The 141,913-nt window shown below is 40.5% G+C and overlaps 11 protein-coding genes across 16 annotated transcripts in view; 8 read left to right on the forward strand and 3 right to left on the reverse strand.

The window, feature by feature from the left end:
* Positions 1-1,257: 1,257 nt before the first annotated feature.
* Positions 1,258-20,198, forward strand: abcf1 (ATP-binding cassette, sub-family F (GCN20), member 1). 2 transcript variants are annotated; one of them, XM_085263374.1, is made up of 26 exons: positions 1,258-1,482; positions 3,520-3,591; positions 3,942-3,988; positions 4,066-4,131; positions 4,477-4,588; positions 4,671-4,702; positions 4,793-4,882; positions 6,028-6,099; positions 6,345-6,425; positions 6,505-6,600; positions 7,166-7,288; positions 10,549-10,649; positions 13,024-13,109; positions 13,203-13,342; positions 13,758-13,906; positions 13,982-14,065; positions 14,525-14,649; positions 14,773-14,885; positions 15,183-15,357; positions 16,970-17,044; positions 17,402-17,472; positions 17,557-17,589; positions 18,798-18,966; positions 19,058-19,122; positions 19,205-19,277; positions 19,845-20,198. In XM_085263374.1, exons 1-26 carry the CDS (start codon positions 1,422-1,424, stop codon positions 20,009-20,011), a joined length of 2,478 nt encoding a protein of 825 aa, XP_085119500.1. In that variant the 5' UTR covers positions 1,258-1,421; the 3' UTR covers positions 20,012-20,198. The 2 variants fall into 2 exon arrangements, with proteins under 2 accessions (XP_085119500.1, XP_085119501.1); XM_085263375.1 differs by lacking the exon at positions 3,520-3,591 and having other exon boundaries at positions 1,259-1,482.
* mrps18b (mitochondrial ribosomal protein S18B) lies at positions 20,194-23,190 on the reverse strand. Of its 2 annotated transcripts, none has more exons than XM_085263379.1 (7): positions 22,891-23,190; positions 22,244-22,412; positions 22,064-22,161; positions 21,904-21,972; positions 21,311-21,377; positions 21,166-21,225; positions 20,194-20,497 (listed from the first exon to the last, which is right to left on the reverse strand). In XM_085263379.1, exons 1-7 carry the CDS (start codon positions 22,969-22,971, stop codon positions 20,301-20,303), a joined length of 741 nt encoding a protein of 246 aa, XP_085119505.1. In that variant the 5' UTR covers positions 22,972-23,190; the 3' UTR covers positions 20,194-20,300. The 2 variants fall into 2 exon arrangements, with proteins under 2 accessions (XP_085119505.1, XP_085119504.1); XM_085263378.1 differs by lacking the exon at positions 22,891-23,190 and adding an exon at positions 22,717-22,862.
* A 513-nt stretch (positions 23,191-23,703) lies between these two features.
* Positions 23,704-33,411, forward strand: ppp1r10 (protein phosphatase 1, regulatory subunit 10). Of its 2 annotated transcripts, none has more exons than XM_085263376.1 (18): positions 23,704-23,775; positions 27,095-27,204; positions 27,306-27,392; positions 27,842-27,977; positions 28,056-28,107; positions 28,194-28,283; positions 28,363-28,488; positions 28,831-28,939; positions 29,075-29,178; positions 29,274-29,401; positions 29,700-29,856; positions 29,980-30,123; positions 30,232-30,478; positions 30,837-30,912; positions 31,021-31,227; positions 31,364-31,493; positions 31,610-31,972; positions 32,162-33,411. In XM_085263376.1, the coding sequence occupies exons 1-18, from the start codon at positions 23,761-23,763 to the stop codon at positions 32,320-32,322; spliced, it is 2,442 nt and encodes an 813-aa protein (XP_085119502.1). In that variant the 5' UTR covers positions 23,704-23,760; the 3' UTR covers positions 32,323-33,411. The 2 variants fall into 2 exon arrangements, with proteins under 2 accessions (XP_085119502.1, XP_085119503.1); XM_085263377.1 differs by lacking the exon at positions 23,704-23,775 and adding an exon at positions 23,779-23,985.
* Positions 33,412-36,502: 3,091 nt separating this feature from the next.
* LOC146549814 (sterile alpha motif domain-containing protein 3-like) lies at positions 36,503-43,454 on the forward strand. Of its 3 annotated transcripts, XM_085262760.1 has the most exons (10): positions 36,519-36,626; positions 37,084-37,233; positions 38,169-38,364; positions 38,534-38,692; positions 38,851-38,938; positions 39,134-39,289; positions 39,748-39,954; positions 40,218-40,389; positions 40,495-40,574; positions 40,679-43,454. In XM_085262760.1, exons 2-10 carry the CDS (start codon positions 37,116-37,118, stop codon positions 40,973-40,975), a joined length of 1,473 nt encoding a protein of 490 aa, XP_085118886.1. In that variant the 5' UTR covers positions 36,519-36,626; positions 37,084-37,115; the 3' UTR covers positions 40,976-43,454. The 3 variants fall into 3 exon arrangements, with proteins under 3 accessions (XP_085118885.1, XP_085118887.1, XP_085118886.1); XM_085262759.1 differs by having other exon boundaries at positions 36,503-37,233; XM_085262761.1 differs by lacking the exon at positions 39,134-39,289 and having other exon boundaries at positions 36,505-37,233.
* A 1,541-nt stretch (positions 43,455-44,995) lies between these two features.
* agr2 (anterior gradient 2) lies at positions 44,996-47,064 on the forward strand. Its single transcript, XM_085261822.1, has 8 exons — positions 44,996-45,122; positions 45,401-45,525; positions 45,614-45,677; positions 45,765-45,817; positions 45,995-46,071; positions 46,227-46,290; positions 46,627-46,710; positions 46,821-47,064. The coding sequence occupies exons 2-8, from the start codon at positions 45,414-45,416 to the stop codon at positions 46,868-46,870; spliced, it is 504 nt and encodes a 167-aa protein (XP_085117948.1). The 5' UTR covers positions 44,996-45,122; positions 45,401-45,413; the 3' UTR covers positions 46,871-47,064.
* A 2,096-nt stretch (positions 47,065-49,160) lies between these two features.
* tspan13b (tetraspanin 13b) lies at positions 49,161-59,965 on the reverse strand. Its single transcript, XM_085262571.1, has 7 exons — positions 59,898-59,965; positions 58,479-58,678; positions 56,664-56,831; positions 54,326-54,406; positions 53,305-53,418; positions 52,170-52,280; positions 49,161-49,858 (listed from the first exon to the last, which is right to left on the reverse strand). The coding sequence occupies exons 2-7, from the start codon at positions 58,539-58,541 to the stop codon at positions 49,784-49,786; spliced, it is 612 nt and encodes a 203-aa protein (XP_085118697.1). The 5' UTR covers positions 58,542-58,678; positions 59,898-59,965; the 3' UTR covers positions 49,161-49,783.
* A 12,744-nt stretch (positions 59,966-72,709) lies between these two features.
* On the reverse strand, positions 72,710-76,620 carry LOC146549817 (sclerostin domain-containing protein 1-like). Its single transcript, XM_085262444.1, has 2 exons — positions 76,428-76,620; positions 72,710-73,291 (listed from the first exon to the last, which is right to left on the reverse strand). The coding sequence occupies exons 1-2, from the start codon at positions 76,618-76,620 to the stop codon at positions 72,867-72,869; spliced, it is 618 nt and encodes a 205-aa protein (XP_085118570.1). The 3' UTR covers positions 72,710-72,866.
* A 7,263-nt stretch (positions 76,621-83,883) lies between these two features.
* On the forward strand, positions 83,884-85,767 carry LOC146549818 (uncharacterized). The gene is made up of 2 exons (XM_085263501.1): positions 83,884-83,959; positions 85,157-85,767. The coding sequence occupies exons 1-2, from the start codon at positions 83,884-83,886 to the stop codon at positions 85,765-85,767; spliced, it is 687 nt and encodes a 228-aa protein (XP_085119627.1).
* Positions 85,768-86,168: 401 nt separating this feature from the next.
* LOC146549819 (PHD finger protein 12-like) lies at positions 86,169-93,610 on the forward strand. Its single transcript, XM_085261711.1, has 9 exons — positions 86,169-86,180; positions 87,087-87,377; positions 87,445-88,180; positions 89,630-89,760; positions 89,866-90,004; positions 90,119-90,214; positions 91,887-91,969; positions 92,099-92,241; positions 93,592-93,610. The coding sequence occupies exons 1-9, from the start codon at positions 86,169-86,171 to the stop codon at positions 93,599-93,601; spliced, it is 1,641 nt and encodes a 546-aa protein (XP_085117837.1). The 3' UTR covers positions 93,602-93,610.
* Positions 93,611-105,765: 12,155 nt separating this feature from the next.
* ssr2 (signal sequence receptor, beta) lies at positions 105,766-109,422 on the forward strand. Its single transcript, XM_085262774.1, has 6 exons — positions 105,766-105,852; positions 106,966-107,126; positions 107,387-107,485; positions 107,840-107,948; positions 108,042-108,119; positions 108,487-109,422. Exons 2-6 carry the CDS (start codon positions 106,966-106,968, stop codon positions 108,595-108,597), a joined length of 558 nt encoding a protein of 185 aa, XP_085118900.1. The 5' UTR covers positions 105,766-105,852; the 3' UTR covers positions 108,598-109,422.
* Positions 109,423-122,633: 13,211 nt separating this feature from the next.
* Positions 122,634-141,913, forward strand: part of LOC146549821 (death-associated protein kinase 2) — a 21,139-nt gene continuing 1,859 nt past the window's right edge. The window contains exons 1-11 of the mRNA XM_085262334.1: positions 122,634-122,997; positions 130,363-130,536; positions 131,983-132,204; positions 132,421-132,559; positions 132,653-132,782; positions 138,056-138,104; positions 138,316-138,342; positions 138,599-138,751; positions 139,996-140,041; positions 140,127-140,216; positions 141,110-141,196. Of these exons, the coding sequence (XP_085118460.1) occupies positions 130,475-130,536; positions 131,983-132,204; positions 132,421-132,559; positions 132,653-132,782; positions 138,056-138,104; positions 138,316-138,342; positions 138,599-138,751; positions 139,996-140,041; positions 140,127-140,216; positions 141,110-141,196 (1,005 nt within the window). The 5' untranslated portion in view covers positions 122,634-122,997; positions 130,363-130,474. The remainder of the gene's footprint in view (positions 122,998-130,362; positions 130,537-131,982; positions 132,205-132,420; positions 132,560-132,652; positions 132,783-138,055; positions 138,105-138,315; positions 138,343-138,598; positions 138,752-139,995; positions 140,042-140,126; positions 140,217-141,109; positions 141,197-141,913) is intronic.

Genomic DNA, 141,913 nt, shown 5'->3' on the forward strand with positions numbered 1-141,913 from the left:
TGTACATCAGTCATTGTCTGGCTCAGCTCAGTCATGAAGCAGGACAGGGCCAGACTGCAGCAGACTATCAGGTGTGCAGAGAGGCTGATTGATGCTGATCTTTTCTTCATCCGGGACCTGTAAAGGTCCAGGAAGCAGGCAGAAAACATCTCTGCAGACCCCTCACATCCCAGATAAAAACTGTTCAAACTGCAGCCTTCAGGGAGGCTCTACAGAGCGCTTTACTAAAACCAGACGCCACAAACAGCTTTCCCCCCCGGCTGTCACACTGATGAACATTGTGACTCAACCCACTGTTATATCATTCAGGTCATATGCACATATGCCAAAAATGAAAAATATGTCGAGGCTCAGATTCTGAATTTCAGACACCACCAAAATGTTGTTTTGTCATTAAACGACTGAAGTTCAACCTATGAACACAATTCAACATTAATGTAGTCAGAACACTGACTGTCAGCTGCATTTCATGTTACTTTGAGTAGATTTAGTTAAGTGTTTAATCTTAAAGTCATTTCAGCCTCATCTTCACTCAAATATTCAGATCATCTCCAAGATTCAAGGTGACAGATGACTTATCATTCATAAATGTGTAACATACACTAGGCCATAAATGTTTGCAGTGCATGGAAGCTAACAGTCTCAGAGCATCACTGTCCAGATGGAGTCAAGATGGAGACTATTGATTTTATTCTGAGCTGATAAATAAATGTAAACGCTGTCTCAATTACATATTTACGACTGAGTGGCTGTAAAAACATTCAAGTTAATTACACAAAATAGCAAACTAACATAAATCTGAATTTCAGTTTTTGTAAAACTGTAAACTTGTACAAATTAATTGGCTCCTTTATGAGTGAGGAAAGGAATCGGTGTGTCAGTCAGCTGGTTCAGGGGCAGCAGGAGGGCAAAGGTCAGTGAGAAATTCAGAGTTTGTTAAAGAAAACCTGTTAGCGAGCAGATCACAGTGATTGTTACCACGGCAGCTGACTCAGAGTTAAAGTTAATTCTCTTTCTGGAACAGGAAACCCTCCTTTCAATTCATTTCATTACTTAAACCCGGGTATATCATATTTGTATTCTTTATTCTTCAGATGTGCTTATCTGCAAATAAAACAGCCTAATGTAAAATTACAAGTGAAACTGATTCCGTAGTCAGATAAACAAACACGGTTGTATTTAAAGAAATATTCTGAACGCGGTCATCCAACACAATGGTGGCGGTAAAGTGAGGTGGCACCTGACTCATTTGGCGAAGAAGAAGAATTTTAACGTTGTTGGCGATCCGACTTCTTCACGTCATCAGGTCGCTGTGTCACATGTGTGTGGGGCTGTGAAAGCCTACTGGCTTAAAAAAAGAAGAGAAACAAACCAAATTTTTAGCAGCTGTAATTTCAGAAAATTGTAGTTAAAATAATAAAATGCCCAAAAAGGTGAAAGAAGAAGCAGAGTGGGTGGACGATGAAGCAACTCCGGCATCTGGTGAGAGACGCGTGAGAAGCTAGCCAGTAGGCTAAGTAGCATTACAGCTAAGTTAACGATAAGTAGCACAGATAAAGAGAATATAAACAGAAACAATACCGAAAACTCACAGTCTTCATTTAAAACTGCACGCTGCCAACAGTCGCTATCTCATAAATAAGCGCAACTGTCATGAATCCTGAGTATTGTCTGATCTGTTGAAGCCCAACTTTTACCAAATCGCTGTTTAGCTTAAATATGGTCACGCAGAGGCTCAGCACCGGTCGACTCAAGCTCATGTTGGTGATGGTACAGTACAGGTTTAGGGAAACAACCTGATGCCAAACGATGGATCAGCAAACAACATGCTTTAAGCTATTACACCACGCACCCATTTCCTAAGCTAATGCCACACTGTTAGTAATAACCCGTGTAACATAAAGGGAGAATAGTAAAAGAAAAAAGTAGAAACTGATATTTAATGAACGACAGATATGTCGCTGAGCCTTACCAAGTGGTCCGAATAAACTGTACTAGCTAACACACACACACACACACACACACATATATATATATATATATATATATATATATATATATAAAAGGATCCATGTTGCAGCATTTTAGAGGATTTGCAATTACGAAGTACCTAGGATCTAGATTTAACATGTGTAAGGCCTTCAGTATGGTAAACTGCCTGAAAGGCATTGCGTTTGGATTTGTACTTAAATACAACTGATTTGACAGCATATAGTAAATCCTGTGGTCTAAGCCTTCCTGAAGGTCTTTATATAAATAGAGATGGCATGTTCATTGTACCTGCATAGGGTTTCTTCCCACAGTCATTTATGTTAAGGTTGTTCTGAATTGGTTTCTAGGTGTGCATATAAGATAACTGCAAGTTGTCAGTGGTAAGATTAGTATAGCAATGCCAGTGTGTTTCCCAGCAGATTTGGCTGTGTAATTTCCAGCCTACTGTTGAGAAACTATTGTTAAAACAGACGACAAGCCCACCATCATTCATCTATGGATCCTACTGCTCTGAAAGGAGTGAATGGTTCTGTAGAATCGACTATAAAAAAAGTACATTTCTGAGCACAGATGCTGATCATTTAAATAATGATTTTTCGATGGCAGTGTGACTCTAAAGTGCTGTACTGTTTGTACGTTTTCTCCCCAACAAACACAACAATGTCGATTTCGCACCATCAAAGGCGCCTGCGGGTGAGAGAAAAGTGTATAAAGTGTGTAGTGAGGGGTTTTCCAGCCTTAAAACAGCTACAATAATTGTAAAAAATAAAGCTGGCTATTTCACAGATTTCACCTATCGCGGGTTATTTTTAGAACGTAGCTACCGTGATAACGAGGGACGGCTGTAGATTGAGACGGGTGTTTTGCAGAGTTATATCTGGGTAAATCGGACAGCTCAAGTGATTTTGGAGTATTTAGCTAGAGGAGGGCTGAGTTTTAGAAACTCTTCTACTGTATAAACGTGAAATCGCCCTGCTGTGAAACCACTGCAGCGTAAATTAAACTACATGCTGTTTGGTTGCAAGTATTTATCAAAGCAGAGTCACTGCCACCTGTGGGCGACTAACTGTCCCTGCAAAAGAAAATACACTGACTGACACATGGGACAGTGTTAAAAAACGATGTTTAAAACTGACTGAAGTTGTAGTCAGTGTTTAAGATCCAACATTACAAATTAAAAAAGAAGTAATCTGTGTGCTCTGTGGTGTGTGCACTGTTGAATAAAGACAGGAATTTACTTAGGAAAAGGGACAATGCATATTAATGAACATTTTAACAAATGTAAATATGCCAGGTTATAGCCTTGGGCTCATTTCCATCTGCAGACCCTTGTGCAGGTTTTGTGCTCACTGTAGATGTTATGGAGTGATCTCACTCTGGAAATGTGATTTAAAAACATTAAATGCTGAAAACCACTCTGATCATTGAGAAATGTAACTTAAGACATCCAGAGAAGCTAGACTGTGTTTTTGTTTGGGTTTTTGGGGTGTAAATATTCTCCAACTCCTTCCACTGTGTTACTTTAAGTTGGCAGGAATACTGAAGACCAGACGGAAAGCTCAGCTCTTTCCAGCTCAGCACCTCTCAGCGGCACACAAGGTGCAAAACAAGACATGTTTTGTTAGCCCTAAATGTGTCGCCATTTCCTGTAGTCCTTAGTCAGTCGTGGTTGTGTGATTCATTTGTTTTCACGTGTTTCTTTTCAAAGTTTGTGCTTCTGAAATCAGCACAAACAAACATGCATAAAGCCAGCCAACCCCGTAGTGCTTCTACCTTTGTAGTACAGCTTTTGTCGCACTGACGTGCACTTGCTCACACTGTTGGTAAATTCCCTCTTCCATTCTACTAGGTTATGACAGTTACTATTCTAGCTTTATACACAGAATTTCCTACATCAGTGATGCCCAGTTGTGTTTCTGTAAAATTTCAAATCGCTTTTCTTTCAACAGAAAAAACTGTCAAAAAGGGGAAGAAAGATAAAAAGGGGAAAAAGTCTGTGAGTACATGTTTAATATAACATATAACATTATTGTTTTTTAGACAGCATGTCTCATTGGATGTGTTTTTCTCCAGTTTTTTGAGGAACTTGCCACAGAAAAGGTGGACGTGGTGCCTGTGAAAGACATGCATGGAAAACAGGTAATCAACATGACATGTAGGTGTTCAACTAAAACACTGAAAAGAACAGCATTCACTTTCTGTAACTTAACACGGGCAAAAAGACAGGAACATCTTACCAGAATTGGAAATTGTATCGCGTAGGCTGTTTTTTTTGTTTGCCCCCCTCCACCCTTTTTCACATTGAATTCCAGCTCATTCAAAAGCATGTGATGGAGCAATCCATCTTCCTGCCTGTAGGTTAAACAGCCCTGCTGAAAAAGAACCTGTGTCACTAAGCTCAAACTGGTCTTGAATTCTAAATAAAGCACCAGAAACAGTGTCTTTAAGATTCTGACTACTTGTAACATTTGAATTTTTTTCAAGCCTCAGAAAAAAAAGAAAGATCGGCGGAAAGGAAAAGGTGACGATGCAGATGATGAAAATGTCATGTTGACACTGTCAAAACTCTCAGTGGAAGCAAGTGATGAGGATTCAGGTATATTTCTAAAACAATATCATTCTTTTTCCTCATAAAGTGTATGACGCTGTTTCAATGTACTTATCTTTTGCTTCCACAGTCACTGTCTCCAGTAAAGGAAGTAAGAAAAAGGTTTGTCAGCACTCACAAACACTCTGCTTGACCTCCGCCATCAGCAACATTCACACGCCGACTCTGTAAAGCATCTCTGGTCTCTTTCAGGGTGGGAACATCTTTGCTGCTCTTAGCCAAGGACAGAGTGATGAGGATGAGGAAAGTGATTTGGATGAAGATGAAAAACCTGCAGAAAAGGTGGAGTACTCCATTTCATGTGGGTTAAGAGTGTTAACAGTTAATATTCCTGCCAGTATGGCTGTGACCATAATGTGGTAGCTTTATCTAAGTGCAGGCATTTAATTCTATAAATATATATATTACCAATGCAGACAGACAACACTTGCCTCAAGGGGCTTTAGAATATAAGAGAAGAACCTTGGAGCATTAACAATCAGACCTGTGAGCAAGCACAGGAAAAACTCCTTTCTAGCAAGAAACCAAACAAAAGAAGCTGGTGGTGCAGGAAGGAGAGCATGGAAACACAAGGACAAAACTCAAACAATGGAAGAGACAAAAGTTAATGACAATGCAATAGAGACACATAAGCCATCTGTTGGTACATCCAGCAGTCTGCTACAGTCTGCATAAAAAAGCATTAAAATCACAACATAAGCTGTGTTCTTCCTGCTTCAGATAGACTGTGTTTATATCCATGATTTCATGTTATTGTTTATCAAACGGGGAAACATGTTTGTGGTCTTCTTTTGTGGTCGTCTCAGTGAATCTTGGCTGGAGCGTGCCGAAACTTGCAGTTTTGGAATCTGTGAGATCTCGGCTTTTAGAAAATGTGTGGTTTGCTTGGTTACGTGAAGTCGCGTGAAGTCGTGGGTTGGTAGTTTGTGTTTCACTCCCGCATTCACACCCATGGGCAATGTAGATGAATCAGTTAACCTATCCCCACTAAGTGCATGTCTTTGGATGGGGGGGAGGAAGCCGGAGTACCCGGAGAGAACCCACGCAGACACGAGGAGAACATGCAAACTCCACACAGAAAGACCCCGATGGTGGAATTGAACTCAGGACCTTCTTGCTGTGCAGCAACAGTGCTCACCACCGTGCCACCGTGCTGCTGATATTCAGTTTCTGATTTTTTTCTTTTTGATAACATAACAGCGCACATACAGAATGTAAAACCTTTGTACTATTAAGAGAAGGCTGGTCAACATCTCTGACTTCTTTATTCCAGCGACAGACTCAGTGTTCTCTTTTTAAAAAAATGCATGCTTGCATCAGATTTCCTTCGGTCTGCTGCTGGACACTTAATGTGTCTCGTCTGTAATGTTGGTCTGCAGACATTTTCCACTTTACCAAACAGCAGTTTCTGATTCTTTTACTGTCAGTCAGGGTCTGATGAGGAGGATGTTGAAGAGAAACCTACAAAGAAGACCAAGAAGGCTGAAGTTCAGTCCAAGGTGAGTCCTGCTCACATCCATACCTGTCAATGCGAGTTTCTTGGCAGCAACCGTGAACCATTACAAACATTAAGAGGTGCAACACCTAGAACCAAACAAATACCAGTCAATTTCTATTTTAAAGTCTTAGAGTCACTGGAACACGAAGAAGTTGGACAACAGCACAAGAGGAATGCCACCTGTTGGATAATGATGGAGTTGGTGTGCTTTTTCTCTAATGATGGGTTTTTAATCTGTCCACGTAGAAAGAAAAAAGTGCTCAGAGACCACGTAGCATGGATGAAGATGTGGAAGAGGAGGGTAGTGACATAGGTGACACCACAATGGTAAGTCTTTCTCCAAAGGTGTTGTCCTGTCTTCTCTGCTTTGCTCAGTGAATAAACCTTTTCTGACTATTACCCTCAGAGTGCAGAGGATGTCATCGCAGAGCAGGCCAAGAAGCCAGAAGATGACCTGTATGCTAATCTCACCAAAAAGGAGAAGAAGAAGAAGAAAAAACAGGTAATTACTCTCCATGCTGTTGTGTCAGAATGTTAAGAGAACTACCAAACCTATGAAAATAGCTGAGTCTTATTTAAAAACGAAAAGCAGTTAAAACTGGCATGAAAGTAAATGGCTGTATACTCGGTCATCGATCCGTCTGTCGACCTCCCGCTCCCTTCTCCCGTCACTCGTGAACAAGACCCCGAGTTACTTAAACTCCTCCACTTGAAAGGGTGGAGTGCCCAAGTGGGCCGTTCCAAGTCGAGCTGGAGGCCATCAGCTGATGAAGCCAACAGGACCACACCCAGAATGAGATGTCACTAAGTTCATATGCGTGTGAAGGCCTATATAGTGCAACTGCCTTTCAGAGTCAGAAGCCTTCATCGTCACTGTTTATGCTGTCAGTGTGAAATGAAAACATAAGAGCAGCCCTGCAGGATTGTACACATTTTTGTAGGCACCATAGGCTGCTATGGCATCACGGGTATAATCTCTGTGGTCCTGATGTAATTAGCATATTTTGTGCCTTGCTGTTGTTCTCATTTGTGTGGTTGTGCGTCCATGTGTGCGCCGTTCCTTTCAGATGGAGTATGAGCGTCAGGTGGCCAGTGTCCGTGCTCAGAATGCACTGGAAGGAGATTTCTCCATTTCCCAGGCTGAGATGTCTTCCAGACAGGCCATGCTGGAGAACGCCTCTGATATCAAGGTTATTATAGCTTTCTTGACACTTGCAGTGTTCTGCGACTACTGCCTGAAATTCTGTCCTATAAAGTTCTTTGAAAAACTAAGTACACCCCATGATTTAATAGCTTGTCGAAGCACCTTCCCTGAAAGTCCCTCCAAACAAGCCACGTGTGTCTTTTTCCTCATTGTGCTATCATGAACTTTAATATTTCACATGCTAACTCAGGCCTGTGAAGTCTGAGATGTAACTGCTGACCTTGGGCTGAATCTGCTAGAAAGATTGTGTTAACACACACCAGAGCAACAAACACACCAGAGCAACACACACACCAGAGCAACACACACACCAGAGCAACACACACGCCAGAGCAACAAACACACCAGAGCAACACACACACACCAGAGCAACAAGCACACCAGAGCAACACACACACCAGAGCAACAAACACACCAGAGCAACACACACACACCAGAGCAACAAGCACACCAGAGCAACACACACACACCAGAGCAACACACACACACCAGAGCAACAAACACACCAGAGCAACACACACACCAGAGCAACACACACACCAGAGCAACACACACACACCAGAGTAACAAACACACCAGAGTAACACACACACCAGAGCAACACACACACCAGGCCAACAAACACACCAGAGCAACACACACACACCAGAGCAACACGCACACCAGAGCAACACACACACCAGAGCAACACACACACCAGAGCAACAAACACACCAGAGCAACAAACACACCAGAGCAACAAACACACCAGAGCAACACACACACCAGACCAACAAACACACCAGAGCAACACACACACCAGAGCAACAAACACACCAGAGCAACACACACACACCAGAGCAACACGCACACCAGAGCAACAAGCACACCAGAGCAACACACACACCAGACCAACAAACACACCAGACCAACAAACACACCAGAGCAACAAACACACCAGAGCAACACACACACACCAGAGCAACACACACACACCAGAGCAACAAACACACCAGAGCAACACACACACCAGAGCAACAAACACACCAGAGCAACACACACACACCAGAGCAACACACACACACCAGAGCAACACACACACACCAGAGCAACACACACACACCAGAGTAACAAACACACCAGAGTAACACACACACCAGAGCAACACACACACCAGGCCAACAAACACACCAGAGCAACAAACTAGAGATGGCACGATACCACTTTTTTATGTCCGATACCGATACCGATATCATAAATTTGGATATCTGCCGATACCGATATGAATCCGATATAATGTTTTTTAATCAACAAAACTGTTTTTTAAATATCTTGCTGCATTTTGTATAAGTTCATACTCAAGTTTAAAACAACAACTACACTAAAGCTATTCTGTTATACCTGTATGCAAAAAAAAATATTTCATAGTTCAGCAATACTGATCAATCTAATAAACTTAAACCTACACCATCCTCCCTATTCTGGTATTTTAAAGAGTACCTAGCATAAATATTAAGCAACCTAACTAATAGGGTTCCAACTCCCAGCAACAACAAAAATAAATAAATAAAAAATAGGGAACCACCCCTCACGCTCCACCTCATGATGCTTAATCGACGTAATCAACCTTAATTTGATGCAGTGTGAAAAAAAAAATGCACGGAAATCAATTCTTTTTCAAGAAATATTAAATAGATTCAACATCTTTCTTCAACAAAATTGCAGACTGCACAGATGGTACCTTCCCAAAGGAAAAAGTACTATAGCTTACTAGGGTATATTAGACTTAACAGTTACTATATGCAGTAATGGACTTCTATACATTTTACATCAGATTAAAAGTTTGGGTGTAAGATTCAGATAAATATTAAATAATTAAAAGCGAGACATCTTAAATGAGAATAAGAAAGAAAAGTATGTCTTTGTGCCCCGTCTTCCCTGTTCATGCCCTATCGGCCCCCCTGGCTAAACTTTGCTAGATCCGCCCCTGCACAGTTACCAGCCGTCAGCTACGTAGAAAAAGATCCTCGAGTAGAAAGTAATAATAAATAAATTCTAACAACAGCTGATCAAGCTTAAACGTGCTGCTGTTGTTCAGCCGCTGGTTTCCTCTTTCTGGTGCAAAGTGGGCCAAAAACAAACAAGAGACACGGACTCGCGACAGAAAAGCCGATCAGCTGATCATTAAGCAGTTTCATGATTGAAGTAGCAGCCGGAGAGCGAGAGGCAGTCGCTCGTTAAGCTTAACGCAGGAATGCTTTACAAACATTCAGAGATGGACTTACACACTTGCTTTACTTCTCTCGGGGATAACTTTGTCGGAGATGAAATGCCGGGTTGCTAGCGAAGCTCCACATGCTATCCAGACCACCGACAGGTCCCGCATGCCACAGCCGCTCTATCACGTGATGCATACTGCTCCGACGTGCTAACGTTCTGAGGTGAGTTACGGCGTGTTGCAAGTTTTGTGAGGTGCTTTCGTGATACACGGATTACATCGGATTACATTTTTTATTTTTCTCCGATATCCGATCCAGTAATTTAGGTCAGTATCGGACCGATACCGATACGTAATATCGGATCAGTCCATCTCTACAACAAACACACCAGACCAACAAACACACCAGAGCAACACACACACCAGACCAACAAACACACCAGAGCAACACACACACCAGAGCAACACACACACACCAGAGCAACACACACACACCAGAGCAACAAACACACCAGAGCAACAAACACACCAGAGCAACACACAAAACTTCAGAACTGAACCTGTTGGTACAGGTGGTCCTTTTAATCCCGGACAAAGTGATAACGATGTGCTTAGGCTTTCCCAGTTCTGCAATTAGCCTCCTTGAAACCTTTCACTTCATATGCCCAAATACTGAAAAGGGTAAAAATGAACTAGGTATAGGAATTGCTCTTTTTTTTTTTTTCTTCTTTTTTTTTTTTTTAAATATTTTAAAAATGTAGTGTTTTGTTTTTTTTTAAATTTCAAATATTGTATAACAAGACAAAAAATGGAATTCATTAAACTACCAAATAAACAAATTGGTACCCTCTTTCTGGCAGCACTTCTGCTATAATTTTGTTCGTGTTTTTTTTTTTTTTTTTTTTTTTTTCTTTGAGCAATGAGGAATTGCTCATTTCTTTTTGTTTTCCTCATTTTGTTTTTGTTTTTGTTACATTTCTGAATGACAGATTGTTGTCAGACTGTTCTTTCCGATCTCTGTCAGTGACTTTCTGCTCTGTGTGTTTTAGCTGGAGAGGTTCAGCATATCTGCTCATGGCAAGGAGCTCTTCGTCAATGCTGACCTTCTGATTGTGGCAGGAAGAAGATATGGTTTAGTTGGACCAAATGGGTAAATATCTTTTTGTCATCAGTACTTTAGCAGCACAGACACTTTTCAGTACCAGTTTCAAACTTGCTCTGTCATTTCATAACTGACTTTTGGGAATTTGACTATATTAATGTACAATATTTGGATGGAAGACAAGAAAATGGAGGAAAATATATGAAGCCCCTCAAGTTGCACTGTTGCACAGAATATCTTTATTTATTTATTTTTTTCAGATCATTTTGAATCTTTTCATTTTCAGACGTTTTTCACATAGCTCTGCCCTGTGGGTGTGTTTCCAACCATGATGGTAACATTGATTACTTTAGCTGCACAGTGTACCAACAGTATGGATTTTTCTATTGTCGTGGTGGGACATGATCTGTTCATTTTTCAGATGCGGAGACTCTCTCACTCTTACAGTCAACAGGAAACGTGGCGTCTTGGCTCTATGACATTTTCACAATCATAATGAGAATACTGTTGTTACAGTCGCTCCAAGACAATAAGAACAGTAACAGACTAACTCAGTTAAATAATAAAATATATCACAAAGTTAAAAAATATATGAAATAGCTCTGATATAAATATCCAGAATATAACAGATTAAATATATATGATTGACATTTTCCTCTTTTAGTGCAGAAGCAGCTCTAACGAACAAAAACCGTTTGGCACGCTGCTCGTTTGGAATTTAAAAATTGTTGCGTGACTAATATGAGGTTTTGACAGGCTGACGTTTTCTGGATGATTAAAAAGCATCGTTTTAATCACACTTTGTCTTGTCCTGACATGTAAACCCTTTTTTATATATAACATGTAATTGTATGATAATGGACTGCACCACAGTGGCCAATACATTTAGTTACTGTAGATTTCTTTTTAAAAATGCTATATTGAAGTTTGGAGGATGTGGTGTAAAGCAGCTACCGTCACAATGGTCACTTTGTTCTCTGCCGCATCCTCGTCTTACAGTCACTTATATTTATAACCGCCGTTAAGCCGCTGCAGTACGATAGGTGTCGCCACTCAGACAATACCACCACATAAGCGCTGATGTAGAAAGAAAGAAGTGGAAACTTTAACCCAAGACTTTGAGTGGGTTTGTTCCACAAACACTCAAGTTTTTAAACTGTTCCAACGTCGTCCGCTGTATATCTGCATGTCTCTGAGCTTCTATGTGGGAAAACCATTAAAATGGAGGGGCACAAAATCGAGAGGGGCCCAATCGGCCAAAGTGCCACACAGTGTCGACACATGAAGGGGCGTTGGCTGAGCACTTCACAAATGATCAACACCAACTCACTGCCCGTGATCAGGTACCCTGCTGGGATAATGAGCTGGCTAAAGGAGGAGATAAAAGCCACTGACATCAAGACAAGTTTCACCCCAAGTCCAGCACCCTGATTCTGTACGCTGAGCAGAAGGAAGGAGGCCGGGGACTGGTGAGCATCAGCACCATCCAGGATGAGACAACAAACATCCACGAATACATCAGGAAGATGGCCCCAACCAACCGCCTGCTCAGTGAATACCTTAGGCAGCAGAAACCCAAGAAAGAGGAGGAACCATCATGGAAGGTATGTACCACCAGCAGACAGAGGGGGTGGCTGACATCCAGAAATCCTACCAGGGGCTGGACAAAGCTGGACTGAAAGACAGCACAGAGGCACTAATCGTGGTAACACAGGAACAAGCTCTGATCTGAAGATCCATAGAGGCTGGGGTCTATCACACCAGGCAAGACCCCAGCTGCAGGCTGTGTAAAGATGCCCCTGAGACAATCCAGCACATGACAGCAGGGTGCAAGATGCTAGCAGGCAAGGCATACATGGAACACCATAACCAAGTGGCCGGCATAGTGTACAGGAACATCTGTGCCAAATACGGCTTGGAAGTCCCAAAGTCAAAATGGGAGATGCCCCCAAGGGTGGTGGAGAATGACCGAGCTAAGATCCTGTGGGACTTCCAGATACAGACGGACAAAATGGTGGTGGCTAACCAACCGGACATAGTGGTGGTAGACAAGCGGAAGAAGACGGCCGTAGTGATACCGAATGACAGCAACATCAGGAAGAAGGAACACGAGAAGCAGATCCCGGGAACAACATCGGAGATCTCTGTCCAGAAGAGCGCAGTCCTGGGAACAGCTAAGATACTGAACAGGACCCTCAAACTCCCAGGCCTCTGGTAGAGGACCTGAGCTTGGAGGACAGACCGCCTGCAGGGGCGAGAGGGGAATGTTTTTAATATACATGTGTGCTTCAATGTTTGGTTTTTCGTTTATAGCGCTACTTGGTTTCTTCAGCATGGGCTCAAACACCAGGACGTATGTAAATCACACCAGGCACTTTGAATCAGAAATAATCTGATTTCTCGTGTTCATTCTTTCTTTCAGAAAAGGAAAGACCACTCTACTGAAGCATATAGCTAATAGAGCTCTCAGTATTCCTCCTAACATTGATGTGCTGCTGTGTGAACAGGGTAGGTGATAAGTCCCTCTTGTGCTCTGTCGTTTTTCTGCTGTGTGCCCTTTGTTATCACCCATTGACTCTGTGGAATGCTTTTGTTTGTTAGAGGTGGTCGCTGATGACACGCCAGCAGTTCAGGCGGTGCTGAAGGCGGACACTCGCCGCCTGAAGCTTCTGGAAGAGGAGAAACGGCTCCAGGCTCGTCTGGAAAAGGGAGAGGATAGTGTAGCTGAGAGGCTGGATAAGGTTGGTGTCCATGTGCACTACCAGACCTGATACAGTATACAGCTTATGAACATAGTCCTGCTGCCATATTTAACAAATTAATAAAGGCTTCCTAATTTATGGTGGCTATAAGTTAACCTTCAACTTTAAATGCATTAACAGTAAGTTATACAGCAGTGTGAGCAGAGACACCCTCGGGCATGCCACGTAAAGTGTATTTCAGTACTTTCATCGCTGAGCCAGAGGCTGTGTTTCAGCATTAGGTAGAGATGTAACGTTTGAAAAACCATCCAGCAGTAAAATAATTCCTCACAATGTTCTGGCAGACGGTGCTTCCCTTGTCGACAGCCTTCCCATTAATAATGGACCCACATTAAGAGTCCTTTGGTGATCTTTGCTGGCCTGTATGCTGATTATCTGACTTTTCTCTCCACAGGTCTATGAAGAGTTGAGGGCAATAGGAGCTGCAGCAGCTGAGGCCAAGGCGAGAAGGATATTGGCTGGTCTGTCATTCACTCCTGAGATGCAGAACAGACCCACCAAGAGGTTTTCTGGAGGGTGGAGAATGAGAGTTTCCCTGGCCAGGTGCGCTGCAGCAAACATCCTCAGTGGAACTGGTATAGCATCAACCTGTCTCAACCTTAACGTCTGTGCCCACAGAGCCCTGTTCATGGAGCCCACTTTACTGATGTTGGATGAACCCACCAACCACTTGGATCTGAATGCTGTTATCTGGCTTAACAAGTACGAGTCATCTTTCTAACCAATAACAGCTCATTTAAATTTCTAACTGGTTCTCATGAAACATGTTAGCCTACTTCTCACAGTGAAAGAGACTCAAGTCTCTAATTATGGTGCAGTTCCATACACTTTCCAACTGGTATTGTTGGAACCAGTGGTGCTGGAAAGAACTTTTTCTGTCTCTGATTTCAGCGAATTAAATGACATTTAACCATTATTATTATGATAATTTTGGACAAGTAGGTCTTATCTTAATTATTAACTCGTTTAAATTTGGTTCGTGTGAAAAATGAATGACACAACATTGCCATGATTTGTTGTTAATTTATTGAAATTGCTGTACAGAAGAAAACATCACATTTTTCTTTCCTACAGTCTACAGCTTCCATCAGCTATGAAAGTAGCTTCAGTCTTAGTAATGTGACTCATTTGTTGTTCTTGACTGTTCTTTCCCACCTGCAGCTACCTTCAAGGCTGGAAGAAGACTCTCCTCATAGTTTCCCATGACCAGAGTTTCCTTGACGATGTGTGCACAGATATCGTCCACTTGGACAACCAGAAACTTTACTATTACAGAGGGAACTATTGTAAGTGACAACGTGTCATCGCTAGTCACTAATTACTTGCAGAGAGAGAAGTTTGTGCGAAACTATGTGATTTAGTTAAAGACATTAGGACCGCTTTACCTCAGTTCTTCCTCATTTTTTAAGTGACCTTCAAGAAGATGTACGTGCAGAAGCAGAAAGAACTGCAGAAACAGTACGACAAACAGGAGAAGAAACTCAAGGAGCTGAAGGCTGGTGGCAAGTCTACCAAACAGGCTGTGAGTATGGCTTTCTCTTCACTCAAGTACACCTGAGCACCAAATCAACTAGTTACAAAAATACTGTCTTCTCAACCAGGAGAAGAAGGATTTAAAATTTAAACAAAATCCAACCGTTTAGGCTGTCAGGGGAACCCGTCTATGATCAGCTGATCATTCTGTTGCAGTTAATGCTGCTGTAATATGCCTGCAAGGTCTAGACTCGGCAAAATATTTCTTAATTTCCAGGTGACACTTTTATCCGTCTGTTGTGAGGCTAGTGTCCCTGCTGACATCACTTACGTTGTTCCATTTCAGGAGAAACAGACTAAGGACGCCCTGACCAGAAAGCAGCTAAAAGGCAAGAAGAAGGGAGGTCAGGAGGAGGAGAGCAATGAGGCCACAGAGCTGCTGAAAAGACCCAAAGAGTACACCGTAAAGTTCACCTTCCCCAACCCACCTCCTCTCTCACCACCCATACTGGGACTGCATAGTAAGAACATGTGCACCTGCTCCGAGCGTTCAGTCTACTCTCTCTGATTCCCAGCTGTACAGGAAATGTTTCAGGACAAGCGACATGTGAATATCTCAAATATGAAACCGAGCTTGCTGTGCTCTGGGCACCCACAAACCAAATTTCTTTTCTATTTTCTTTTTAAAGCCTTTAAGTAAGAACAAAACGAGAGTTCTTAGTCCAAGCTGTGTCCCAGATGTCACACCGGCACTTTTGTTAACATGCAGCGTAGATGGACATCATTTATTTGAGTCATTTTTTTATCAGCATTTATTAAAAAACAATGTTGTTTTTGTGCATAACAAAAAGCTCACACTTGTGCAGTCAAAATGTAAACTAACAGACGCTGAGCACAATAACAAAGACAGATTTCACAGCTGCTCTGTTCCCAACTTCTACTGCGTGACCGACAGCCTGGAGTTTGAAGTCTGCTTTGTAACCATGTCTCTGAACAGGTGCCATTTATGGCCCTTATACACACACAATACGGTAATATTACGTTGAAGCACAGTATGTATCACTCCGCGAGGCTCCGGACTACGGTAGCCGTAATGCTCCAACAATCCATCAGGCGGTGCGGCTTCGTAGTTTAGTCGAACTAAAAAATTTTTGAGCGCCGTGTAGCACAGAAAATTGGTTTGCAGTCAGTAAGCACAACCAGAACTCATACATAAGGCGCGCTGTGGATTTTTGAGAAAATGAAAGGATTTTAGTGTAAGCATATAGTCCGAAAATACGGTATACGAGTTTTGTAAGGTGGTTTGTTTCGGGGCAGGAGGCTGGGATTCAGCACACAGTTTCACACACTCTTCATTTGCACTTTATGGCGCTGTTGTAAAGGGTGAAAATACTGGTAGTGCTCCAACCTTTAGTCGGGACACTTTCCCAACATTCTCTACAGAATACATTATTCTGCTGCTCGTCTGACACTCCAAATAAGAGTAATAATAATTATGACCAGCTCCTCTTTGATAGCTGCCGTGCCCATCTTGTGCTGCCTGCAGGTGAAGCGATGGGGGAGGAGGGGGAGTTGTGTTCAGTGAAGGCGAGGCAGAGTAACGCTGTGTAGAGACAAAAGTGGACGAAAGAGAGGCAAACCTGCGGCTCCACAAGTATAATTATAACTATGTCGATATAAAGGATATTGTCACAACTTATATCTCGTATAAAAATATATCGATATATTTAAAAACTCGATATATTGCCCAGCCCTGCTGGCACACTTCATTCATATTCACATCTCCCCCCCTCCTCCCCTACTGAGCATGTGCTTCTTTCATTTTTTAATTCAAACCTAAACAATACACTTCATCTACTTACTTCTCCAGTGTAGTGAGTGGATGGAAACACTGTGTTACTCTTTCCTGTGACAGGTCACCTCCTGTGATCCTGGTTCTGTCCGTGGGTCCTAACAGTGTATAAATATCAACATAAAGCAGTTAACAAGTGGAGTCTGTGTGTGTTCAGTAAATACTTTAAATGATGCCATCTTTAGGACAGAAAAGCCATAATGTAGAAGATTTCCTGTGGCTTGTTTAATAATGTAACAGTCATTTCATCTTGTTGATGAAAACATTTGTGCCACCTGCAGGTGTAGACTTTGGCTATGAGGGTCAGAAGCTGCTGTTCAGAAATGTGGACTTTGGTATTGACATGGAATCGAGGAGTAAGTATTCGGCTTCATAAGAACACTTTCAGTAAGTAATCGGGTACTTTTTAGCCTCTCATCTACACGTAAATGTCATTTTAGGTAACGGAAAACAAAGCTTTTGAAAAACTCCTTCCAGGGTAACGACTTTGACATCGAAGACGTTGAGATTTTGTCTTGCGTCTTTCTGTTTTATCCAGATTGTATTCCATGTTATTGCTTGTAGGCTTGCGAGATACATTTCTATACAGGAAGGATTACATCACCACCTGGTACCCAGCATCTTCTAAACTAAATGTGGAGGCGCTGCTCACTGTGTTGTTGTGAATGAGATGCTGTAATGTATCACATTTCATTCCTCTCTTCCTGCTGTAGTTTGTATAGTTGGACCCAACGGTGTTGGAAAGAGTACCCTGCTGTTACTGCTTACTGGCAAATTAAATCCTGTAAGGCTGGAGACGTAAAGCTGTAATATTCAAATTTACAAAAACTTACAATCTGCTGACTTAACAGGATGTTTCACTTTTCAGACTAAAGGTGAGATGAGGAAGAATCATCGGCTGGTGAGTAACTTCCTACTGATTCTTTAAGGGTTTTACTTTTAACAGTTGCAACCATTTTGATGCATAGTTCCCCACTTTCAGCAGCTCAGATGTAACTGGACGATCTCTCCCGTACTCTGGCTGTTAGCCGTCTTACTCTGCTGTCTTCCTGACCTGCACACAGGCACAGCAGATGGCTGCCCCTCCCTGAGCCTGGTCCTGGAGTTTTTCCCTCCCTCTATTGATGCTTACAGAGGGGTTTCTCTCTAATATTGTAGGGTTTTTAGCCTAATATTTAAAAGTCGATGTACAAACAGTTTATTGAGATCTTTCTTCTACAAGTGTCTTTGGATGTTGGCTGTCTTTTGTTCTATTCGCTGTGAAGGTGATCCCACATGGTTTAACTGATAATGTTCCACTGTCTGGCTTTGCTTCACTGCACTGACATATTATATTTGGGATCATTGTCGTGCTAAAAACTGAAGCAGTGGCCAATTAGACCCTTTCTGGTTTTACATATCGATGGTCAACCCACTTATGTGTTCTGTAGGTTTTGACACAGCCTGAAATTATGACCGAGCCGCCACCACGTTTTACAAATGACTCTAGACATTCACTATTTACCTCTCTGCTGACTTCGTCCATCTGTGTCGATGATGATTTGAATCGAAAATTGGATTCATCACTATATAAGATCAGCTCCCACTGATTTTCAGTTCCGTTTTGGTGGGATTTGTCATACCTTGGTCTTCCTCTGTAGTTGAGAACTCATCCTTACGAATGGCTTTGTGACAGCTACATTTTCTAATGAGGGTCTTGTTTTATCCTCCATTTGTCAGATTTCCTCCATTTCTGCACAGAGTGTGAAAAAGCAGCCAACATAAAAAAAAAAAAGCTTTTCAAAAAGACAAAAAAAGGAGGTGTGGCTGAAGACTTTTGCACGATAGTGCTTTTAGTAGCTTTTCACTGGAATTCAGATCAGCTTTGTGGTACAGTGCCATTTATGAGACACCAGACAATCAGACTAATGAGGCTGGAAAACATGAAAGAGGCTGGAAAGTTGAGAAAAACTGTTCGCACAGATGAAACCAAGGTTAACTTTGCTGCTCTCAGTTTGTAGACCACAAAACTTGCCTTCTGTTTTACTAGGAAACACTGAAGCTACAGCCGATGTGGAAATCTGGAATACTGTTTTCACCAGCTAACATGTAGGTTTTTTCTGTGTGCAGAAAGTGGGCTTCTTTAACCAGCAGTATGCAGATCAGCTTAACATGGAGGAAACGGCCACAGAGTACTTGATGAGGAACTTCAATCTTCCCTACCAGGATGGCAGGAAGTGCCTGGGACGTTTTGGCCTCGAGAGCCACGCCCACACCATTCAGATCTCCAAACTCTCTGGTATAAACATAAACTGGTGAACGAGAATGTTTATTGTACTATCTTGTGAAGGAAATATTTTCTAATAGTGTCTGGATTTTGTCTTCATCAGGTGGTCAGAAAGCCAGAGTAGTGTTTGCTGAACTGGCCTGTCGTCAGCCTGACGTACTGATCTTGGTAAGCATTGTTCGGTCTTTTGCTCTTCCTCGTGATGAACACTTTCTACTGTCTTGTTGATTAATCGCTTCTCGTCTCACAGGACGAACCTACCAACAATTTGGACATTGAGTCAATCGATGCTTTATCAGAGGCCATCAATGAATACAAAGGAGGTGAGACTGGCTGCTTGGTCAGTTCAGTAGGGATGACTATTCTAACTGCTTACATAATTCACACATCTATTTCAAATGCTTGAAGTAATGTGCTAGATGGAAAGCACTACTGTGGAACAATTAAGAAATTCTTTATTTATCCCATATTTGGGAAATATTTTTATTTTAAATGACTCCATCCCTCTGTTTACTCCTGGCTTGGGCAGAACCTTTCGAAATGATATGGCTGTGCCTGCCTTTATTAGGACCGCCTCCTAGCAGACGCACCCATATCAATGTGAAGTTATCACACTCACAGTTATGGGCCCACACTGTCACCGTGTGGACGTTCAGAATAATTATATACATGGAAAAGTAATTGCAACTGTTTCTTCACCAGCACCAAAGTCGTAAATGAAAAAGTAGGGACTTCTGCAGCATCGTGGAGTAGGCAGCTAGGGGTACATGTAGACGCGCTGTTAAAATATAATATTTGTACTCAAAAGAATGAGTGAGCTTTGGTTTTATCAATAAATCTTTAGACTCCAGTGTGTATCGGAGCATTAACATCTTGACTTTCTCGTCCAGCTGTGATTATCGTGAGTCACGATGCACGGCTCATCACAGAGACACAGTGCCAGCTCTGGGTGGTGGAGGACTGTACCATCAACCAGATTGATGGAGACTTTGATGACTACAAGCGGGAGGTGCTGGAAGCCTTGGGAGAGACTGTGGTCAGCAAGGCCAATCCCTGATCAGAGCTGATGCCAGGGCACACACCTGCTGAGCCCTCCAGTGTGTGTGAGCACACATAATATGGATCTTCCTCTGGACTGTAACATCTTTATGGGGTTGAAGTTGCACAGATACTGGATTATAAATATGTAGGTGATAAAATGTCTTGAATTATAATCTGCTTAAATAAAACAGGAAGTGATTCAATTTTTCATTGTGGTTTATTGTACAGCTTTGTGCACCTGCAGAACAAACATCACAGGGGCTAAAAACAAACTCATTTTTGCAACAGCATGATCAGCGCCTCGCTCACTTTAAGTAAGCTTTATATGTCTTTTTGACTTTAGCCACTTCATTCTCATCAGGAAGTATTTCCCCATACCATGTATACCAGTTGTCACCTAAAGTTAAGGATGAGGGTGGTGGTGTGGAGCCCACAGCATCATGGGAATTGGAGTAGTCCTCCCCTGAAAATTCCACATATGGAATCTGAAAAGGAAGCAAGCCTAGAAGAGAAGAGTGTTTTTAAAATGATGTCTTTGTTCTCTCATCAGTAGCTGTAACTTAAATGGTAAATGGTCTGTGTTTGTAAAGCGCTTTACACTATACACAATCATCCACACAATCACACACTGGTGATGGCAGCTACATTGTAGCCACAGCCACCCTGGGGCGCACTGACAGAGGCGAGGCTGCCGGACACTGGCGCCACCGGGCCCTCTGACCACCACCAGTAGGCAACGGGTGAAGTGTCTTGCCCAAGGACACAACGACCGAGACTGTCGGAGCCAGGGCTCGAACCGGCAACCTTCCGATTACAAGACGAACTCCCAACTCTTGAGCCACAATCGCCCGCTTGACACGACTTACCACTCGTGTCATTTCATTTTATTTCTAACAGCAAATAAAACTACATTTGAGGTCATAGTTCTTAACTTGTAGCCTGAAACTATACTTTAAGACTGAGCCAGTTACCTAGCATGTAGCTAAGCTGGAAGTTAGACAAATTAAATGGGTTGCACAGAAGATGGTAGTTGTTGCACTAGAAAAGATTAGTGCAAGAAGGTGTGCTTATTTAAAAAGGTGCTATAAATGCACTATAAAGTGCAGTATAAGTGTTATAAAGTGCTCTGGTGGAGATGAGTGGCAGCTAACGCTATCACGATTCACCTACCGTGATCTTGTGCTGTGTCAACTGCCTCATTTAGCTTCTTCTGCTGTTTCATACACACACCTGAAGGCGGCAGAACCATCAGAACATGAGTGGAACATCCTGCTGCATTAATACACTTCCTAACATTGGTGGTATTACAACTTGCCAGTTCGAGTGGAATCCAACACCATTCCAGTGTGGGGACTAATGAATTGCTGCAACAACTTGACATTCTGCAAGAAAAATAAATTGCAGCTTACCAACAAATGATAGACTTTTTACACATGAAGAGCTGGAGAGGACCATAGCAGAGTAACAGCGCAGCCACAGGACCAGTATCTACTCCTTTGTATGAGGAGGACCACTGCCCTACAAAATGACCTCCAGCAGGCTGCTGCTGTGCAGGGTTATGACCAAACTGTCATAAAGACGCTCTGATCATTCATTACTGAGAGAAGTAGCTGACAAGATGTTCTCATTCTGCTTTGTTCTTTTCATTAGTGTCAAAAAAATGAAAGTACTGATCTGCAGACAAATCAGACATGCAATTTATTTTTGCCAACCACGTGATGTATAAGAAAACTACAGCTGATACTGGCCTGTCGCTGATACGCGCCAAGATAAAAACTTCACATCATAAGAACAATATTATTTATTTAAAAAAATTAAATCTGGCCCAAAAGCTCCGGCTCAATACAGAAAACTTCAATATTCTCCAAGTCCTTAGTTGGTGTGTGTGAGACCAACATAGTAACCCACCTGATGGTGAATGATGATGTTTGGATCACGACAAATTGGGCAGGGGTTTCCACATATCTTGTCACCTCTCTAGAGACAGAAGTGCCCTGGTTATTTTGACAATCTTAACATAAGTGATCTGTGGTTAAAAAACAACAACAACAAACAACTGAAATATTACAATGCAAGTCTTGCGAGTCTTCTGAGGGGGGATGCCTCCTTTGTGGTTCCTCCTGTAGTCAGCCCACACTGGACTGCTTCCATACCTTTCAATATACTCTGTCAGGGTAAGGAAAAGCAATGAGATCACAAAATGTGGACAGAAGGCAACACGTCTGTCGAGGTACCTACGGACACTTACCTTCACTCTCCAGGTAATCCCAGGGCCTGTCCTTGTAGCGGGCTAAAGCCTCAGTAGCCTGAGCAACAGCCTCGTCCTGAAGCGATGCTGCTTTGCAGTATGAGTGTCTGGGATGTATAAATGGAGACAAAGAAAGACACGTCCTTGCAGGTAGCCTCTGTAGACGGGACTGAAAGCACAAGAAATGACCTCATCACACCATAAAACATCAAAACGTCCTTTTCATAAATGTAGCCTAAAGCCATTTGAGAACTTTGAAAAACTGTTTAGAGTCTAATTCTAAATAACTTGTATATCAACCCCAGTTCAATCAAATGAAGTGTCACTAAGCTGTAAACCCCTCCACCCCCAGGCAGGAGCAGCGTGATATAGATCTATACTGGAGCACACACCAACTAAAGACCAGCTAAACCACTATCGTGATGAAAAACATATCAATTAGTGTTTTCATTTAATTATTATGCCTCACTTACAAACAGATATCTGATATCCGTAGGACCAATGTCTATGTGGTAGAAAAACCACAGCACTAACAACAGCGGTACAACACAACAAGGCAGCATCCAGCGTTTTCCCCGCACTTAATATTCGACCATACATGTAATGTGTTAGTCAGCACGTCACATCGTTTTAATGAAATATAATACCTGATACTGACGAACTGAATACGAAATTAAAGGCGACACACGACATAAAAACGTCGCGATGTACTTCATGGAGGTAGCCATTTTCAGATCCTACCCGGGTTAGAGGTAAAAGGTGAAAGGTTAAGTTGCTTCTCAAGTATATAATCTAAATCTAAATCATTTCGGTAATAAATCAATCTTAGTTGATGCAAAACTCAATCCTGCCATTTTCATTTCAATTAGTTGAATAAAGACGATTATTTTAAAAATGAGGCGTTCCCGTTAGCACAAACATGTGACATTATAGCACGTGACAAACAAAAAGACTAGTCGCCATTTTGAAGGAATATTGTTTACTAAATTTAAATATCTAAGAATCAGTAAAACTGGGGTTTGTCGATAAAATATGTTGATGTAGTTTTGTCTGATTCGAATTATACAAAAATTTAACGCATTAATGGCGATTACGAGGAGTAATTCAAAATTAGATTTCCAACAATGTGAGATGCGCCATATTGTCCTTGATTGGCAAAGAACGACCGTTATCCTCCATTTTGTTTCAACGAAAACGTAAAAAAAACGTTTCCGGTGACGTTAAAAACGTCACGTAGTATAAAAGGTAAATCCCTCCTACACGCGCTTATTCCTGGATTTGGTCAAAGGTAAGTCAAGTCAGAAAAACAGAGGGGCTTATTTTCGACGCATTGTTCAGCTCTTAATGCGAAATTACTGCTGAGTGTATAAAACAAAACATTCAAGGACGTTGATGTTGATGATGGATGGGAATTTTGTAAACAAATGAAATTAAATGTGCGCTTTCTGTGTGTTTTTCAGGTATGAATTTGCTTTCCCGAAGACTGAGCCGTCGAGGACTTTGAACAACTCAAATTCATGTTTTTTCTTCAAGTAATGGACATTTGATTACTATTTTTGCCTCCAGTTTGTTCCTGAAGGAAAGGCTAGCATTTAGCTATCACAGCCCCACCCACAAGAAGTTTTTCAGTTGAAATTAAAACCATGAAGGTTGAAGACATAAAATTATTTAAATAGGATCTATAAGTGCCTTAAAAGCACACTATAATATTCCCGAGACGCTGAGGATCTATATTATCAATAGTAAGTTGATTTTGAAGTTGAATTGAAATTCCTCAAATGAAATTAGTCGTAGACAATAGGCTACCTAGCGGTAGCTGGCTAGCAGGCACCGTATGTTAGCTTGGTTCTTAGCAAATAATTTGAGCATAGCCTTGTAGTATGAGCTCACACAGGAACGTGGACGGAAGCAAAATGCTCCGTTTCTTCGTGTGTGAGACGGAATTGAGTAATTATACAAATAAAGATATAACTGGAAAATTCGTAAAATAACCATAAGCAATCTGTTCATAAAGATTGCCGTAGGCACAGAAGGGAACTTTCCAGATCATGAAGCCGGACTTTTTGCCTGCCAGATTTTGTTTTGTAGGGGCTGATCCACGGAACGAACACCCACCGCAATCTATACATAAAGATTGCGTTAGTTTGAGGATTGTGGACATTTTGTGAAGCACTGTATGTGTGTGTGTGTGTATGCGTGTGTGTTTAAATGACGATAATTATAGCACAGGGAGTTCACGAAAAGCCTAAACCAGGTACTCGGCAATCTGAGGATAAAGATTGCAAGATGACCGGGGAGCAAACAGGATTGACAAATATGGTGGACTAGTTGCGATTTGCTTTTTGTCCTCGGGACAGCTCCGAGGGCTAGCCGTGTTTTCCTCGGAACTACATTTGGAGTATTTGGCAAACGGCTGTGCAGATCAAGTATAGACTCATACGCCATCGCATTGTCTGACTTTGATACGCATATGGTGCTCGCTGTGTTATTCCATCAGTACTGTCTCCGCTGTGACAGCGATTGTTTGTGAAGGAGCTGGGTTGTCGCCGAAGTGGTTAACAGAGGGAGTGCTCTGATTAGCAGGCAGCCTCCTCCTCCCTCCCCTTCGTCAAGCAGCTGAGAGCAGGAGCAGGCCTGCCCTCTGCTGTGACAGATTTCAGGTTAAGAAGCAGCCTTTTATAGGCTGCTTCAGTTGCCCTTATATAACAGAGGGCGTTTTACACTGTTGCTCGATTTCTTCTGAGGCTTCTTGATTGAATATATTCAATTTGCCGTCTGTTGAGTAACCATGAACGATACAGTGACGATATATTTGTTCCAAGCATAGAAAGCCATACATTTGTTTTACATAAGGTATTGGTGATGTGTAGTAACACCACAGTATGTCTATGCAAAACTGCTTCTCCTCCTGAACCAGCAACCAGGGTCATGTATAACCACTGATTGTGTGTATATGTGTAACAATTGTGACATTTACAGGATTTGAGTTATTTGCAGTGTTGTGGAGGTCTGAGACTATATAAAACTTCTACTACAACAGTTACGCGGGTAAGACCTAACTGATTCCTCACATCATGACATTTCCATAAATTGGCAAAATGTTTCATTACGAAATGCATTGAAAGAAAATAAAGTGCATGCTTATTATAAAGGTCAGTTCGAGCAGTTATATTATGAATCATTTGAGGGTTATTCAGATTAACACAATAATAATCTAAAACACTGGAGCATTCAAATGTGCTTGAGTGTTCACTGTTTGTGTTTGGCTCATATTGCACTTTTCAAAGATGAAAAGTAAGTAAACACCCAACACCTTTAAACTTTACAGTCACTTTAATTTGTGACAGCTTTAACAGGTGTTTCCATTTAAAATGTGTTGTTACTACAGAGAGTGCAGTGCCAATGTGCAAAAACTAACCTATAGGTGGCAGTAAGTGGCTAGACTTGTGCCTTCTGGCTGGGATAACTGTCAGTTATCTCATTAAAACAGAATAATCCAGTACAGAGAAACTGACACTATGATCACATGACCACAGGTGAAGATTAACAAACTAATGTCACAGTTTCCAAGCATTTCATTCTTCATACAGTTCTTTTTAATCATATTTTATTTTTTCATTGCATATAATCTTTGTACCATTCACCTTTTCATTAGATGTCATAATTAATTAATGACAGTAGATTTTGTTTGTATAAAGTATTTGTTTGTTTTCTCTTTTTCTTACAAAGTTATATTTTTTGCACAAATGAATATGACTGTGATAGATGTATGTTATTAAAAACAAACACTGATAAGTCATATTCAGCATTACTTAAAAGTATTCTCTTTGGATATTTTGAACTATTTTATATAGCTGTGATACATAAGTGGAAATGTATGATGAAATAAGCATATGAAATCCAAGGTAAATAGATTTTCAATATTCTTTTTTATTTTAGTAGTGAAATATTGAAATAAATAAAAACGATTAATGGCAGGTGTGAAGCTTTGTACATGAACTTTATAAATGTGCATAGTTGTCTGCGTTGCTCCTGCTTCTTTAATTGTAGCTTGAAATGGAATAAACAGGGTTTCCTCGCACACAAAATGAAAGCATTATGGCAATGTGCTGTCCTGCAAGTGAAAGTCCCAGAGAGCAGACCCCCTGTGGTACTGAAGAGCAAGTAGCAGTGACCCGGCCTGGTCACTACTTTACTGCAGCTGGTACTCCAAACACCTCAAGTACAAGACAGCACAGCACATATAACCTTTATGGCTATATGGCTGCAAGAAAATGCTACTGACTGTCTGTACTTGGTGATTTGTGTTTCAGATTGTGTTTCTACACACACACACACACGCATATACACACACATTTAAATGATTTCTTAGATAGTTGGTCATAGAGGCCTCCTTTGGTGCAGTACAGTGGATATAATAGGGCCTTGTTGGCGTATGGTGGCACGTGTGTTCTTGGTGGAATGTCCTTGAACAGGTTGGTGCTGTCATCCTCTGAGCTGCTGTAGGACCGGTTTCAAAGTGGAATCTGAATGTGTTAGTGGTTGTTGGCTGACTCTGCTGTAACTTTGTTGTTCTGACACATTTTAAGGGATCTGATTAATACAGTTGTCAATGTGTGTCCCTGAGAAGCGCGTGTGTGTGTGGGGTGGGTGCTTGTAGTCTTAGTCAAAAGTCTAAAAGACAGTCTGGTTGGAATTCTGTTGGACGGTGCCCTGTTTTTCTATCTGGCAGACAAATAGCCCACACTTGATGTGATACTTATTACGACAGACAAAACATCTCCATATAACACAAATGTAATACAGCTGTGTGATGTAGATGAGTGTATTTAATATAGTATTGTGTTTTAGGGTATGGCAGGGCGACCAGTAGACCCAAGAGAGATTTTGAAAGGTGTGGAGGCTCTGCTGGGCAAGGATGGAGAGCTCCGCAGTCTGGAAGGAGTCCCAAAAGTGTTTAGGTAAAGAACTGAATTGAAATGTGAATATGCACTCATTGTGAACAACACCTTTAGTTCAGGACTTTAACTCAATGATTTCTAAACACCTTTTCCCAATGCAGCCTGATGAAAGCTTCAACTAAGATGGTCAGTAGATGTATGTACCTGAACATCCTGCTGCAGACGAAATCCCACGATGTTCTTAACAGGTATGCTGGAAATCACATCCTGTGGTCACGTTTCTATTCTGTTACTCTCATTCACTGGACTTGATAAAAGCATGACAGCTGTTAACTTTCAGTTCAAGTCACACTTTTTTTTTTTGACTTCTTATATTTTTCATCCAAACACATCCAAGCACCCTGCCCCGAGGCGCCACCACGCTGTCGATGTTTGCATATGTACTGTGTCAGCATACACATCCCTGTTTGTAGCATGAATAGAGCTGTGTGAAGTTATTTTAGTACTTTCTGGAGTGTAGGTTTAAAATTGGGGTGGGAGGTTTATAGAACAATTGTGTGTTTGTGTAATTTACCCAACTGTTGTTTTTAATTATTTGTCCCAGTAAAATAGTGTTGTGGCAAAACCTGCTGGTTATTCAATTTCTGTCTATCCTTGCATGCCGTCTCTATAATTTGTTGTTCGCTCTTTCACTTAGGTTTATCAGAGTTGGTGGCTACAAGCTGCTTAATGCCTGGCTCACCTACTCCAAAACCACCAACAACTCTCCTCTACTTCAACTTATCCTGCTAACACTGCAGAAGTTGCCCCTTAAAGTCGATCACCTAAAACAGGTATTTTTTTATTGTTGTGTTTATAGTTGTAATCTATAGAGAAACAATAACATCTAACCTGCTTTTAATCTGTCCCAGAACAATACTGCCAAGTTGGTGAAGCAGCTGAGCAAGAGTGCGGAGACTGAGGGTGAGTTAGTTTTACATTAGAAATGAAACCTCTTAAATATAGGCAGCAGTGTATTTTCAATTTATTGTGTTGTCTTTTGTTTGTAGAATTGAGGAAATTGGCTGCTGTGCTTGTGGATGGCTGGATGGCTACAATCCGCTCCCAAAGTGTCTCAGCCAGTACCACCTCTCCTGCAGGTACAGATCTACTTTTCTTTTTGGCATCAAAGTATCCTGTAGGCATCAGATTTAAAGACTTTCTATATGTCTTTTATAGATAAGAAAAAGAAGAAAGAGGAGACTAAGGTGCCTGTGCGTGACTTGAAGGAAAAAGGTGGAGATGAGGAGAAGAAGGACAAACCCAAAGCTCATGCACCCAGCCACACTAAGATTCGCTCCATAGGTAAAGGTGGAGAGCTGTTTGGCTCTTTCTCCAATAGTGTGTCTTGTCTGTCTCTTTGTCTTTCTTTGCCTCCCTCTGCTTTTGTCGTTTCCCTCACCAACTTTGCCCCTCCTTGAGCCTGGCTCGCCTAAGGGAAACTTCCTGTTAAAAGGGAGTTTATTCTTACCACTGTTGCCAAATGATTGCTCATAAATGTCTGTGTTATTGTTGGGGTTCTTTCTAAAACTGGGTTTCCTTACAATATAAAGCACCTTAAGGGGACTGTTGTTCTGAAGTTGTAGTAAATAAATAAAATGGAATTGTTTAAGTTCTTTGTGAGCATCAGTGTTTTATGTTACTTAGGACTGGAAATCGGAGACCCTCCCAACCCAGCCCCTCCTAAGAAGACGCCAGCTGCCCCACAGCTGGGTAGCAAGTACAACATCAAGCCTCCAGTCCTCAAACGACACAGGTATTGCACCTCCACAACAGCCTGTTCTGTGAGCAAAGCATCATAGTCTTGTAGCTTTCTCACTGGTGCCCTCAGGTGGTACTAACACTGCAGTACTGACATTTTTCTTCTTGTGTTCATTTTTTTCATCTACAGCTCTGGCTCAGGAGATGCTCCACCTCAGGAGAAAAAGTATAAACCTCTAAATACACCCTCCAATTCCGCCAAGGAGATCAAAGTCAAAATCATTCCCGCACAACGTGAGTTCACATATACCCACCGAAGAACTTTTGCTCTTAAATACAAGGACATGATGGTGACGTATCAGTAATCTTGTTTTCTTTTCTTCCTGCAGCAATGGAGTGCACTGGCTTCCTAGATGCTCTGAACTCTGCCCCAGTTCCCGGGATCAAGATCAAGAAAAAGAAACCCAGTGCTAACGCTACAGCTAGTACCAAGGTGGTCTCCCCCACAACTAACAAGGTAGTGATGGATCTCAGGACAGTCTGACCTCAGATTTTATTTAAGATTTTGTTTCCTTGTTGTTGTTGTTCTTAATTAATTTAGTAATTTTGTCATTTTTAAAATTATTGTTGTGTTTTATGTAAATATCCCCAGAATTAATCTTTTTGCTTGACAGAAAATTATAGACATTGTTTTGCTGTATTTCTGTTAATTTGTATAGAATTCTTTAGTCTGTTGTTGTGTGAGACACAGAAACTGCACAGAATCGTTGGTTTTTCTCACCAGATACTCACCACTGTTGCCTTGTCTCCTTTAGGCAAGCCCATTCGACAGCAAACCTGTATATTCTGCATCTTCTACAAAACCAGCATCTCCAGAAAGTGCTGCTTCCAGCACTCTTGCAGATGAAAACCAGGAACCTGAGCAGCCTGGGACCCCTGTTCCCTCTGAGGACCCAGAGCCCTCTGACAATGGTTAGTTCTTGAAGATGATGATGAGGATGATGATTTGTAATGAGCACATGTTGCCTCCAGGGTGTTTTCTTGTTTTGTTGGAAACGAGCATAAAATGTTTTCCTTGTTGGGTCTTGTTTACAGGCGAGAAACCAAATGCACTGGCAGAGCCACGTGGAGAAGAAGAAAGCTTGACCAAGAAAGGCAAGAAGAAGAAGACAGTTCACTGGGCTGAAGAGGAGCAGCTCAAACACTATTTTTACTTTGATCTGGACGAGACAGAAAGAGGTAAAGCTGGAGGGTTCAAATACCAAAGTGTTTGAGTTGACTTTTTACAGTTGGTCTGTAAATCATCAAAAAACAACAACTATTAATGCTGTTATACTTAATTCACAGTCAATGTCAACAAAATTAAGGACTTCGGTGAGGCGGCAAAACGAGAGCTAATGATGGACCGGCAGACATTTGAAATGGCTCGTCGGCTTTCCCATGATACCATGGAAGAAAGAGTCCCCTGGACACCCCCAAGACCCCTGACGCTGGCTGGCAGTCTTGTTACTTCAGGTGCAAACAGCACAGAGAAACTCACCCAAAGAGACCGTGAAATGGGCATCCTGCAAGAGATCTTTCTCAGCAAAGAGAGGTAGGGCATATGTATCCGTGGTGGTTAGTAAGTGCATTTTTCCAGGATCAAGCTGTGCATTACAGATGCCAAAATGTAGAAGAAGACAATTCAACAGTATGTGTGCTGCTACGCCCTCAGTTGTGTGCCTGAGATTACAATTTCAAGCATCATTTACATACATTTCTTCATATTAGTAGCTTTGGTCTTGCTTTGTATGGGCATCCGCCATTGTTGTGGTCTGAGAGAAAATGAGGAAAAGCCACTTTAGGCCACTCTAAGAAACGAGTCTTACCATGTTCATACCAAAAAGTTAAATTGTCCTGTTATTAAAACCAGAATTTGGTGTTTACAGTGTTCTTTCCTTTCTCATCATCAGTGTGCCTGACAGTCCACACGAACCAGATCCAGAGCCGTATGAACCCATGCCCCCCCGTCTCATCCCACTCGATGAGGTTGGCTCACTAAACACACACACTCTCTACAATTCTATTTCTTGTCATTTACATATTCTACATGTGTACCACCAGCCTACTAAGCTCTCAGTCTGATTTCCAATCCAGGACTCGTCAATGCAGGATGACGGCTACGTAGAACCTATGGACACGACGTCACAACCAGGCTCTGGCGAGAGCGCCAAGCTGCCGCCTGTCTTGGCCAATCTCATTGGTAACCTGAACAACAGTTCCCGCAGCCCACCAGCCTCCAACATTGTCAGCAGCACTGTGCCTCCCTCTGTCAATATACAGGAGCTGCTGACATCCATAATGGTAAATACAGGACAATCATCACAAAGTAGCATCTTTTCTAATTATGGAAGTTTTTGTAAAATATCTCTGCACTTGGTTTAAGTTTTCTTTTTGTTGTTACTGGCCAGTGTAACTAATGACAACTGTCTATCATCAGGGGCCCTCTGGTAACCAGTCTACTGAAGAGTTGATAAAGCAACCAGACTTCTCAGATAAAATTAAACAGCTGCTGGGCTCCCTCCAGCAGACTCAGAATCAGAACCAGAACCAGAGTGGACCTCCACCAGGTGAATTAACTGAATTCATTTTCATCTTTAACTGTTAAATTAAATTGTTATATTAAATATGTTACCGTAGGGTCGTGTCCGTCTGTTTCTTACTTCTTCTTTTTCTTCCTCTGCAGTCAACCAGGGTCTGCTGGGACATGGTCCAGGCATGAACAGCATGAACACCATGCACATGCAGATGCCCATGAATGGTGGCTACCCGCCCAACAGTTCACCCGGTGGTCCTCGGTTTAACCACCCCCCGCCCCCTCACAACCACGGACCACCTTTCAGTGGCGGTGGAGGCCCACGCATGATGGGACCACCGCCAGGTCAGGGGAGAGGAGACGGCAACTACTGGGGAGATGACTCGATGAGAGGAGGGCCCCACAGAGGGGGGCACTTTCACCGAGGAGGCCGTGGTCGGGGAGGAGGAGACCCAGGATTTAGAGGCAGAGGGCGAGGAGGTCCCAGAGGAGGAGGACACAACAATATGAATGGTACCTTATTTTCAAGTCTTATTTTAAATGTGTTTGCAAAGTTTGCAGACTGTGCAGAAGCATTTAGAGTATGTTTCACTCAAATGTACTGAATACAAGTGTCATATAGTAGTAACCAATTTGCTGCTCTCACCTTCTTTGTTTCACATACTTCACCCTTAAATCTATAATGCTGTTTTCTCCTGGCAGACATGTCCAAGAGGCCTGTTTGTCGTCACTTCATGATGAAAGGAAGCTGCAGGTATGAGGGCAGCTGTGCTTTCTACCACCCTGGTGTTAATGGACCACCACTGCCCCCCAAATACCCCGCTAACAACCAACATAATCAGCACCCACAGCATGGCCACTAGCTGATGTTGCCATCAGCCCGGGAATAACTGAAAGACACTAGAGTAGCCGTTAACGGCGATCCAATTAATGCAGACGTCTGTCTTTAGACAATTATGGAAAGACCAGGATGATCTGTCCTGAACAGTAAGCTTGCTGCTGGTAACTGAAGAGTCTGTGACAGAACAAGAAGAGAGAAGACAAGAGATTGTAAATGAATGACTGGAAGGCTGTGAGATGATCACTGATGTGACTTTGTTTTTATCGTGTTCATTTTTAACAGTGAGATTGGGCTACCATGTGTCCCCACTACGTCTGAATTGCTGCAGCTTGGTGCCTGTCTGCTTTGTCACTTTCCAAATCATTAACAGAGTTGGCCAAATGAAAACGTCCAACTCAGCACACCACTTCGTTTCCTCCTTATAGTGTTGCTCTCTAGTTTTGTTGCACCATCAGTAAGATTTGTACAGAAGAATTGGAAATGTTTTCCCTTCCTGCATGAGACAAAACTTTAGAAAAACCAGCTGAACTTCATCTATGATTTTTGAAAACTGGGCCTGTAAAGAAACATAACACTTAAACCGCCTGAGTTTGCCTACCCCTGAGAAAACTGCTGCTATGAACTCTGCTGATCTGAGTAGATCCTTTGCTTTGCTTTTGCTTTTCTCCGAGAGCAGTGTGTCATATGTAAGCGCGTGGTGGGGCAATCACAACATGCTATGCTATTGTCAGAAGAGCCGCTGCCTGTCACCTCTGTACTCGTCTAAATCCAGGAGGGGTTTGTGTTGTCAGTGTTAAAGATGGGAACGATGAGTCCCTCTGTGGGTCGCCTATATTATGTGTTTTCTGTGAAAACAGTCATTTGTGTCTCTTGTGGGACTGTAAGAGGTTTTTTTTGGTTTGTTTTTGTTTTTTAACTTTTCACCCTCTACATTTTTTTTTATATAAATTTGACAGTGTGCTTCAGGATTTTTTTTGGTTTTGTTGTCATTTTTTTTTTTTTGTGAAGGTATGAACTGTATGAATAAATTCATACACATTCATTTTCAGTTGAATTCTTTTGTACACAGTGTATTAAATAAATGTTTAAATACTGAGCAAGTGTTGCTGTGTTTTCCCTTGAAGTGTGACTGATGTGAGCAACAAGCAGTTTGAGTGAAATGTGCGTCTGTACTGCACAGACTGATGAACAACACCTTGGGAATATTTGTCAGTTCAGGTGTTTCATTTTAAATCAGGAAAACACATCCTGTTCAGGCAGGTCTATCCTCTGTGCGTGTGGAGACAGCTGACGTCAGATCCGTGTTATCAGGGCAGGGCTGAGTGCATCTGGTGAGTGAAGTGTTACGAGGAGTGGCCTTTAACCCTGCCCTTTAGTGCAAATATTGACCGTGGTGTATAGACCACACAAAGATAGAAACTCATAGGAGTGAAAGGCATTAGAGGGAGCTGAAGTAAGGACACCTCATCACTAAGCTGCTTCCACATCCTGTTGCAAGAAACACAGAAACATTTATTTAGTGCTGTGTCGAGGAACAGAAGATTTCAACAGGAAATTGCAGTCAGGGTAAAAGCAAAGAAGAACACTAAATGAATGACGACCTCTCATGCAAGTGGAGTGTCACATGAAACAAAGCTGCAAAGCAGTAAAGGTGAATCAAAAGCTGAGTGACACTAAATCATAAGAGCAATGCTTTTGAGGACAGCTTTAGCTGATAATCCTAGAAAAGATGTTTGAGACAAAACTGAGGGAAACGAGGTCACAGTTCTCAGGAATGTACAACTTATGAGTATGTGGGAGCTATCATAATTAAAGACAGTTGGTGAATTTGGATTTGCATTAGTGTTTATTTTCTAAACACTAATGCAATGTTGCACTTTCTGAAGTATCTACAGATCTGTATGTTGGGTCTATATTTGGAAATGTGGTCTGTGGGCTCTACTTCCCTTCTTTCACTAAACTCACTTCCATGTATACTTTAATCAAGCCCTCTTTTTGTGTTATGTGACCAGGGTGGCTGTGGCTACAATGTAGCTGCCATCACCAGTGTGTGAATGTGTGTGTGAATGTGTGGATGACTGGATGTGTAAAGGCCATTTACCCTGCTTACCTGTGCCTGAGGTCCTTGACCTGTTTTTAACTTGCCACCAACCTCACCCAGCTCCAATTCTACTCTGCCTCCAGCATCCTCACTTTTCTCACCCTTTCAACAACTGGTTCTCTTCACCACCCTGTGCAGAGCCCATGTGGCTTAGTTCAGGCCATCTGCCTTGTCAAAGCACTTTCTACACCATGTGTCATTTACAGATTTCTTTTCTGTGCTTTCTGTCTAACCTTCATACTCTGATGGATGCACCAGAGAACAACTTGGGGTTAGTATCATGCCCGTATTTGGCATGCAGACTGGAGCAGCCAGGGATCGAACCGCCAACCTTCTGATCAGTAGATGATCTGAACTACCACCAGAGGCTGAGAACATAAGCTTGTTTGCTTCTGGATTGGGTGTCACAGGTCACATCAGTGAAGCCAAAGCATAGCTGAAGTTGACATTCCTTTTGTAATTTCATCCCTGTTTTGCAATATTACTTTCCCATCACTACATACAACTCCAACAGTTTACGTTGTACTTACTTTGCAGCCACAGCAAGATTATTATGAACCAACCAATGGATTATTCATTTAACTGCATGCCTTAAAATTGTATGATTTAGCTGATCATTGCTATGATAATATACAAAGCGCAAGATAATCTCTCCCCAAAATGTATTCAGAGGTTGTTTGAAATTCAATAGACATAAGAAAAGAAAAGGATATTTAAAAAAGAGGGAATCTTCTAAATGAGGGAAACATCTGGAATAGTGACGACAATGTGTGTAAAAGTTAAAAAATGATTGTCAATTTTTGAGGCAAATCAATACAAAATGGAGGTATTTTCTCATATATTTCAGTTCTTCTCTCTATTTAATATTTATTCTTAATTAATAATTTTCTTTGGTCTTTGTTTTAGTGCAATCTTGTTAGATTGTTATTGTATGTTCAAAGGATAGTCGTTTGGACCTTTTCAGTCACTGATATGTGTTTTATCCCCTTTTAATTCAGTTCTTTGTTTTTCTTGTTGTCATTTTCAAAAACAAAATAAACAAAAAACAAGAAAATGTTAAAAATGACCAAAAGGGAAAAAAAATAAAATAAACTGTAGAAGACGTGGACAGAGAAATCAAATGGATAAAACCAGAACAAAGGGTTGAGTAGCCACCAAGGCCTTAAAATATCTGGCGTTTAATATGTGGAAGGAATTTATATGTCTTCAGTATTTGTGTTGGGATCTAAGATGTGGAATTCTAACATTGTAGGTTATTTAACCTACAATATAAAAGCCCCTTGAGGTGACTGCTGTCAGTACTATATTAATAAAAATGAATTGAATTTTATGAACTGAATATGTGGAATGTATTCTGTGGAAATAGGCCCTGTTCACTTCTGGCATTACATCTGTCTTTGGTGAGTTGATGCAACTGGAAAGCTCTAAACTAGCATCCATTTCAATACAACAGATATGATGATATGTTCATGGTGGTTTAAATGGCAAACTGAGGATCTGGAGTTTTTAGATACTATGGCAAAAAGGCCATGATGATGATTATGAGGTTCAACTGGTCACTGGTCTTTCTCACGTTGCCGGTTCAGGTCATGGACCTGAGGCACAGGGAAACAAGGAGTTACGGAAAAAGGTCGAATAACACGAAGACCCTCAGAGCGGCCAGAATGAGCCATTGTGTTAGTTCAATGGGTGAACTGGACAATGGAACTGGAGAGCTAAGCTGAGACAGATGCTGCAGGTCACGGTTAGCTGATGGGTCTCAGGTGTACAGGTGAGTTGGCTGAAGGAGCAGAAAAGGAGCACCACACCCAGACAGAAGAACACACACAACAAAGACTGACACAAAGTGCACCAGCAACAAGAGACACCAGGGAAAACAGGGAAAACGTCAATTTCCTTTTCTTAATCACACCAAAAGTTGATGTACGTTACTAATAAAATCTGTTTGGTCAGTTCCTGCGTCATCTGTTGTTTTACCCCATTACAAAACAAATAAATAACTAAGTGTGTACGTGTACATGTTATCGTGCAATGATTACAATTGTCAGTGCAGCGGGTCAGGGGGTCCTGATTGAATAAAGAGCACATCCTGGTACACAGTCAGAAATAGGGGTACGGAAGGAGTACATTACTGTGCCCCAAGGTACAAAAATGACATTAATACAGTCTAAGGACAAATATTGGACCTCGGGGGAACTATCTGTACCTTTTTTAGCGTCTGAAAGGTACATACATGTTCCTTAATTGTGAAAAGTACTTATTTGTACCCATTCTTTCAAAAGATAAAGTACAGGTTGATTAAGCTCTTTTTGATTAGAGGTTTTTTTTTAATTCTTTTTGACAGTAATTTATTTGCAACTGTATTGATTTAAGCATATATTTTAGTGTTTTTATTTTATTTTTTATTATTTTCATTGCTGTTGTTGTTTTTGTATTCCCTGAACCCCCCTTATTTTTAAGCTGCTTTAAGAACAACGAATTTATTTGAAAGAAAAAAAAGTAAAAATGCATTTAAACATTTTTTTAAGAGAGCGTTTTTTTTTTTAAGTATAAGTATTTGGATGAATTGCAAAAAAGCACCCTCGGAGTGCGAGTTGAGCCCATCCTCACAACATCAAACAAAAAGTAGAAGAAGAAACTCAACGAATAGCTGGTGGATTCTAGAACTTTCTTTAAATGCAGCAGGTGCCATTTTGTTTTATCAACGGACGGAGATGGATTACGAACTTGCAAGTCCTGGTGTGCTCTGTTCACTTTCAACCGAGGAACTCTTAACAAAAATACAAGAGTGGGGCTTAGATGTCACCGAAGCTGAAGCTCAGCGTTTCAGAGGTAAGTTTTATTTAAAGAAAAATGTAGCGTAATTACTAATTATTGGTTTAGCCTAGCTTAACGTATATTAGCAATTTAGCTAGTTTCGGCACTCTCTTAGCTCAAATTATGTCTTTTTACAAACGTTTTTACAAACGTTTCATGTGTAAAGTTGAGGTCACAGTTCTGAAAAATGAAAAATGTGTACACATAGTATTTGTATAAGTTTGAACTTATATATGTGGTTCGGCCACAGTCTATGGGTTCGGTAACCCCTGCGCAGCGGAACGGCGCGAAATTTGATTCCCTGGTAGCTGAATGCAGTTTACCGTTAGTGTATTAATGGTTTAATAAAATCACGTTTTTACATCCACTCCAAGGCCATTAACACACATGGGCGGCGTTTAAAGGAAATATCTTGACGCCGCACTTGTTTAAAATATAACAAGGGAGTCGCAGCTGGGGTTTGATAGTCCCGTTTTCAGCAATGTGGGAACTTTTTCAGCATGTAATCTGAGCTTGTAATACGGTCCTCCGGGTGTTATCGCTATAAGTAATCGGTCTGAAAGAACAGACGGCAGAAACTGTCGGAAATCTGGAGAAAGGAGTCACCTTAGTAGTGAATATTAACAAATTACAGCATTCTAGTCTTTTTTTTTTTCTTCCAAACTTGAAAGGGCACAAAAGCATGCTCAGACTCTGCTCTCCTGTGTCCAGTAGTCCCAAACAAACATCTAAATTTAAAAATGAAAACTTTGCATATCAAGAGGATTCACTCTAAAAATTTGGTTTATTTTATTTAATTTACTGATTTTTTTAATGAATATTTCTTTGAACTGAAAGAAGTTGTACAAAAGGTTTTAATGTGTGTGATATACGGTTTTTACCCATGTAAAAATGTGGTGTTAAATATTCTTACATGGAATTTAGAGTTTGTACTACCATTTATCTTGCAGACAATGAGGTTGATGGTGACACAGTTGACTGCGGTCTTACTGAGACTATGGTTGCATACCTTTTCCAAGGATCCTTCAAAAAGCAGGTTAAATTCAACCAATTTGTGTCAAGGATGAAGGAATCTTCAGTGACGCTGACTCTACAGACTGTCTCTCCAGAAGACTGGCAACCATCTACTTCGTCAACTTCAATAAGGTATTTTCTTATTTATAATGAAGTTAGTATGTCTGAAACATACATGTTGGCCATTATGCACTTTTAGGATTTAGTTAATATGATCATTTTTCCTACCATATGTATTGTTACTGTAGTGTTTTATACTTCAATTCATGCAATAAAAACAAACATTTAACTGTTTTCACAGCAATGAAAATACTTTGAGACTGCCAGCCTCTTTTGAAATTCCAAGATTTCCCAAAAATCTGCAACTAAAACTGGACAACAAAGAACCGTGCCATAAAAATCCAAGGGACAGACACACAATAATCAGAGTTCTATATGAAGCTGTGGCACAGTATACTATGTAAGTTAATCAGGGTAATGTTAGCTTGTTGCTTTAGAAAAAGCTGAATCTGTCATATTGAAAATAAACGCTACATTACTAAGAAACAATAACTGACACTTGATAAAGTTTGTTTGTCAGCAGTTGCTCTAACACTTATGTTTCTTCTGATATTACAGGTATCCTACAAATTCTGAATATGTGCAAGCTGTGAAGACGCTGGTAATGAAGTATCCTTTCCTCAAGGATCGTGAGGGAAATGGTTATGTAAGTTAAATTTAAAATTTGCATAAGGTTCCTTCAAGATTACAAAGTAAAAGTGAAGCTTTTTTCAATCTTGTTTTGTTAGTAAGACAATCTGTAGCCTCTCAGTAGGTTTGTATGAAGTATGTTTACTGATTCTTTGTTGGGTGTATTTTGTGTAGATTGTTTTTACAGTAACTTATGTTTCTGTTCAACAAGCACACATGGCATATGTCTTTGAGACGTAAATTCAAATCAGAGCGGGCACCACTAGTCGACAGTGAGGCAGTGAGGCGTTGTAAGGAGAAGTTTGGTTCTACGAGGAGAGGGCAGCCTAATAAATGTCAACGAACAAGTCAGAGAAATGTTTGTCAGGTTGGTGTGAGGGACATCTTGAGCTATAAAATGTTCTTGCCTCTGTTATTACATCTAAAACTAAGGATTAGGGATGCAACTGTACCCCTTTTTTCAAACCAAAACTATACCAATACTTGGATTAGAGCACTTGCTAATACAAAGTACCAGTGCTAATACTTCTACCTCACAAAATATTATTAATTAGAAGGCGCTAAAAGAGGGTGAACTAGATTTAAAAAAAACCAACATTTTAAATATGACTCCAAAACTAAAATTTCAAGTTAACAATTAAGATTTTATGTGAAATTATTTCAGAGTTTCCATATTTTAAATATTGGTTCATGGTATCGGTTAACTTTAAACGATACGAGTTCTTTGTGATGCACAGATCGTGTCAGCTCTAATTGTATATTTAGTCTTATGTTGGGTTTCTAATCTGTTTTGACTTTCTCTTCTCACTCTTGCTTTCTTTCAAGGGACCATGCGTCCAAGGAGAGGATTTATTATCCATCGACGCCCACTTAAAGGTCTTACAGTGCCAATATCAGAAGATGCAACCAGATACCATGGTGGTTCATAACCGTATGCAGCAAACGTTTGCTTGGCGGCAAAAAGAAATTGCAGATGGTATGCCTGTGGAGGATGTGTTGAAGAAGTACCCCTTCTTAGGGATGCCTACTGGTGTAAGTCAGAAAGCTGAACTGAACTTGGAAATAGCTGTCACATTTAACATGTTTATAGTAGTAAATTTTATTTGCCCTTGACCTTGCTTTCTTCATCTGTCCCTCTTTCCTTTTTTTGTATGTTCATGTAACTTCTTACAGTATTGTTGTTAAATTCTATAAAAAAATAATCATGCAGCACCATACATAATTAATATCAACTTTAGATTATTTCATTTTCATACACTGTTATTTTGTACTGAAAATTAATTTTTTACTTGTAGCTGTGCAACGAACTCGGGTGGATCCAACCAACAACGGGTAATGTAAGCCAGCGATTTCGTGAAGGGCTCTCATGTGTTGCAGCAAAGGTGATTGACGTTACACGAGGGAAAACCCCACTCTACCAGCTCTACCTTGATGCAAGAGAGGAGGCTCTCACTGATGACCTACCAGGTATTTGCTTTCAAGGCTTCCATTTTATATAATTTTTATAGGTAACTGGAAATGCCAGATAAAATGCATGGGTGATCTTGTGTTGTTTTTGGTTTTTTTTGGCAGATCTTGACACAAGGGCTGCACTTTTATTCCTGCCATACGTCTTCAAGGAGAAACTGGATCTCTTTGTCATACTTGGAGAGGTGTGTGTATTAAAATATTTAGTCTATATAAAAGGAAAACAAATGTATCTTTTGTTAAGAGACTAAGATATTGCTTTCCTCTACCTTCTCTTTTGACTTCAAAGGTTCATCCGAAAACCCCCTATCCAACTGTGCAGCTACTTCATGAAGACTGGAAACCAGTGTTCTCCAGAAGCGCTCCAAACATTGTGAAGTTGGATGGCAGTGAAGTGTGCAGAAGCTCGTGTATTTTTGAAGGAATCATCTCTTCTTTCTGCTTGTATTTTGTCTTCAACCTTGCTTATCCAAAACATCTGAAGAACACCCTGATTTTTCTCCAAAAGTACATTGTGAAAATAGATGAGGGTGAGGACCGGCCTCTGCCAATCACAGTCACCAGACAAATAAATCTTCTGTATTGACCACCATGCCTCAGCCATATCAGTGCTCCAAATGTGGCAGAAGAACCTTTAGTTTGACAAAGCTTATTCAGCACATAGGACTTATTCATTCCCATGATGCCAATTTTGATATAACCTGTGGACTCAGTGACTGCTGTTCTTCCTTCAAAAAATATGAATCTTTCAGACGACATGTGTATAGGAAACACAGAGAACAGGTGTTGTGTCCCCATAAAGACTTAGATGAAAATGAGCAGGAGGTAGTCAGTCCACACCCAAATGAATTTGCAAATGACATGACTGAAAATATTGAAACCCCTCCATCCTGGGATGAATTTTTGATAAATTTCAGAGACAATCTTTTCAAGTTCATTCTTAAGTGCAGAGAGAAAAATTCTTTACCAGTCTCTGTTCAGGAAGAAATTGTGGAAGATGTAAATTTTCTGATGTGTTTTTTCAAGGAGAACTACGATGCTTTTATAGCATATCATTTAGAGAAAATGGGTCTTGATGTGTCTTTGTGTCCAGAGCTTAAAAATGTCCTGCATTCAAATGAATTTTTTGAGAAGGCTTCAACAGCTATTCGATCTCCTTATTTGGTCAAAGAACATTGCAAATCAAAGCTCAACATGACAGAGCCTGTTCATTGCAAATTAAGAGACTCTGTGGGTCATACAGTTGGCTCGTATTCATATGTGCCTGTTGATAAGGTGCTAAAAAATTATCTTTCTCATGAAGACATACAAGATCACATTTTTTCAAGTGGCAATTTGGAAACTGATGAATTTCTAACAGATTACTCTGATGGAGAAATCTTCAGACATCATCAATTCTTCAAGGATAACCCAAATGCACTGCGACTCCATTTTTATGAGGATGAATTTGAAGTACTTAATCCTCTAGGATCTAAACGATCCAAACACAAACTTAGTGCATTTTATTACACTGTAGGCAATTTGGACAAAAGGTACACTTCTCAGCAGAGGCACATTCATCTAGCGTTATTGGTACGCTATTCTTTCGTTAAGCGGTGTGGTTGGCATGTTATCCTTAAACCTTTGCTTGATGATTTGGAAAAACTTTCCACTGATGGCTTTACTTTTACCATTGATAAAACTGAACACACTATTCATGCTGCTCTTGCAACTTTATCTTGTGATAATTTATCAGCTCACATGATTGGTGGTTTTTCTATGTCATTTAACACTGGTAGAATTTGTCGGTATTGCATGGCTTCTTATGAAGATATGAAACAATCCTTTGAGGAAGAAAGCTTTGTTTTAAGAACATCAGAGGTTCACCAGTATCATCTTGCACGAATCCAAGAATTTCCGGATGATAAAACAATATATGGTGTAAATAGTTCATGTCCTTTTGACAGACTGAGTTATTTCAGTGTTACGCAAGCTTTACCACCTGATGTAATGCATGATCTGTTGGAAGGTGTAGTTCCTCTAGTTATGAAACTAGTGATTTGTAAAGCCCACACTGAGAAGCATATTACAATTAGAGAGATCAATGAAGAATTGCAAAAAATGCCCATCGGTCAGAATGACAAAACAAACAAACCAGTACAGTTATCAGAGAGACTTCAGAGTGTTGGTATTGTTGGATCAGCATCTCAAAAGTGGTGCCTGTTCAGATTGCTGCCATTTCTGATGGCAGACCGTGTGCCACCTAATTGTAAATATTGGCATGTTTTTCTTCTATGTCGTGAAATAACAGAGATTGTAATGGCTAAAAAAGTGCGAAAAGAGAATATTTTATTGTTGAAGTTGCTTGTCCATGAGTTTCTCACAAAACTGAAAAGTGTATTTGGGGATGTAATTACACCAAAGTGTCATTATTTAATCCACTATGCAAGACTGATTGAAATGTTCGGCCCTCTACGTTTGTTATGGTGTATGAGATTTGAAAGTAAGCACCAGTATTTCAAAACGTTGTCCCGCAATTGTAGAAATTTTATGAACATTGCTACAACTTTGAGCAACAGACATCAGTTCAGACAGTGCTGGGAGTTTTCTAACAAAAGTTTACTTGGTGAATTTGAAAATGTTTTTGGAAAAAGTGTGACTACACCATTTTTGTCATTACCACTGGAACTGCAACAAGCACTGACAGTCTATTGTGGCTTTTCTGAAGTTGATAGTGCTAAGAAAGCTTTCCAGCGTGTGTCAGAAGTAATTGTGAACAGTGTCAAATACTGTGTAAGAGATGTGTTTGTCATTGATGTACTGCTTTCAGAGAAGATTCCTCTGTTCTGGCAAATTAAGTACATATTTAATATTGACACAATGTGGGTCTTTTGTGGAAAAATTCTCATTCCTCTGTTATATGACAACCATTTTCATTCATACAGTGTTAGAGTTGATAGTGAATGGACGTTGCTAAAACCTGGACAGGAAATTGATGTTGCAGCTTATGACACATACTCTGTTGATAACAGTTTGTATGTAACAGTTAAGCAATGTATTTAAGAAGGTAATAAATGTGACAAGTATTTTTGACTTTGTATCTTCAATTTTTCAAATCCTGAGAGGAAAAATATAGGAAATCTGTGTGTAGATACTGAACCTTTAGAAAGACATTTTTGTACTCCTTTTAAGGGTTCTTTTTTGTACTTTATACTAAGGGTACAACTTTGCCCTTTAAAGTACAGGTTTGACGTGTAAAAGGTACAAATTACAAGGGTACAAATCAGTACCCACAGTTTAGGGTACAGAACGGTACCTTAGAGGGTACCACCCCAGTGACAAGCCATTGTACCCCTATAGGTACATTTCTGTACTTTAATTTCTGAGTGTGTAGAAGAGGATCTTCACAAACCTGGAAACCCGTGAACTGTGTCTATTAATGACTTATGAATGTCATTAGCTTAGATAGAAACCATTTGTTTTAAGCTACACAAAAGCTGCTTGGATAAAAAGTTCCTGTGAGTGGAAAAGTTTTAGTATTCAGTATTTTGACAAAAAACCAAATATGTCTGTTACTGGAATATACAAATGCAAATTCAAATGTTCTCATATTATCTCATATCATATTATGATATGTTAGTGCCCATAAAGAAAAATGTTGCTCAACTCAAATGAATGTATTACTCTACTTCCTGGAACTGAGCAGAGGAGAGCAAGTGTGTGTGGACTGTTAGAAACTGCAGGCAGATCTGTGGTGAAAGGGCTGATTCAATCAGAGAGGTAGAATGGCTGGAGCCTGAACAAAGCTGCTATTGACAGCAGCTAGGTGACCATGAGACCCCCGCTGCAGTGCACAGGCGACGGCTGAGATGAAAACCAGGCAGGATACAAACCTCTGTGCATCGTGAATTAGTTCTCGTCTGCTAACAAGTCCTAGTTTTGAAAAACTAAAGGCTCAGGTCATCATTTTGTTCATGCAAAGCATCATTCATGCTCTGCATGACTATAACAGCAGTGTACTTTGCAGCAAAGAGGATATCAAGTTGCTGCTTTGTGCTCTGAACCAATCACATGCAGACCAATCATCATTCAGTCTCTGATCGCTTTCCTACGTTTAATGCTGACTTGGCCATGGATCGAAGCCAAACAGCCCAACTCATCCTGATCACACCTGTGCAAAATGTGCATCACACTAATTATTGCTGTAGGAAACACTCAATTCAGTTTTTATTTAAATGCACCAAATTACGCCTTTATATTGTAAGGTAAAGACCCCACAACGATAACACAAACCGTGATTTGACAATAACTGAATACTTATATCGTCTAGAAAATTCAGATATTGCTTACTGACAAATATGGCTACATGAATATCTTTTTTAATCTTAATTTGTAAATGGTTTCTCTTATTCCTTTCCAAATTATGATTTAATATTATTTCAAAAGGTGCTGCTCCATCAAGTTCTCTTCTGGTTGACAAGGGTGTGTTGAGTCCCAACATAAAATGTTTAAATCATGATCTTGCAACAGGATGTCTTTGTTCATACACACGGAAAATGCAAATTATCCACTTTCACTATGCAGTTGGTTGGCAAACAAACTTTTGCGTCACTCTGGCATTCCTGCACAGAGAAGTGGGGGAGGGAAGAAGGTGGGCTCTCAGCCAACAGGTACTTAAATACAGGACAGGTGAAGCTAGAGACAGTGCAAGTCCACGATCTGCCCACATTTTCTACCTGACTATTCGGGAACAGGTAAGCTAAAGAACTTGTCGCCATAGCTTTGTACCTTTTTGTGTGTGAATACTCTACTATGTCAAATAACTGCATGTCATACAAAAGTATCTGGATTTCTGTTAAAATAGTCTTCTCTTTAAAAGTGTCTCTTCAGTTTTGCTTCCCTTTCTGTTACTGCAAGTTTTAACAGCTCATGTGCTGATCGAAGTGTGAATGCAGTTACTTTAGCAAACAGGCTGATGCTTCAAGTCTAAAACTGGTATGCATTTCTAGCTGGTTTGTGTTTGCTGTTTCAGGAAAACTCTAAAGATGGTTAAATCAGCGCTGTCTGTGCTCTTGGTCCTGGTAGCCATTTCCTCTACCTTTGCTGCAAAATATATCCCCAAGAGTGGGAAGAGGGTCCCACAGACTCTGTCCAGAGGTATTTGAGTCATTTCATTCACGCATCAAGCCCAGTATTACTGAGGTAAAGGACGCACTTATCTCTAATGGTGTCTTTGTCTGTGCAGGATGGGGCGATCAGCTGATATGGGCTCAGACTTATGAGGAGGGTCTTTACTGGTCCAGGTCAAAGTAAGACATAGTTTCAAAATAAAAGTCCAAACTTTGACTTAACTCTAAAATTTGCTGAAGCTTATGATGGGCTGGTTGGTATTTTAGGAACAAGCCCCTGTTGGTCATCTTTCACCTTGAAGACTGCCCACACAGCCAGGGTGAGTAGCTGCTCGTGTTTCACTTATTAAGTTACTCACTGTGTTTGTTCGAGCGAGAAGTCTGTTCTGTTTGAAGACTGAGTGTGTGTTTGTTCATATGTGATGTCACCTTGGTCATCCTGGTGCTCTTCTCTACACACCCGAGTTATAAAACTTAAAGTCAATTTTCTCCCACAGCGCTGAAGAAAGTCTTCTCCGAGGATAACGAGGTCCAAAAAGTCCTTGATGAGGACTTCATCGTCCTTAATCTGGTGGTAGGTTATAACACCTGACAAAATGAAGTATTTTAAAGTCTTTCAGTCTCTATTACATTTTAAGGCACACTTAACATTATTACATTTTGTGGTTCAGCACTGGCGCGTAGGTTTACGGTGCCTGTAAAAAAACTGTTCTTTTGCTTCTCCTACAGTATGAAACCACAGACAAACATCTGTCCCCTGATGGCCAGTATGTTCCCAGGCTCCTTTTTGTTGGTAAGAGCTTGAGATTAGGACATATCTTTTATATAGACTGGTAACTACTATTACATCTATCAGTGTGTTTTATTGCACTGAATCCTTTTAATGTTTCTCAAGGAAATGACATTAACTATAATTAGCTGTATTGTATATCAGTTACAACCATGTCTCCAAAATATTGGTGCTGTGGAAAATCCTCGCCCATCCTAACCTGTTGTGTAAATGAATATACTTCAGAGACAACAAATCAAATGTTAAAAATCTGATATTTTATAGTGAAATGTTATGAAATTATAGTTTGATGCACACAACTGGCGTTTTTTCACTTACCCAGCACCAATTTCTCCACAGACCCCTCAATGACAGTGAGGGCTGACATCACTGGTCGCTACGCCAACCGCATGTATGCCTATGAACCAAGTGACATCAAACTCTGTAAGTGCTGCAGCCCATACTTGCTGTGACGCGTACTCCTCACGATGCAGTTTTTGTCTGCTTGCATCCATTTACACTGTGTAATTAAACATTTCCTGTCTCTTCCTCAGTGGTTGGCAACATGCAGAAAGCTAAGAAGCTTCTGAAGTCTGAGCTGTGAGCACCAGGAAGACACACTGATGCTGATCCACAGCTGCTTTCTCCACAGTTTACATATGAGAAACAACGCACTGGAAAAATTCTTCTTTTCACCTTCACTTGGAATGTTTTCTCCCTGATTTCCTTCCTAATGCTTGTTATTATTACTGTACGACAGGAATATTGAGTAAATAAATGAAGCTGTTCTCACTGACAGATACTCTGCCTTCTTATTTGCCAGACTGTGTGGAATCAAATCTTTATGTTTAATCAATGATAATAATCATACTAACAACAAAATAATGAAATGACTGTTAACTTCAGTGCCTGCATCAGGTCTCCACTCATCCAGCTGTTAAATGTTTAACTTTTAAAGGCTGTGTGGGAGGGCTAGAAAAAAGCATTCGGCCTGTATTGACCATAATGACCACTTTGTTATATGTATCTATCTCAAAAGGCCAAAAGGTGTTTATTTGTGCGGTCATTTTTCTCTTACACCACTATAGGAGGTTTTTTACAATGTGATGGAAGTGCAGACTTTCACCTTTAATTATAGTAGATCAATAAAAGCGTGGCATTAAAAGTTTAATAGTTACAGACATTTTTGCCCACAATTTTCCCAGCATTTAGTTTGCACACTAACCAGAGTTTAGCGTGTTCAAGTTTATGACAGTGCAATCAGAAAAACACAAAATACAAATATGTACTTCTAGAGACGTGTCAGGAGACAGACTCTTGTCTCTGAAAAGAACACGCAAAGTTCACTTATGAACAACTGATAAGATTGTTGAATCAGACCAAAGTGGTAATATCTGACCATAACACCCAGCACAGAGGCAGCCGTGGCCAAGGAGGCAGAGCACGTCTGCTAACCACAAGCTTGGTAGTATAAACCCCGCCTCCTCCAACCTGCATATCAAACTTTCCTCTGGCAGGATACTGAAGCTAAATGCATCAGTTGGAGTCTGTGAGTGTTAGGTTAAGCACTTGTGAACTGGAAAGTGCTGGTACTTTCAATCAGTGGATTTGGGGTCAGTTAATGTTTCTGTCACAACTCTGATTCAGTGATGTGCTGGTGACAATCAGCATGCAGAGACTGGCATGATTTGCCTACTCTGTTTGATAACAAGAAATAATCATATAATGACGCCTGATCTGCAATCTGTCAGCACGATGTCTGTCAGTCAGACAGTTTCAGGTAAGGAATCGACTCAAGAAGACTGTGTATGCAGTAAAGTTGAATTCTGGGTGGGCGGGTCCACACTGCCAGCACTGAAAGCTTTTTTGTGTTGCTGGGTAACCCAGTCTCAAGTCTTTTCAATTACAAAGAACCGGCTATGTTAGGAACCTGCAGATGTTTTGCATATTTGAAAGTAAGTGTGTGTATGTGTGTGCGCTGCGTACGGCTCAACAGAGTCAATCAGGCTTATCATGTTTTTTGTTAAGTCTGATTTTGTTCCTTCCTGACCTCTTATAGGAGGAAGCTGACTCAGAGGGTTACCCCCCCATAACAAAAAACAAACAAAAAACACTCCCAGGCCCTGAGGAGGTGCCACTTTTTTCAGGGATTTAATGACTCGTGGGCTTGGTTAAGTTGAAGGAGCAAACCATGCCACTCCTAATTTAACTAGACCCAGACAGGCAAAGGAGGAATTAGAGTCATTTAATATTCTGATCAGGTTGTGGTTGGTGCTCGGACAAAGAATTAATATGTCAGTCAATGAATGAATGAAAGAAGCAAAACAATTGCTATGAAGCTATGTTTGTACGTTTGTTTGACCAGGTGAGTTTGTTGTAGAGTTACAGACTATAAAGGAGATAAATATGTCTCCTAGCAGGCAGATGTGAGGTATGTATTCAAATATGAAAAGAATCTATTAGTTTGAATGTAAGTGCTGAAACAGACTATATTTATGACAATTTAAAAATCATGTTTATAATGCCTACAACATGAATAAATGTAAAATAATTGTCCCTGTAAAATGAAAGTTAAAGTTAGCCATGATTCCCTGTGATTGTCCTAGTTTGGACTGCACATACTGTCAAATGCAGCTTCATCAGTTCATCATCTGATGTGGGCGGAAAAGGTGGGCGGAGAGAGATTGAAGCCCCCCCCCCCCCGGGTTTCTCTTGTCATCACAACAAGAAAGGGTAAGAGAAGAGCTTAGAGAAGGTCTTCAGTGCTATAACAGAGCTTTTCCATTTTTTGCTAATAGTAAATCAAAAGACAAGTTTAATCAATATGTTAAATGAAAATATCTTTTCTAATGTCTACATTTCATACATTTTATGTATCAGACACAGAAAGCATGTGATGAAGACACTGATTCTTTTTATTAGATTAGTATCATAGTGTGGTTTCCAGTACAAAGGCTCAGAGGAACTGCTTACAGATAGTTGCAGTTTTTTATACAGTAGCCCACATTTTAATGGACAGAGTCATGCAAAAGGGCAAATCCACAGCAAACAGAGAAAAACTCATAAATATGCAAAACATCTGCAGGTTACAAACAAAGCCGCTCGTCACACGTTCACATTTCTACACACGGTAAAACATCAGAATCTGTAATGTCAGTGTGCAGAGAAGTGGGTGATATTATTGCTTCCAGTGGAATCGACTGCTTTTATAAAAGAAACAAAATGACAAAAAAGTGTTCAGAGTTAACTCTCAGCCAGGGTGTGTAAATACTTCTGGATTATATAGCAGATCAGCATTCCTTCTTTTTATTTCACAGTGTACTAACTGTATCTGTATTTTGCAGGAATGTCATGCTGAAGGCAGCATGTTCGCCGCTCCTCACACATAACTTAGCTCTTGAAAACGAAACACATCAGGTTTACTGCAGTGATCAGTCAAAATGCACAAGTCAGAACGTCCATAGAGGTCGTTTGGGGATGAGGTGATTGGATGTTGGTCAGTGGAGCTTTGGCTGTCTCACAGGAAAGCACTAGGGTTGGCTCGTGGGTCCTTCTGGTTCCTGTAGCAATATGTGAGCCACACTCCCAAGATCTGACACAAACACACAGCACTAAGTTAAAAGTTATGTCAGTCAATACTATGTAATGAATTGTTTCAAACACACTACGTCATGAGAATTATTTTAAATCCACAATTATTTATGTAGAAATGTTGCCATGTTTTCTGGACAAACTCACTGAAGGAGGTCTGAGTCAAAGTTGGTCTGACAATCGAAATGCTGTCAGGCTTCCATCCATGTGACCTTATTCATTAATTATTAGCGTGAATGCTGATTACACAGTATTGTTAGCCTAATCTTTATTATTATATTTTATTATTATTTTATATTCTGTACATTTTTTGTACTCTACTTCAACACCGTTCTTCATCTTAGAAAAAACATTAACCAAGTCATTATTTTGTCATTTCAATTATTTTCTTATTTGTTCAAATGTTTTAAATACTTTCCCGTCACTAATGTACAAACAGCTGTTTTCCCTTCCATGCTGAAAATGAATCCTCTGTCTTTGTTGGTCCAAACAAGGGAAACAGTGAAGCCCATATTAAACGTTTGCTATGTAATGATATCACCTGCGAAAAAGCCTCCTCCATGTTCCTCTTTTACAAACAAATCCTTCTGAATTCCTTTTTCTGTCTAATGACTCATTAGTAGTTAACAGAGCTGACTGTTTGTCAGCCTGGCTACAGTGAACAGAAACCTGGGGTTGTTCTTATTTCCTTTAATCACTGATTGAAGAAAATAAGCTTTATAGAGAGCTCTTTTAAAATAGAGCAACAAACTATTTCTCGAGGCTAAATGATGATCTTCTAAAGTAGCGACACGCCATTTCCTCTCCAGCTTACGAGTCATCTGCTTTAAGGTCTGGGTTTGAGAGTTTTACACTAACGAGTTGTACGCAGTGAGGTTGGGCGATACGTAAAAATCTTCCAACCGATAATCATCAGTCCAATAACCGACGATATCTTTGCGCAGGTGCAGAATTTCTGATGGGTGGAGCAATGCAATCATGCACGGACTGATTTGCACATTTAGAATTTATACGTTTTGTTTGAGGGAATATTTTACCTTCTTTTCTTGTTTGTTTCAGTAGCTACTTTTGGATTTTTTTCAAATGTATTTATTTGAGATGCGCTAAATTACAAAGAACACTTAACTTTACGATGGAGATTTTTTTAATGTTCACTGGAAGAGACATTTTGATTTTTAACGTAGTTTTTGTTTGAGCTTGCATTTATTGTTTGGGTGAGTGTGTGCGACGGATAAACACTGGAACAGCTTGTAAACACGGTTATAGTGGAAAAAGAAGCCACTTTCTCTTTGTTTCCCATTTAAATCAAATGTTTTTATTTTTTCTGAACATGGGCTTCTGCCTTTCTTTCTGTTATGAGTTTGAATAAATGAATCGCTACATTTGGGCGCACTCTGAGGTCGGTGCATTTGCTCACAGCTGGAAGACGGTGCCGTCAAAACAGCCCAATTATTTTTCCATTGGCTGCTTCTCTTAGCTTCAGTCAACATTATTAGCAAACTTATTCGTGGGCAAATAAATGAATAAATCGCTCTTGTAAAAACGATTGGTGAAAGGCTCAGCCTACGTCGATAGTCGATATATTCGTCCAGTCGCCCAACCTTAAAGATAGGAATCACCATACAGAAAAATATGACTATTGTGGAAAAGATTCAATCACAGAAAATGAAATATGAAGCTGAAAGAAGATGACAGACTGAAACACTTAGTAAAATGTAACTAAAACAGGATCTTATTGATATACTAGAGAAAGTCCAGAAGTGGAAGCCCAAATGACATTTTCTACAACAGACTAACTTTTAATATAATTTGAGTTTCTGGTTTGTATTCCATACAAGTTGGTGGTGGTACCATGGGGCACATGTAGGCAGCCTGCTGTAGGCACGGTTACCGGTCTGAAATATCAGCACGCTCTCATACCAACATACCAACATACCGACGCCATGTGACAAATTGGCGGTATGTTACGCGTTGGGAGGTATGAGAGCCGTTTGGAATGAATCTATACATATAAATGTGTTTTATGTTCTGATCATGAATCACTTTGGAAAACACCATCTGATAGGGCCAACGTTATGGTTAAGGTTAGGGTTAAGGTAATGGTTAAGGTTAGGGTTAAGGTTAGGGTTGGAATGGACGGCTGGAGCTTCTGCTCTGAGCGTGTGTTATTGCCACGACCGGCATTCTATTGGATTCAATTGAGATTCCGAAGCGTCTCATAAGGACGCGGAATGGTACCTTTCATCTTGGGACGTGACAAATCGTCGGTATGTTACTGAAACACAGGGCATGTCTGGGCTGTAATGGCTCACCTCAGTGAAGCTGAAAAAGAGGCCAATTCCTCCTACAAATCGGAGAATATCTCCAGCATGTTCCTTAATCTGGTCTGCACAAGGCGAACAGAAGCTGTTGGGGAAACAAGCCTGCAAGAGACACAGCACATGTTTAAAAATCGCACCAATGCTTCTGACAGTAGAGTCATTATTTCAAATTAACTTTACTGCTGTTACTTTTCAAACAAGACCAAGGGAGCTCACTCTCAAACAGTGATGGGAATAACGGCGTTACAAGTAACGGCGTTGCTAACGGCGTTACTTTTTTCAGTAATGAGTAATCTAACTAATTACTATTCCTATCATTACAACGCCGTTACCGTTACTAACAAGAAAATGTGGTGCGCTCGCGTTACCATTTTTCAACAAACAGATGATTGAAGCTGTGTTCAGGTTACCGCTTGCACGGAAGTAGCTGTAAGTAATCTGGGCGCTACAGCTTTAAGCAGCTACGCGCTCCCGTGGACGGTACAACACCTGGAGCTAATGGGGCAAAACAATCGCATTATCCACAACTGTTCCTTGGCTCTTGGACAACTTTGATAATTCTTTTCACTCCTCTGTCTGAAACCTTGCAAGGAGCAAGGTTGTGGTCGTTGTCAGTTTATCATAAAACGATGTTCTTTCCACTTCTGGATTATGGTCCCAATGGTGCTCACTGGGATCTTCAGTAATATTCCTCTGAGCCAGTGCCAGCAACATTTTTGCAACAATAAAGTTCCAAGGGTCTTGTGAGAGCTCACTGGTTTTACCCATCATGTTTTTTGAGACCCCTTTAAATCGACCATCAGCTGGGCCTGAACCCTATTTGCACCTCCCTTTCTTCATTTTTTCAACAAAGTTTTTTATTATCACACATAATGTAATCACACAATTTATGTGTCTATGGTTTGATTTCATTGCATGTGTGAAGTGGGTGGGTTGTTATCAACACATGGTGAGAATTTCTTTCAACCTAAACTTTAGAAATATATTTACTTGAAAATTTGTGATGTGTTCAATTTTATTGTACATTAAAAAAACAGAACCATCATCAGCCTCTTCGCACATACTGAGATATGTGACATGTAACGGGGAACAGGAAACACTTGGAAAAGACTGGATCCAAACTCACAGCATCACACATGCTGTTAGGGTCGACATGTTTGAAGCCACAGCAGTTGAGGCTCTTCTCCACATCTCTCTGGGTGCTCTCAGAGTTGTTCCAGCCCACCTCCAGCAGGTGATCCTTGAGCACAGTGTTAGAAGGAACATGAAGCATTACATCTGTCATCATCTGTCAGTATTTTCACATTAAGAGGTTCTGCTTAAATGACTTAATGAGCACATAGTCTGTGCAGCCTGACAAGCTTAGAGTTCACTTTTATATTTAAGCTTTTATTTTTTTTATTTATCAGTAATAATCCTTATAGTATCTCCACTTATATTAAAATGTAGTGGCCAAAAAATGTCATGCTGAAACAAAACTTCCAGAGAAAAAAGATATGACCTTCATTTAAGCTGTGCGTTAGCTACTTTTGGAGAGGCAGGTTTTAGGTAAAATCTACTTTCACTTTTTATGTGTTATTTACTGATAATATCTATAAAATATGATTCCCATTGAAGTAATATTATTAGTGTTTACTAACCACAATTTACACTTATTTAAATTTCTTTTATATAATATAATTTGATTTCTTCCTCCTATTACACACACTTTCTTTCTTTTTTGGACGCGTTCCCATTCAAACGAATAGGCGAAAATTCTGTAGGTTTTTTAGGAATTTTGCAAAAACTGTGCAACAAATTGCTACCAAACGTCACAGCACTCTATTCCCAAACAAGCTGCACAAAACGATATATCATATGTGGGGTTTTCACAAAGCTGCAAGGAGAGTTTTGTCTCAAACTATCAGGTGGAAGAACGAGACGGTACTGTCTGACACTGCTGCCTGCTTGTTCAAGGCCTCCACCTTCCCTGCATCCACCTGTATGGATGTTTGCTCAACAGCTCTGATGAAACTTTTTAAAATGTGAGTTGTCTAACTGTACTGGATATAAAGTCAAGTAATAACAAATTAATGTGCAACAGAGAGCAAGCTGCATAGTTATCATTTGTGCTGCTCGGCACTCTGTGGAGAAACCAAAGCTCGTACCTGTTGCTCTCTGTTGACAGCCAGACAAGCGCTGGAAACAGAAAACTGTACAATAAATACCATGAACAGGATGATCATGTACTGAGCTTCACTGTCAAAGAACAACAACAGTGGACACATTGCAGACATTGGACATGCATAATACTGCTGATAGTCAGTGTTACTGAAGCACTACATAAGCAGTTGGAAGAGCTCATTTATAGAAACATATCTGCTAATAGTAAGAAAATAGAGTCTGTGTGCAAGGTTGTCTGTGAAATACAGTCCAGCTCGGTATCTTCTTCCACATAAATACATTAATATGTAATGAATTTTCCAAAACAGTAATGTTAAGACAGCATATTGTAGGAGATAAACAACAGTGTGCTGGTCAGAAACAGGACAAAGATGCTCGGCACCAACAAAGACAGCTCTAAACATTTTAACTGTAAATGTTATTTTCTTTTATTCTGGGAAGTTCTGGTCACTTAGCAACTAATTAAACATCTGAATCTAAATATTACAGAATTATTTTTAGATTTTTTAAATTAGCACAAATTCAATGATACCACAAAACAACGACCACAGAAGACAAACCAACAATATTATTATACACAGTTTCTATTTTGTCGTTGTTTCTTTATGCACCCCACCAACATGCCCCCGACCAGGTTCTGCTGGAGGTCTCCTGTCACCAAGAGCTTGGTTAAACGGGATTGTTTGATTGTTGGGGTCCTCCCTTTATTGTAGGTCTTTAAAAGGGCTGGGCCATATTATACCGTTCACGGTAATACCGGTATAATGTTAGGCAACGATAGGAAAATGAAATATCGCGATAGAATGGGAGTAAAACGCGCATGCGCAGTGCCTTTGTTTTCATACGCACATGGCCGATTGTTGAGTGAAACAGATGAACCAGAATTGGTTTGTAAAAATGGTGCAACTTCAGTGATGTGGAACTGGTTTGGTGTTTGTCCGTCAGATACACAACAAAGCACATTTTTTGCAGAACATGCAAGCGGCCGTTGTTATTGTCGTATTTGTCGGACTAAGATGCTCTTAAATCTGGGAGTAATCTGGGTCCTAAACTCCGTATGCTTCAGGTCAAACAACACTGCAGCATCACTGAGAGTTAAAAACTGTCTAAATTCTTTCATCTTTAATAAAACGATCAGCATTGCTGCTTTACCAGGTGTAACTATGAAGTTTAACTTCCAGGCATCCATGAAAACTAAAGTTATTACATTTAACGGAGTTAGACGTTAGCAGGAAGCTAGCGGAAGTTAGCTCGCTAGTTTCGCTAGTTACCTAAGCATGATATTGCATGTTCTGACTGAGAGATTTCTGAAAAAAATCAAACGTACAGCTCTGCTATCACTTCCAACATAAATGAAGACAGGAAACTAAACAGCAGTGACGTTTGTAGGGTTACTGAAGTTGGGCTAGCTGCTATATAATGATGTGCTACGTGATCGCTAGCGACACAGCTATGTTAGCATAACATAAACAGTGAAGCTGGAGGACGAACACTAACACTTTTCCACTTATAAAAGTTAACGTTCCTGATAGTTAGAGACAAATGCAATCGCATGGCAGGATGCTGTAAACGGACCAAACTTCAGTCAGGAGAACAACTGAGATAATCCATCCACAATACGAGGTTAGTCATTAATATACTGCAACAACATGCAGCTGCCAGAGAATTCAACATTAATGAATCAATGGTACAGAAGTGGAGGAAGCAAGAAGAATGAGTTTAATAAAGTTTGATTTATCTGACTGTTTTGTTTCACTTAATGTGCCTTATAATCCCGTGCACCTTATGGTCCGAAAAATGCGTACTGCACACTGCAGTTTAATGTTGCAAAGCACCTCTTTTTAACTTCAGTGGATATTATACATGGTTATGCTCAGGATATGTCAGCCCATTTCTACTGGAAATGCCTTTTGGTTAAACTTTCAGCAAGGAATTTGCATTTGCACTGTTACATTTTTATAAAGCTTTAATGTACATAAAAACCAGCTTCTTGTTTAAGTGAAAATAAATGGAAGGTTGTCTTTTTGCACTAGTAATGTTGTGGAGTTGTATTTTGTCTCGCATCAAATATATCGTTGGTTATATCGTTATCGCAAATTTTCAAATATATATCGTGATAAATATTTTTGCCCATATCGCCCTGCTCTAGTCTTTACCTTACATTATCTTCAAGCATCTTGAGATGACTGTTGCCGTGAACTGGCACTACTGGAACTATATATGTAGAAAAAGGATTGAATTTGTATTACTGAATGACATTTTATATAAGTTGTGAATGAAAGTACAGAAAGAACAGTCATAGGATGAGTTTGTGAAGGATACAAAGAAGAGCAGGACTTGGTGATGCTTCATTGCCCCAATGAGGCCAGCCAGAGCCACAAAGAAGAGAAAGACACCCACACCAATGATGCCTCCCACCACCTGGAAACTGGAGACCAGACCAAACCACTTTCCCCATGCTGCGATGCCAATCATCAGGAGACTGACCATCTGCAGGACAGACATACTGGCTGAGTGTGGAAATGACACTTTGTGCAAAAAGTTAAACATCATTTTTTATTCTATCAGCTGGCCAGGGCTGTTCTGTAAGGAGTTTGCATGTTCTCCCCATGTCTACATGGTTTCTTTACATGCTTCCTCCCACAGTCCAAAAACATGCAGTTACACAGGTTTGGTTAATTGCTGATTCTAAATTGCCCATAGATGTGAATGTGAGGTTGAATGGTGTTAGCTCTGCTACAGACTGGCAATCTGCAGACTGGGTGCACCCTGCACTATGGCAGCTGTGATAGGTCTTATTTGGATAAGTGGATTGAATATAGCTACTTCCACATCTGCTAAATTGAACATGTGAAATCAACTGCAGCAGGCAGCTTAAAAAACAAAAATCAGCCATATAAGTATCCACACTATCACACGTGGGTTAATTATTGAAATTCTGCTTTAGGTTATAAGAGAACTTTATTGTATTGTCCAGCATGTGCTGTCTGCATTGACTTTGACCACAAACAATCTGAGTGGCTCATGAACCAGCAGCCAAGGAATCTTTGTCTGAAGTGGTGACACACGGTGTCAGCAGTGTAGCATAAATCAAGTTCAGAATAGTTTAAATGTGCGTCTTCCTTCATCACATGCACATGGTAACTAATTTTAAAAAGTAAAAATATTCAGTCAGTAGCATAGAACGATTTATGTGGATGAGGAAAAATATCAATCCTTGATGTGATTGTGTGAGCAAATCCAGTAGCATTGTTATGTTTTAGGGACATTTTGCTGGGATGACTTGACTTGTCATCGTACAAGAAGTTAGGGGGCTAGAATCAGCATATGACATGGTCCTACTTGCGCTGCTGGATGGCTTTAAGCACTAGTTGTGGGAATGGATACATGTTGCTTCTTTATTACTTTAAAAAAAGAGTGATAATAAGAGCATTTTCGTCTTCTTTTTTTAAATGTGAGCTGAACTGCATGTGCATATCTTATCCTCTCGACTTTTACATGATAAGCAACAATTTTGTACTACACTTACATAAAGAGAGATTAAACAAGAAGCAAAGGCCAACATGTCAGACTGATACGATGATATAATACGAAAGTTGCAGTGTCAGATACGGCAGATTACCTCACTGTGAAATCATTAGTACCTCCTGCACCCTTACAGAACCAAGGGTGCTATGGAGCGCCTTCTTTAAAGGACTGCAAGGCTCCAGGTCCAGTGTGTAGCTAAGCGTCAGATACACACCTTAATCCAAAGCAGACATGATAAGAGCTATCAAAGCCTGCAGGAAAGGCTTCCACAGTAAGGGCGACCTCTAAAGTGACAACCCCCCGCCCCAAAAAACAAGCGCACAGTTAAAGGTGGAAACTGTAGATCCTCCCATTTTAAAAAGAAAATCGGGCGCTTTTCTAAACTCCTCGTCTCTTATTCGGTTCATCCGATGGATGGAGCGGCCACCTGATCCTACCTACCACAGTGAATAATTGATTAGAGCAGCGTCTGACCTCATCAGTGGATTTTGTAAAAGTGGACGTGTCCTACACTCCATTTACACACTCTGAGGGTGATAAAATGCTATCTGTATTGATGAACACGGCACTTTAATTATCCATATGGTAAGCTGTGATGTGGATACTCACAACATAGAGGATGTTGAGCGCACACAGGGAGTGCTTGGAGCAGGTAAATCCAGCGCAGCCCATGTTCACCAGCAAATAAACACAATAAATCCTTGAAACTGATGTTTACATAAATATCTCGACACAAGAAATAAAACCCGGACAAAGACCCACTGAGCTACTTATTCCGCTAGTCCGCAGCAATAGATGATCGGTCCAACCTGCGAGGAAAAAAGAGGCTTACAACCAACACCTGAGTGCAGAGGAAGTCACATATCGACCCTTCAAAATAAAGTCACATAAACACCGACCGTGAGATAGATAGACATCGGTATTTTGAGGGAAATTGGGATGCAGCCTACAATCTAACTTCTTCTTCACCACAGCGGATCATCTACCTTCATCTGAAAATGTCCCCAGCATCCTCCTCCGTCACACCAACCCTCTGCATCTTCTCCTTCACTACATCCACCAATCATCTCTGTGGTTCTCCTCTTTGCCTCCTGCCTTCAGTGTTACACCATGACATATATTTGCACACATATTTGTGTCCTTTTGTATTATATTTATACCTGTATCTCTATATGTATCTATACCTATATTTATCTTAATATTTATCTATCTATGCCTCTGTTTCAACACGTTTGTTGTATGCATGCTCTGGTATTAATAAAGTCTCTTTGATTCTCTGATTCTGATTTTCTTCAGTGCACATTCATCAGGTCCTTAAAGTACTCCTTCCATCTTCTCAACACAGTCTTCACTTCACAGTTGGTACAGTTCAATCTGTCTTAACCTGCTGCACCCTTTACAACTCGAGCTCTCTCCCTAACCAATGGGGAGCCAAATCCTTATCTCTTTTCTCAGTGTCCAGCCTCACCTACAAAACACTGTAAACCTTTGATGGACGCCTGAAGTATCTTCATCTGGGGTATAAACATCATGTAACGTCTCTAGTTACAATCAGTTGTGTGTTAATCGTATAATAAGGATGCACGTGGTCTGTTAATTCCAGGCTGAAATGCCATGCTTTTATTATGAAGGATTAAAATTCCAGTTTGCGTGTAGTCTTATGTTTTTTTTAAAAACTTGACTCCTAGTCCACATGTGACTCAGTAAGGATATCCGATCCACCGATTGGCTAAAGAGAAGTCCTGCAATTTCCTCTCAAAATATTCCAGAAAGATTGTTGTCAGGAGCCATTTAGCTTCATAATTCACCAACGACGCTTCGCTTGAAAACAGCACAAGCGTTGCTGGGTCACACTGAGCCGTCAAATGCACGCACGCCAAACACACACAGCGTTCCGGCAGGACAACAACGGGAGAAAGTGAAAATACATACGAGTAATGCCAGTAACAAGATCATCTGCTGACCGGCGAGCAGCAGCTGACAAACTGTCCTATTAGATATTATAAGACTAAAGTCAGATCTCATCACCTCAGAATGTAACACTCGCAGACACATGATACGTGCTTCTAGTCGTTCCGCACTTCTTCTGCGCAGGTGGCCCGAGCAGCCACTCAGCGATCATAAACTTATATGACCATCAGATGGCGCTGCAGGACCAGTCAAACTCAAATGACTCGCTGAAAACCTCACCGGGCAAGTACATCGTGATAGCGCCGGTGTCGTGCCAAAAAGTGATCGTCTGCTCGGATTTAAACTGCTATACATAACTTGTTGGTCTATAATATGTGAAACATATGTCAAATGTGTCCCTCGTGAATGAAAAAGTCATCGTGAGCCACAAACAACATCCCTGTAACAGCGTAGAAGCCGTCGGTTTTGGGGAGTGACTTTTATATGTCCTCTATTTATGCAGTTAAAAAAGCTTGATGACATTAAAAATGTGTTTTTTAGAGTAATCTGGCCAAGAAGACAGCAAATATTGCAAGAAATCTAACAATAGTTCTGTAAACATGTTTTAAGTGGACAAAAAGGATGGATTTGGTTGTAATGTAAGTACAATAAGGCAGAGTTGTAAAGATAGTTGAAAAAGATGTAATTTTAACATTTTATATGTAACCCCTTTGTAAAGCCTGTTGACCAAAGTCTATTTGGGGTTCAGTATCTGAGGCAGTCAGCGATTAAACCACAGATTAGCAGATGACTATGCCTGCACTACCTCCTGAGCCACCCCGTGGGTACACAGTGGGTGTAAAGGGACAGACACAGTCAACAATAATACTCAAATATACTGTGGCATTTAAACAATGCCTAGTTTGTACTAAGGGCCACCCACACCATTACACCACCAACACAAGCGTGAACCATTGATTAAAGGGAGGATGTATCCTCTACTTTCATATTGTTTAATGCCAAATTCTGACCCAACCATCCAAATAGTGCAGCAGAACCAGCAACATTGTTCTACTGTCTATTTTTCTTAGTTTTTCTTTTCCCCCACCTTTCAAATGTTGGCCTTTAAGCCCAGAAATCCTTTTGTTTCCCTCTTTGTTTTATGTTTTTAAGATAAAATCATCCTTAAGAAGCATGATATTAAATAAATTCTTACAGAATGGTGGTGACAAGTGAAAATGTCTCTGTTAAATCCACTCTTAAAGGATTGCAGTTACAATGTGTAGAGGGAAAGCAGTATACACGCAGGACGGAGTGCATTGCCAAAAACCAAAGACAGCTATGCTCACTTGCTACTAAATATCCTGAAATATGTCATATGTACAGAGGTCATGATAACATTCCTAAACACTCATACTCCTTTGGGTGGCGCTCTCACTTGATGTTGGCTTTTTCTGGTATCACTTGCTGTTTCTGTTACAACACAGAGTGGTGTTATTAGCTGTGTCCAGGGGCTGCATCCTTCTTCTTTTTTTAAAACTTTAACAAAAGAACAAAGTACAAGAGCGGTAGCTACCTTAGCAGAACAAAGATGACATAAAACATATACTGTAGAAAATCGTTTCAGAACTTGAGAACAGAAGAAGGAAATCTAGATGTGTCAGGGAGGCAAGAAAGAAAATTAAAAAAGCAACCACAATTTATTTTCTTCTTCTTCTTCCTTTTGTTTTAAGCAGTTTTGAATATTTTATTGAGAGAATAACAATAATGTTCTAACTGCTTTATGATTAGAGGAAAGTCTGATAATGTCATAAGTGATAGTTATGGAATTCCATCATGAAAGTAAGGAAGTGCGGTTTTCTGTTCAGAACATTTGTGAATATGACATTTGGCCCATAAAAGAATTCAATTAATTACAAATATAGAAGAGTTTATGTTGTTATCCTGATGTAGGATAAGACATCTTTCCAAAAAACCCTGAAAATCCCCTTTGATAGTGTCTCTTACATAAAAAGAGACATTTTGCCAAAAATGTCAAGAGTGGGAGCCCACTCTACCTACTCACACTAGGCATAGCTGTCCAGTGCTGAAGCATGTTAGTTCTAGGGTTAAAGAACCCTAATTTATTGTACCGCAAATGTTTCCCTCTGGCTTCTGTATGAGCTTCCGTTTAGTTAGCACACTGAGATTGGTTTTCTGCCATTGCACATGTGCTCCAAATCCAAACTACTCATTGCTGGAAAACTTGTGTCTTGCCTGACAAAGTGGAATAGACCAAAATATCCTCTAAAGCCAGACATCACATCGTGATCCAAGGAACATCAGGAACAAATGAGAAACAAAGTAATTGAGATCGCTCAGTCTGGAAAAGGTTAGAAGGCCATTATCCACAAATAGTGAAAACAAGGAACAGTGGTGAACATTCCCAGGAGTAACCGGCTGACCAAAATTACCCCAAGAGTGCAGCGACGACTCATCAAGGACCCCAGAACAACATCCAGAACTGCAGGCCTCATCTGCCTCAGTTAAGGTCAGTGTTCATGACGCGGTCGGAAGTTGAACCCACGACAAAGGCATGATTCTTACACACACACACACACACACACACACACACACACACACACACACACACACACACACACACACACACACACACGATTTAAAAGGATACAGTTAAATAGGTTATTTGGTTGTTAATTCTGTTTACAATCACTCTTTGGGTAGCTGACAAAATGAAGCATGCTCTGAGAAATGCCTTCAGAGTCATCATCTAAATCTATTATGTTTAGCCAGTAGGTTAGATTAAAGGTAAATATTACATTTACAAACTAAGCTCTGGTGTCAGAAATTCAACTGTCAAATGAATAAGAGTCAGTAAGTATTACATACCTTTGTCCCGTCTTATTTTTTCTATGTCCGATTTCCTTTTTTCTTGAGCACCACTCCTAAATATCATTTTAGAAGCCATTTGTGCAACAATCAAAATTCTGTACTGAAATGTAATGTTATGATGTTACAATCTTGCCTAACCATGTCGATGCTGGTTCTAATCAAATGTTAGTGTCTCAAAGTGAAAAAGCACTCTCAGGATTTAAAATCTCCTTATGTGAACTACAGACAGATTTATCTGGTGCTGATAGGCTAAATCAACATTGTGTGAACTAATCTGACATGTAACGGCTCTACATTTATATTTAACATTTCTATAACTGCAGTGTGCGCAGCAAGCAACACAGAAAGTCATGTGGAGCTAACTACAATAAACGTGTTAGATACTGTGACTTGAGGCTGGAGTAGAGGTTCACCTTCTTTAAAAAAAAATATTATTATCATTATTTATTTATTTTATTTTATTAAGTTTGAAGTTATTACAAACACAACATACATGACTGGGGGATAAGAAAGTAAGACAGGAGAAGTTCAAGAAAAACAGAGGGGAAGAGGGGCAGTGAGAAAAGACACTAAAGAGACACTAGAGGTTGACCTTCCAGCAGGACACTGACCCTAAACATACAGTCACAACTACACTGGAATTGTTTAGATTAAAGCATATTCATGTGTTAGAATGATGTATTCAAAGTCCAAAGCAAAGAAATAAAGAACTCTGTAGTGCTCTTGTGACACGGGGGCGAAAAATGTAGGAGTTTGAAACTCACGTTAAAGTCTTCTTCTTACCGTTGCTGATTATCTCCCTTTAGCAGCAACTCTGTGTCTATTTTGTGCCTGCTGGCTACAGCGGAAATATGGCACCATTCCAACTTATGGTACACAACTACTTATTTGTAGATTTTATATTTGGATTTCCTGCATATTTCTTCATGTCCTAAAGAAGGGGTGGGCAATTCCAGGCCCCTGCAGGTTTTAGATCTCACCTTGGGTCAACACACCTGAATCACATGATTAGTTCGTTACCAGCCCTCTGGAGAACTGCAGGAGCTAATTTAGCCATTTAAATCAGCTGTGTTGGTTCAAGGACGCATCTAAAACCTGCAGGGACACCGGAATTGCCCACCTCTGTTCTAAAGTAATAGCGGACTGTTCAGTAGCATCAAGACTGGTCCTCACTGGTTGACAAATATCCAAAGTCCTTTTCCCAGGATGAGAGAGGTGCTTCATTAATGTCTCACTTAGTTCATTTTGTTGTTAAATCCTGTTGTACTTGATTTCAATGGGTTTTTGGTTCTTGATAGAAAATGACTGAGGACAGTTTTACCAAACGTCTGTGGTGCTGTACTTGCAGTCCATTAGCTAAATGTAAATGATGCTCTAGACTATTTAAAAAAACACTGTGTCAAAGTGTTACTTGGACTAAGAAGAGACCCCACTTTCTCATGCCTGTTCAGTTTACTCAGTTTCTTTAGAGCTCTGTATTCCCTGCTGCATTGTCTTCATTTTCCATGCCTCTGCTCCCATGGGAATACACTAACCCCTGTCACAGTTCTCATAGACACAAGCAGCAAGCATGGCTGCTGTCAAGGACCCCACTACCCTCTCTTGGATTTCACACTTACTCTGGGCTGAAGAAAAGTATAAAAGATCAATCTCAAATTTCTAGTTTCTGAGATGCAAAATTTAGCAAATGGGCTTCCTTTAAGCCCTCCAGGGTCTTCTGTTTAGCCGACGATGTGATATTACCAACACGACGTTTTGGAGTAATTGGAGATCATTTTTAGTGCAAAATGGATGGAAAAAAAAACCTACTTCAGTAATGGCATGAACAGGACAGTTATGGAGTGGATTTTTCTTTTCAGTGGTATCAAAGAGGTACAAAAAAAGCTGGAGTAAAGGCACTGTCACAGATCCCTGGGAAAGGCTTGTAAGCAGACACCTTGATTCTTCAAGGCAAAATTTCATCAGGATGAAGGTGGAGAGGCTTTGTGTGGTGATAATGGATATACACATGTGTCATGATGGTGAGCTCACCTACACAGCTCTGGCTGCATGAAACCCAGTGAAAACGTGTAAATTAAACATGACAAACACAATCATTACAAACAAACATGTTTTTAGCCTGAAAAAGCTTTGGTCTCACTTTTCTGTCCCAGCTTTTGCAGGTGTACAAATTTAGATTTTGTTTTACTTCATTTTTCTTGTTCCACAATTTTGAGTATTAATTAATTAAATGCTCATTTTGAACATTTTTATTTATTGAACAGGTACGGGTATTTTATATTAGTTAAATGCAACAATTTAAAGTTACTGAAAATACATATTATTAATCACAGTAATTAAAATGCTGGAGATGACATTTTCTATCCTATTAAAAAATGCATGTTGGCAAAGCTGCAGGGACAGATTTGCATGCGATGGTGTCAGAGGGAGAATGATTTGGTGATTTGTTCCCATCTACTGTGTTTCTGACTTGGTACACACTGTAACCGGTCACACTTTAAAAGTAAACTTTCTGATGCTTTTCAATGGAAGTCTCGTATCCAATGTAAAATTCTCCTTGGGTCAAGTCATATATTGGACTGCTGGCGCTTTCTTTTCTTTCTTCTTTTTATAATGTTGTTTAGTCTTTAAAGTATAACCTGCCTTCATACTGTAAGTGTTTTAAATTAGTGATAAAATCAAGAAAAGTTTTAAGATTCATCTCCTATGTGCACATTTTGTGTACTGCCAGTTTGAATGAAATGACAAACCGCATCCTCGGTTACATATTTAGATCCTTTGGCGCTTGTCTTTAATCTGTGATGAAATAAAACTTTTTCTCTGTTGTTTTTATGCATTGTTGCATTCACCTCATCAGACTCAAAGCATGTCTTTGTTTAAACAGCCCAAGATATCAGTCAGTTCTCAATAATTAAAGCAAGACAGTTCAGGTATACATTGGAGGAAAGTCAAATGTTCTCAGTTCTAGCGTCTTAAACTGTTTTAAGTTCTGAAGCTTTTCTGGTGGTTATCTCAGATGAACAGATCGTTCAGGTAACAGTGTCTTGAGCTGTAGTTTAGCAGCATGTTAATTCTAAAGTAGTTTTTAGAGGGGGTGAGATCATCAAGATAGAAACAAGGCTATCAAATCCTCCTTGAGCATTCTGTGGAGTCACCTAATACCTGAAAAAGAACAACAGCACAGCTTTTATGTTCTTCTGACTGCAGGGGTTGTGCGTGTGTTACAATAAGACAGCTTTGTGTATAGGAAACTCTGTATTCTTAATGTGTATTCATAATAGGCCATCTTATCGTTTATCTGTCCATCTACTCCTAATCTAATTCAGTGTTGCCTACATAGTTCTTGCTCTGAAGCGACAGTGATAACTACTGCATCACTGTGCAAGTCATTAATAAGATCTGTGATGCAACATGTAAGATAGAGCTCACAACTGCCCTTATGGAAGTTGTGAAATAGTCACTTCCAGGACACGTTAACCCCAGATACATGAATAATTTTTTTGCAGAACATATAGAAACATCACAATCATTTTGTTATTTTTAGTGAAAAGCTGCCAACAGATAAACAGTCTGTGTGAAAGTGAGATAGGAATGCAATCATGTCCATTCTTGAATCATATCTATCTATCTATCTATCTATCTATCTATCTATCTATCTATCTATCTATCTATCTATCTATCTATCTATCTATCTATCTATCTATCTATCTATCTATCTATCTATCTATCTATCTATCTATCTGTCTATCTGTCTGTCTGTCTGTCTGTCTGTCTATACGTATTATTGTTATTGGGTCTACCAGAGAGAGAAGGCATGTCAAACACAGACATCTTTGTCTGGCCAGGGTTTTCTGAGTGTTGTGGCTATGAAGGAATGCTTAGATAACATTCTGGCTGAATGGAAAACAGGTGTGTCTGCAGTAGAGAGATTAACCTCTCTTTGACTATTCGAGGCTATTGAGTGCAGAACACGCAGACTTTCAGTAGCAGGTACCTTTCACAGCTTCAGGCTTCAGGACGCTCAATGAAACAGACCTTTGTATGATTCTATTTTGGTCTTTTTACTTTGCTTGTTTGCAGAAGATGAATTTCTGCAGCTTTGATGTGGTTCTCACCCTCTCTTTGATGTATAGAATATATAAAAATGCCTCTGAAATGTAATAATATAGGAAAGAAGAAGATTAACTCTTATGTTAGTGGGGGCTTAGTAAGCAATAGTGTCGCTAAGACCAAACTGATCATGAGACAATGTTTTCTTTTGATTAATTGCTGCTTGTTCTAGATTGTTTGGACACAGCTTCCTGACACCTAGGTAAAGGGGTTTGGCAGGATGTGGAATCTGTTCAAATAAAGTGTTAAAATCCTGTGGTTAAGAGATGGATCAATAGCCATGTAATTGTAGCTTCAGGGCATGTTTCGCTGCACTGTTTGAACTAACAGGAACATTTGTTTGTAGCGCCTCGAGTGACCTGGGTCACATAGCAAAGTGCCTTGTTTACAGGTACAGAGTGTCACTCATCTGTTCTACTTTGCCCACAGTTTCCTTACTCCCTGAACAACATCGGATGACGAGCTCTGCTACACTGCTCAAGCGTTTTTGGATATATATACCAAATTTTAGCAAGTACTTCTTCCTGGTGTTGCTATCACTTGATATAGCTCATCTATCACTACGACCTGAAATCAAAATGATTTGAAATGTAGTTGGTTTGGTGGTGTACTGGGGCTTCCTTTTAGGACTACGCGTCCTTCTCACCATCACCCAGCCCCACTGGTTTCCTAGCTGTTCGGGACAATCTGCTGGGGGTGACCCAATATTGACTAAGCAACCTTTGCCTACACCACCTGGCCAACTGAAGGATTTTCCAGGCTATGGAGACAGGTCTCCAATTCATTGAGCCTGGCCTCCAGAGCTGCAGTTAGGCTACACTTCTTACAATCATCGGTATTACTAAAGGAGGCTGAGGAGTAGCTAAACATCTGACAAGACCTTACAATAATACATGTAGATAAGCTACACAAAACACCAATGTGTGTTGTAACAGGAACAGGAAGTTATACAATACCACAGCAAGAGCCAACAGCAAAATGAACTGACTTAATCGAACATTGTTGAATGTGAACACTTGTTCAGTGAACTCATGTGATGTGAAAATGTAATCAAACCTTTTATCAGTGGGAAAGTGTACTTTGTAGGACACTATCCTAGCATTTGCTGGCCTAATGTTAGCTTATGTACTGGTAGTTTTTTGTTTAGCTGGCTGATTGTCAGACGTAGCGACAGGAAGTTTGCATGTCTAATATATACAATAAGTAACTGCGACAATATTGGGAATCAATAAGCATGTTTATGCACATTTTTGTGTGTTAAACAGTGAGAAGACGCCTGAGGAATGGATAAGTATGACGTTTGCGGTGTTCAAAAACAAGGTGATGTGTAGAGCTGGGGTAACAATTGCAGGATGCTGAGATGAATTTACGTTAAGGTGAGAGTCTGTGAACAGCAGTAAGGCTGTATGCTGGGGAAGATGGAGAAGGACTTGCACTTTGTGTTTGTGGATCCAGCGAAAGCATATGATAGGATGCAAAGAGAGGGACTCTGGTACTGCAACGTCTTGAATATTGCACGAGATTAGCTTTGAGCTCCTTCTTGCTTGAGATGATGATGGACAAGCTGACAGATGAAGTCAGGCAGGAGTGGACTATCATATTTGCAGATGATATTGTGATCTGTAGTGCGGGTTGGAGGCAGATGGAAGAGACCCTGGAGAGGAGGAGATATGCTTTGGAGGGAAAAGGAATAAAAGTCAGTAGAACATACTGACTTTTATTTATACATCTGTATAAACGTAAATGAGAGGGAGTCAGGTCTTACAGTGAAACCAAAAGGACAGACACTCACATTCACAACTATGGGCAATTTCCACGCTAATTGCATTTCTTTGGACTTTGGCAAAGCTTGAGAGAACCCACGCAAACTGGGGAGGACATGAAAAGTCCACACCGAAAGGCACCGGCCAGATGTTGGAGTCAAGCTCAGCACCTTCTTGCTGTGAGGCAACAGTGCTAACCACCAGGCTGCCTGTGAAAAAAGTAATTGCCCCCTTAACCTGATAACCTTAAACCTTGAAAGAACTGCAATCAACCAATCAGTTTGCAGAAACTGGCAATCGCTATTACGCTCAGGGTAAATTTTGAAAGACAGAATTATTTTAAATCAGTCATAGTCATGAACAACCTTTTTCTTCTTCTTCTTTGAGCTATTCTGAGGTAGCTGCTGTTTTTTGGATCATTGTCCTACTACATAACCTAAGTGCGATTAAGCAGCAGTGGACGGGCTAATGGTTCGAATTTAGCAGGGAGCAGAATTTATGGTTCTATCAATCACAGGTCATCCAGATGCTTCCATTTCAAATTTGAAACAATTTAAAAAACAAATTAAAAACAAGAAAAGTATAAACGCCACAGTATTTGAGTAAATGTATTTATTTTCTCCACAACAGTTAGTTTCTGCTACTAAATATTCTAATTCTGTTAAAAGATCACCTGAAAAAAGTTGTTTTCCGCCGAGCTGCTGAACAATATTCCAGACGTGATCTGGTTTAAAAGTCTACCTACAGGTTATAACAGACAAAGGGGCATCAATCCTTATCCCTGTGGGGAAAACACAAATGAAACATCCTGTTGTTGTCTAGTGCAGGTGATTCTTTTAACTGTCTTTCTTTGGCTACAGTTCTTATAGGGGGAAAATGAATGGATAGATGAGACAATAAAACACCAATAAAAATGTTTGCTACAGCTGTAAGAACCTCCACTAGCCTGGAGGGGAAGGTATCCCCTACACAATAAAGCAAAGTAAAGGCTGCTGTTTAAAATAGATATTCATCACTGACTAATGCCTCTGTTGTTAGGGAGTTCCTGTTTGCAGTAAACCTGACTATAAAATGGGAGGCCTTTAAAGCTTTCCTGAGAGGGCAAATGATCAGTTTTACAAGCTTTAAACATAAAGCATCCAGGATGGAACTGGTCCATTTGGAGAAAAAGATGAAAGATATTGAGGAAGAGATATTTATATCCAAATCTAATGCTCTAATTCTAGAGTTAAATAAACTCAGAGCTAAATTTAATATTTTGTCATTAAATAAAGCTACTAAAAGTTTACTAAGACTGAAACAGTCATATTATGAACAGGGTGAAAAAGCAAGTAAAATACTGGCTTGGTGTATTAAACAGGCTCAGGCTGAAAGAACAGATGAAGGACAGATCACAGCTGATCCTAAACATATTAATGACTCTTTTTCTACTTTTTATAAACAGCTATACACAACTGAGCATTTAAAGTAATTTTCATCAAAACAAATAGTTTTTTTGGATCAGCTGCATTTTCCTAGACTACCAGAAAACGATATGGATGAACTAGAGCTTAATATAACAGTAGAAGAAATTACTAATGCTATAAGGAACATGAAAGGGGGCAAAACTCCTGGACCTGACGCAATACCAATAGAAATATTTAAAATATTTAAAGATAAATGAATCCAGCCTTTATTGGATATGTATCAGGAATCATTTGAATCGGGGTCTCTCCCCCCTTCACTTAATGTTGCAACAATTACTTTGTTACTGAAACCTAATAAGCCAGCAACACATTGTAGTTCTTATAGACCAATCTCACTGTTGAATTATGATTGCAAGATACTTTGCAAACTATTAGCTATGAGATTAGAGACACTCTTGCCTAAAATGATTCATTCAGACCAGAACGGCTTTATCCAGGGGAGGCAGGGGTTTCACAATATATGGAGGGTCATGAATATCATTTATGAGAAAAAAGAGACAATGCGTTAATCTCAATGGATGAGGAAAAAGCCTTCGACAGGATCAAATGGCCGTTCTTATTTGAAGTTTTGAAAAAGTTTGGTATTGGAAACAGATTTTTTAAATGGAGTCAGTTGGTGTACTTCAACCCTGAAGCAGAGATTTTAACTAATGGTCTTTTTTCCGCACCATTCAGATTATATCGTGGAACTAGACAAGGGTGCCCCTTGTCACCTCTCTTGTTCACCTTGGCAACTGAGCCTCTTGCAATGACAATTCAGAATCATAAAAACATATCAGGAATTAAAGTAATGTTGACCACCGTATCGCCCCATATGCAGATGATATGATCCTGTTCTGCACTAATTTAAACAAATCAATACCATCCATATTAAGTCTCATTAATACATTTAGTACATTTTCGGGTTATAAAATAAATTCAGATAAATCCGAAATATTATTTTTGAATAAAAATGAACGACAAACTCCTCCAATCAATACTCCTTTTCTGTTATCTGAACATGGGTTTACTTATCTGGGTGTGAAATTAACTCACTCAATTGAAAATATTCTTGCATCCAATTATAATTCCTTAACGACTTCAGTTATTACACTTCTAAACAGATGGATGAAACTACCTATATCTTTAATTGGTCGTATTAATATACTAAAAATGTCAATTTTGCCAAAATATCTTTACCTTTTTCAATCAATACCTCTCTCTCCACCAAACTCTTTCTTCTTAGATTTGCAAAAACTATTCCGAAACTTTATTTGGAATAACAGAAGACCAAGACTCAGAATCTCATTATTATACCTTCCTTATGAAAGAGGGGTTTACAACTTCCAAATTTAAAGTGGTACTTCTGGGCTGCTCAAATCAGAGCGGCAATATTTTATTTTGTTAATGCGCAAATTCCAGTGTTGGTTTCTACGGAGTCTACAGAAATCAAAATTCCTCCTACCTTATATCTTTACTCAGCCGACAGGAAGACACTAAATAAGCAAACTAAGAACCGCTTTTTAAAAACCCTATAATGATCTGGTTTGAAATACATAACTACTTGGGAGAAATGATCCAACTGTCTCGGTTTACTCCGATATTTGGAAATGACAGCTTTCCTCCTGGTAGGGCGGATGCAGGTTTTAAATTTTGAATCGATGAAGGTATGAGAAAGTGTCTGATATATTTAGGAATAATACTCTTATGTCTTTTGAACAACTTAGAAGTACTTTTTCTATTCCTGTCAAACATTTTTTTAAATTTCTTCAATTAAGAAATTTTATCTTAACCACACAAGGTAACAGCTTACAAATCCCCACCTACTCCTTTCTAGAGAGCACAGTTATAAAGCATGTAAATGGGAGAGGCCAAGTTTCTGCATTGTATAAATTATTTATGGAAAATTCCAAAGAATCAACACAGTCTATTTTAGAGGCTTGGAGGAATGATTTGCAAATGGATATATCTGATGATGAGTGCTATAAATCATGCTCCTTGGCCCAGAGTCAGACAATCTCGGCTACTTCAATATAAATGGTTAACAAGACCTGTATTAAGTGTGGAGTGGACAGGGTCACTTTATTTCACTGTATATGGGAATGTCCACATGTGAAAATCTTTTGGGAAAAGGTAATAAATCTGTTGAGTCTGTTGATTCCACTTCATCCTAAAGTATGTATTTTAAATATATACCCGAATAATTTTGTACCTGCTGCAAACAATAGAGCTCTGTTAACGACTGGAGTTTTGGAAACCAAGCGCTGTATTGCTATGTGCTGGAAAAATCAAAAGATATGTGGACTGACATCTATACGATCTATAGAGAAAATAACTTATACATTAAGAAATAAACTGGACAAGTTTTGGGCTGTATGGTCAAAATTCTACAACTTTCTGTAGAACGACCCTTCCTAGGAGAGGCTCTCCTGCTAAGATAACACTAAATGCTACAATGAGGCAAAACCAAAGAAGGACAGCAAATCGAAATCTCTACATCTAGCTAAAATATATAACATGTACTCATATTCACACTATACGAATAATGAGAATACTGTCAGTGTGACAAAATCACTGCTGTTCAAAAAATGTACGGAAAAAATAAGACAACACTTCTCTCCAGAAAGATTAGACAAATGTCACCAGCTGTAGCTCAGGTGTTAGACTGCTTTCTGAATAGTTGCAGCCGAGTTCTTTGTTGCAGATGACAAACATATTTCATGGGAACAAATGAGCTATATTTTGGTCTACAGACTAATCACTGTATTAAACTAAATATGGAGATAACACTATACTATTCACCTTTGTTTATATCTATTCTGCACACTTATAGTTCATACAAAAACATTTATAGTGACAATATGAAGGTTCTTTCTTTGTAGCTGTGAAATCAGGTTTCAGTTAGCAGACTCGCTCCCAGCATTCATCTCCAGCAGTCCAGGCCTCCCCTGATTCTTCCTCTGTTTACCAGTATTTCCAGATGTGTCCTTGTGTCGTGAATCGTTCTGCTGTCTGGTGTAGCGCTTGCATTTGCAGGAGGTCACCACAGTTATCTTGTAGGTCCTCGTGCTCCCATCGTGGCACTGCAGCTGGATCCGCTGGGTCCTGGTTCGATCGATAACACAGCGCCACTCCTGAGCATCGCGGCGGCTCCAGTACCTCCCAGTGTGAGTTCTACCAATCCAGTTGGGCAGCAGCTGAGCTGGCAGACACTCCCCAGCACACACCAGCTCCTTGATAGGGTTGACACTGGTGCACTGGCCATCAGAGATGTACTTCGTGGACCTCAACTCCCTGCAGCCCACCTGGCTCTGGTCTGGCCCTAAGACATGAAAAGTGAGTTACATATATGTGTAGCTTAGATCAGTCTTCTTGTTATTCCAAAGTATGTGTGTGTGTATATATATATATTATTGTTTTTTGTTTTGTTTTAAGTGGGTAGTGGTGGTGGTGGTATAGAAGTGTGAAGTGTAGATTAAAGAACTCTTTCTTCTCCAATGCCATTAGACTTCTAAACACCCGGCAGGAGTGTATTTCCTTGGTCTACCTCAGTTTACGACTGTCTACATTTCTGAGTTTGCACACACATAATTGCACCCTCGCTGTGTCCGCTGCACATACAGTTAATGTAGCATTCAAAATGAACATATATATGCACACACACACACACACACACACACACATCCTCAATATTAAATTTGGGTCAGTTTGAGTCGATCTGCACATTTGAGGTCCATGGTGAAATCAGTGAAATCAGAGTCAGGGGTCCTGCTGGTACTTTCAGGAAGCTAAAAATAGCATCAGAGCTGAATATGAATTTGTAAAATGACAACTGAAATATTTACAACGGTGATGATTTGTCATTAAACTGAAGGTGAAGAATTGGTTTAAACCCAGTTAAAGGAAAACAGCTACTGATATTTCTGTTGTAAAAGAATTTAACATGATTTATAATTCACACCACTAACTGTCCCATGATACCAGTTTATGACGTGTTCATGTTAGTCTGATATTTCCACATTTCTGCACTTCATGACACAGTTTGTCTTTTTTAAATCAGTAGTTTCATATCTGGACCAAGAGTCATGCACATGAAAAGCATTTTGTGATTTAATAATGTATTGTGCATTTCTGTATTTACAAACTGCTGCTGAATTTCTTTTCTTTATTTAGACATTAATAATTATAAATCAATAGTTATTTCATAATTTAACTGTTAATAAAAGAGAACTTTGAAATGAATGTTTCTAAATGGAAAAAGGCATTTACAGAAAAAGACACTCAGCTCTCAATTAAAAAAAAAAGATTTATAAAAAATTCTAAATTTAAATGGCAAACAAATAAGTAAATAGATTCAAACATCGAAATTAGGAAAACAGTTTTTTCCAACATGTAAAATGGCAATTGCATTCTCCTTTTCCCATGAGGTTGTCGTGGTCCTGAGTCTTTTTCTGGACTTATTCATTCCTTTGTAAATATAATTAATTATGAATATGTTGTCCTTCTAGAGCCTCTGAGACTGCTGTTTATAGTTCTTATTTTCATAATGGGAGTGCCCCGTTCATGTCCAGTCTGTCTTGCCTATGTTTTGTTATCATGTTTCCATGTCTGTTTCTCCCCACTGTCCTATCTTGTGTGTCATGTTTGTCCCTGAGTCCTGCAGTTGGGCCACAGCCATACTTGACACAGCTGCTGCTTTAACTATTATATGAGGTACAAGACAAGATTCAAAGATGACTCTTAGTCCTTGGAGAAAAGGAAACACAAATTAGCCATAATTTGTGTTGCCTTGAATTATAAAAGTCATGTTTATAATACTTCTTCTTCCACTTATTGTAAGTGGGCATATGTGCATGTATAGAAGAAAATATCCAGTCTCAGTATTATTTTGTTATAGATTGTGAAGCCTTATATATGCTATCCATCCACTTAAACACAGGAATCCAGAGTTGAATTAAATAAATGTCATGTTATTCTGTTGTGATTATTAACAAGAGGGAGAGTGAGAAGAGACTGATGGGTGAACTCTCTTATATCAGGGCAGGGAGCAGCACTGTGCTATAAATTCATTAAACTATATAAATAGAGCCTGACTTCTTTCACAGAGAAATAAAACAGGCTTTTTTTTCAGTTATAAGTTCCAACTTCAAAATATTTATTTGCTGCACTAAGTGACTTTACTCTGTCTTCCTCACTCTGTCTACTTAGCTTTAGTATTATGAAACTTCTGAGGAGAAGTGTTTGCTGCAGGATTCTAAACCATTTGTATTGTGATTTATGAGCCGTGAACTTTACAGCTTTAGTAATGTAGCCTTTATTAAAGCCACAAAAACAAGTGAGAATTAATTCTACATTCCACGACTGTATTTTGAACTGATGTATCATTGATATCATTAAAAAAGCTCAAAGGTTCCTTATATTTTTTTAAAAGACAGTCATTTTGTTCAGTGTTTTCCAACAGATAACTATGGCTATGTTGGTTGTTACATGTACGAGAACCAACCCGAACTTTATAAACATTTTAACCTAGCTATCACATGGCTTTAGCTACCTAGTGAAAAACCGATTGAACCCGAAGGTATTACTTTCAGCTTTTTAATAATAGTCCACTTTTTAAATGATTAATATTGGTGTGGTCTTATAATACAAAAACCACAACAACAACATTAAAATTTACTGTCACCAGTGAAAATGACAAAATGTCTCCTCCCATCATCAGGTCAGATGTGGGATATCGACAGAATTCCACAGTGCCCTCTAATGTGAGAGTAATAAGCATGTGACAATCGAGCCTACACTATACTGCTGAAAGTATTCCTTTGTCTGCCTCCACATGCATATGAACTTGAGTGATATCCTTCTCTTGATCCACAGGGTTTGAAACGATGCTGGCTCACCCTTTGCAGCTATAACAGTTTATGTTTATGTGCTTATGGAAGTTTTTGACCATTTTTCCAGAAGCTAATTTGTCAGATCAGATTCATGTTGAGAGAGAAGACCTGGCTCACAGTCTCCATTCTAATTCATCCCAAAGGTGTTCTGTCAGGTGTTATATAATCTACAACAGACAGACAGACATTTACAGCATGCACCTGCAAAAATCTCAACACCAGCAGCAAGGATTTCTTTGTTGGTTCAACTATAAATGTCTGTATTGACAACGGGCTTTGGGCTTCACTGTGGATCGTGCACGGCACTGCATGTATTTTAATTACAGTTTTTTAATAAATCCTGCATTCCAGACATGGATATCTTGTAGTTTTTTGTTTTGTAAGATTACTTTTTACCTAGGTTTAAACTGATTGCATCATCATAATACAAATAAATAAATACATAAATAAATAAATATTATTATTCCAAACTAGGATTTTTTCTTTTCAATTTTAGTTGTATTACTGTCACATAATACTTTATGATGTTTTCTATCACATTATTTAATTTTAGCCATTTGGACTCACCATGACGCAGAGAGTCAGAAGGCCGTCTCCCTCTATTCCTCGCCTGGTTTGTGTCTTCATCGGTCGGCGGGTCCTGAGTTTCAGGGACCAGCTGAGGACTTACGGACTCTGTGGCGTTATTTTCAACAGCTGAACTCATGCTCAGCAGCAACAGGAGCGCAAGGAGCCGGAGCGCGCTGACAGAACGAAGCATGACTGCACCTGACGCACCTGATGGATAAGTAACCTGCAGGGCTGTGCTTTATATATCCTCACTGGCAGCGACATTTTATGAATGAGCTGGACACACCTACTTGCACAGCAAGAAAAGAAAAATGCAGGTCGAGAGCCAGAAACCACATGTATTTTTGCAAACTGAATTGGCGCATTTATTCATGATCACACAGGTGTTGGAAACACCAGGATTGCAGAGGTGTACTGTGACATCGGAACTTACCGGACAACGTTTCATTATTCAGCGGAACAAAAATACACAACATGGCCAAAACAAGCATAGAGCTTTTCAGGTTAATGGGTTGAAATATTCTGGAGCGAGTGAGGCAGTTCTGGTAATTATGTGTCCAAAGGACTATGTATGCCACGTGGTTCATTCTGTGAAATTTATTTTGAAATTGAATGTAGCCTAATCTACATGTTTTATGATAAACTAAATGCACAGATCTGTCTCAGCTCATTTGATCTGGACTACAGAGCCATCCCACTGGCGACAAAGACATTTATCTCCACCTAGTGGTGAGTTAAAATTAGGTTTCATGCAAATTTTCAAAGATGTGACAAAAAACCCGAACCCTCACCTCAACCACGAGTGGATCAGATCACTTTGTTATGCTACTGGCAATTTACTGCCATGGTTTGGGTTCAATGAGCAGTTACGGAATGTCAGTATATTTGTTGTGAGTGATCACCTTTATATGGTGGGTGTGCTTTCTCCTTAGTTCGTTATACTTGGAATAAATGCCAAAAAAAAGTTGTACATCTTCATGAGATCAAAAACAAGGGTGAATGAAGCTGCTCGTGTTGCTTTTTCCTGTCTATCCGACCTATAAATGTGATCTGTGTACTCAGTACTGAAACAGGAAGTAAGTGTTTCAGACTTGTTAGTGTAAAACTAAATCGTATTATTCCCTCATTTATGTCATTCAACCACAGTGTAGTTTAAGTAGCACATTTATATAAAGTGGGAAAGCGCTCTTACAGCAGCATTAGACTTTTTTTTTTGTTAACTTTAAAAAAAATTAAGGACATATACAGCAAAGTGAGCTGTATTAATGTTGTTTTGCACCTGCATTATGAAATTATTATATAAAGTAAAGCTAGTGTTTTATTAAGCTCAACTCTTTAATTATTCATATCCATCAGCAGGTACTTGATAAGATCATTTCAAATTTATTTAAACAGTGCCAAATCACAAACAACAGTCACCTCTAAAGTAGGTTGCGACAGCAGAACCAGGCACAAGGAGGCGCAATTTGTTGGGGGTGAAGGGAGGGAGACAGGACAAAAGACATGCTGGGGAAGACAGCCAGGGATTATTAATAACTCATGATTAAATCTAGAGTGGTCTGTAAACACATGGTGAGAGAAAGAAGTGAGAAAAGGAGAAATGCAGCCTAAGTCTACTACAGCATAACTATATATTTAAGCAAAAAAAGAAGAAGGTTTTAGGCCTAATCTTAATCTTAAGTACCAAACATGTCTGTCTTCGGAATCCGAGCTGGGAGCTGGTTCCATAGAAGAGGGTCCTGAAAGCTGAACACTCACTCACTCTCTCTCTGAACACAAGAAAGCCTGCAGTCTGACAGCAAAGTTCTCTATTGATCTGTAATTCTGCAATTATCAGTATATTGTAATTACAATAACATTTTATGGATATCCTTAAAAGGATTAATCCATTAATTTAATGTAAAAACCGATTATTCACTTGGTGTATCAAAAAATGTATTTTTAAACCCAGTTACTAGTTTAATAAAAGTATTTTGACTTTTGTTGAATGGATGAGAAAACATTATTACATTAATTATGGAATAAAATTACAAGAGTTTTCAAATAAACTCACATGATAAAGCCCAATATCATTTTTTCCATAGTAGGCCTTGTGTTTGTCCATATTTTTTTTTCACATGGAACTACATTTTGTTGTTTTTTTTGTAAACTACATACATACAAAATCTGATAAAATAAACATGATTTCATTTTAATTTAAAACTAAAACAACTGTATTTTATTTTATTCTTGCATAAAACAGAGAAATTTTGCGTATTTCAAATTTCTGTATTCTTACGTAATGGAAAATTTGTAATGTGTGTACACTTACACTGTAAAAAAATATTCCGTAGAAAAACGGAAAATGTCCTGGTAATTTTCTGCCAGTATATTTTCTGTTTTTTTACGGAAGTTTGACGGACTTTTCTGTAAATGATAAAACGGAAAATTCTGTAGATTTACAGTATACTCTCTGTACTATTTATGGACATTTCCTTCAGCTATAAAACGGAAAATTCCGTTTATTCATAGTATATTTTCTGTATCATTAACTGATATTTTCCGTTAATAGAAAAATTCAAATTTCTGTTTATATTACTATTTCCAAGCACTTCTTTTCACTGTAACTCATTAAATATAGTTCTTTATATCCTTAAACGTACATTTCTATGCAATTACAACCTAGTACACCATGTGCTCAAAAATTCATAAATTAAAACTTAAATTAATTTGTGCTTTATACACAACAACATTGGTACAGTTAATGTTAAATATTCTTTTATTCTCCTTAACTCAAACACTATACTAAAATATAATGACAGCATCCATCTTGTCATAAAACTACTAAACAGCTGATACATGAACAAAATAACTCACAAGCTTTCAAATTTGAGCATTTTTATTTCCTTGAAATCAGGTTGCCGTCATGTAAATGTGTTTATTTACATTCATTCAAGTGGCTACCAAGTGTTTTCTTCAAACAGGACACCTGACAAACAAAAAATGTCATATTTAACGACATGTTCACATTTAATAATATCCAGAGTACCTTTTAGTTAGAATCACTGCCTTGTGGTAGTTTTGCCTCAGCCAAATGGTTAAGGTGTGGTTTACATCCATGTCTGTCCACTTATGATACAGTATACACATGTAGTCAGTTATAGCCAAACACCTTTGATTACTGAATTACATTACATTACATTCACTTCATTAATGAAGTGAATGTAATTCACATTTGTGTGAACATTTGTCTGAGATGAACTCTTTGGGCTCTTTACCTTACAATATAACATACTTGGGTCAAAATTTGTTGACTGTTTAAGTGGTGCCACATGAATACAACTGAACAGATCTAAAGAAGATGTTCCTGAACATTGGGTTTATTCGAACAGGACGGATGGATAACCACAGGACTTTTCCCCATATGATAACTAAAACACATAATAAATTAAGACAGATTACTGTCCCAAACTTAAAGATAAAAGTGTATTTACGGGACTTGTTTTGTCAGTGAGGAGCAAAGTATAATTAGAAGTGCTTGTTCTGATAAAAAGTTAAACTGTAAACAGCAGCGTAGTGAATAAGGATCTGTGTCCACGAATCCTCAGCAGTGACAACACTTAAACATCATAGTTCAAAATCCTTAATGCACACCTTTTTCTCCACAGTGTTCAAATGCTCTTAGCTGTTTAAGTAGAGGAAAAATGACATATTTCATGACCATTAAATGTTAGACAAGGCTCTGAAAACGAGGTTATGGTTACAAACAAAAACCTCTGCTTGTGCGCACAGACCCTAAATCACAACAAATAAGACAATAGTAAGACAAATTACTACAAAGTCTTATTACCACTCTTCATATAACAGTGTGACAAAGTCCTGAATGCAGCCTGCATGTTAGTACATCAAGGTCCATCTGAGCTTTAAGTAAAATACACACAGCTTTTCCTTGGATTTTCAGAGTTGCTCAGTTCATACAGGAACTGCAGCAGTCGGGGTTAACGTGTCGCTGTGTTGCTCCTCCATCTCAGCCACTGAGACTAGTCGCAATTTATTCTGAGGAAAAAAAGAGAAACAACAAGACATTTTTAAAAAGTTTGTATTTTTATAATTTTTTTTTTACCTAGAACATAAACAACATAAGCAAAAAAAAGGATTAGGGCTGTGCGATATGACGATATATATCAGATTACGATATAAAAATGTCTATCGTTTCATATTATACACTATTCTTTGTTTTGTGGTGTTGCAAAATAAACTGTTTACGGCAATATTTTTGTCATGATTTTGATGGTCACTGTAGTGGCTATATTATTTCTTACAGTTCTCTCTTTCTCTTATACTTACAATAACCACACTATGGACGGACAAGTGACTGTTTTTACGCATACTTTCGTTACCAACAATGACGGTAAAACCAGTGCGTGGCTCCGCCGTCCGCTTGTTTATTTTCCATATAAACCTTTCACAATAAAGCTCAAGTGTCTGTTGAGACTTTTCAAAATAAACTGAAATGATATACATTATTCTCAAACATACAATTTCAGAATATGCATCAAACAAATGACCTCAAATAAAAACATCAAGTAACTATAAATGGCGCTTACAGTCACCACGCAGATGAAGGCACAGAGAATACCAGCATGGCCAGCAAGGATGAGGCAGAACCAGCTAGCTCCAAACAGAAGGACCAGTCAAAAGAAATCGAGGACCTTATTGTTAAACGAGGGGCTACCTCTGTAGCATGGACATGGTTTGGTTATGAAAAGTCTGACACGCCCCAGAAAACTGTACTATGCAAATTATGCCACAAACTGGTCCCCACCACCACTCGAACACGACAAACCTCTTTAACCACCTACACAAGAATCACATGAAAGAGTTTCGAGAGAGTTTACGAATGAAAAGCAAAAAAGAGCTGTCAGGTGCTCAAAATAATCCTTAGGCTCAAACGTTAGAACAGGCTTTTCCTTGCAGCACGCCGTGTAATAAATTACTTATATTTGGCTAAAAGCTTGATATAGACAAGGCATATAGAGCCCCTGCACACCAGCACTGCGCTTACATTATAGTTCAATCAAGAAATAGTTATTATTGATTTATTATTGAATTTTTTTAGTAATCATTATTAGTATTTAGTCACATTAGCACAGTGGGGTGACAAAAATATTCCACATACTAGAAATGCTGCTCGGCATTTCATAAAATACATTTTCAACAAATGTTGGAGTAGAAACACAGTTACAGGGAAAATGTGTCTGTCTGTAAATATTAACTAAACATTTCTATGTGCTACAAAATAGACATAAATGTGCTGAGGTGAAACGATACTTTCAATAATATTACCACTACAGTCTGTTAACCACCGAAATAATCTATGCTGGTCAGCTAGCTAAAAGTCTTTACTTTAGCAGCCCAAATCAGAGGCTAACATTAGCATTTGCTAGCGTCAGCCAGGAAGGTCTGAGGCTTAAACTAGGGTTAGTGTAACTTTTCCTGAAACCCTTTAAAGTGTACAGTAGAGCCAACTGTAAAACACAGGTATTGAAACAGTACTTATTAGAGTCCTAGAATAATTTCTAGGACCATGAAGTTCTCACTTTTCCCAGTTATCCAGTTATCCACATCACAGCTGTGTAATACCCAGAGAGACACAGACAGCTAACTATAATATTTATGAAAACTGGTTCAGCCACTGAAGGGCAAAACTGGTGGTATCACAGTAAAGATTATTTTAACATTAACTAAAATGGGAAGCTTCTTTTGTTAAACCTAAATAACAATTATTTTAAAAACTGAGTCAGCAAAATATTCCTGACTTGTCTGGAGACAGCCGAAACCAGTTAACAAATAAATTAATAATAATAATGGACTGCATTTATATAGCGCTTTTCGGGACCCCTCAAAGCGCTTTACAATACCACTATTCATTCACTCTCACATTCACACACTGGTGGAGGCAGCTACAGTTGTAGCCACAGCTGCCCCGGGGCAGACTGACAGAAGCGAGGCTGCCATATTGCGCCATCGGCCCCTCTGGCCATCACCAGTAGGCGGTAGGTGAAGCGTCTTGCCCAAGAACACAACGACCGAGACTGTCCGAGCCGGGGCTCGAACCAGCAACCTTCCGATTACAAGACGAACACCCAACTCTTGAGCCACGATCGCAAAAGAATTGCGATCGTGGCATTAATTAACAATTTAGAAAGAATTAACAATTCTTTCTGAATAAAAAAATATTTTAATAAAAGGAAACATGAGTTTTAATACTTACCACAGAAATTTGAAGGCAGTTTCTCCAACTTCAGAGTCCAAAATCCAGATGAAGCCTGAAAGAAGCCTAATGGCTGCTCTTGCGCTTACTTTTCCCTCCTTTTCGGGTTCTTTTTCCCACAATGCATTGCAGTAATTGAGAAATACAGAAAAATACCTGTAAATGACTAATACGGAAAATTCCTTCACGTGTATACAGTAGATTGTACTGTATTTTTACTGAATTTTTTTTACAGTGTGTGTGGTGAGGCAGTTAGATAATATAATTGTTCGAAAGTAAGACAAGAAAGAATGTTCAATGTTAAAGAAAAAAAATGACATTCAAACTTTAGTCTTAAAAATTTTAATCTAAGGGAAAGGGGGATGTCATGTAGGTACTGATATATGGCTGTCTTAATGTGATGACTTTTAAACTGGATGTGGTGGTCCGAAGGAGGCCCCGTTACATGGCTAGTTGTCAGATCGACAGCATTCAATAAAGCAAGAGAAAGACCGTGCTTTATGTCCTGATTTAATTCAGCGTGCTCTGCCTAATTCAGTAATAAGGTGGGCACACAACAGTTACTACTACTTTTACATGCATTACCATGTGGACCTACGATCAACACTGAAGTTCCTTCAACGGTAAAATTTCTTTTATTATGGATTTATTTTTGTGCTTACGGAGATAAATTTCCAATACAAATGTTATAAATGCAGCAGCTTATTGAGCTTAAATACTAACCTTCATAGGCTATGGTAAAAGCTCAAGGGATCGCTATTTATTCAAGTTTCAAATTCGCGTTTGTAAAATAGTTTAAAGTCAGAGTCCTCAAAAATTGCGCATAAATCACTGTAGGCCTACTTGTTGTTTATAAAGAGACGAATTCATGATCAAAAAACACATTACATATTACAATAATTCAATAATTAAAATACTTATGATTAGAAACTGCGAAACTAAATGAGAATTCTTATTTTTAAAAATCTGATAATTATAGGAAACTTATTCTGAATCACTCCGCGTCGCCTGCGTGACCCTGGGAGTCAAGGTGACGAGGATGACGTGTAGCGCGGCAGGTATAAAAGCAGAAACCAACGTTCGAATTTGGTTTTCACATGAGAGTGCGAGCAGGAGGTTTGTTTAATAGCGCTGTGAAAACCTGTTTGTTTCCAAAGTTTTAAAACTAGTGCTTGAAACGAGGATTCAAACACCCCAAAAATGAGCTCCGGCGGAGTACGGCGTGAGCAGTACCTGCTCTCCATTGGTGTCACCCGTATTCTGGATGAGCTCTATGGTAAAGCTTAGTGAGCTAATAAGTATAATAGAATATTTAAGCAAACAAATACACCTTAGACTGGCCTTTTATTACTTTAAAGTGAGGAAGATTTCATGAGTGTGAACATTTCAGGTGAAATATGTCAAACTTTAGAAACTTCAATTTTGGGCAATTTTGGTTTGAAAAATGCTAAAAAAAAACCCCACTCAATTTAACGCACGCGCCATGGAAACGACGTCAGTCATTAGAACCTGCGGGAGGCTGACGTCTGACGTCAGTGCGGTCATCCTGGAGTCCTGTTTTTGTATGTGGAGGGTTTGAGTTTACATGTTTTAGCAACTGGCCCTGAATTAGACGATAAAGTTAATAAATTACGAATCTGTATAGAAGCATGATGGAGCTGTGAGAGTTCACAGAGGCACTCGTTGCGTTTATAAAGCTGGGAAATTTTGAGGGAGGTTAGGGAGTCCTCGGAGATGTGGCCAAAATTTGATCTTGCACGCATTATGTGCAAAATCAGTTATAGCTACTGATGCTGAATTAAGTATATCATATTTATGTGAGTGCATTGTATATTGCCGTGTCTGTACAGGTGTCCAGATGTATGTTATGTGCTCGGTGAGAAATTGAAACTGTGTGCATGCAATAAGCAGGTTGGAGGTTTCTCACCTGACTTTAGCTGTTTTATTTCCAACAGACTGATGCTTAAATAAAATAAGAATAAGTGCTGAACATGAATTCATTATTAAACATCACTGAAACTCTATGCAGCCTTACTGACAATGTGTCCATAATTCACAAATATTATGGATGACATTCATTTATCATGAAATGTTGTTCACAGTCACCAAGAACACACAAAGTTATTCTTTACTATGAGCTGTACATTTTTAATTTACATGCAGCTAAAATGTGAATTTGCAAATGAATTCTATCAGCAGGACATTTTTACTGTTTAAACATGCTAACAAGCAGAGTTTGGTGCTGTGATCTTTGGTTTAAAACATGAAATTTAGTCATTTACAGTGCAAAACCATTTTTCTCACCTTCTACCAATCTTAAGGCTTTCATAAAGAGTGAGTTCTGCTGCGGGCCTCTCATTGCCTGTGTGTAGAAATAACATATGATGATATAAAGCCATGTTTTGACATTTAAATCCGTAATTTGTCTCATTATGTCACGATTAACACAGATGATCTTTTTGTTTTCTCGTAGCTGAGCTGGTGAGTCCTGTCAGCGTATGCCAGATGTTCATCTCTAACCTGAGGAACCGTCCTTTGAGCCCCAGCCATGTGGACTCTATGAAAAATCTGGTCCTCTCGTTAAACCATAACCTGGTTACGGGGACGAAGGCGTTTCCTTATATTGCCTTCAGGGGATTCTTTAACAAACTGCTGCTGACGACACCTTTCACTCATGTGCCAGAGAGCCAGTTGGAGAACACCACTCCATCTCCTCCTACCAACTCACCAGCTGGTTTAATGGTGCCGCCTGCAGGGTCCCACCTCCATTCACGGTTCCTCACACCTCTGCTTCCAGAGAAGGCAGATCTTTCTGTCCTGAAGGCAGATCAGAGGAACTGCGTCTGCACCCTGGATGTCGACGGCGACACCATCACCAGAGTCATTTCCACTGTGTATTGCACAGAGGAAAGGGAAATGACAAATCGATGGAGAGTTACGGACTACACCTCTGACGGCAGAGTAATCATGTCGGTGCTCTGCCAGTTTCTGAAGAGGTTTACACAGGGTGCAAAGAGGAAGCCTGCAGAGGAGGAGAGCAGCAGCAGGAGCCCCACTCCACCAAGGAAACGTCTCCGGCTGTGATCAGCAATGAAACCTTTCCTGGACATATGGCATATGGATGTTACATATGGATGTTTCCTCGTGCTTTGGAGCAAACTTTCTAACTCCTCATGTCTGCGCTGTGTCTGGAAAGGCTGGAAACACCTCTCCATCTTACACAGAGACCATCATGATGCGGCTAGTCTGAGGAGTTATTTCTGTACATATGTATATAGTTTTTTTTATTATTGAGATACACAGGTCAGCGTTTTCAGTGCGTCTTGCACTTTTCTTTATTTCTTGGTGCTGGCCTGTGTGTTTGATATGACTGCAAGGACTACAAAACTGACTTTATTATGTAATCTGCGTAAAATGAACCAATAATCCATGAAGACAGTGCAAAGTGTAAATTATCGTCTGCTGCATCTCAGACATTGGCGAGAATGAACAATGTGGTAAGTAAAAAGTAATGTTCTGTCTCTAAAATGATGTCCCAAAATATTAGAAAACATCTAGTCCAGCCTAGAAGTAATAAATGCATGAAGTAGTTTTTCAGCATCACTCTGAGACAGGATATTTCTTATTTCAGAGATATTACACAAAGATTGGAATTGGAAGAAATCAGTTCTAGATATTTGTTTAATATGTGTGTTGAAGGACATGTCCTGGTCAATAATGACTCCAGGGTTCCTCACAGTGTTACTGGAGGCCAAGGTAATGCCATCCAGAGTAAGAATCTGGTTAGATACCATATTTCCAAGATTTTCAGGGCCGAGTACAATAACCTCAGTTTGATCTGAATTTAGAAGCAGAAAATTAGAGGCCATCCAGGTCTTTATGTCTTTAAGACATTCCTGCAGTTTAACTAATTGGTGTGTGTTATCTGGCTTCATGGATAAATAAAGTTGGGTGTCCTCTGCATAGCAGTGAAAATGTATGCTATGCCTTCTGATGATACTGCACTTAAATTGTAAACAGAATTGGTCCTAGCACATCCATAATTAACCTTAGATAAATATGATACAAACCACTGCAGAAATCAATACCTACAGGATGCTCTAATTGCTTTAATAAAATATTATGGTCAAAAGTATTGAACGTTGCACTGAGGCCATGAGAAGATGATGTGTAACCTTCACTAAAGCTGTTTCTGTGCTGTGAGCTCTGAAATCTGACTGAAACTGTTCAAATAAGCCATTCCTCTGAAAATTATCTGTTAGCTTTTTAAAAATTATTTTTTCAAGAATTTTTGAGATAAAAGGAAGGTTGGCGATTCGCCTCTAACTAGGTAGGACAGCAGGGTCAAGAGATGGCTTTTAAATCAGTGTTTGGGGTTTTTTGTGTGTCTATGTACAGAACAGAAGTCTGAACAGACCAACGACCTGCCAGAGAAATCCTCCTCCAAGCGCTCTGCTTCTCCATCTGTGGAGCTGCTGCTCAACGCTGGCCGGCTGCAGCTTGACGGTCTTCCTCCGGGGGCCGGAGCTGCAGGCCCTGGGCTACGAGTGGCCCAGGTACGACTATTGGACCGCAGAACCAGCAGCAGGCCTAACAGCCGACCTGGGACTCCAAATTCCAACACTTCATCCACCCCAACCCCCTCAGAGGAGCCGAACGATGGAGAGGAGGAGGCAGCAGAGCCTGAGGATGAAGTTCAGAGTTCTACAGTTTCTGCTCCGACCTTGCGACTCCTCAAGAGACTCTTTCAGCTCCTAATAGCGGCTGCTATGGAGAGAAACCCCACTCAGTTTCAGTTGGATTCAGGATGTCATCGCTCTCCAGTGCAGTATCATGCGACACCTATCCATCAAACAGAAGCCCTCATCAACAGAGTGGCACTTTGAGCAGAAAGCAAATACACAATCAAGTGGAACATCAGAGGACATGAAAACTCAGGCCTCATTAGAAAGGACTTCTTCCCCTGACCCCTGCTCTAAAGCTTGCAGTACACCCAGTGACTCCCAGGGGGCCTCTCTTTCCAAGGACAGCCCATCAGGGCTAGTTCTTTGCAAATGCACCGTGACACCATGTCAGAACTGTAGGAAATCTAATGGACCTCTGGAATTGGTTCAGCCTCCCAGAGCCAATGGACCTGTAGACTGTAACAGTGCGTCAGATTCCTGCAGACAGGCTGAGCTACAGAACAGACTGAAGGCTGGGAAGACGCCATCAGCTTCTGCCTCTGGACTGGTGAACCACATAGGAACAGAAACGGTTAAGAAGGAACCCGAGAGCACTGTAAATGCATGTGCCCAACAGAACTGCCCCACTGCCCCCACGATATGGCCCCACATTGGCCAACAGAACCACAGGAGCCAGACAGAGCCCCAGGAGGAGTGTGTGAGCACCGATGAAAAGCCCTCCTTCTCAATCACCAGCAGTTCCTTCACAGATGCACCATCTAGAAGCAGCCAGGAGCACGACACAGTAAAGTTTGCATCAGCACCTACTCCAGGTACACATCAGAAATGTCAAAGCTGCAGTCTTAATGTATCACTTTATACAGCTAATAGTAATAATAATGATAATAATAATAATTTACTCTAATAATACTTTAAAGTGTAAGAGATAATGTACAGTAGCTATAGTGATTACGAGGGCCCCACCCTGGAGCCAGGCCTGGGGAAGAGCTCAAGGAAGTCTAACCAGAGACTGTGTTTTAGCCCATGCAGTCTGGCTGTGTACAGGCTAAAGAGATGACATAGGCCCACCCCCCATGTGCTCACCACTTGGAGGAGGTGTTGTGGGGGTTTTATGCAGTGTGTGTCGGTTGGCAGCCTTTATGTACATGGGATGATCATTTTGTTTTGGTATTGAGAATTGCATAATTCTATTGTATTAGTACTGACTAGTAAATTTCTGGGATACAATAGTATTACAGTGCAATATTAGTGACACAGCACGAGTTAAATCTAAGCACAAAAACAGCCTTTAGTGTTTTCTCTGGAAATTTAAGTACAAGTAAAAACATAACACTGTAGTTTAACAGTAATTAAAGTAAACTAAACTTGTAATTCTAAAGTCATCATACAGGCTTGTTCTTTCTGCCTGTAGTACTAGCCAGGGCTGCAACTATTCATTGAGTAATTTGATTACAAGAAATACTCCTGCTGTTTCATTTAATGCATGACTCTTTAGAGCTTGTCACGTAGAGCTTGTTAACTTAACACTGATGTCAGATCAGTTTCTTTCACCAGCAGATGCAAATTATCAGAGTGGATGGTGTTTGGTCAGTGAATTATTTATTTAGTTTACTAAGAGTAAGACAAAAAACAGCATTTTTATTTGGTACAGACTGCTCAGGTGGGAAGCTGACTTGGTATCTGACATCTCTTTACGTTTACTTGCCACAGACTGGACAGAGCAGTGTCAGGTGACAACATACATGTCTGTCTCAAAGGGGACAGTAAATCATGGGCGGACTATTGACAGATTTTACAAACCAAAATAACTGACATGGGCAAGACCGTATCGATCGGAGGTTCTGAGTTTTGATTCATTTTCGATGTGATAGGAGAGAGGTCCAGATAAACGACTGGCATTAACTGGGAAAAAAGTGGACATTGATGTGGTCAGAAATTACTTCTGATAACAGTGCTTCTGTCAGTTTGCTGTAACTCTTCATGCAGTAGACACACCAGTAAGATGTGCTGTTGATTTTTATTGGGATCCTTGACTCCCAAAAACCCAAACACATGATAGTTAAAGGAGATGAAATAATGTTGCAACAAGTTCTCGTGACTCTTTGAAGTGTGTTAAATGAAGTCTTTTTGTAGAATTTTTGCAAGTGTATCACTTTGTGCATCAACCGGTTGGAGTGACTTTTTAGACACTGAAACACTTACACAGCTGGGCCGTCATATTCAATGTCAGTTTGTCTCTTTTTTCCTCTCCTGTCCCTCAGACATAAAGGCTGCTCCTGCACTGACGGACTCACTGCTGCCCAACACACTGCCCTCCATCACCAACCTGTCCAGCTGCATGAAGGATGGAAAAGAGGAAGATGGGGGTGAGTTTGTCACTCTGTGGCCACATGTGACAGTTTAAGAGCCTTCGTATTGCTGTGTTCTGCTATGAAGCACACAAAGATGTAATTAGCTTTTAGCGGTTGTGTGTGTTTGTGTGTGTGCATGGATCGAGCTGGACAAACTGGATACAAAGATCATCAAGCTCTTGGCCTATCAGAGGATCCAGCAGCTCTTTGCTCCCAAAGTGCCCAGCACCCACCCTCCCCCCACCACCAGCACTACCCCAAAAACCTCAGCACCCCACCCAAACAGTAAGACACCTTTGCACTACAGTTTAGTCTGTTTACTTGTCAAGAAGTCAGTTTTTCTGCTGTTTGATTGCTGTTTTGTTCTAATTATTAAAACCTACACTCCCCTCCTTCCAGGTCAGAAAAAGGTGCAAGCCAGAACGGTCTTTTACCCTCTGACAGGAAGAGGAGCAGCTGTCAGCATGTGCTATAGGACGTTACACGTAGGATCAGGTAGGACATTCAGTCGCTGTGACTTTGACCCTGCTGCATTCTGTGCCCTGGCTCTGAGCCACTCTTAGGCTTCACCTTTGATGGGGAAAGGTTCACATAGGAGAACAGTATTAAAGCTGCTCTCACGTAGTTTTTTGAAATTATACCAGTTCACCAAACTCCAGTCAATCATGTTTGATTTAGGTTATATTCTTGCCTTGTGACTAAAGTTTAATAAGACCGAAGTAGAACATAGGTAGGGCCCCATCATACCTGCTGTGTGGTGCCTGGCAAATGTCACCGTACAGCAAAGTTGATGTTACATGTTGTAAGCTGTCATCGCTGCTGGTCATGCACTTCTCCATTTTTATAATCTGGTGTGTTGTTGCATTGCTGCTGCAGCTGGGTTAAAGTCTGTTTTTAATGGCATCCTAACATCATATCAGTACAGAGGTTTAGAGGTTCACAGGTTTCACAGAGGGAGATGTTGAAACTTGGCAAAAACTTTAAAATTCCTCGGCTTCCAACTTTGACTTCTTCTCCTTCTATATCATCGCTGATTTGGAGGACGGGCAACACCTATTGTTCAGAAGAATACTGCAGCACGTACATGCACCGTAACAGCTAGCATGAATGGATATAGCTGTGTGATGGTCTTACTGGTGACACACAAAGCTGCCAACACAGCAGGTGTACCACGGCCCCTGGTTTGGTGTCTAATCACTCCTACAGATATAAAAATGGGAAGTGAAGCAGAAGCAGTGTGTGGAAAAACTAACAACACCCCATCATTCATCAGTTTGCAGAACCACCAGACAGATTTGCTGACGTGCTTGGAGTCATTGCACTGCCTGATCCTTGGTAACTGTTTTTGGACTTTAACTCCTGGGAATGTTTTGCAGCTGTCTTGCATGTTTTCCACTTGAATAGTGAATAATCTTTCTCATGGTAGAATTATGAGCGTGTTTGGGACTGGCTTCATGCAACTTCAGATACTGACATGCAGCACTCATTTATTCTTTAAGACATCTTTCCTCTTTGGCATTATGTCGACACACACCAGAATGCTTCTGAGTTTATAGAGGTGGTCACTCGTGCTGATAATCAGTTAATCAGTTGTGTTTGATTAGCAGTATGTACCTGCTACTTGCCATCTTTATTTCTATGGAAGCAACAAGGGTTTGCTTAGTGCTTCATCCACTAATTCTGCATTTTGGCTTAGTTTTGTCAAATACATGACAGTGTAATGTCATATTTTATAGTTCATCTGAGGTTATATATCAAGATTTAATTTCAAGACCTGCTAAAAACAAGATGATTTTTATTTTGTCCTAATATGTAAACCTTGACAGAAGGTATCCTTTTAACCATGACTGTACTTCTGTACAACAGGCAGCAGTACACGACAGAGTATAATATAATAATATACTGAGCCTGTACTAGCTCCCAGTCTCTGCATCATTAGTCAGGTTGAGTGATAGTTGTCTGTGAAAGTAAGTTCTTAGACCTGTGAGGGTCACAACAGGACCATGTGGAATAAAAACTACTGAACAAAAACACAATATGTCACATTGGAGTGCAGGTCATTAAAATACATTTTGACACGTCAATATTGCAGAAAAAAATCCATGTTGCAATCTGTATTCTTTGTGTTGTGGGAAAGGGTGTGTAAGTCTTTAACTGTTTCTTTAAGGCTCTGACATGGATGTGTGCCTTACAAACTATGGTCACTGCAACTACGTATCGGGGAAACATGCCTGTATTTTCTATGATGAGGTGAGGCCTTTAAACTACATCACTCTGCAGAGCACTCCTGTGGTTGTTAGTGACCAAGATGTAAATTGTGTGTGTGTGTGTGTGTGTGTGTGTGTGTGTGTGTGTGTGTGTGTGTTTGTCGTCCTTCAGAACACCAAGCATTATGAGCTTCTGAACTATAGCGAGCATGGCACCACAGTGGATAATGTCCTGTACTCATGCGATTTCTCTGAGAAGACCTCACCATGTCCACCCGGTGGCCTGGTAGCCAAAGTCCAAGGAATCATTCGTAGGTACATCTCCGTCATCTGTTTGGATTGGCTTGAAGGAACCCAGGTCTGTGTGCCCAGTTTGACTTGGACTGCTGATGAGGTCGTCACTCATAGATTTTGTATAAACCTTTTATGAATATCCATCCATCTTCTTCCACTTAGCCACTCATCTGTATGTGTTCTGCTTAAAATGGTTAAAATTTTAATTGTGAAGAAATCATAACGTCATTGCTTCTGTAAATTAAAGGAATACTTTAATTTATACTCTAATACTGAATAGAAGTGTAGCCCCCCATGTGCTTAATGTCAGTGTCCTGTTTGTTACGCTGACACTGCTCCTGCAGTATTGGTCAGCTTTTAGTGTTCTTCATCCAAATTGTGGTTAAGGTCACATTTGTCATTCTTAATGGGTACATGTAATTAGTTTATGCAGTGCAGTGAACCAATGACAAGAAAACTTATCACCTTCTTGCTGTAATTCATACCTTACAGTAGCCTATGAGATGTGCTGAGCTATGTGTGCTTATTTTTAAGTGAATAATATTAGCTTAATATAAAACTAAAATAAATAAGTGAACATCATCATTAGCTGTCTTCAGTCAGCCCATGTTCTTGGACTGCAGCTGCTGGCTCTTGTTCTGCTCTGAGTCCCAGTGAGCTCATTGTATTCTCATTGTTGGAGAACTGCACACGAACCAGTTCTCCGTCTGTTGTAGGTTCTGGTTAGAGTGCCAGCTTGAAGTGCAGGGAAAAAACAAACCATGAGTTTGGTGTTGGAGTTCATCTCCATCCATAATGGCGATCTAGCCAGCGAGCCTGCTGGTAGAGAAAACACCAAATGGGAAAGAACGGGCTGGCTTGTTATTATCAGTTGCAATTTCAAAGTAAAAGTAAGGATGTAGTAAACGTACAGTACAGTGGTAAACTTGGTGCATGTGGCATTGTAGCAATGAGAAAGGTAAATAAATAAAGTGCTAAAATGAGCAGTCAGATATACTTGTTCTGTGGCAGACCACGTTATGTAAAATCTGAATGTTGCTGTATCACATAAAGCTTCCAGTCTTAATCTGTTATTAAAGATCATTTGGACAGATGTTTGATTAGTAAAGAGCTGCAGTGTGAAACAGCATTAAATCAAATTTCTCTGAAAGTGTTTATAGATGATGAGTGTAAAACACGTTGGCCAGAGTTCAGCTTTCCACATGATTTTAGTCTCATTTTCAAAACAAAGTGTTCATTTTTATTTTGTGGATAAAATGTAATCAGTGAAATCTTTTCATGGTTGCATTGTCTCCACATTAATGGAGTTTACTGTGACACTAGTCTGTACAGACGTCTTTCTCAGACCTGCTGCATTTCTTCTTTGCGTAGGTCGCAGTAAGAAACGGGAAGAGGACGAGGGAGCCAACTCCATGGTGGGGTTGTTGCCAGTAGGAGGAGTGATGAGTAGCCAACGTCAGGGTGGTGCTGAGCCGTCTTGTAGCTGCAAAGTGAGTAGCTCCAGTCTAATTGGAGGCAACGGGGCGGGCTGGGAGGGCACGGCCCTGCTCCACCATGGCAGCTACATCAAACTGGGCTGCCTCCAATTTGTCTTTAGCATCACTGAGTTTGCCAGTAAGCAGCCCAAAGAGGAGCAGGCCACTACACCTGCTGCCAGTTGCACAAGCACCAACACCAGCAGCAGCAGTGTCATCAGCACCACCCTCACCACCACCGCTAACACCTCCACACCACCACCACCCAGCACTGCCACAACGAGCAGCTTTTCCAACCAGGATGAGGCTGACTCTGAGACTGTACCTACTGCGTTCTAACTCTGTTCCATAATCCGCACAGGAAGCCCCGCCCTCCCTCTTATTTTGCCCCTTCTGTGTCACGATGAAGGGAAAGCTGCACAGCTGGTTGGTCAACAGGGAAAAGTTATTTTTTTGTTGTTGTTTTAATGGTTTATATCTTTGCATGAACTTGAAGTATTATTGACAATCTCTTTTTTTTCTTTTTTCTTTTAAATGACTGACGTAACCGTCAGGACCGTTAGGACTTTGAGCAAACATTACTTCCTTGCGCTCAATCTTTGTTTTTGCCAGTATATTAGTTATGTATGGTGTAACCTTTTTGTCAGTCAGCCCATTTAGCACAAACATTTTTTGTTTTTTTCCTTTGTAGTATTCAATTCCATACATTCTAATTTCTTTTGCTGCTTTTGCACCACAGGTAGCTATATATGTATGAAAACATACATGCTTATACACTATAACATGTATATATAATGTAAATACATTTTAATTCAGTGCCTCTCGATTGGAGAAACATTGGATTTCATGTAGATTTGCCATTTTTTGTTTTTTAACTGTACAGCTCATTGAATTTGTGATACTGTGTAGAGTACCAGACGTTTTGTGATAAAACTTGTTCTTAGTTGTAGTCCATCTGTAAATACCGTATAGTTTTAGCACTCATTTTAACATCTTGTGCTGCTGTATATATAAGCACTCTTTATCTGTAGCTGCTTGTCTGTTCAAACCTGTAAATACAGAAAGATTTTCTAAGAACAAACTCAGTGTTTATGCCTGTCATTTTCAGCCTTGTTTTAGGTCCACTTTGAGCTCTTGTTTGGTTTTCACTTTCTGAGACAGCAAGTTCAGCACTGATATGGGTGGATCTACAGGGGTGGCATTGGGTGGGCATGTGCCACCCTAAAATAATCTTTGCCACACCCTAGTTGTTTGCATATGACATGTTGTTTATTAAAATAAGCTAGCATTAACACTTTGAGCCTAGCTGCAATGAACGTTGAATATAAATTCTAAAAAATGAATATATTGCATAGCGTTACCCTCCCTCCCCTATTAGAAAATGGTTCAGCCCTGCTTTATTTCTTGTTGTCGGTAGCAACCAATGCCTATGATTGGGCAGAGCACATTTATCAATGAGGTCGACGCGGACCTGGTCATCATACTGTCATTCAGAATGCTGGTGGGCTCGGCTTGTTTCGGGACAAAAGAAAAATAAGTAAAAATGGACAAAGTGATGGCGTGCTCCATGAAAAGCAGACCGTGGGTTGGAACAGAAATAAACAGAGATGTGTTTTGTTTTAATTTCTGTACCTCATGGTTGTTTAATTCAAAAATACAGGAAGCAGCAACAGATGCAAATACAGTTATTAAGGTGTCACACATTAGGGCTTTCACAAAGTTGGTGCATTAACTGTTTAGGCCATTTTCAGAGGCTCGAAAATAACTGGACACCCTGATATGATTTTAAATAAAATGATCATTTTTACATCTTTGATGAAAATCTTTGGCAGTCTGTGACTGACTGAGGTGTAGATGCTCGGTCGGACCTTTACTGCAGCAACTGTCCGTTTGTTTGTTGGTCTCTCTGCCTTCAGTTTTGTCTTTGGTACAGTTATGTGCAAAGTAATAGCAGTGTGTTTAAAACAACAGAGGAAAAGTTCCATGTTCTTAATAGCATTTATTTCCATATATACAAAGGCACTGGGAGCCGTGCATATTCAATCCCAAATGAAAACATGAACAATTTTTTCATATTTTTTTCTTTACTGAAAATGAAGAAAAAGAATATTAGGGTGTTCACAAAATCAGCAGTATCTGCATTTTCATTTACAAACGGGAATATTTACAGTATAAACTGAAAATGAAATGTGGATTTTGCTTTTCTTTTAACCTGTTAAACCCCAAAGGGTTTTCTGAGCTTCCTGCTCGAAAATGAAATGCCCAAAATTAATTCAGTATTTCTCTGCAATTACAAACTCTGTGTATACAATCTTGGTATACACAGAGTGTCAAAAATAAAGCTAATGTGACACACTAATGTGTGATCCCATCAGAAGTAGTACTTGTTAAAAAATAAAAGAGAGATTTGTCACCGAAGTGAACTATGTGTAAGAGATATTTGCACCCCCCGGCCTCCGGGTGGCGCATTGCTCAGTGAGACAGCATAGCGAGGTCATAGGTCCTCCTCTCCAATATGGCAGAAGCGAGGCAAAGAGAAACTTCACCAGTCCAGGGCCTGCTGCTGCGTAGGGACCAGCTGTGACCGGGACAACATCTGAGTCCCACCTTGACACAGAGACTGAATCATGTGACAACACAAAAGTGCACCAAGCTAAACTCAAGAGACAGAAATCCAAGAAGAGCAAAAATGAGCCACTAAAAACCGCTGTAAGCAACAGAGAGCCAATAGTAAGACTAATAGGAAAAAAAGCAACAACAAAATGCCTTCTTAATGGGTTAACTGTGGCCGCTCTTGTAGATACAGGGGCTCAGGTTAGCTTGATAGACCGAGCTTGGAAAAATAAATACATTCCAGATGTCAATGTTCGTCCGATAGCAGAGCTCATAGAGTTAACTGACTATGGGAAAGTGCCAAAGATTTATGCAGTTAATGGGGAAAAGTTCTTGTTGATGCTGACACATTGTCCCGTCTGCCCCTTAACATTGACATGTATGCGGGTGAGTGCACTGAAGAGTTACCACCTGAGGTGGTCCAAGCAGCCTGGGGTGAGGCTAGAGCAGCTCGAGAAAGTGATGTTGCATGGATTGCTGCCCTAACTCTAGCTGAAAATGCAGGAGCCACATCCAGTTTTTCCTGCAATTGACCAAGATGAGCTAGCTCAAGCACAGTCTTAACAAATGACATCAGAAACACAGTGACTAAAACAACGAGGAAAATGTTGCAGGAGTGGAACAAATTACATTTCAAAAACGGACTGATGTATAGACAGACAGGTGAAAGGCAACAACTAATCCTCCCTGCCAAGTACAAAGAGACGGTGTTAAAGCACCTGCATGACAACATGGGACATATCGGCACAGAGAGAGTACTGGCACTGGTGAGAGAGAGGTTCTACTGGCCGTACATGAAACAGGACATAGAAAGCTATGTTACCAGGAAGTGCCGATGTATCATTAGCAAGAAACCAACAACCCAAGTATGTGCTCCAATGGGCACCATCACATCCACCTCGCCTATGGACCTGGTCTGCATCGACTATGTCCACCTGGAGCCCAGCCGGGGGGGATATGAATACATTCTTGTCGTTGTGGACCACTTCACCAGGTTTGCCCAGGCGTACCCCACCAAAAACAAGTCTGGGAAGACAGCAGCTGAGCGAATCTTTGGAGAGTTGATTCCGCGCTTTGGGTACCCAGCACGACTCCATCACGAGTCACGACAGCGCGAGTTTGAAAATGAACTTTTCAAGACACTGAGGGAGAAATCAGGTACTGGACACTCGAGAACATTCCCATATCATCCTCAAGGTAATCCTGCTGAGAGGTTTAACAGGACGCTTTTAAATGCCTACAATATTTGGGTGAACAGTAGACTGATGGCTGCGACAGCCAATTGAAATTTCCGCAAACAGAAATGAGTGTTTTCTAAAACTATACTTTATTAGGATCAAAAACAAAAAAACAACAACATCAACAGTGTTTTTCCTGTTTCCTGTTGCATTTGGTTTGGAACTGAGCACAGCATTTTGTTGTATTATTTATGCATTACATTTCATGCAGGTGTTATAAATAGTTTAAAAGTTGATGATCATTGCGCCACTCATTCAGTACCAAACCATTTTATTTTCAAGATTAAAGCTTTTTAATCATGATCATTATTTTTATACATGCGACACATTATGGTGGAGGGAAATTACATGGCTTAAACTATAAACATTCTTGTTGTTAGGCAACAACACCAACCAAGCTATTTTTCTGCTAAATTCAAACTTGAATTGTCATATAGACAAGAACCACTTTTTACTGTCAGCTTATGATTCAAGGAGATAAAGGCATACCACACCCTCCAAGATCTTTTCAAAGCAGTATTGACTGCAGAGAACCCCTATTGATGAACAAATGACACTGCAAGTTTCTAAGACCACCTGGGCTAATGTAGACATGCATCCCTGGGACTTAACACAGAGAGGAAGTAGTATATGAATTGATATAGTAAGTATACCAGCTCATATACTACAACAAGTTAATGGTAAACTAGTACCTGGACATACAGCGGGTAAAATAAGTATCGAACCCGTCACCAATTTCAAAGGTGCTATTGACATGAAATTCTTACAAGATGTTGTTAACAACCCATCCAATCCATACATGCAAAGAAATCAAACTATAGTTGTTCATAAATTAGTGTGATAATGTGAAAACACATCGTTTTTCAAGTTTTGAACACATGAAAAAAGGGAGGTGCAGCTGTTTTTAAGCATATATCACTGGCACGATTCATATAACTGAAGTAAGGATGAATGGAAAAATGTGCCAAGACATTCTTGATAAAATTCTGCAGCCATTTACCAGGATGATAAAGATAAAATAAGGGTGAAAGTTTAAGAAAGACAATGATCCCAAACACACAGTCAAGGAAACTCTCAATTGGTTTCAGAGAAAGAAATAAAGCTGCTAGAATGCCCAGACCTGAATCTGAATCCAAATCTATGGAAAGAAGCTGAGAGTTCATAGACGGGGCCCAAGGAACCTTTGGAATTTGAAGACTGTTTGTATGGAAGAATGAGCCAAAATCACACTTGAGCAATGCAAGTTTCTCCAGACAGGAGGTGTCTTGAAACTGTCATCACCAACAAAGGCTAAGGCTGTCACCTTCTAGGTAAGGTGTTCCACATGTCCTACCAGGAGGTAGGGCTGTGCGTAATGAGGAGAATCTAATATCGCAATATTTTTTGGCTACATCACCATACACTATATATCGCAATATGTTTAAAAAACCTCAGAAAACAAATGTTATTTGTGAGCATATAGTGCCTAAAATCGCACTGGTTTACTACTCAAATCGACCGTTCCATGTATATTACAAAAAATCTGAATGAATAGAAATGTTTTATTTTAGCCATTTTTTTTAACCATCAGTTGCACAAAGAGGTTTCTCACAAACAACAATACTGTCACAGTATGTCTCTCTCTGTGGTCAAGACTAGAAATTAAAAGGGTGCTCTTTTGTGCTTCCAACATATAAAAAAATTGATGACCTCAAACCTTTTTTTTTGTGGTGTGTGGAGAGACGCTGACATGCGGAGTTTAAAACAGTCTTAATTTTGCAGTGGAATAAACTCCTGGTACTGCTACCTTTAGTGGCCTTAGTTTTATGGCATGTTTTGCAAAATTACCGCATTCTGCTCACACAGAAAACTAAAACAGGCTTCAGCTTATAACAATAAAAAAAACAAATTCTTTCAAAAGGGTAGTTGGAAAATCCAGCACTGAAAGCAGAAATTCAGTGCGACTAAAGTAAATACACCAAGCATCACAGACGTATTAGTTAAAAAACCTGTAATCAGTGAATCTAAGATAAAAACACCAATAAAACCCAGAGTATAAATGGGGTTGTTGCAAAATCTGAGCTTGTGGGAGAGCACAGACAGTAAGATCTGACAGTGTTCTGACAGTAAACTTACAGAAGTATGAGGATTTTAAGGTGTTGTCTTATACCTAGTACACTTCGGCAAAAGGTATAACATGGTCTTTATAAGACAGCTAACATTTATAGATCCTACCATGAATTCCCGTGGATAGTCCAAATCAGCTGGTAAAAAAATAGGACACACACTCTTCCACACAGCCTAAGCAAGCTGTGGAATTATTCCACAGAATTATATCCTGTGATTATATAATTCCAGCTGTGGATTTATATTTCAAAGCTAACCTCTGAGCACCAACAGGATCTGAGGAGCTGGACATGGGGCCAATGGATACAGCTGCCACCATGAATTTGAACCAGAGAGCCGGGGCAGCTATATGCCACGATAATACTGAAGCAGCTGTTTGCTATGCCCCTAGTAAGACAAATACATTCTAGGTCTGACAATTTATTTAGACTGCAAACTATGTATACTACACATGGTAATACCAGTGCCTCGACACTAACAAAAACTGGCTTGGCGAAATGAAGCATCCCTATAAGCTAATGACACAGGGTCTTTATGCATTTAGCCACTTAGTAAACCACATTCAGTTATCCTTCTTTTGTCTTTGGAAGCATTCCCAAGCAACTACCGGGGCTAATAAGACCAGTCGAAAACCGTTATAATCACACAGGGCAAAAGCTTGTGTGGCGGTAGTGACAAAGCTACATACAGTAAACAATCATGGTTTTAGTAACGCAGTAACGCAGCGTTCCTACGGGAAAGTAACGGTAATCTAATTACCGTTTTTGCAATACTAATCCCTTACTTTACTCATTACTTGAAAAAGGTAATCGGATTACTCGTTACTGCCCATCTCTGCTCATAGTGTTAGAAGAATAGAGTTAAAACCCAACAGCTGGAGATACATTTGTCATGTTTCAATAAAGCATTATGTTTTATAGCTAGCAGCTATAGTTACGAACCGAGGAGCTGAACGCTGACAGTCTCCTTGTGTATACACTTCGTGGTGCTCTGAAGCTCTCTGCAAAAAACAGTCAAAACACAAACAGACTAGATTTGCGGAACTGTGTTGTGTCATTGAAAGCCAATCAGATCACGGATACGTTCTCGTCAAACCAATCAAACAACAGCAAAGGCGGACACAACGATTACGTCGCATTACAAATAAAGCTTTTACAACTTAATAGTCATTGTTAACCTCCAAGTGTCTTTAATTTACATCATAATAAGAGACTTGAAGTGTCTGTAGTTAAGCAATCAAAATACTTAGGGCTAGTGATAGTCTAGTGAAAAGTAATGCTTCGTGAAACACTAAATAATTTGAAGCAGTTGTGCACGAATTGTATTGAGGTTTCAGAAACAAGCTTTGCACAATTCTAAACAAAGCTGCACATTAGACCAGACTATCAGTGATTATGATCCACACGCTTAGAGAAATCCCCGTTTGTTTATTGTGATAACAACATAGGTTTTGTGGCTTTAATTGTTACTTACTTTGTATATATCATGTCAATATGGAGATGTGATTTTATTTATTATTGTTATATTTAATATACTTGTAAAAAAATTATTATTTTATTTATTTATTTATTTATTATTATTATTATTATTAACAGGAAGAATAATAATATTAGGAAGAACATTTATTATATTTTTTAAAATATGGTTTGAAAAAGAATCCTTCCCTCTCACAATTAGCAACTAACAGTACATCACTGTTATACACAGTGGCTTGCAAAAGTATTCGGCCCCCTTGAACTTTTCCACATTTTGTCACATTACAGCCACAAACATGAATCAATGTTATTGGACTTCCACGTGAAAGACCAACACAAAGTGGTGCACATGTGAGAAGTGGAACGAAAATCAGACATGATTCCAAACATTTTTTACAAATAAATAACTGCAAAGTGGGGTGTGTGTAATTATTCAGCCCCTGAGTCAATACTTTGTAGAACCAGCTTTAGCTGCAATTCCAGCTGCCAGTCTTTTAGGGTTTGTCTCTACCAGCTTTGCACATCTACAGACTGAAATCTTTGCCCATTCTTCTTTGTAAAACAGCTCCAGCTCAGTCAGATTAGATGGACAGCGTTTGTGAACAGCAGTTTTCAGATCTGGCCACAGATTCTCGATTGGATTTAGACACCAGACAGGTCAGGGATAAAGTTATTGAGAAATTTAAAGCAGGCTTAGGCTACAAAAAGATTTCCCAAAGATTTCAGCTCAGTGGCAAGTTTTTAGTAAGCCCAAAGGACGAGGTCTGGTCGCAGAGTAGTTGTTACGATCTCTGTGGAAAAGATTAGCGTCTGATCCAAGTCCACTCGCATCTGCCAATCCCTGGCGACCTTCAGCGGGCCCAGGGTCAGGGCGGAAGGGCTAGTCCTCGGCTTGTCCCCCTCCGGGACAAATGCTGATGAAAACTGACACTTCTCTTGGTTGAGCATCAATGGATTTTCTCTTGCACTCAGCTTTCTCGGCTAGACACCTGAGGACCTGATTGTGTCTCTATGTGTATCTGCCCTGAGTAAGGCTAGTCCTACAACCAACCAAGACGTGCTGGAGTGTTGCTGGGACTGTACACAGGGCTGTACACAGTGTGCGTGGACTTCCCCTGTGCAGAAGGCGACTACAAATGTTGTGCATACTAAATAAACAGAAAAAAAGATCCCTGTTGTCTTTGCTTAATGACTGGTTTCAGTCTTGACAATCCACATTGCGCCTTTCAACATGTTTGTGGGTAGGTTTGAATGCTCCAGGTGTAAGTGGAGCCCCTCAGCCTCTACTGCAGATGTGTCACGAGTCAATCTAGTAGTGGGTTATAGCACTTGGCCACAGGTGGCAGTAGTGGACTGAACTCCATTTGAGACTGCTCCAGCTGCTATGTGATAGTCAGTAGATCTTCTATAAATTGAAGATCATGTGCAAGTTTTGAAAATTAAATTAGCTTTAAAACAAACAAAAAAAAAAAATTCTAACTCATCTCAACAATAAAAAAAACAAAAACAAACCAACTGACACACTTGAGTCACCCACTTTCTTAAATCCACTCACTCTCTCGACTCAATCACACTGGCTCTGTTTATTACTAATCACTGTGTAACTGCTGCAGATGCTGCTGCAAGTGTTTGTTAAATTAATCACACTTAAACAGACTGTATATAAGGTGGTGTGGGAAGCCAGACCGGGTGCCCCCCTTCCGGCTCTTCTCTCTCCTATCTTGTCCCCTTTTGTCTTACTTCTCTCTATCACCTTTTCTATGCCTTTGAAGAAGTTAGGCTCTGTAAATACTAAAGAGGTAAGTATTATTTTTTCTCAGTTGCAGTGAACATATAGAAAAAAAATGTAGGAAACTAAACAGAAGAAAGAAGAAGAGAAAATTTTTAACATAAACCGGTGACACACTCCAGGGCCTGATCAACCCTGGCAGGGCCTCCTTGGATGAGGGTGTCTAGTGATAACGGCCGAAACACCTGATGAATCCAAAGTCCACAACTAATGATGTGTCACAAATTTAAAATGGTAATCTAGATCAATCTCTAATCCCTAAACCTAACCAAGGAAGGAAAGTGGCAGATTAGCCTGGGTAAAAGACCGAAAGTTGAGGCACACAACGATGCGTGCTGCTGGCAAAGTTTCTGGGCCGCCTTTCCTCATAACAGCCATCCCTCAAGAGTCTCTCCATCTAAAGCAATGCATTATCAGGGACTGTAACCTCTAGTCCTTTAACTGAATCAACTCTCTCCAGCCATGTTGATGAATTACCATTATGAGGCATTGTGAATTATAAAATGATAATTTCCAGAGAAAAGCTAACAGGATGTGACGTTACAACACTAGTGAAATATTCATGTGTCATATATTTGTTCAAGACCTATTTCTTTGTTATGGAAAAAAGTTATTAAGATCATGATGAACAACGGGAGAGCTGATTTCTATAACTTTATGTAAATAACTTGGCATTTCCCACTGATGCAGGCCAAAAATAAACAAATAATTTCATTTCATTAGGTTCAAAGGTTTATTTGCAAGATGCACAAACAGACAACATTGAAAGTTACAAATACACTGTGCATGAAACAGGAATTCAAACGTGGTGCAGATCTGTGTCACAAGTTAACCTGGCTGTAGACTATGGCACTTGGCCACAGGTGGCGCTAGTTGACTCGACTCCATTTGAGTGCACACAAAGAAAACTGCAGGCTTTAGTTGTGAACAGCATGTGAGTTGCCCAGTGAGAGGATGCCAAAGTGTGTTCTCTGTAAAATCTACATTTGCCTCCCATATGTGTAGAAAACAAACGTTTAGAAAACGTGATTTGTGGTTCAAACAAAGATACTCAGAGAGTCCAACCACAAGTGCCACCATACAGTAAGGTGCCAGTGTATCAGATACAGAAGACCCTGGTATGGATGGGTCTAATTTCAGTATGTTTTACATTAAAGCACAGGGACAGCATCTTCTGCCAACATCTACCATTCAAACCGTTGTTGAAGAAATACGAAATATACATGACTTGGGACAGATGTATACATTGAATAGACTAAGCTGATGAACAGAATCAACTTTTTGGGATTTACTTACCTGGCTCATTGAGCATGCAAGAAGGTGATACTCTTGGCTTGTTTAGTTTCATGTTCTGTTGCTTCCACACTAATACACTGACTAACACAACCATATAGGTTCAGCCAGTAAGACATTCAAACCCTTGTTATTAAAGGTTTTCATTAGTTTTTCTTGTTGTTGTTGATTTTTTTTAATTCTCAGGTTCCTCCTGCTTTGCTGCTGAGACATTCATGTTGAGCATTGACAAGAAGATTGTCAACAACCGTATCACAACCTCTGCCATCTGCCTAATGTTTGGCACTTAGGCTACGTCCACACGTACCCGGGTATTTTTGAAAACGCAGATTTTTCTATTCGTTTGCGCCTTTCGTCCACACGTAAACGGCGTTTTTGGTAACTGAAAACGGAGATTTTTAAAAACTCCTGCCAGGGTGGATATTTTCAAAAACTCAGTTTTTGCGTTTACCTGTGGACGAAGTAAACGAAGAAAGCGCAAGCTGTGTCCCAAAACACCGGCTGCATCCTTCGGAGGACCTTCGCGGTCTATGTGGGCAACATGTATATATTGGGGGAAAAAAGGTACATGCATATTTAGCATCTACAGGCAGGGGACAAGGTAGTTCTGGAAACCTTTGGTGGCATCTTTGAGTGTTACAGGAAATGCTGATACGGTATCAGATAAGCATCTGCTATCATCTGATAATAGATGAAAGCAGAGTGGCTGGGAAGGAACATCTTGATGCGAATATTGACACTGAATTATCACCAGATTCTGTTGGCATGGTAGCACAGCAGAGCCCAAGTGATGATACAAAAATGAGAACATTTTCAAATGAATGAATTACATAAAGGTTTGACAAATAGAATCCAAAGGCAAACTGATGAATGCCTGCATTTGTTTTTGATTCATGTATAAAGTATAACCAAAAATCATTTACAGCCTTTGAAGTCCTAGGATTAGAAATGCAAGTTTTGGGAGTATTGGCAGCCTCGCTTCTGTCAGTCTGCCCCAGGGCAGCTGTAGCTACACCTGTAGCTGCCTCCACCAGTGTGTGAATGTGAGAGTGAATGAATAATTGCATTGTAAAGCGCTTTGGGTGCCTTGAAAAGCGCTATATAAATCCAATCCATTATTTCATTTTTCATTTCTATATGCAAATATAATGTAATGCATGTATTCACGGAGGGTCTTGTCTGTGAGCATTGTGTTGTTTGTGTTGCGTTGTGATGTGTCATATCGTGTCCTGTTATATGTAGTGCCGACGTAGGACAGTTTTCCAATCTCATTGTACTATTGTACTATGTATGACTGTGCAATGACAATAAAGAGTTATCTTATTAAGATCAGAGAACCTGCAGTGAGAATTTTATTCTCAATGAATTATATTTTGTACATAAACCGTTTTATATGTATGAAAATTCAACTGATCAACAAGTACTTTTACAGGGCCGGAACAGGCAGTCCAGCTACTTCTGCATAATGAGCTACGTTCTTTTCGAATGACTCCTATCTCCCTCCCGAACACCAGGGGCGCTGCAGTTTGCAGGCTTCTTTAACTCCCCCTCGGTACACGTCATGTAAAAACAGGCTTTAAGCTTCTGAGCATGCGCTTGACTAGCTCCTTTACTTTCTGCCATTTGAAGAGAACTAGAGGAAGGTAAAAAATCTCTTCCTGTTTTTCTTTTAAAGCTTCAGAGTTATAATTTACTAATGTTCTATTTTAGGAACGGACATATTGTTAATATACAGCGAATCTATGAAACGCCTGTTAGACATAAAGCGTTGTTACTTACTATAATTTTCTTACTAACGCAAATGAAGATGTGACTCCTTTGGTCCACGTAAGCGTCTGCACCGGTGTTGTGCCAAAAAGTGATTGTCTGCCAAAAACTGATTTCCAATGTTTCCGTGTATTTTTTATGTGTAATACCTTTATGTATGTTGGTAAATAGACTTCGGTGAACAGCGTTTACAAAGGGGTTATATATAGAATTAAAAGATTATCTGTTTTTTCAAGTATCTTTATAACTCTGTGTTATTGTACTCACATTATAACCAATCCGGTCCTTTTTCCCCACTTACAATATTTTTACAGAACTATTGTAATATTTGCTGCCATTTCTGCTGTCTTACTCTTACAAAAGACATTTTTAATGTTAATGAGATTTTTTTTAACTGCATAAATAAAGGTTCTATAAAAGTTGCTGCCAAAAACTGATTGCGGCTTCTACCTTGTTACACGAATGTTGTTTGTGGCTCAATATGACTTTGTGTCATCCATGAGTGATGCATTTGACATATGTTTCACATATTATAGGCCAACAAGTTACTTATAGCAGTTTAAATACGAGCAATCAGTTTTTGGCAAATACCGGAAATCAGTTTTTGGCAGACAATCACTTTTTGGCACAACACCCGGTTAGTGTTGAGCAGTCTGACTTGAAGCCGGACACTTCATTAGTAACATATCGTAACAGCCTTTTAAAATTACCTCCCAGTCGCGATTTTTCTTTCGTCTTTTGAAAGTCAAACCTAAGATAAATAGGAAGTAGTCTCCGTTTAAAGACTGACTGCAGATTGTTTTCCCCTTTCTTTTTTGTTGTTTATGCTAAATTTAGTTGGATACCTGGACACTACCGCATATTGTTTTATTTCAAAACCAGCCTGGACTCCTGGCTATAGTTTCACCATACTTTGTAGTCCATCGTATTCTCCTCCTAACTCCAGTTAATTTCCCTTTTTTGTTTTGTTGTTTGTTTGTTTTGACCAGATGACCAGGATGCTGCACGTGTTTGTAATCCTTTCTCTGCTGGCTCTGGGCTCAGGAGAAGAGGGCGCCCGTTTGTTGGCCTCCAAATCCCTCCTGAACCGCTATGCTGTGGAGGGCCGCGACCTGACCCTCCAGTACAGCATCTACAACGTGGGCTCCAGGTCAGATATCTGGACAGCTGCTGTAAATCAGATAACTGTACAAATGAATACACACAGAAAACCAAACGACACAGAATTATTTTATTCAGTTGTTTCTTAACAAACTGCTGTTTAATAATCACTTTATCAGTACGTTTGAACATTATCAAGACGTTTTCAGAATTGTTGAAATGTGAACTGCTTGAGAGCTTGTCAAGACCTGATAAAATGTTTAGTGCATACTGTGTGACTAAATGTCATCCTCTGGTTTGTCTCCGCAGTGCAGCTCTAGAGGTGGAGCTATCCGATGATTCTTTTCCTCCTGAAGATTTTGGAATTGTTTCCGGAATGCTGAATGTGAAATGGGACAGGATTGCACCGTATCCTTGCAGTAACATGACTTCTCACTGGCACTATCAAACTTGAGCTATTTTTGACGCATTAATTGTGGCTTAATGGGAGTTTGATCTTAAATTCTTGATCAAACGTAAGTTACTGGGTGTCTGTATGGCAGCCTATGTTTTGCACCACAGTTATTTCATCTTACACAGTAGGACCAAATACTGAAATGATAGCTTTTCAGGCCGCTGAACCTAAAGAAGTATTCACTCTTCATGGTTCATAAGACAGAGGCCTTAATGAACCAGGAATGCAGGAATTAGATTTAAGTTGGTTTAAATAACCATAGATGGGCTCTTTCTCCAAGTCATCATTCTTAACTCTGAAACTTTTAGAGCCAGCAACGTCTCTCACACAGTGGTGTTGCGCCCCTTGAAGGCTGGATACTTTAATTTTACCTCTGCTACCGTCAGCTACCTGGTTCAGGAGGGAGGACAAGTTGTGGTAAAAGCAGTTAAAGTCCTTAGTGAGTCAAAGCATTTACAGTCCATAGTGATGTGTTAGAAGCTAAAGTGTCCCCTCCTTCCCTTCCTGCAGGTTGGCTACTCCAGTGCTCCTGGACAGGGAGGAATCTTGGCTCAGCGAGAGTTTGACCGGCGCTTCTCTCCACACTATGTAAGTGTTAAAAACAGATTGAGGCTCGCTCATTATGGCACCTGAGTCCACTGGCCTATGCTGATCAAAGTAAATTGAGGCTGGTGGAATTTTGTAAACCTCTAAGGATCTTTATTGGGTTGTTAATTTCAGCTAAAATTGGAATTTACTGTATCTACACTGACAAATTTTTGCATATAGCACAAGAAGTACTTTTTAGTACGAGTAGTGCATGTTGATAAACTAAATTAAAGTCTCCACAACAACAGAGTTCCTTGATACCACTGTTCACATAGTGTCTCGATTCATGGCTGATAGACTGAAGTTTTTGCATTTGCCAGAACAGTCCTCTAACACTTCACTCACTGCTCCGTGTGTCTGTCTTTAGTTGGACTGGGCTGCATTTGGTGTGATGACGCTACCCTCCATCGGCATCCCTCTGCTTCTCTGGTACTCCAGCAAGAGGAAATACGATTCGCCCAAGAGCAAGAAGAACTGAAACATCTTTGCTCTTTTCAAGAATGGGGTTGGGGATGGGAAGGGAAATAAAAGGGTTTTGTAAAAAAAACATTGCCCATACTTGGGGTGAAAACTAAAACTTGGTGACCAATGGACTTGATTGTGGTTTGATCGAACAGAATATTTAAGAGAACTTTGGAGCAAGAAGTAGAAGGTGAAAATCGTGTGGCATCTCTTTATCTGCAAATAGTTCATGTGACGAAACAATTACATTATGCTGTTTTCCATCACAACTAGTGAGATGATCTGAGTAACAGGACCTGCCAGGTGTCTTTCATGACCCTTTTTGGGAGGAAACTGTGGGTTCTATTGTGGAGGGCTTGAGAGTAAGGCTGGTTGGCTACCAGTTTAATCATTCACAAGTTAGCTAAGTAATAATCTCTGTCAGATATTGCCTTCAGTAACATGAAATTCACCAAATAGACTAAGATGAAAAAGAGCAATTCAGCAGTCAGCCTAAAGGAGACGACACAAACATCATTGAATGATGTGCCCATGCTCCATTCCCTCCATTGCTGTAATTGCACTGCAACTCATGAGTCTGGTGAATCCTTCAGCACACATGTTCTAAACTCCTACAATGGGAACTGGCTAATGGGGGTTACTACTGTAAACAGCTGCTTGTATTTGCAGTGTGTGTTTCTAATGAGCTGATATGACATTTGGAGCCCGTTGTTTAAGTTCAAAATAAATGAAAACAAGGTACATGTTTTGTTTTTTTTAAAGCTGAGCCTGATTCATTTCTGGGGGTTTGCATTCCCTGTTTCCAGTTTATATCATTCCCATAAATAAAAACTTAAGGTTATTTTTCTTTCTGTTGCATTCTGTTTTGTTACATCAAGCAAATATATAACAGGAAAAAAATGAAAGTACAATTTTAAATGTCAAAATTTAAGAGCAGATATTTCAATACTGGATAGATGTATTATAAAACGTTATTGCACATAGTTTAAAAAGATGTCAAATATCCAATCTTGTGGCAGTGGAAGTAATCCACTGCCTTTGCAGAAAATGGTGCAGAGTGTAGTCAGGATTATGAAACATTTTGCTGCACATGCTGAAGTCCAGGGCTCGGCTGGTCATCTGGCATACCGGGCATTTTCCTGGTGGGCCAAGACACTTGGGTCGATGGACCAGCCTAAAAAGGTGGAGCTGAAAAACTGAGAGAAAACAATAAAAGCAGATCCAGCAAAATGTGTCACGTTAGCTATCAGGGCTGCTGCACTGTGAACAGTAGTACCAGCAACAGCCAGTAACAACTTGTAATCAGGCCTCACAGTCACAGGGGGCTGCTGCTGCACCATCTGTGGAAGAGAGGAAGATGAAAATAGATGGAGGGACATAATTAGGAAGGGAAAGATTCAAGGCTTCAGTAAAATGAATGGCTGCTTTGACCATGAGCCACTGCTGATAGCCAGAGTGTACAGTTAGGTCCAGATATATTTGGACACAGACACCAAGTTTAGGTTGTTGTTGTTTTTACCTGTTTACTGAAACATATTGTAAGTATAGTTATATAATGGACATTGACATAACGTGTAGACTCTCAGCTTAATTTGAGGGTATCTACATTCATATTAGATGAGGGGTTTAGGAGTTTCAGCTGTGCCACCCTCTTTTTAAATGGACCAAAAGTAATTGGACAGTTGTCTTACAGGCTATTTCATGGGCAGTTGTGGGCAATTCCTTCGTTATGTTATTATCAGTTAAGCAGATAAAAGGCTTGAGTTGATCTGAGGTGTGGTGCTTGCATTTGGAAGGCTTTGCTGACAGAATCTGTGATAGACTGTCAACAGCAGTCAAAAGAACCTCTCCACGCGAGTGAAGAGGTAAACTCCCAAAACAGAAAAAAATCAATCCAAGAAAATTGCTACAATAGTAGAAGTGGCAAAATCTAAAGTTTGGAAAGAAAAAAAAAGAAAGCACTGGTGAACTCGGCAATGCAAAAAGACCTGGACGTCCACAGAAGACAACAGCGGTGGATGATCACAGAATCATTTCCATGGTGAAGAGAAAACCCTTCACAACAGCCAACCAAGTGAACAACACTCTCCAGGAGGTAGGCATATCAATATCCAAGTCTACCATAAAGAGAAGACTGCATGAAAGGTATTACAGGGCTTACTTTCATGCAGGTTCACTGCAAGGTGCAAGCCACTCATAAGCCTCAGTCTTATGAGTGGTTTATGAGTATCACAGCACTGTAAGATTGCGAAAGATGTACCCTTAGGCCCCCTCCTCGATTCAGAGATGGTCTTTCCCTTTTCACGTAAATGGCCTCCTTGACTCTGCGCTCAAACCAGCGTTCCTCCCTGTCCAGTGTGTGTACATCCTCATCCTTGAAAGAGTGTCCACTGGCCTGTAGATGTGAATAGACTGCGGAGTCCTGGCCTGCCAAGGTAGCTCTCCTGTGCTGTGCCATCCGCTTTGCCAGTGGTTGCTTGGTTTCCCCAATGTATAAATCCTGGCACTTAACAGTGTACTATATTATTCTGTTTGTGTCGGGGGATCCGATCCTTGGGGTGGACCAGTTTTTGGTGCAGTGTGTTTTGGGGTTTAAAAGCCACAGAGACTCGGTATTTAGAAAAAATGCATCTCAACTGGACCGGGTAGGATAACAAAGCCCTCTTTTCCACTTTTCCATGTACAATTTGGCCACGATAGGTGAAACTGGTGAACCCATGGCACACCCATATTTCTGCCTATAGTGCTGACCCTTGTATTTGAAATAGGAGGAATTAAAACACAGTTCCAAAAGCAACTTGGAACTTGGAACTTGGTCGATGCTGAGAGTGGTCCTGTTGCTGAGGTTGGGGGTCATCCTGTAATCTCTTACGAACTACCTCCAACACGTCCGTGACTGGGATGCGAGTGAAGAGAGATGTAACATCGTACAAGACCATTGTTTCATCTGCCTCCATAATGACATCTCTCACCTTCTCAACAAAATCCAAGGTGTTCTGGATGTGGTGTTCAGGGCTGCCTACCAGCGGGTTGAGGATCGAAGCCAGAAACTTAGAGATGTTATAGGTGACTGAGTTGATCATACAGACAATCAGTCTTAAAGGTCCACCCTGTTTATGTATCTTCGGTAAACCACACAGACTTGATGTAGATTCGTCTGGTTATAGCCTGTGGTATGAGGTCCCGTCAATAGCATTGTCTTGTTTTAACTGCTTCAGACAGTCTATCACCCTCTTCCTGTAACCACTTCCTGGAGCACTTTAGGGGCTCATAAGTATTTTTGCCACTGAGCAGTGAAAAAATGTTCTCATGATAGTCTTTCTGGTTTAGCAAAACCGTGCACCTACCCTTGTCTGCCGGAAGGATAATAATGTTGCTGTCATTGTGTGTGCCTTCCTCTCCTCCATGCTGATGTTGGATGCTGGTGGCTTCGCAGCTTACATGTCTGCAATATTGTTGTTTCGAATTGCTGTTTCTGTGGCTGAAAAGAGTTCCAATAGCGGGATTTGTCTCGGCGTCACAGCAAAATTCAACCCTTTAGCGAGGATGTTTGTTCTCTGTTTGGCTGAGCTGTCTGTCAGACAAATTCTCCACCCTCAAGTGTCTTCTTCAGTCTCAGCTGACTGCAGGTTTCCCTTCTTCAGCTGAGACTGAAGAAGTTACTTGGATGGACAATGGACAGATGGACAATGACCCAAAACATACAGCTAAAGCAACCCAGGCACGTAAATTTTGCATGTGCACAGATGATGTTAAAGTGGCTCTTTTTCAAGCCTATTGTACCTCTTTCTATATGACTCATTTGGTGTAATTATAGTAAAGTCATAATGAAAAAACTGCAGGTAGACTTTCAGGGTGCATTTAGAATTTTGCTTAGACTTCCAAGATGGACATTTGCAAATCAAATGTTTGTTACAAGTAATGTTCCAACTTTTCATGCCTTACCGAGGAGCTATATGTACAAATGTATCTTATGTGCCATTTGAATCAATAAATTCAGAAGTGAGAGCTTTGACAGAGATAACACATGGTGACAGAAGGTATATGTCAGGTTTTTATAAACATTTGATTAAAAAAAAATTATTATTATTTTTGGTTCCGGTCCAGCCCTGCTGAAGCCACAGGTAACCTGCTTATCCATTTGTCAAATCAAATCAAATCAAATCACTTTTATTGTCACATCACATGTGCAGACACACTGGCACAGCACATGCGAGTGAAATTCTTGTGTGCGAGCCCCACAAGCAACAGAGATGTGCAAACACAACAACACAAATGAGCAAAATACAAGAATGGCCAACCTGAAACTAATAAATATATGTACAATATATAATAGTGTATGCATTTCTGGATGTGTATACTAAATATTTTCCTACGTGTGTGTGTGTGTGTGTGTGCGTGTGTGTGTGTGTGTATACACATTTTTACAAATTAAATAGTAAAAAAAAAAAATAATAATAATAATAAAATATATAAAATATACAGAGTTGAATATGTGCAAAACAAGTGGCATTTATATACAGTGTGGAGTGCATAATGTTAAAGTTCCAGTAGTGAAGCTGAGGTGTCTATGACGTGTTCAGCAGTCTGATGGCCTGATGGAAGAAGCTGTCTCTCAGTCTGCTGGTACGGGACCGGATGCTGCAGAACCTCCTTCCTGATGGAAGCAGTCTGAACAGTTTATGGCTGGGGTGACTGGAGTCCTTGATGATCCTCCCCGCTTTCCTCAGGCAGCGCTTCCTGTAGATGTCTTGGAGGGAGGGAAGCTCACCTCCAATTATCCGTTCAGAGCACCGCACTACTCGCTGGAGAGCTTTGCAGTTGTAGGCGGTGCTGTTGCCATACCAGGTGGTGATGCATCCAGTGAGGATGCTCTCAATGGCACAGTGATAGAAGGTCCTGAGGATGCGGGGGCTCATGCCGAATCTTTTCAGTCTCCTGAGAAAGAAGAGGCGCTGCTGCGCCTTCTTCACTGTTTTGTTTGTGTGTACTGACCACGTAAGATCCTCAGCCAGATGTACTCCAAGGAACCAGAAGCTGCTCACTCTCTCCACAGCAGCGCCGTTGATGGTGATGGGGGTGTGTACTTCTCTGCACCTCCGGAAGTCCACTATCAACTCCTTTGTCTTTGCGACGTTGAGGGTGAGATGGTTGTCTTGACACCAGTGGGTCAGGGCGCTGACCTCCTCCCTGTAAGCCGTCTCATCACTGTTGGTGATAAGACCCACCACTGTAGTGTCGTCCGCAAACTTCACAATGATGTTGGAGCTGTTAGTGGCTGTGCAGTCGTAGGTGTAGAGTGAGTACAGGAGAGGGCTCAGTACACACCCCTGTGGAGCACCAGTGTTCAGTGTGATGGGGGATGAGGTGATGCTGCCCAGTCTGACCACTTGGCGTCTGTCAGACAGGAAGCTAAGGATCCAGCTGCAGAGGGAGCTGCTCAGTCCTAGATCCTGCAGTTTCCTGTCCAGCTTCGAGGGAACGATGGTATTGAATGCTGAGCTGTAATCTACAAACAGCATCCTCACATACGTGTCTCTCTTCTCCAGGTGTGACAGGGCAGTGTGTAGTGTCAGGGCTATGGCATCATCAGTGGACCTGTTGTGGCGGTATGCAAACGGTAGAGGGTCCAGTGAGTCGGGTAGTGCAGAGCAGATGAAGTCCCTGACCAGCTTCTCGAAGCATTTGCTTACGATGGGGGTCAGGGCTACAGGTCGCCAGTCGTTCAATGAGGAGATGGTGGAGGATTTGGGTACAGGGACGATGGTGGCCATTTTGAAGCAGGCTGGGACTACAGACAGAGAGAGGGAAAGGTTGAAGATGTGTGTGAACACTCCAGCCAGCTGAGCCGCGCATGACCTGAGGACGCGGCCGGGAATCCCGTCCGGACCAGTAGCTTTGCGTGCGTTCACCTTCCTGAAGCACCTCCGCACATCCTCCTCAGACACAGTGTGCGCACTGACGTCATCCGCGGTGCGCACACTGTCCGGTCTAATGGTGTTCGCTGTGTCGAATCTAGCGTAGAATACGTTTAGATCCTCACACAGAGAGGCCGTGGTCTGCGGTGTGCTGGGTTTCCCTCTAAAGTCTGTGATCGTGTTTAGTCCCTGCTACATACTCCGAGGGTTGTCAAACTGTTGCTCCACCCTGTCCCTGTGCTCACGTTTGGCTGCTTTGATCGTCTTCCGGAGTTGGTAATGTGCGTGTTTGTAGTCCGATGTGTTCACGGAGGCAAAGGCGGTGTTCCGTGCCGCCAGTGCCGCGCGAACATCTCCGTTAATCCAGGGTTTTTGATTTGGGAAGGATTTGACTGTTCTGGATGGGACGACATCTTCCACGCATTTCCTGATAAATCCGCAGACTGAGTCTGTGTACTCGTCAATGTCCCTAGCAGCCACGTGAAACATTTCCCAGTCCGCGTGATCAAAACAGTCCCGCAGCGCAGACTCCGATTGGTCCGTCCAACAGTGCACCGCCCTGTTTCAGCTTCTGCCTGTAGGCGGGCAGGAGCAGGATGGAGCAGTGATCTGATTGGCCGAATGGGGCGCGGGGGAGGGCTTTGTACGCATCCCGGAAAGAGGTGTAACAGTGGTCGAGTAGCCGGTTTCCACGTGTGTTGAAAAGGATGTGTTGGTGGAGTTTGGGTGAGACTTTCTTCAGGTTTCCCTTATTAAAGTCTCCGGCTGTGATAAACGCTGCCTCTGGGTGTGCGGTTTCCTCACTGCTGATCGCGCTGTACAGTTCCCTGAGTGCTCGGTCAGTATCGGCTTGTGGGGGAATGTAAACAGCCGTAATAATCACTGCTGTAAATTCCCTCGGTAGCCAGAATGGCCGGCACTTAATCATCAGGTACTCCAGGTCCGGTGAGCAGAAGGATTTGACCGGGTGCACGTTCGCATAATCACACCAGCTGTTGTTGATCATGAAACACACACCACCGCCTCTGCTTTTCCCAGTAAGATCCTGTGACCTGTCCGCGCGGTGCACAGAGAACCCCGGCAGTTGTATTGCGGAGTCTGGTACCTTGTCCGATAGCCAGGTTTCTGTGAGGCAGATCACGCAGCAGTCCCGCATCTCTCGCTGGAATGAGATCCGTGCCCGAAGCTCGCACAGCTTGTTCTCCAGAGACTGCACATTAGCCAGTAATAAACTGGGTAACGGTGGTCTGTAAGTGCGCCGTCTCAGTCGAACCAGAACGCCAGATCTTCTCCCTCTGCGTCGGCGTTTGCGGCCTCCAGGGCCAGAGAACAAAGGCGTCTCAGGTGAGATGAATGGGGGGTCTGCAAACGGAGCGTCCGTGTTGCAAAACTTGAACTCCGGAAAGTTATAAGAAAGACCGTCTTTTATGTCCAGTAAGGTTTGTCGGTCGTACACAAGGAGACAAGTGCTGCTCGTGAAAAAATAAAGGAAAAGTAAAATTAAACACAGAAGAAAGCCGTTGCTTGGGGGAGCTCGCGACGAGGCTGCCATACTCGGCGCCATCTTGAAATCCTCCTCCTTGTATACTTTTGTGTTGGTCTTGTAACTAATCCTGACCTGGGATGGATCCGTCTTCTACCTTCTAAAGTCGATCACCAAAGCTTTGGTCTTATTCACATTCAGAAGTAGATGATTCCTCCCTGACTGCTCCACAAAACTGTGTTCTTTACACCTCCTGCTCATCATTTAATCACACTCTAAATCTTGTTCTGAGACATGGCATAGAAACTGAACATTTAACAGTATTTCTTGAAAATCCTCTTTTGTCTGATCATTTCCTAATGACATTTAAATTTACAATAATGTATTACATAGCAGTGGGGAATAGATTTCATCACAGTATTGGGCGATCGTGGCTCAAGAGTTGGGCATTCGCCTTGTAATCGGAAGGTTGCCGGATCGAGCCCTGGCTTGGACAGTCTCGGTCGTTGTGTCCTTGGACAAGGCACTTCTCCCGTTGCCTACTGGTGGTGGTCAGAGGGCCCGGTGGCGCCAGTGTCCGGCAGCCTCGCCTCTGTCAGTGCGCCCCAGGGTGGCTGTGGCTACAATGTAGCTGCCATCACCAGTGTGTGAATGGGTGGATGACTGGATATGTAAAGCGCTTTGGGGTCCTTAGGGACTAGTAAAGCGCTATATAAATACAGGCCATTTACAGTAGATACCTTTCTGAAATTGCTTTAACTAAGTTTAAGGATATAATTCATCCACTGTTATCTTCTTCATTGGCTTGTGCCAACACTGTGCAGCTGCCCAACTCAGCTCTCACAGAGGTCGATTATCTTGTTAAGATAACAATAATCTTCATTGCGTGTGACTCTGGTTACTGTAGTTCCTCTGAAAGAGGTCATTGTCGACTTCAGGAGGCACAGCACTGACTTAAACGGCCCTGTACATCAACAGTGAGTGTGACCCACACCTTCTGGTTTAGTGGCGTCCTCATCTCTGCTGACATCTCCTGGACAGACATCACAGAGCGGTTGGCAACAAGGCTCAGCAGTGGCTGAAGTTTTTGAGGGTCCTTAGGAAACCCAACCAGAACTCCAAACTGCTGCTGACCTTCTACTGCTCGTCCAGAGCTTGCTGACATACTGTATCACAGTATTGTACGGGAGCATCATGGCAGACAGGGAGAGGTTTCAAAGAGTAGTTAGGGATCGTGGCTCAAGAGTTGGGAGTTCGCCTTGTAATCGGAAGGTTGGACAGTCTCGATCGTTGTGTCCTTGGGCAAGACACTTCACCCACTGGTGGTGGTCAGAGGGCCTGGTGGCGCCAGTGTCCGGCAGCCTCGCCTCTATCAGTGCGCCCCAGGGTGGCTGTGGCTACAATGTAGCTGCCATCACCAGTGTGTGAATGTGTGTGTGAATGGGTGGATGACTGGATATGTAAAGCGCTTTGGGGTCCTTAGGGACTAGTAAAGCGCTATACAAATACAGGCCATTTGCCATTTACCATTTACCAAGGCAGCACAGAAGATCATTTGCTGCCCTCCCCCCTCCCTGATGGACATTTATACCTCCCTGGCTTGCTCAGCAGAGCAGAGCTCAGCAGAGAGCATCATCAAGGACAGCTCCCACCCTGGTTTTGACCTGTTCAAACTGCTGTCCTCAGGAAAGTGCTACAGGTGCATCAGTACAAAGACTAACAGACTCAAGAACAGTTTCTTTTGTTAGATTATTCTGTTATTATATGTTACCTTATATATGTAATCAAAGTAGTTGAATTAGAATACTGCTGTAGATCACATTATACCCTTTAATATAGAGTGTGTGAGCTGTATGTAGTTTAGTTCTCGTTATACTTTTGAGTTAACAGAACATATTCACATATTAGTTCATTAGATAAATGTGCATCACTCTGTATCCTTGATCTGCTGGGAATGTGTTACACTGTTTTCTTGACATGCTTAATTGTTGAATCATGAAGAGAAGATTGTAAGCAGGAGACTCTGTGTCTAAGACAGGGGAGATAGACAGACCACATTCCATACCCCCACCTTACAGAAAGCAGAGAAACAACTGCCGAGGTCATAACTTAGGCGCTGTAACAGAGAAAGAATGTGATGTTTTGGCTTTTACGACTAGCTGGGGGCCACTAGAGACTATAAAAAGCTGAGCAACCCGTCACCATTTTGAGACATGTGCCTGACCCTCTGGTAGCATCTCTCCCGTCCGGACGTTGTAATGCTCTGACTGTTGAATTGTATGGAAATAAATGATTGTTGATTGAGCATTTATACACCGAGTATTGTCCTTCCTTCAGCCCAAAGATTCAAAGAATTGGGAGATTTCAACACTTTCCAAAAGCCATAACCACCCTGAACTCACACGCACTGACCCCCAACCCTCTATACACAGACTATGCAAATTACCATCACTACTGTGCAATATTTAATACGTGCAATAACCCACACTGTAAATATATAATCCTTATTTATTTTTGATATTTGTATATAGCACAGCAGAACAGTGCATGTTACCATCTGTTCACATCTGCATCATGGAGTAATTGATTCATTGTACTGTACTAGTTTCCTGATGCACAAAACCTTGAACTCCTCCAGAATGGATTTCAAGACGAGCCTTAATTTGCCGCTATTTCCATAGACAACTATGCTGGTCAAACTCTTCTTCTGAGACTGACCCTCAGTGGTGGATATGGGGCACTCATAAATCAGCAGGGGCCAAAGAATTCTTGGCAGGATGCCATGTTAGTATAACCATTCTAACATTTCTCAAAAGACCTTTTTTGCCAGTTTCTTCAGCCGACCCTCAAGCTCCTCACAAGGAACAGCTGCTCCATCTTTAAGTGTGCTCTAGAACATTTTCACCAAGCTCTTAACGGGTTTTCCAAAGATGGTTGGGATGGTAGACTGGAATCTATTGCTCAATTGACATTCCATAAGCTCCAACACCATTGTAATGTTTGCTGATGACACAGTGGTGTTGGGCGCCATCTCCAACAACGGTGAGGCAGCCTACTTGGATGAGGTGAAGAATCTGGCATCGTGGTGCCAGGACAACCACCTCCAGCTGAACATCCGCAAGACCAATGAGCTGGTGGTGGACTTCAGGAGTAAGCATAGAGTCTACAAGCCCCTTATCATCAACGGAGCTCCAGTGGAGAGGGTGTGGTCCTTCAAGTATCTCAGTGTCCACATCTCCTCAGACCTGACATGGTCTGCTCACATTCAGGTCCAGTCCAAATAGGCTAGGCAGCACCTGTACCATCTCCGACAACTGAGGAAGTCCTGGGTCTCTCCAGTGATCCCCAGGACTTTCTATACAGGTGCTGTGGAGAGCATCCTTACACATAACATCGCATCCTGGCATGGGAACAGCTGTGTTAAGGATCAGAAAGCTCTTCAGAGAGTGATCTGTGTGGCTGAACGCTGCTGCAGGACTGTTCTTCCCTCCCTACAGGACATCTACACCAGGAGATGCTGGTCTAGAGCAGCTATTGAAGGACCCATCCGATCCCAGCAACAATCTGTCCCAACTTCTGCAATCAGGCAGAAGGTTCTGCACCACCTGGGCAAAAACAGAGAAGCTCAGGAGGAGCTTCTACCCTCAGCCCCTCCGAGTCCTAAATCAGAACATGCGCACCCCTCCAAAAGCATCCATAAGTGACGGAGACAGGACTTATTCTTGCCACATTCCAGAACGTTCACGGTCATCTCATATCATGGCTGATTCTTCTTGGCCTCACTACTGTGTATATTATCTCGTACAGTAGCGGTTTTTGATACGGGCGACATGGGCGTTTGCCCAGGGCAGCATCGTGGTGGGGGGCGGCATCAGGGGCATCGTCAAAAACAAAAAACAAAAAACAATTTGTTCGTACTCATGCTGCCCCGACATCACGCCAGTGCATATTGGGAATGGCATAGGCACCGATCGGTTTTCTGTCGCCCATTTGCTGGGAGTAAGGGCGCCCTCCGTTTGTGAGGTGCACCTGCTCCATGCGGCACAGGGAGGAGAGGGCGGGGCGGCGGGGGAGTCTCAGGCTGGCTGGAGCAGCATCTAATAACCAACCCGCAAAATAAAATAAAAAATAAAAACAAACCAACAAACAGGAAAACACCAGACATCATGATACAGACTTATAATTTGCATCGATGCTTTTTTGAAATTCTATATGCGAAAAGTGAGCACGAGAGCCCTCGGTGCGCCTGCTCGCTGCTGAAGTCAAAGTAAACTTTATTGTCATCTCCGCTACAGTCCAGCATATAGAGACGAGACGACGAGGCTCCAGTTACAGCAGTGCAAGTAAACAAACAATAAGGATCAATAACAATTTAAAATTTATAATTCAGTTTGATGATTTAAAGTCTCACACACAACCCGTCGAAAGGGGAGGGGCCGGCTGCTTCCAGATAGAGCGCATTTCAATCATAATGATGTAAATCCAAGTCCATTATGTATTCATGATTTGAATCCTGGGTTGTGCGAAATCCCAGAAATACACCTTAGACAAAGTGAATCTGTGAACTAAGGTGTAGGTCTGTAATGTTATGTTGTGGTGATCCTCAGGTTGAGGGATGGGTGTTCCTACTTGAAGGAAACTGTTTCCAGGGCCTACTCCGTGGATCGGCTTCCTCCGAGGCGTGGACGTCTATCAGCAGAGAATGTACCTTAGTCTGTAACACAGTCAAATATATTCTCAAGTAATATTCAAGCATGCCATTCAGCGTGTTAGTACGAGCAGCTCGGGAGCAGCTTGGGAGAACAAGAAAACAGAGACTGCTTTAGATTGTCTTCCCAAAGTGACTCAACTTTATTCACAAGTACAACAGTTTATATAGAGGGTAAAATTCATGAGACAGCAGATTATCAGTTTAAACCAGTACAGACCAAGATAAGGCAGCGTCTTCCTGCCCTTGGGTGAAGAAGCATCCTTTGTGTGGTTTATTAGTTCAGCTACAATTGTGATTATCTCAGCGACATATTTTCAAGGCACAAAACGAAGAGTTCTTACATTAGTGAAATCTGAAACAAACCATTTGGCCTTCAACAGGCGTCTAAAAGATTAAGAAACTAATGTAGCTGAGGGAGTGATCTCTGTGGTATTTCAACCTTGTACCAGCCTGTGATTCTCACACATCAATTCTTGGGTCAAAGAGAAAAATAACTAAAACAAAGGGGCCTTATTGAATGACAGAGTTTTCCTGCATAATGTCACTATAAAACAATATCCAGTAAATGCTCCCATGGTACTAAAATACCTAACACTACTGGAGTGCAAAATTAAAACCTATGGAAGATGGACAAGAAAAGTTCAAAGCCATCAGGTGCTCAGTTTAGAAAAAAGAAGTAGAGGCGGAGAAATGAGCAAAAGATGCAGGTAAGCAGATGTGTGATTGGATAATGGCAGGTCATCCTGAAACAATCAGAATCAGAATACTTTATTAATCCCCAAGGAATTTATGTGGGTTACAGTTGCTCCAAGAAGAAATGGTAAAAAATTGTAACAGTAACAGACTAAACTCCAAACAATACATTATGTTACAGATTTTACACATTTAAGAAATAGCATTAATATATACAGATCACTCAATTATAAATATCAAGGATTAACAGAGGTGATTACAAGGAAATTGACGAGAATATTCCAGAGTAGAAAAGAGCGTGTGTAAAAAGGATGTAATTGCAGTGTTTACAGTGTGTTAGATGGAGGAGTTGTACAGGGAGATGGCCACAGGCAGGAATGATTTCCTGTGTCATTCAGTGATGCTTTTTGCTAATCTCAGTCTCTAACTGAACGAGCTCCTGTGACTAGCCAGCATGTCATGGAGTGGGTGGGAGGTATTATCCAACATTGTCTTTATCTTGGACAACATCTACCTCTCAGACACCACCCTAACGGAGTCTAGCTCCACCCCCACAACATTACTGGCCTTGTGGATCAGTTAATTTAGTCTGTTGGCATCTGTGACCCTCAACCTGCTGCGCCAGCATGCAACAGCATAGAGGATAGCACTGACCACAACAGAGATACAACAACATAACATTAATTAGTAGGCAGAGGGGGTGTTCTCCCAGGGCGCTAAATAGGCTAGGACCGCAACTGATCTTGTACATTACCGTTTGTACTACTCTGGTCACTATGTTGTATGTTGCACTGCTCTGTCAGTACATTGCGGTGCTAATATGGCACAAGACACATTCCACTCGCACACATTTTCAGACTTTTAATTTCAAATTTCCAGATTGTTTTATTTAATTTACTTAATGTATATAATTCACTACTTACTGTATATGATGTCCTCTTTATGCACAGTCGAGGAGTGTTTCAGGACAGATTTCATTTCAGTTGTACTCCTATAACTATGCATGTGACAAATAAAGAATCTTGAATCTTGACGTTGGCCGCTTACATAGGTTAGGTCCTAGGCTCTATAGAGGTTCCCCAAAGAACTCTAAATCAGTTGAATAAATGATTAAGAAACTGGATGAATGGATTGATATTTCGTTATTACTCTGCCCACTGAATAGTATTATAAAGCTGAAACACCTCAAAACTTAATTTGTAGTTTCCGCCTTTATTTTGAAGGTGTTTTCAAACCGGAAATTTTTCTCTTATTACCTGTTATGTGACGGGTGGACGTGAAATGTAGTTAACAAAAAGCTTTTTACTTTATTGACTCTTAGTAGGTGCCCTGAACGCCTCTCCAGGTCGCTAAACTCGTATTTACGGTAAATCGGACATGACATCAAAGTGTGGATAGTGGTGGTGTTTTCCGCATTCCCCAACTGCCTGCGAGCTTCAGGGCCAAGCACACGGCGAAACGGCATTTATGTTCCAGCCTTTCCAGGATCAGGGCAGGAACACATCCGCGAGATACACCGCTTTTCCTGGGAACGTCTTACCTGGAAGCCGGACAGTGAACCTGGGCAAGGAAGCGCTGTGTTGTTAAGGCTGCTTGCAATACGTGTCGATGGTTAGTGAGCCAACAAATTTCTCAGCTGATTTTTTTTCTTTTTTAGTGGCATCTGTCTTCTTTGAAATATTGAAAGCATCTGTAGTTATTTTTAAACTGTGCCATTTCGTGGGACAAGGAAGTTTTGTGTTGTTTCCCTCCTTTAGAACGGATGGATTTTAGTCTGTTTTTCTACATAAAACATGTCCCAACAGGCTGAGGTCGTATAGTGCCTTAGGCTGTGCAGTCTACACATTTTTTTTATACTGTTACTTGCAAAGAAGTTATTCTGTAAATTAACCAATGGATAGTTTTTATCGGTTAACTTCATACAAAATACATTTTAGTACATTCAAAGGGCGTCAGATCTCTGTACCCACAGCGTTTCAAACTGTTTGGCAGGTATCGGGCGGGTTCTCCAAAACCAGCCTGATCTTATGTATGTTCATTATTTATTGCAGATTCTAGCTTGAAGGTTTGGTTGTCGCAGGGTGGATTTAGGATGAACTAAATAGGATTCTAAATATGTGGCGTTCCCAAAACCACAAAGGGTGTTCCCTTTCTTAAAAAAAAATCTGCTCTGGGGGGAAAAACACTTAAACTTTAAAAAAAAAAGGGGGGGGGGGGGGTTATACAATTTTTGGCTCTTAGACTGTTTGTCACATTTGGTGACTTTGTTATTGTGGAAAAACTCATAGTGTACCCTTGGGAACGTTTGGACAAATCACATTCCTCGAGCAAAGGAGTCAGAAGTCACATCACTTGAACAAATGACCAGTTGACAGGAAAGAAAGATGTTGAGGAGATTCTTTAGGGATAGCTGTCTTACAGTTAATGTGCGTTGATAGGTTTTTCATACTAGCATGATTTATAGCACCTATGCATTCGTGTAAAGTCATCTTTAATCTGTGGTAGCTGGCTCACCTTAAGAGGTATTTGGGTTTTAGATAAACACTGTACTAACTGTACTTTGTTTGCTTGTATTTGGTGGTGGTGTTTGCCTGCAGTGCACTACAGAACATGACCTCACATCAGTGTACTTCTGGCAGTAGATCAAGAAAATACTGTACATTTTCTTTCTGCGAAGTTGTGGATTATTATTTAGAAAACTGCAGATGTTTATTGCAGATGATGCATGGCGTCACTGTGGGGGAGCAGAGGATCATCTACATAGCGGTTTATCATATTGTTATTACTCTGACTCAGTGTGACAGTTGTCCACACTGTCTCTCTCAGCCACTCTCTGCATTGACTCAATGTCCCAACCTTTGCTCCACTTCACACTCTTTTAGCTAGCCGTAACTACAGGCGATTTGTGTGTATGTGTCAGTTTGCAGTCCGCTTTTGCCTTTGTCGGGATCTCCTGACTGAGGTCCATATCTAAGTCTCTATCTGGGGAACTTTTCCTTTATGTATATCATCTAAGTAATCATCAGTGAATTGTGCTCTGAAAAAAAGGAAAAGAAAACAAATGAAATGATGAAACAATAATAACCACTTTGGTGTTTACCAGCTTGCTGAAATGCGCCGTCATTGTGGGAACTCCTAGAGCTTAACTTGCTGCTAAGTCATGTGCAGAGAGAGAATGACTCAAGCAAATGGTCCAGAATTGCAACGGGTTGGACTAGTTCTGCTTGGTCAGTTTAGGCAAGGCGCAGTGCGACAGAAGCATCACTGACAAATGGCAGTCAGTCTGCTTAGATATCGGCTGAGTACTAGGGCTGCCACAAACGATTATTTTGATAGTCGACTAGTCACCGATTATTTTTGTGATTAGTCGACTAATCAGATCATCATCCATTGGACTAAAACTACAGCTTATTGCACCAGCAGCATCTGCTCTTATATAACTATCATTAGTTTACAGCTTTAAGTGTTTCAGGTCTCTGCTAACTAAAAATAAAGACAAGATGATAGTTTATTAAATTTTAATGAAATTTGCAGATTGTTTCGGTGAAGTTTAATAAACTCCTTGCTATCTAAACTATAACAGGACACCGGAGTAAATTCTCGAGCATCTCACACTTCTGATAATCAGCTGTCTGCTTGACGTTTATTCAGCTGTGTAAAAACTATAACTTTAATCTCAGCCAAACTGATTTACTCAGGAAATAAAATACTAAAAAAAAGCCAAACAATAACATTTTAAGTTATCTAAGTGACTCATATATATTTAACCTGAGTAGCGAAAGACGGCGGTGGGTTTGAAAACGATTTGCGGGGAGTCCGGTGTTCTCACTGCGCTAGTGAGCCTAGCCCCCGGCTCGCTAACGAGCTAGTGGGTAACAGACGTCTCCGAAAACGTCGGAGCGCTTTTGAAAATATGTGGTGTCCTGATAAACTGAGCAGATATTTGAGGTTTACACAGCTACATTCTCGCCTGAAAATATGTTAAACATTTATTTTGTGACCCAGAAAGAATAATAAGAGTAATATTAAAACCCCTGTGTGGCCCTGGGACCATAAATGGTCCCTTTAGGTTTTCAGTTACAAGCCATTTGCACTGTGTTGAATGGAATATAGCCAAATTCTCTAAAAAAAGGTTTGGCATAATTTCATTTCAAAATTCAAGTCTGACTTCCTTAAATTAGCTTCAGTGGCTAAGCTAACAATACACATCCTCTTAGAGCCCTGGGGACCATTTTTGGTCCCCATTGACTTCCATTATAAACGCTATTTTTCACTGCAGAATTATTACCGTTAATGTCTTGGCGATTACGTATGTTTCCGCTTCGTTTTGGTCTATGAGCCTTAGAGTTGTAATTTTTTTATTTGTCCACCGGGTGGTGCCCTTGCTCCACATTTGATCCCTGCTGGAAAACAGCGGGCTTCTTGGACAGACCTGCGGGAAATGAAGCCTCATTTCCGGCGTGCAGCAGCGGCTTTGCCCGCTGATCGGGCGGGACCATTTTTTGGTCCCTAGGACCATGAGAGGGTGCATTTTTTTTTAGTCAACAGGAAATGACGTATTTGTTGTCACGTGGTATTGGACGTGTGGGCTGGAAAAAGCAGTCCCCGGTGATCGTGCCCCGGTGATCGTCGCGACTTACCCCGGCAACATGCACTTATTTCGGCCTAGAGGAGGAGCATTTTCCGCCTGGAGACCATTTTCTGGTCCTGAAAAAAAAAAAAAAAAGGCGATCGAAATGACTGTTGGTGCCAATCTTTAGTCCATCTAAAGGCCTAATTATAATAACAAAGAAATATTACTTCAAATGTTTTTTTTGGAAAATATTTAGTTTTTTGTTTTTTGGGGCTAAAAAACGGCGCTCATGTAATAAAACTGGGATTTAAAGGGTTAAAACAACGAAAATATAATTAAAACTTTATATGAATATTTCAGGGAGAAGTAGTTTTAAAAGACTGACCAATTTAAAGTGGAAAAAAATATGAATATATAATCTTTTTATTGCACTTTTGGGGCGGGACCATTTATGGTCCCCAGGGCTCGGAAGGGGTGCATTTTTAAAGGGCCACACAAGAGTTAAAACTAACTAGCTGCCGCCATTGTTGGAAACTGCGCTGGGCCGCGCTATGAATTCTGGGACACAGCTGCTGCTGCTTCTTCTTCTTCTTCTTCTTCGGGGTTTAACGGCAGCTGACATCCTTGTACATGCAATGCTGCCATCTTCTGTTTCAGTCCGTTATTACACTCTTAAATCCTGCTACTTATTCCAGCTTCAAACGAAGCGTCGACTATTAAATCAGTCGTCGACGATTTTGATAGTCGACGTAATCGTGACTAGTCGACAAATCGTGGCAGCCCTACTGAGTACCCAATCTATTTAATACCAAAGCTGTACAGCGTGAAACCGCTTTACTGCTTTGCTATGTTGCATCTGCCGTAGATCGTTTGGAATTATTTACAGATCAGTTAACCAGCTTAATGAACTGAAATGTATGCATGTCTGTTCCTTTTTGCAAAATCGTCACTACATTTTCCAGATCTGCATGTGCTTTTCTGCATCCACTTAAATAAAATAACAAAATTGCTGTCACAGAATTTCTAAGACTGTAGAAAAACAAAACAAGTTACAGCAACTTTCTTTAATTTTAGTTTAATTTTTTCATTTTTTTTTTAAATAACATAGAGAATGTCACAAAAACGACCATAATTCAGACCCTGCGGATTGAGCCTGTTGGGACCATAAATGTATTTTCTGCAGTGAGTTTTGAATCTTGTGCCTGCAGTGACATTCCTGTAGCTATTACCGTTCTCGTCATGCTTGGTGAAATGACCAGGGTCGGACAACGTTTGAAAGATTGTGATTGTTTCTTTTAGCCAGGAGACATGATGCACAAACTGACATCCACATTTTATTCACCCTTCCCTGTATGTTTCTTTCATTCTGTATCATATGGGGAAGTACATCAAAGTGTGTAGAGAGAAGTTTGCGACATGCATCTGATGTCATGGTTTCTAGTACAGAGAGTTGTGAGAAGAGAATCAATGGAAGTGCCACAAGCAGACGAGAGAAGTCGTTATTATACAGCACCTAATAAGATAAAAATCCTCAAGCCCAGAAATCGAACCTGAAATGAGGAAGTGCCTCACGTGTGACTTGTGCTTCTGTGAAAGCTGGTGATGCCACTAAGAGGCTTTCATTTTCTCCAGTCTTTAATCAGTTTAAGCTTCTACGTACGTAAAGTTATTATGGGAAACTGCTAAATTGTTTCTTGCTGTGCTTCCATTTTATGTTAATACATTTTATTTTCTGAAATATTGTAAACATTTTTTAGAATTGCAAAAAGTATGATGGCAGTGTACTGAATGAACACGTAAAATACTAAAAATATACAGCTGTAACATTAAAACTACCGAGGGTGTGAGGCGAATGTCACTGAGCTCATTCTTCTACAACAATACAAAGAATTGTAATCCTACGAATCCATGGCATCTAGTATACTTGTCAATGTTATCACAACACATTCCACATATACAGATTGGCTCAAAACTGTCAAGAAAAGAGGGAGACACATGAGGTGGTAACTGAGAAAATATGCATATATTTTCTGAAAATGTCAGTAACACAATGGAGAAGTAAAATATTAATGTTTGTATCTTTGTGTAGTTTTGTTGTAGTTTTCTTGTGACAATCCATTATCCCTGAAAAAAATTGTTAATGAGCTTAGAAACGCAGCTTGTTAATATATGAAACTGTATTAATAACAAACAAGCATAGCTGAATTAAAAGGCTTGAGCAGTGCACGACATGGTTAACTGTCTCCACTGGTTTAAATATGTAAATATTAGAGATGGCATGATACCACTTTTTTATGTCTGATACCGATATCATAAATTTGGATATCTGCCGATACCGATATGAATCCAATATAGTGTTTTTAATCAATAAAACTGTTTTTTTTAATATCTTGTTCATACTCAAGTTTTAAAAAACAAAACACCAAAGCTATTCTGTTAAACCTGTATGCAAGAAATACACTGCACCCAAAATATTTCATAGTTCAGCAATACTGAGCTAATAAACTTAAACCTGCTCCGTCCTCCCTATTCTGGTATTTTAAAGAGTATTTAGCAGAAATATTAAACAACCTAACTAATAGGGTTGCCAACTCCCAGCAAAAATAATAGGAAACCACCCCCCACCTCATGATGCTTAATTGACGTAATCAACCTTAATTTAATGCATGTGTTTAAAAAAAAAAAAAAAAAGGACAGAAGTCAATTATTTTTCAAGAAATATTAAATAGATTCAACATCTTTCTTCAACAGAACTGCAGACTGCACAGATGGAAGAAGTACTATAGCTTACTAGGGTATGTTAGACTTAACAGTTACTATATACAGTAATGGATTTCTACACATTTTACATCAGATTAAAACTTTGGGTGTAAGAGTCAGATAATTATTTATTAAAAGCTCGACATTTTAACTGAGAATAAGAAAGAAAAGTATGTCTTTGTGCCCCCTTTTCCCTGTTCATGCCCTATCGGCCCCCCTGGCTAAACTTTGCTAGACCCGCCCCTGCAAAGTTACCAGCCGTGTAACTGTGTGGACCAAAAACAAGCAAGAGAGACTGGCACAGAAAAGCCGATCAGCTGATCATTAATCAGTTTCACAATTGAAGTAGCAACAGGAGAGGGAGGGAGAGGCAGTCGCTCCATATATTGGTTGTTAAGCTTAACGCGGGAATGCTTTACAAACATTCAGAGATGAACTTACACACTTGCTTTACTTCTTTCTTGGATAACTTTCTTGGAGATGAAATGCTGGTTTGGTAGCGAGGCTACAAATGCTCAACTAGACCACCGACAGGTCTCGCACGCCACAGTCGCTCTATGACGAGACGCATACTGCTCCGACAAGCTAAGGTTATGAGCTGAGTTACGCCATGTCGCAAGTTTTGTGAGGTGCTTTTTTGATATTTAATGGATTGGATTACATTTTTTATTTCTCTGATCCAGTCATTTAGGTCAGTATCGGACCGATACTGATACATAATATCGAATCGGTCCATCCCTAGTAAATATGTGTGAAAAATGAAGGCGTCTGGACCAAACAGCTAGTTAAACTTACTAGTGATTTCTCAGATATACTAATCTTAATGTGCTGGTTGAGCCTGTGCCTGTTCCACTTGCCTAAGGAAGTTATTAAAACTTTTCACACTGCACTCCAGCTTGTATACACGTTTGTCGGGTTGGTTTGTAAGAGGAAATGCTTGCTCGTAATGATCTGTTACGATGATAAATTCCAGAAGCTCATCTACTGGCTAATGCTGATTCTGTTTCCACACAAACTGGGAATCTCAGAACTTTGAATGCAGAGCCAGTGGCAGCATACCTTGCATGCTAATCTCCCATTGGTCTCCCATCAAACACCAGATGTTTATCTGGTCTCTCAGCTTGTCAAGCTTCAGGCATAGTTAACGGGACACAGATATGCTCATGAAATAGAAGCACACAGTTTTCAGTAGGATCCAAGACAAGTAAAGCTTCCAGTAACAAAAGCCAACTGCAGTCAGAAGATGGCAGTAATGTAAAGGATGGGTGGAAGTTTGATGGCAGAACGCTGTTTCAGATTAAAAAAGATCTTTCACATTAATTGTTTCTGATTTCTTGATTTGACCGGGCAGTCGCTGCTTAGCCTGCTTGTCTGTTGGAACACCGCTGCGTTACAGTTTTATTTATGAGTAGATAAAGTATTCATCTTGAACTAGATGACTGGGAAAAGTTCAGCATAAACACATATTGAAGAACCCTGGAGAAATTATTACGTCTGATTTTTTTTTTTTTTCTTGCTAGCAAAATGTCGGCTGTATGTATCAGATGTATGCACTGTGTTTGTGTAGTTGTCACAGTACAAGACATTGTGTGGTCTTTTGGAGAACATAATTTTCTGTAATATTTTCTCTTACTCAAACTCAGGTCCAGCTTTGATGTTAGAGTTTGGAGGATCATGAACCCCTTGAAGCTCCATATTAAATAGTTGGCAGTAGGCAAACCTATAACCAAGGTGACCAGTGTGAACCAAAGGAACATGGCTGTCTTCAAACCTGAGAATGTGGAAGACTTCTATGAGATTGGGGAAGTTCTGGGAAGGTATGGATGCAACTGTTTTATGCTCTAGTGTGTTCCAATAGGTGCTCCGCAGTACAGTGATGTATGGTGAGGACATGTACAGATTTGTTTCTTTTGAATACCAGCATATTGGATTTGAAATAAGCAGGATTTCAGCCTTAATTTGATGGTGCTGATACCCCAAAAAGCTCTCTGAGTAATAAGGTAAAACAAAGAAGAAACGATAATCCTATGTTAACTCACAGTCATACAAAGTGAACGATTTACATGCATTTAATGCAACCCATACCAGACTATTGCAAAATGACCACAGAAACCTCTGTGCTTGTGGGCTTAACAAACTTCCCATTTTGAGCAATTATACTGCAATTCCACTATAAATTATTAATAACAATAGGAATAAAAGCTCTCAGAGACATCAGTCTCCCAGTCATGCCCAGTATACTGTAACAAGAGCTGTGTCCTCTGCTTTTTTTTAATGCCTGCCTACAATAACCTGCAGCCTTGTACCACGTATGGTTGGTCTGAAACCATATTAACGAGGTGATGCGTGTGAAAGTAAAATTCCCTGTTCCCATAGTAGCAATCACGGCAATATCGCACTATGGGATGCAATTCAACTCAGAATCATTTATCTCATTCCACCACTCCTGATTGGCTGGTGATTGCAACAACTACGTCAGGCAGAAACTCCCACCCTTCAGTAGCTTGTGCTATTACATAGCCATTATTGAAACACCTCTTCAAGCTTTGGCGCATATCTCAACCTATATTAGGCTAGCTAGCTATCTTACCTGTCCATAGACAGGAGTGTTTAGCAAACTTCCTGTCGCTGGGTGCTTGATACCTTTTGCTCGTCTCTGCTGAAACCAAGTCTGCACCATAGATTGGGCGTCGTGCTCTCCACTAAGGCGGTTTAGTTAGTACGGTTTACCACACTAGCTAACACTGTTGTCCTTTTCTGCTGAAGTTAGTAAACCAGCTAACTCGTTGTCCTTGTTGTTAGCACCATAGATAGTGAAGGTGGACAGAAACTTGCAGAAACTCCAGGGCTTGACTCTAAGCCCAACACTGTGATGAGGAGGAGGGCATACCAACCTCTCCTGCTCAAAGCATGAATATGCAAAACATGTGCAAATACTCTGTGTGTCGGCTAAATATATCGTGGCTCAGCATCATAACAGAAACCACTGGATCACGTTATGCAGGGAAGAAATTGCCCCTGGCCACCTGAGCGGCAGAGCAGTTACTCAGAGTTTTTCCGAAGCTAATACTCTTGTGTAAGGACCACCTGTTCAGCAGCAGAAGGCTGTGAGGATATGGTGATTAGGCCTGACCCAAATGTCTGGGAAGACTATTTGTTTTTACTTTAGCAAAAAAAAAAAAAGTCATATTTTTCAGGACACGGGATTTTTGATGCATGCCAGGCTTGGTGTTTTTTGTGAATTCTGTCCTTCCCCTGTACAGTGGGCATTTTGGCCAGGTTCGCCAGGTTCGGGAGCGGACCTCTGGGAACTTTTGGGCAGGCAAATTCCTGAAGATTCGGAAGGTTGCATGCAGCCGTCTTGGCCTGGACAGGAGCAGCGTGGAGCGAGAGGTGGAGATCCTCCAGGCTGTCCAACATCCAAACATTGTGGCTCTCAAAGATGTTTTTGAAAGTCGCGCTGAAGTGGTGCTCATTCTGGAGCTGTGAGTTGACAAATATCTCCATAAAGCGTAAACACTTCACTGTTCTACCTACAAATTTAAACCTGTTTTCTGTTAATGCAAATCCTCCCCCTCCACCATAACATATGGGAAACAAACCATAGTATGAGAAAATATATATTTGCTACCCTATCCTGTTCTGTACAGGGAAAAAATGAAATGTTTAACAAGTGTCTCATTAAAACACTTCCTGCTTAGTGTCAGTGGAGGGGAGCTGTTTGACTTTATTGCTGAGAAAGAGAACCTGTTGGAAACTGAGGCCATTGAATTCATGAAGCAGATACTGGAGGGTCTGAAATTCATACACTGCAAAAACATTGCCCACTTTGACCTCAAGGTAAGTATACTTAGTTACATCTATCTTTTATATTGTGGAACAGAACATTTTCAAAGTCATGGTTTCCAACATAACAATTTTCGCCACATTCAGCCAGAAAATATCATGCTGTCAGACAAAGTGTCAAAACCTCCCAACATCAAACTCATAGACTTTGGCCTGGCTCACTTGTTTCACCCGGGAGAGGAGTACAAGAGCACAAGTGGTACTCCACAGTACATTGGTGAGTATTAAGTTGTATTAAAAAATGGTATTTGGCATTATGTTTTGGTGAAATGTTAATTATCAGTTTAGTTTTATTTTACAATGCATAAAACATGTTTTTATTCTCTGACCAAAGATCATCCAAATCTTTCTTTAGTGTGACTCATGTTTGCTGTCACTGGTCTGGTATAGCCTCACAATTGTTTCAACTTTTGTTGGGCTTTTTGCTTTTTCCCACGTTTTAAGGTTTGTGCCTTTCATGAAACTGCTGTAAAGATGACCAAAATAAACTGTTTTAGTTCAAGTAATGTTATCTTAACCTACTAAGAACTTTCCATGTGTGTTTTTGTGTAAGGCACACTGGATGCTTCCAATCAGTGACAGTCACAAGGTTTAGTTGGTCTTGTTGTTCATGATTACCCTGTCTTTATCCACTGAAATAAATCGTTGTTTGTTCTGATGAGCTTTGGTGCGACTTCCAAACCAGTTCAGCAGTCTGATCACCCAGCATCCCAATATGCTGATGTAGCGACATCCATATCTTAAATATAGGCTGTGGTCAAGCATTGAAGAATTATGTTTAAAATGGACCAAGACTCCATATTCAATTCAATTTTATTTATATAGCGCCAAATCACAACAAAAGTCGCCTCAAGGCGCTTCATAGATACAGAGAAAAACCCAACAATCATATGACCCCCTATGAACAAGCACTTTGGCGACAGTGGGAAGGAAAAACTCCCTTTTAACAGGAAGAAACCTCCGGCAGAACCAGGCTCAGGGAGGGGCGGGGCCATCTGCTGTGATTGGTTGGGGTGAGAGAAGGAAGACAGGATAAAAGACATGCTGTGGAAGAGAGACAGAGGTTAATAACAGATATGATTCAATGCAGAGAGGTCTGTTAATACATAGTGAGCGAGAAAGGTGACTGGAAAGGAAAAACTCAATGCATCATGGGAATCCCCCGGCAGCCTACGTCTATTGCAGCATAACTAAGGGAGGATTCAGGGTCACCTGGTCCAGCCCTAACTATATGCTTTAGCAAAAAGGAAAGTTTGAAGCCTAATCTTGAAAGTAGAGATAGTGTCTGTCTCCTGAATCCAAACTGGAAGCTGGTTCCACAGAAGAGGGGCCTGAAAACTGAAGGCTCTGCCTCCCATTCTACTTTTAAATACTCTAGGAACAACAAGTAGGCCTGCAGAGCGAGAGCAAAGTGCTCTAATAGGGTGATATGGTACTACAAGGTCATTAAGATAAGGTGGGGCCTGATTATTTAAGACCTTGTATGTGAGGAGCAGGATTTTGAATTCTGGATTTAACAGGAAGCCAATGAAGGGAAGCCAAAACAGGAGAAATATGCTCTCTCTTTCTAGTCCCTGTCAGGACTCTTGCTGCAGCATTTTGGATTAGCTGAAGGCTTTTCAGTGAGTTATTTGGACATCCTGATAATAATGAATTACAGTCGTCCAGCCTGGAAGTAATAAATGCATGAACTAGTTTTTCAGCGTCACTCTGAGACAGGATATTTCTAACTTTAGAGATGTTGCGCAAATGGAAGAACGCAGTCTTACATATTTGTTTAATATGTGCATTGAAGGACATGTCCTGGTCAAAAATGACTCCAAGGTTCCTCACAGTGTTACTGGAGGCCAAGGTAATGCCATCCAGAGTAAGAATCTGGTTAGATGCCATATTTTTAAGCTTTTCAGGGCCGAGTACAATAACCTCAGTTTTATCTGAATTAAGAAGCAGAAAGTTAGCGGCCATCCAGGTCTTTATGTCTTTAAGACATTCCTGCAGTTTAACTAATTGGTGTGTGTTATCTGGCTTCATGGACAGATAGAGCTGGGTGTCATCTGCATAGCAGTGAAAATGTATGCTATGTCTTCTAATGATGCTGCCTAAGGGAAGCATGTATAATGTAATCCAACAACATTCAGTCTGGGACCACACCAATGGACTTTATAATAAATGTAGGCGCTTTACTTTGGCTGCCTTAGTGGAAACAATGCTGGAGGAAAAGGAGGGAAAAGAGCCAGGACCCTCTGAATTCACTGCACCACCCCTTCCTTGGAGCTGAGCCACACCCCACCATATACCCACCTCCGAACTCAGGCCGGGCATTTCCCATTCTGAGAGTTTTTGGCTTATGTAATCAACCCCCTTTTTGAAAAAGCCAAATAAAAGTGTGTGGAATTGGTAAAATCCGTACAGAGTGGAAACTCTGGAGACAAGGGAATATGCCAGTAGCACTTAGTCAAATCCAGTGTCATGAAAAAATGAGCAGTACCAAACCGGTCCAGGAGTTCATTGACCCATGGCATGGAATAAGCGATATGCTGTGACCTCAATCATCTTGCGGTAGTCAACACAGAACCCAATAGACCCACCTTTCTTTACCACCACGGAACTATGGAGGTATACCATTCGCTGTGTGACGGAGAGGAACCGCATTGAGCAACCAGATTTCCCAGGACATTTGTCTGGTACTTGGCCTGGTCCTGGGGCTTCCAAGTTGCTGTCGGTGCACTGTTGTCTGCTCCCGCTCCATGGCAGCCAGCTCTGCGACCGCACCGGCTGCATGGTTCGTGGGTCCGATATCTTGTCCTGGGTAGTTGGGCGCCACTGTAACACACATTTGTGTTATGTTAGGTTCCTGGCGTGCTGCTCAGATAGTGTAGGCGTGATCTGATGATGATCCCCAGCTGTGTTGGCCAGCCTGTCCTGGAACTGCCCTCTGTACCCACTGCACCAACCCTCTCCACAGCTGAGCCGCAGACCACCCTGCGTGCTATAAGAACAGCAAAGCATGCCATACTGGAAAGATTCTACATTTCTTCTGTGACCCTGGTAACACTTTATGGCAGAGGATTCAAAGATAACAGATTATAGGGCTGCTCCTCCGCTTTGTGACAACAACCTACACTGTCTAAATTACAATAACATTTTCTGTAAATTTGCAACATATAATACCACCACTACACCAAAAGCCAGTCTTCACCCTGATCAAAAAGAACTGAATCTCAGCGTTGCTAATATCTGTAAAACCCCGAAGAGAGTGAACGCACCAGGCATTCCAAGACGAGAACTGAGAGTGAGTGTGCTGACCCATGGGCAAATGCGTTATGGACATCTGTAACACCTTGCTGGTCTGTCACTATCATTCCAGTGACACAAAATTCACTGTCACTTTTTTTTTAATGACCACTGTCCCGTTACACTAATTCCCATAACGATGCGCTTCGAGAGACTGGTAAAGGACTAACTACATTATCTCCTCACAGCCCCCTGTATTTGAATCATTACAGTTTGCTTTCCAGCTGAACCCCTCCATTGAGGTCTTTTTTTCTTTTCACATGGGCTTGGCACATCTGGAACGGTCACGTGCAAATGCTTTTTGTTGCATTAAAAAAGTGCCTGGATGAATGGGTAAATGAATAGTGCCTTGAGGCAACTGTTGTTTGGCACTGTATAAATGACATTGAATTAAACTGAAATGAAAGTGGGTGAATGAAGCAAGTTGTAAAAAGCGCTTTGAGTGCTCAGAGTAGAAAAGTGCTATATAAGAACCAATCAGTTTACACATTATAAAGACCATAGATCATCACAGGAATCACTGGTTTACATAGTGTAGAGGGTGCCACACTGAAGTTATTTATGTTTTGTGCTTAGATGTAGTTCCATATTGCTATTTTTCTTTTTTTAGATATAAAACTTTTTGCATTCATTAAATGACAGAAACAAAAATCATAAGCTACACTGTTTTAGAGATGCTTGTGGTGGAGATGTCTGTTCATGACTCATTTTATCAGAATGTTGTTGACTTACAAAAGCAAACTTTTCAGTTTCCTGCTCATCTTTTACATTGCTGGCATGCAGCATTGTTATGAGTTTTTGCAGTAAGTTTCTAAAGATGGAAACACTTAACATCAAGTTGTTGGGAAACTATCCCTGTGATAAGATGATGAAGGCTAGATTCATATATATTTTAAAATCACCTGAGAAATTTTGACTTTTTTTGTGTGATGGACATTAATTATGGTAAATGGCCTGTATTTATATAGCGCTTTACTAGTCCCTAAGGACCCCAAAGCACTTTACACATCCAGTCATCCACCCATTCACACACACATTCACACACTGGCTACATTGTAGCCACAGCCACCCTGGGGCGCACTGACAGAGGCGAGGCTGCCAGACACTGGCGCCACCGGGCCCTCTGACCACCACCACTAGGCAACCGGTGAAGTGTCTTGCCCAAGGACACAACGACCGAGACTCTCGAACCGGCAACCTTCCGATTACAAGGCGAACTCCCAACTCTTGAGCCATGATTGCCCCATTACTTTCAAATGTTTACATTGGCTATTATTTTGTGATCACAGCCAGTCTGATTTTCAGTGAGGGAGATAAACGTACGTTTTGCAATTTATTAGCAATGTAGATGTATTATTATTATTATTGTTGTTATTGTTGTTGTTGTTGTTGTGATGCATGCACAAGCATCCAGCTAAGAAAATTCCAAAAAGTTGATTCTGTTAATCTGGATGTGGCATACACATACCATTCTAAATTCATATAAAACTGAGTTTCTTGTACTCGACCCCATAAATCTGAGAAATATGGTAGGTGACCAGTTGCTTAATCTGAATGGCATTACATTGGCTTCCAGTAATACTGCAAGGAATGTTGGAATCATTTTTGACCAGGATCTGTCCTTCAGTGGGCTTATTAAACAAAGGTTAGGACTGCTTTCCTTCATTTGTGCAATATCTCTAAAATGAGAAACATCTTGTCTCGGATGGTTAAAATGCATTAAAATGTGTTGATGATACACAATCATCCAGGTAAGTAAACCAAAAAAGTTGATTCAGTTCATCTGGACGTAGCGTTTTCAGTGGAAGAAACATTTCGTCAGTCATCCAAGTGACTTCTGTAGTCTCTGCTGACTGGAGGTTTGCCCAACTGTATAAACAGTACATTTGCAAAATGACTGAACCTAACACCACTGATGAACAATGGGCTGTGAGGTCAGATCGTTGACATGCAAATTGTCATGTGAAAATAAACAACAGATTCCTTATAAGGCTATCACACAAACTTAAAAGTGGAGGATAAGAGATCCTGTGTTTATATCTGACTTTACGTGCTTAAAAGCTGCCAACAAAAGTGTTTGTTGCAAGTTTAAGGAGCTTTACTTCTGCAAATATTCTACTAAAGTTATTTAGAATCGAATCATCTAAGTTAATAACCAACCCAACACAATTTCTCTATCTTTCTCCACCTCTGCAGCCCCTGAGGTCATCAGCTGCCAGCCTCTGAGTACAGCAGCAGATATGTGGTAAGCATTCAGCTCCAGCGTGTTCAGGCCTGTCGTGAGCATTACTCTCTGCACAATATTTGAGTTGGTCACAGCAGAATAAACACAATTATACAGGATTTAAACAAAACTGAATCACTGTGTTTTTCTTACATGTTGTCATACAGTAGAGTTTTTTTTGTTTTTAATTTACGCTTCATGTCTGCCTGTGCCTTGTTTCATGTTTCTTCAGGAGCATTGGAGTTATTACCTACATATTGTAAGTTGTAAGTGTTTGTATGTTGGGTGGCTTCTAAAGTACATAATTTATGGATTGTATACAAACATCTTTTGATTGTATTTGGGCCTTTAAAAGTAAAGGTAAACTTTTTCAGTTATACTAGATGGGAAATTGAAGAAAAAAGAAAGAAAGAAAGAAGGAAAAGAAAACTATTAATGTGTTTTAATGCTCAGATGAAGATGTCAGATGTTGACATGTTGTAGTTTCACTACTAAAGTGTATTGTCTTTTCTCAGATTGAGTGGTTTGTCACCATTCCAAGGCGACACTGATGAAGAGACTCTGGGAAACGTCATTGGCATGAAATACGAGTTTAATGAGCACTACTTCAGCCTGACAAGCCCCATGGCGAAAGATTTCATCCAGAAACTGTTGATGAAGAATCCAGAGTATGTCATAAAATACAATATTTTACTTGGGCACATTAGTCTGAAATTTAATGTATTCCTCTGTTCAGTGATTAGGGATGTAATAGTGAACATCAAGATTAGGACTTCATGTCAACTAGTCCCTTCACACTAAGCACCAAGTATCCAGAGTCTAAATGTGGCTGTCCAGCTCGTTGGTGTGCACTGTACACCAACTAATGAGACACAGAATGACAAACGGAACAACGTTTGTCAGAAAGATTGGGGAAAATTTTCTTTAAGCAAACATCCCGGTGTACTTAAGACCCAGCCACACTGTCAGACAAAAACTGGTTCATCCTAAGGACAAAACTCCAAAACACAAACTAAACAACGTAGTGCATGCTGTGCAGTGCAGTAAGGAGTGCTCAGACCTCTACATTGGTGAAACCAAACAGCCCATCCATAAACACATGGCACAACATAGAAGAGCCACCTCGACAGTGCAAGGCCTATCTCTCCACCTAAAAGATAAAGATCACTCTTTCGAGGATGCCAATGTTTACAGTTTGGATGCAGAAGACAGATGGTTTTAAAGAGGAGTAAAAGTAATTTTACATTTTTATGACAAGACAAATGCATTCATCTACCAAAGGTCATGTGAAATACACTTAAATCATTGTTATCTTAATATTCTTTAGTTTGTTTGACAGCATCCAAAAATCATGGAATGTTCTGCCAAACTTTGTTTTCCTGCTACTTTAGTTTAGTAGTTTAGGTTGTAGCAAAAATGCTTAAGGATTATTACAATATATTAACTAATATTCCTTTTCCATTAGTACCTACTCGGATTAGATTGGCGTGACTTAGATTTTTTTTTGGGGTACCTGGTGCCGGGTACATTATTAGTACCTACCTAAGTGATCCAAGGCAATCCGAAAATGTGACGTCAACAGACTGCATTGGCTAGTCAGTATGGTCACTCTATGAGTCATGCGAGCATCTCGTTTACATAAATCAAAACCGCCGTTTTTGAAACCCGGCAACGAGAGAAATGGCCTGATAAAAAGCCATACATCGAGCAGTAGGTACCGTTGCCTCCATGTCCTCCGTTCATGTTGCATACAAATAACGTCATGGGATGTTCGGCCGTGTTGTACCTCATGCCATTAGGTGAGGTTGTTAGTAATTTAAAACGGATCAATCTGAGTAGGTACTAAAGGAAAAGGACTATAAAAATAAATAATGATCTCTCATCATTCCTTACACGTCAATGCATATTGCAGAGACAGAATGACAGCTGAGGAGTGTCTGCTTCATCCATGGATTAAGGTTAGCACCAGTCTGTCATTTCTTCTGCACTACTTTTGTTGTTGTGTTACCGTGTTGTCAGCCATACATGTTGTCATTGTTTCAGCCCATCACACCTAAACAGGTTGCCAAAAGAAATCGATCCTCAATTAATATGAAGAACTTTAAGAAGTTCAATGCCCGAAGGAAGTGGAAGGTGAGTCTGGATATTTATGTTAAGAGACATTTTAAAGCATATTTTTGTGCGTTAGACCAGCAGTAAAACCAAATTAATCCATGTATACACTTTTAAAGTTCTGTAGCTGGTGTGGGCGAAGTTAGGATTCAAATTTTATTATATTATATATTATATTTATTATAGGATAGCCACCTTTAGCTCTCGCCGAGCAGATTGTAACAAGCAGCCAGGAAAACAGACTGGGTGGGTTACCGTGAGGAGAAAGCGTAGTCCTAAACAGAAGGCCAGGGTACACTACCAACCTGTTCACGTCTCTAACAGTTTTTGCCCAGTCTGGGACACACCCACCGAGAAGAATTCTCTGGTTCCTGGTGATACTGTTTTGAGACACGTGAAGTTAGAGACACAAGCAACCATAAGGAATTGTCTTCCAGAGGCCATTCATTGTTATCAGGATGTTCTAAAATCTAAAACAAAATCTTATTGTCCAGGACCTCTGCTACTCCTAGCGTACCCTCACTATATATTTGTGTGCATTAGCCCTGTCTGGCACCCTCCTTAGCAATGGTTAAATCCTTATGTAATAAAGAGGACATATGTTGTACCGTAAAATACTCCATCATGGTTACATGTTACGAAAAAGTATTAAAAAAAATACCACTTACGAGGACATTATTCTGCTACTTTTGTATCGAAATTTAAAACGAATGAATCAGGTAATTCTTTGTTTTTATATTCATCAGGTCCCAATCAGCCCAAATAGCAAAGAGAAATTAAAAATGCCATGAAAGAGTTTGGGTCTTAGGAGGTTAAAGTTCACATAATGGGTTAAAAATGAACGTTACCTTAGAAGATACTGAGCTGATGTTATTTGTGATGGATGTAAAACATTCTTCCCTGTCACCTTCTAGATGTCTTACAATATGGTGTCGGCATGTAATCGGCTCGTAAATTTGAGACTGCCGCGTAAAGACACCCTGAGTCCAGATCCACTACAGGTGAGACATATTTAACTGAAAAGTGGAGTTAAATTAAATGGAGAATCTAAATGTGAGTGCGAGTGGTTGTCTGTCTCTGTGTTAGTCCTGTGTCAGGCTGGTGACCCGTCCAGCTGTTACCCTGCCTCTCACACTGGTAGCTGGGATAGCCCCCCCCAAACCCTCAGTCAGCCCTGTAGTCCATATGTCAAAGTGTCCTTGGGTGAAGTAATGAACTTTAAAACTGCTCAGATGTCATCAGTGTGTGTATGGTACTGTTGAATTACTGTATTTTTCGGACTACAAGGCGCAATATCAATGAACGGGTGTATTTTCATACATAAGGCTAATAAAGCGAAACAAAACTGTCAGATAAGTCAAACTTTATTCAACTCATTCACAATAACTCTCAACATTGTTCAGTTGTAACAATAAAATACAGAACAATACACTTTTTCAGTTCATTCCTCTTCCTCAAATTCTTCATCTTCAGGGTCTGAGTTTAACAGTTGGGTGATTTTGGCCCATAAGCACGTCTTATTATGGGGTCCTTATACACACACCATAATGTTACATTGAAGCAGAGTACGTATGACTCCGCGAGGCTCCTGACTACGGTAGCCGTAATGCTCCAACAAGCGGTGCAGCTGTATAGCTTAGCAAAGTCGTACTAAAACATTTTGACAGATTTGTGAGCGTCGTGTACCACGTAAAGATGTTTCAAGGTCAGTAAGCACA

This window comes from Mchenga conophoros, linkage group LG22, assembly GCF_057382185.1.
Source record: "Mchenga conophoros isolate Kocher_MC1m ecotype Shallow Benthic linkage group LG22, M_conophoros_male_GT1.1, whole genome shotgun sequence".
NCBI classification, from domain to species: Eukaryota; Metazoa; Chordata; class Actinopteri; order Cichliformes; family Cichlidae; genus Mchenga; species Mchenga conophoros.

Coding starts and splice junctions, on each gene's coding strand:
- agr2 (XM_085261822.1), top strand. CDS start 45,414: ATGGTTAAATCAGCGCTGTCTGTGCTCTTGGTCCTGGTAGCCATTTCC. Junction 46,291..46,626: donor TCCCAGGCTCCTTTTTGTTG/GTAAGAGCTTGA, acceptor ATTTCTCCACAG/ACCCCTCAATGACAGTGAGG. Junction 46,711..46,820: donor ACCAAGTGACATCAAACTCT/GTAAGTGCTGCA, acceptor TCTCTTCCTCAG/TGGTTGGCAACATGCAGAAA.
- ppp1r10 (XM_085263376.1), top strand. Junction 28,284..28,362: donor CAGTACCACCTCTCCTGCAG/GTACAGATCTAC, acceptor TGTCTTTTATAG/ATAAGAAAAAGAAGAAAGAG. Junction 30,124..30,231: donor TCTGGACGAGACAGAAAGAG/GTAAAGCTGGAG, acceptor CTTAATTCACAG/TCAATGTCAACAAAATTAAG.
- LOC146549819 (XM_085261711.1), top strand. Junction 87,378..87,444: donor CAGCAGAGCCTGAGGATGAA/GTTCAGAGTTCT, acceptor AGCTCCTAATAG/CGGCTGCTATGGAGAGAAAC. Junction 90,005..90,118: donor CTCAGCACCCCACCCAAACA/GTAAGACACCTT, acceptor CCCTCCTTCCAG/GTCAGAAAAAGGTGCAAGCC.
- LOC146549814 (XM_085262759.1), top strand. CDS start 36,963: ATGAATTGCAAAAAAGCACCCTCGGAGTGCGAGTTGAGCCCATCCTCA. Junction 40,390..40,494: donor TCTCACTGATGACCTACCAG/GTATTTGCTTTC, acceptor TTTTTTTGGCAG/ATCTTGACACAAGGGCTGCA. Junction 40,575..40,678: donor TCTTTGTCATACTTGGAGAG/GTGTGTGTATTA, acceptor TTGACTTCAAAG/GTTCATCCGAAAACCCCCTA.
- LOC146549818 (XM_085263501.1), top strand. CDS start 83,884: ATGAGCTCCGGCGGAGTACGGCGTGAGCAGTACCTGCTCTCCATTGGT. Junction 83,960..85,156: donor TATTCTGGATGAGCTCTATG/GTAAAGCTTAGT, acceptor GTTTTCTCGTAG/CTGAGCTGGTGAGTCCTGTC.
- ssr2 (XM_085262774.1), top strand. CDS start 106,966: ATGACCAGGATGCTGCACGTGTTTGTAATCCTTTCTCTGCTGGCTCTG. Junction 107,127..107,386: donor ATCTACAACGTGGGCTCCAG/GTCAGATATCTG, acceptor TTGTCTCCGCAG/TGCAGCTCTAGAGGTGGAGC. Junction 108,120..108,486: donor GGCGCTTCTCTCCACACTAT/GTAAGTGTTAAA, acceptor GTCTGTCTTTAG/TTGGACTGGGCTGCATTTGG.
- LOC146549817 (XM_085262444.1), bottom strand. CDS start 76,620: ATGCTTCGTTCTGTCAGCGCGCTCCGGCTCCTTGCGCTCCTGTTGCTG. Junction 73,292..76,427: donor TTCTGACTCTCTGCGTCATG/GTGAGTCCAAAT, acceptor TTCATGTCTTAG/GGCCAGACCAGAGCCAGGTG.
- abcf1 (XM_085263374.1), top strand. CDS start 1,422: ATGCCCAAAAAGGTGAAAGAAGAAGCAGAGTGGGTGGACGATGAAGCA. Junction 6,426..6,504: donor ACATAGGTGACACCACAATG/GTAAGTCTTTCT, acceptor TATTACCCTCAG/AGTGCAGAGGATGTCATCGC. Junction 15,358..16,969: donor ACCCATACTGGGACTGCATA/GTAAGAACATGT, acceptor TGCCACCTGCAG/GTGTAGACTTTGGCTATGAG.
- mrps18b (XM_085263378.1), bottom strand. CDS start 22,806: ATGCTGCCTTGTTGTGTTGTACCGCTGTTGTTAGTGCTGTGGTTTTTC. Junction 21,973..22,063: donor AGACTCGCAAGACTTGCATT/GTAATATTTCAG, acceptor TTCTGTCTCTAG/AGAGGTGACAAGATATGTGG. Junction 21,378..21,903: donor ACATCATCATTCACCATCAG/GTGGGTTACTAT, acceptor TTTTTCTTGCAG/AATGTCAAGTTGTTGCAGCA.
- tspan13b (XM_085262571.1), bottom strand. CDS start 58,541: ATGGGCTGCGCTGGATTTACCTGCTCCAAGCACTCCCTGTGTGCGCTC. Junction 54,407..56,663: donor ACCAAGTCCTGCTCTTCTTT/GTATCCTTCACA, acceptor AGTGAAGCTCAG/TACATGATCATCCTGTTCAT. Junction 52,281..53,304: donor CTAACAGCATGTGTGATGCT/GTGAGTTTGGAT, acceptor TGTCTCTTGCAG/GCTTGTTTCCCCAACAGCTT.